The sequence below is a fragment of the Streptopelia decaocto genome (genome assembly GCF_964273445.1).
Source record: "Streptopelia decaocto genome assembly, chromosome: 5".
In the NCBI taxonomy this organism is placed as follows: domain Eukaryota; kingdom Metazoa; phylum Chordata; class Aves; order Columbiformes; family Columbidae; genus Streptopelia; species Streptopelia decaocto.
Window position 1 is genome coordinate 29,199,534 of NC_138659.1, and position 144,179 is coordinate 29,343,712.

General features: G+C 38.7%; 2 protein-coding genes across 5 annotated transcripts in view; one reads left to right on the forward strand and one right to left on the reverse strand.

Annotated features, from left to right (window-relative positions):
• Positions 1-20,824: 20,824 nt before the first annotated feature.
• LOC309440226 (vitellogenin-1-like) lies at positions 20,825-62,532 on the forward strand (the record flags this gene model as incomplete). The annotated part of the gene is made up of 35 exons (XM_082053659.1): positions 20,825-20,864; positions 21,181-21,201; positions 21,427-21,578; positions 24,193-24,444; positions 26,590-26,751; positions 27,438-27,589; positions 30,275-30,425; positions 30,526-30,683; positions 30,797-30,962; positions 32,008-32,130; positions 33,790-34,008; positions 36,125-36,342; positions 36,429-36,526; positions 39,502-39,626; positions 39,713-39,814; positions 39,900-40,019; positions 40,266-40,455; positions 40,545-40,638; positions 40,751-40,936; positions 46,014-46,158; positions 47,734-47,953; positions 48,832-49,001; positions 49,637-50,440; positions 50,524-50,580; positions 51,411-51,593; positions 52,538-52,744; positions 53,546-53,688; positions 54,194-54,332; positions 55,385-55,520; positions 56,218-56,404; positions 56,848-56,945; positions 57,564-57,658; positions 57,762-57,921; positions 59,118-59,279; positions 62,274-62,532. The coding sequence occupies 35 exons, from the start codon at positions 20,825-20,827 to the stop codon at positions 62,390-62,392; spliced, it is 5,754 nt and encodes a 1,917-aa protein (XP_081909785.1). The 3' UTR covers positions 62,393-62,532.
• Positions 62,533-128,339: 65,807 nt separating this feature from the next.
• Positions 128,340-144,179, reverse strand: part of PTGFR (prostaglandin F receptor) — a 22,846-nt gene continuing 7,006 nt past the window's right edge. For all 4 annotated transcript variants that reach the window (XM_082052663.1, XM_082052664.1, XM_082052661.1 and 1 more), the window contains one exon: positions 128,340-130,538. In XM_082052663.1, the coding sequence (XP_081908789.1) occupies positions 130,233-130,538 (306 nt within the window). In that variant the 3' untranslated portion in view covers positions 128,340-130,232. The remainder of the gene's footprint in view (positions 130,539-144,179) is intronic.

Below are 144,179 nucleotides of genomic sequence, written 5' to 3' on the forward strand. Positions count from 1 at the left end.
CTCGCTGATCCGGACAGCCGCATGTTTTGCCTAAAGCTGAGATGCTGACATAGCCCCTGTATTTCTCTGGTTGCTGAAGTAGTCTTAACTACAATTATTCCACAAATTCAGAACTGTGATTCTGGTGTATGTATGACTTACTAATAGGAATTTGCCATCATGCTGTATGTACAAGGCAGGACGCACATTTATCTAACAGAATGTCGAATGCCCAAATCACCTATTTAATAGCTGTATTTTAGCCTATACTGGACTATAAAGCCACAACTGTTTTGTCAGTTTTTTCCAGCTCCTTCACAGATCTATCCTCATAGAACTACCAAGTGGTACACGTAAATAATGTATCTCCAGTGCACACACATGCACACCACAGTTTCATCCCTTCTCCATACATTAAGCTTCAGTGCCTTATGCAAGCTAAGAATTTAGCCTTCTGTGAGTTTCCGTATCTGCAAACAGAAAAATCTTTGTTAATAAATCTCTTCTATATGCTGTGAAATGCTGGAGGATCTCCCAGCTCATTGCAATTATGTGTATTTTAGATCAGAGAGGTGATGGCTCATGCTTGGAGGCTCTGCAGAGAGTGTTGCATGTTATGCTAGCGACACAGCTTTGGCTACGGGCCCTGATCCGGAGCCAGTTGCAATCAAATAGTCAAAGGTCATGTCTACACAGCATAAAGAAATTGTAATTGTAGCTTGTCCTAGAATTACCCTTGGTAGTTTAAGCCAGCTAGCATGAGAAATAATAGCACACGCAAATGTATAGTTGAGAGCTACCAAAATACAGAAGTCTCTAATGTGTGTTGTTGGTGCCTCCTGGAACCCATCTCCATACACAGGCAGGAACACACCAAGTCTGTGTCATGTTTGTGCCCGGCACCAGGCCTTCAGTGCGCCCTGACACCTCCGTTCCCCACGTGGCAGCCCTGGGCTGAGGGTGACAGGACCTCCAGCCACCACCCTGCTCCCAGGACGCTGTGGCCAGGAACTGCCTCTTCCCTGCCCCGGCTCCTTCTGCAATCCCCCATGGAACACACCAGGCTATGTGTGCCAGGACAAGTGTCCCAGCTGCCCCTTGTCCCCAGATCTGGATAAGGTTATCCACATATCAGCTAAAAAAGGCCAGCTGCTGGAAAGCAAGGATTTCAGCATGGTGCCAGCTGCCATTAGAACGGAGAAAACTCTAAGATTCATAACCTGGAGAAGGGCAAAAACTTAGGAATGTGAATGAATTTTCAGAACAAGCAATGAGAGGTACTTTAGAAGAATAAAACTTATATTATTTGTATATATCTATATTTCTGTGTATAAATATACATACATATATACTTGTTTTATAAAAATTAGTGTGTATAGGTATCTGCATACACATGAGCTTAAAAACACAGATATAAATTAATATTTATACATATAGCCACATACAGGTATACATGTAACAAATTTAGATGTCTCTATAAATACTTTGCAGTATTTGCATGATTTTTTTAAGCTACCCTCCGTATTTTAGGATTTTTAGCATGTACCTTCTGTTAACAATATGGGAGCTCTTCTTGCAGTAGTGAGAAGCAGAAAGAAAAAGTTGGTGAACTGGAGTTCTCTCATTCCAGTGTCTAAACTTTTCATCTTAGAGGAAAGTTACTTACTACTATCTCTCCAAGTTACTGTTCAGAGTGTATTTTATTGTAATTTTTTAATACAATGGCAACAGCTTTTTATACCATTATGCAAAATTAAGGGTATCTCGTACTACTATTTAAAAAAATTAAGATCATATATTTTTGCTACACCTGCCTTAGAACTGAAGTGGTTTTCTATGAACAAAGTCACTGATGATTTTAGCTCAATATCTGTGAAAGCTGTTGGGTCACTCTGAAATTTAGGGGAGGAAGAGAAAGCAAGGAAAACAAAGAGGTAGAAGAAAACAAAGGAGGAAGAAGCTTTACATTGCTGACCTTTCTTAAAGGCGGACTTTCAGCAGATCACTTTGACCTGTCTCCTGTCTACCTGTCAAAATGATTATTTGTTCTTTCACAGTGCCTAGAACAATTGCAGGGTAAGGGTTTGTTTACTCTTTTGCGTCATATTGAAATCATTTACTTTTATAATTGTGGACAGCTGGAAAAGAGGAGTTAGGGAAGAAGATAGGCTCAAAAATTAAGAGAACTGGAGAGAAGATGAAGGGTTTTAAGACAGGGCACCAACCAGTTTTAATGCTTGAGCTCACATAACAATCTCTTACTGAACACTGAAGACTACCATATAAATTCTGTAGCTGGAAAGTAAATTTCTGGTTTAATCTAATGTCTGTTTCTCACTACAACAGTAATAAGCATGAGCAGATATGGTTATATTTTACTCACACTTTTATCAGAATAAAAAAACTTGCAGAAGGGGAAGGGTTACTATCTTTAGTCCCTGATGTAGGACATGTATCTATTTAGTAAGCATGGGAATAGCTCATTTAAATTATCTGTTCTCTGCTCTTAGCCATTTTGTCTGTTGAGTCCTATGTAAAACCTTGTGAAGCGAAACATAATACCTTTCCTGATTTTTAAAATGAACAAGAGGTTTTTGGCAAAATCTTCTTTCCATTTCCCAGAGGTTTGTGGGGCTTTTTTTTAAAGCCACTGGGTTTTTTTTTATTCTGAGTGTGCTACTATTGTTTTTATCTTGTTGTATTGTTTTTTAGCAGAAACATGTTTTAAGAACAATAACACAACATTTAGGAGTAATAACCCTACAGCCTCACGTAGGCACTGCTGTTCTCACTCACAAAGCCACACGTCCTGTCTGTGAGAGTAACTAAAAGACAATACCTAAGAATGAGCTGCAGAAAATAACAAGCATATACGATATTTTCTCAGTATTACCACCGGGAGCATTGGGTCTGTTGTGATCCCGGTGTGATAGCTCTGTATTAGCTTTAATGGCTATTTGTTTCAGAAACTTTCCAATTAGTCATGTAAATTTTTCAATAGCCGGGACGCTTAATGACACATTCAGTAAAGAGGAATCTCCTTTTGTTTTGAAACTCTTACTTGCACTTTAATTTGATTTGCCCCAGTTTTCTTATTATAATATGAAATGAGCAATCGTTTCCACTTGCTACCTAATCTTTCCATAATTAAAAAGTAATTGGGCTGGTTTATGGCTTTAATTTATAGGAAAAACAAAATTCCCCCATAATATACTTACAAGCATTTTACCCAGAGAACTTTTTTCACAAATTCCTATGCAAATACAGGTATAGCCGTGACATATATTTGAACACCTTTCTACGATGCTCCTTTAATTTAACCAGAATTACATGCTCAGCAGGGTCCAGCATCAATACTAAATTATGTCAAATTAATCTTTCAAGATATTTTCTAAGTGTTCTTTCATATTTGGGTTGATTTTCCTTTTGCCCGACTCAGAAAGGAGGACTTCATAGCTCATGTGCATGCAATGCTGCCTGTCAGTATCCCCCTCCTTCTAGCTCCTGACACGTTCCAATTTCTGGTCAGACCCTTCAAAAAGAATCACAAAAGTCTGTGTAAATACTTCATTTACTTTATTCACAGAACAAGTATTGAGAAAACTAAAGCTATGTGCCCTTATTGACTGGGCTTCAGTGAAATCAGAGTAAAAATTCATGTACCAGATGATTTTCAGACAGCCGCTACCGCAGAACATTTCACTGATGGATGTCACCAAACAGGAGGTCACACCACAGCATATGCACTCGATTGTGCTGTGGAGTGACTTCATTTGTATGCAGCAAGGGCGGTGAAGCATGGGGCAGCCTCTGGAGGGAACAGTCAATCCTGCAAACATTTATGGCACCGCAGACTAGTCCGGGGAAGTTTACCTTGCCCTTGTGCATGTAAGATGTTTCGTCAATCAAGGTTATCTGGTCAGAGCTTTCCTGGAGTCTCAGCACTAGCAGTTCATGGAGCAAAGGGGTGGAGGGACATCAGAGAGAGTCTTTATAGCGTGTATTGTGGAATATTTTTCAGAAAAGCCACTGAACCAAGACTTGGGATTTCTGACCTCAGTTTCCAGGGCTTGCTTTGGATAAACAAAAAAGCTTAAGACTTTCTGTGCATTGTCACTGCTTAAGAACAGGATGCAGAACTTCACTTTCCATTATGTGGAGTAAGGTTATCTCTTTAATGCTGTCTGGTGTACACGGGACCCTGATCTCAGCTGGGGTCTATAGACATTATTTTGTAACATGTTCAATAATTAACATGTAATCAAAATCTTATTGAATGTCTGTCTGAATAAATTACTTGAGGATAAGAAAGCAGAGCTAGATTAATGTCTGTACTGCAGCTTTGGTAGAGGTGAAATCTGAGCCTGGGATTTCCACAACCCAGAGCTTGTTCCTGTTCCATTTTGTGTAAGGCCCCATCAATACTTGTTCTTCTGTCTTCAGTTTTAGCAGTGCTGCTTAAGTCCCTGTGAATCAAAACCTGGTTTTGCAAGTTCTTCTTATTCTATTTTTTTAAAGTCTCAGAAAATACCTGGAATCGCACTTTTAAAAATGACAAAAAATTGAACACTTTTATTTAATCCTAAGCAATTTTTGTTTCATTTGTGGATAACTGGGGGGTGTTGGGTGGGGAAGGTTCAGGTAGACATCAAATTACTTGGAGATTTTTAAGAAATGTCAGTGGTGAATCAGAAAAATCAATTATTTCCACAGATCTTTTCTTAGCTCTTTATTCATAGAACCTGCATATCTGTCATTCCTTTCCCTGCTTCTTTCATTTTTTACTTATACCCCAAGATCATTTGTAAGAAGAGGAATTTTAGCATTGTATTTTCAGATGTACTGCTTTTTATCTTAAAATCTGCAAACAAATAGAAGCATTTGGTATCTCCTGTATCCCAATGAGGTCAAATGCTTCAGAACTGAAGCCACAGCACCTTCTCTTACAAACAGTTTTAATGACAAGGGTGGGCTACTCAGTTGCATCTTTCTTTGTTATTTTCCTGAGAAAGAGTTCATTAACGTTTATTGGGTTTTAACAACAAAAATATGGGTTTTTTCTAATGAAAGACATTCTGATTTTTATCTTTATTTTTTTTGTAATGAGCAGTATTTTGTTTTTCCTGTATGGAGTGATATAACCAGTCATACCAAGTGCCATGAAACTGAGCAAGAAATTAGTTTCTAATGAAAAGAGTTAGCAGCATACACAGGGAAATACAGAAAAAGAGTGAAAACAGTTTTGAAAAATCATAAGGAGACAACTTGTGCGTGTGTATATATATATATATGTCTCTTTTTTAATATGCCCTACCCCACAGGCTTAAAATAGTACATATCCAGTAGAAATGAGCTGAAAATCAGCCCCTCATTTTAAAATTGACCTCTTCTGTGATGACACTAGTGATGTTTTGCTGAGTACATGAATGCACTCAGGTGTTCACAAAGTCACAGGTTACTCCTGCGTGAAGCCTGATCCAGCACAGCCCGGGGTGTGCAGAGCAGCAACATCCCAGTGCAGGAGCATTTTGTGCGTATGTGGGTACAGGTCACAGCATCCAGAGACAGCAAATTTGGCTGGAGAGGAGCCACAACAGCAAAAGGCTCATGCGTACGTGTGCTTATGTGGAGACTCTGAACCAAAAAAGAAGCTGGTAAAGGCAGCAACTGTGCTTAAGGACAGGTGGCTTTCAAGAGAGTCAGCAGCAGCTAGAAGGGCAAGGCAAAGATAAGTTCCACCAGTGACTCAAAGCTAGGCAGTACACCACGCTTTGATTAGTTTACCTCCACAACATCTCTGGCTTCACTAGTTAGACTGAAGCCCACATTCACAGCTTCCATTTTCTGTGTATGAGTTTTGTAGGCACACAGTTACACTAAGTCTGGGTATTTGGATGTCTGCCTGCCCAACGTGGTGTGTTTATTTCTCATTTGGGAATAGAAGCACTGGGTTTGCTCATGGAAAAAAGTGAATGAACTCATTTGCAGGTGCAATCTTAATGTATTCTTAAACTGCTGGCTTCTTTGCCTTTCCCAGTTCAGTTTTATAGTGCTGTTTCAGAGTTGTTTTTTCTGTGCGGTTTTTGTTTTTCCTTTAAAATAAGTAGTCCAAAATGTCTCTTAACCGAAAACTCTTTGATCTCCCAGAATCTTTTTAACTGGACTTGCCCGACGCTTAACCATGTCAGGGAGAGGGAAAGAGCAGAGAAGAACGATGCACAGGGATCATTTGACCATAGGCATTTGGTTCTGAACCTCAGAGTAAATGTCTATATTCTTTGTTCTTTCTAGTAATGTAGCTTTCCAATCATGTAAAGTACAGCATGCCAGGAAACTTTGTAACAGTTAATTCATTTTTGTGCAGTTCTCAACTGCCAGAAGTCGAGGGAGCAAACGAGAACATAGTGTAAGCCACAGTTCACATGGCTGTGCTGCCGACCACGAAGACTGTTGATTGATGCAGTGTGAGTTTACCCTCCAGGACACAGCTGAGGTTATTGGTGGGACAAGGAGCTGAAGATTGTGTTGCAGCTATTGGCTTCATTCATGAATTGTTAATGTAGAAGAATAAAAGAATTCACTCAAGGCAATCAATTTCCCTTTAAAAATACAACAATTCACCCCAAAAGAGTGAGAGAAGGCTTAAATGATAAATTGCAGGAATATTACTTTCACATTTGACACCCATTAGCCCTGTTTTATATTGGGAAAATAGTATCATTAAGCAAAGTAGACAGTGCTTTACAACTATTAGCTTATGAAAAGATTCAGCTACTACATAAAGATAACTGTTATTAAATAGGAACATTTTGCAAAGCCTTTAAAGGATAAGAAGAAAAGTTGTCTTTGGTAGTATAGGTCTTTTTCTACATGCTTTCACAAAAAAAAAAAAAAAAAAAAAAAAAAACAAAACACGTCTCACATCTTTAAAACAGAACAATCGGAGCCATTTGAGTTGAGAGGCACTTAATAGGAAGCTAGATTCCCTTAGTAATAAATGCACATGCCTATATAAACTGAAGGAAGTTGCTGTCCTACTCATAAAGAACTGGAGTGAAGTAATTAGTGTGTGCTGAATTCCAGTGAAATGGTGCTAACTATTGTTCTGTCCCAGGGGGAACCACAGAACAGATGTGGGGTGGTCAGTGCCCAGTCATCCAGGGTTAAGGATCAAGCTAAAGAGTTCCTCCTTCATCCTTGCCAGCTGTTTCACACACAAGCTGAAACCACTTTCACCAGCAACTTTCATCCCATAGTCCTTTTCCAACACAGATCATAAACACTCACTCAATCTTATAATACACTATCTCATAAGCTGTTAAACAAAAAATATGTGAACAAGTTTCAAAAGCCCTGCCAAACAAACCTTCCTCTTAATGTCCAGAAACTGCTGTCCTTTCTATCTCCATGTCTAATTTGAGGCAGATAAAACCAACTTCTCACCATGCTTTATCCATCTGTAACATGTCTTCCCACCACATTATAACCCAAATGTCCTTTAGAGAAGGAAGACCATAAGGCTGATAGAGAGGGGGCAGTTTATTTTCTAACTGATGCCCTATCCATCCCATGTGCCAAGTTATGTCCTAAAGCAAGGCGCAGTAGTATCGCAGATGCAGGAATTTGTGAAAGAATGGGAGAAGTAGGATGTTGAGGACTGCATGGAACATCAGACACAGGAACAAGCAGAAGACAGTTCAGAGGAAGGGTTAGTTTTTGCACTGAGTACTGCCTGGGGAAAAAAAAAGAAGGCATAGAGCTCTCATCCTTGCTGTTTCTTATGCTTTGTACCTGCGTTCTGAACTGTGGATACTTGACTATATAATCAAGTTTTTTTCCCCTTTATCATTACAACTATATTTGGGTTCTTTTTGAGGTGAAAAAGAAAAAAACCTTTTTCTAATTCCCTGAGAACTTTCTGTTTGAGCTAATGCCAGACTACAAAGTGGAAATGGCTTCGCATAAGCACTGATCCCTACTGACACTAAGCAAAAAAAACAACCTGGAAAACTCTTGTCACTGTCTTGTAAACGTGGACAAGGAAATGCCTTTCATACAGCATGTGTGATTCACATGAGCTTTTGCCTCTATTTTACCAGCACCCTGACTTGTCTTTCAGTAGCATTAGATCAACCATCACTCGCAACTGCTCTTTACCATCTGCCCACCAGAATATCTTCACCAGCTCATTTTCTTCCATCGGTTCTTCCTTCTTTCTGTTTTCCCTCCTCTCTCTGGTTCTTTTTCTTCTTTGCCAGCCTTTCTGATCTTCAGCAAGCAAGAGCTGTCTGCCCCAAGCATCACAACAAAGCTAAGTGTAGAAGAAAATCTGTGGACCCAATCTCACATCTGAGGTAAGCTCCAGCAACCAGGAGAGGCTGGGAAGAGACAGCGATATTTGTTTTTGTTATTGATCAGTATTTCTAATATAGGGATACCTCAGTCTCTCAGTCAAGATAGATATTTCTTTGAGGTAGATGCAGAGTCTTTACCTAGTGAAAGATTTTCCCTGCCTCAAAACTTTTATAGTCCAATAGGCATGACATACTATCCACATCTTGTATTAAGAGTGATTTGCTCCAAGACCAACATGGAACCATAAATTGAAACCAGTTCTTCTTAGGCTATATCCACTGCTTCAACCACAAAACTGAGTTTTCTGACCCCTGCAGGCTATTTAGCAGTTGGAACTCAGAAATATTTCACAGTGTCTTTTTCTTAGTACCTGTAAATCGGGTCTTACTGAAGCCAAAAGGGTTGTTTCATTCTAGTGATGTTTGTAACTTTGCTGTGTTTTGTCATGTTTGAATTTAAGCTTATATACCACTACAGTTTTCTGTGCTAGATAAGAATGCCCTTTTTCCTCAGTACCAAGCTATTCAAAATGTTCAAAAAATCATGTCCAGAAGTGCACTCCTTTTTAAACTGTACTGCACCAAGTAACTCCAACATACTTTCCTTACCTCCTTTTCGTGCCTGCATTACAAGAATTAGTGCATCACATGTTACAATTGCTGACAGGTATTTTCAAGCATGTCACTGTTTTCTATGGAGCTTTGTACTAGAGCTTCTTGGTAATCAGGAAAGGTGCTACTTGGACTTTCAGATGCTTGTCATACGCATACCTAAGTGATCCAATTTGTATCTCTGTATATTACAGTTATGCTTAATGTCACCATTCTACCCCATGTATCTCATTCTGGCCACTTATCAAGTGAATGAGCAGCACTTTTTCTCTCAGCCTCTCATTCATACAGCTGTGCTGTAAATTCAAACTCTTACCCACATCATTTTCTCCTACATCTTGCCCAAGTTTTATTCAAGTTATCCGTAGATCCTTCTATTCTTCCCAGATCAAGGGCATATATTATATTTGCAGTTGCTGTTTGATTGGCAGCAAGGATACTATTAGGTGCTAAACAATCTGAAAAAGTAGGTCACATAAATTTACAGAGTGTAGTTTGCTGAATACCTGTGGAGATTTACATATCATATGGGTTTCTTCTGAGCATCCTTTGCCCACGTTCTGCTTTAGAATGATGTTGCAGATGCAAATGTTCTTCTAGCAAAACACCCTTCATACTTTCTACAGGACTGTCCTGATGCTGGAGCTAGTGCTGCTTGAAATTTGAGCACGAAATTGAGCACTTGAGGGCCAAGAATATAATAAAGATCATGGAAACAGATGCCAAAAAAAGTACAGAAAAATATGTGATTTCAGACTTAATTTATGCATCTCTTTGACAAATATACTTAAATGGAAGTCAGGTCTAACTCTGTCATGTCATTTTCTGAATACTTCTATAGTCCTAACAGGGCATTGATATGAGCAATATACAGGACCAAACTAAGCCCCAGCCTGACACCACTGATGTAACTGCACATTATCAGGTTAGGCAGAGGTAACATTGTGCAAAAATCTATAGCCTGTGTTACAGAGGCCCCCAGTTTAGGTACCATAATGGTCTCTTTTGGCCTGTGAATCTTTGAAAAGACCATTCCACTTTTTAAAGAAGACTCTTAAGCATCTTAAGGTCATTGCACTGGGTTACAATTGCAGCTATAAAATGACCAGTAAAAAAACCAAAAACATTCCTTTTCTCTTTTCTGAAGCATGCTTCTTATGTTGCAGACACTGCTTCTCTCACTCATTATAGTGACATCCCTTATTGCCCAGTATTGTACTAACTCTGTCTGGTCTATTGTATTGTGATAACATTCCTTTGCCCATTGTATTAGGTTAGCACCTCCTTGGCTATAATAAGTATGAAAAAAAATTCAAGGTTTAACTTGCCAAATGGAACTTTTCAGTGACTTATTAAAAGAACCCCTGCAGTATTACAAAATGCAGGTTTTCTGTCATCTAACTAAAAGATCCCTTTAGAAACCTTCATTTTTTATGTGTGTAAAGACAATTTCTTCTAGTGAAACTCTTTGATTCTTCCCTGAATGAAATCAAGTGTTCTGAAACTTTCTGAGGTACCCCAAAGGCTCACTTCTATACTGCGGAATGTGAAAGACTGTGAACCTCTCACATCATCGTCACAGAGGCACTTTGCAGTGTGCTCCTGGCAGCAATCATTCATTACATATTGCAGGCCTTCATAAAAAAAAAAAAAAAAAAAAAAAAAAAGAGAGAGAGAGAGAAAGTCAGGGAAGAGAAAAATGTGAACTGTGTCTTTCTTGATCATGAGAATTTGGGGGAAGCAAAACTGGAGAGAAAGCAGTTGTCAGAGATCATTAATGAGGTTAAGATAAACTGTTGCTGCAGAGTTCTTACCTAATGAAATAGAGTAAGAAGCAGAAATGTGGAGAGAAATGGCTTCCATGTTAACCTTCTTCAAGCAGATAGACCCTAAGTGTTGTTGTCTCTTGTACTTCACAAGCAAACAATCACATTTATTTGTACGAGTGGAGCTCATGAATCAGCATTATTTTCTCTCCTCTTACCTTTCTGCTTCAAGCACCATCGTCCCACCACAGCAAAGTAGTTGCTGGAAGTGAATCGGGTCCTTGGACTGTCTTCTTACATGTTTGCTCTTCCTCTCTTTCTCTTTATCACTTGTGTTATAATGCTGAGGTGAAGCCGGGCTTCTATTTCCCTTTTAGTATCTCTATGGTAGCTATTAACACACATGGCAATTAGCACAGCATGCACACAAGGAAGACAGAGAACATTTTATACAAATAACTCTGCTTTGGTTTTGGGGGGTTGTTCAGTTGTTTACTGTGGGGGTCTTTTTGCTCATCTGTTTATTAGCAATGTGTATGGTAAACACATGACCAGTTTCGTGAGCAGTTTGGGAAGACGGAGCCTCCCACACCTTTGTGTGAGTGTATAAAGGCAGGAAGTGAAGGGCCAAGGTCAATGTCAAACTTGGTGTCGCAGTGGCGTAGTCAGGGCACCAGAGGAGGAGGCAGTAGCACCTAAAGGATGGCTTAAATGGAGCTCCCCTTCCACTCTCTGGACAGATAAGAGGAGTACTTATCTCTCTCCAGTTTTATTCAATCTTCTTCATAGTTAGTACAGTTTAAGTCCCTGTGGAGCCATGTAAATTAGTGAGAGGTTTAGAGAACTGCAGCATGGGCTGTTCAAGAGATCAAGGAACCATCTGAGGGGTATTGTTGTACTATGCTTCTCATTCAGCTTTGAGTTTGGGACAGAGTCACCACATCTATAGTCCCACAAAGCAAGAGACAGCCTGAAAATGGTGAGAGATGTTAGAATAACTTTTCTAGATAAGAAAGAAATGCCAACTGGGAAAAACAGAATATATTAAAGTCAGGGGTCTTCCAGAAGTGCAAGACTAAGAAAAAGAAAATACCTGAAGCTCTCTTATACTGTTCTGAAGGATCAGGGAGGGATCAAAGAGAAAAAAAGTTTATTTTTGGTTCCTTTTTTCCTGCATTGTACACTTGCTCCTGGCTTCAGATAAGAGACTGAAGTAGACACCTTTTTCCAGCCTTCTCATCTGAAGAATTTTAAATGGGCTTCAAAATGGAAAATTATAATTTTATATCTATCTGTCTGTATGTCTATCTATCTATCTATCTATCTATCTATCTATCTTTTTTTATGTGTAACCTCAGATTATTCTCGTTTGTTTCCAGACTAGTTTTTGCTCTGTATTTATTGAAATTGCTTAAAACCTCTCTCTTGTTTACAAGGGCAAATCCAAATATTTTTTCCCCAATGCAGAGAGCCAAAAATAAACTACTTAATGCTGAGGTAATGAAATGGACAAAACATCACCCATGTGATTCAGTTGAAATTCCTTTTTTGCTCGTGTTATTTCAATCTGCCTATTGAGAATACCTAAGAGTCTCTCTGTAAAAACAATAGGTTTCCAATTAAGTATCATTAGTGGGACACAAACACCTATTTTGGGTCGAAGATCTTACAGGGGTCCAGAGGAAAATGAGTGACAGTGAGGGCAAAGCGCTATGATGAGAAATCGAACGTCTCCCTCCCTGGGAAGTCTGGTGTCTCTTCCCTCACTCCAGATCAATCTGAAGCTGTTGTCAGCTACTTGTGAGCCTCATGCTCTCTAGCACAGTACCAACCCCTTGTCTCTCAGGGTCGGGGAGTACCATCCTAAAAACCTGGCTGCTTCCATGAACCTGCCCTTTCCAGTTCCTGAAAGTCTTTTCCTCACCCCTTGTACCACATTGCACTGCAGGCAGCTCAGGTCAGCTGCTGTGCCTGTTCTTCCCCTGTTTCTGAAGAAGCACGATGCCTCCTTTTGCCTCTGGTTGTGGTCCTTGGCACCTTATTTCTCAAAACCAAATGTCCGTGAGCTCAGTCCAGGTCCATTTTGAGGGTGTGCCCACAGAACTCACCCTTCCTGCGGGGAAGAGGCAATTTGCCCATTAAATGGCAAGAAAATCCCGAGTGCTGCAACTTCAGGATGAAAAGACAGACTGCTTCAAGCCCATCACTAGACTGCTCCTTGGAGTCAATGTCTGTAGAAATATTTTTAATGGTCTTAATTTCAATAACCTTTGACCTGCTCCTTCAGTAGTTATCTGCTCCTTCAGTGCTAAGGCTGACTCACATATGTGTGGTTCCATGTGTACTGTAGACAGTTCTATAACTTTAGAGCCTATTAACCACTCACTAACTTAAAGCCTATGGTAGTTTTATTTTGTGAAAGCTTTGTGAGGCGTGAGCTGGTAGCCTGTTTGCTTGTTCTTTCTTTTTTCTTGTTTCCCAGGTGACTGGCCTGGATTTTCAAACTGTATTGTGCAACTGGTTTCTTTTCCATGCTTCATTAAGACAGAGCATTTGTTACCCTCTCTTCAGACATTGCCTAGGTCTTGGTACATGTGCTGATGTCACTCCCTTTTATCTTTTTCTATACATTTCCCAGCATGTTGGGTGATTGGAAATTTATGGATGGAGCTGCTGATGTGCTTTCATGTAGAGCATATTTTCTTTTACAGCAGTATGTCTCATATTTTAATTTCCCTTTGTTGTTACCAGCAGTTACTTTTATGCCTGGAAGATGAGCTGTTCCCATACTCCTCCATAGCTTCTCCTAGCAACATTTCTTTGTAGATGGGTTGGTGAGGAGAACTGAAAGGTTATAGGGCTGCTACCTTCCAGAAAGGTACTGAATTATTTAGTATCAACACTTCTACCTAAAAAGATAGCATCTTTTGACTCCAACTGTGGCAATGCCATCACGTGTTAGAACAATGGCTCGAGCACACTGCTGCTATGGAAAGCCCAGGAGCTGTTTGGAGAGCCTAAACATGGGCAGTTTTAAAAAAGATCCTTAATGCTTATGAGTAATAGTTACATTGAGAAAAAGATTTGAGCTTTATAAACAAACAAATCTTGTGTTAAGAGTCTTGGCTGTGCTAATAGGCAGTTCTACTTTAACTCTGTGTGAGATGGCAGCCACAGGCACCTGTGCTGAAGAGTAGATGCCTGTGGTGGTGAGACCAAGAATGCAGGTGGTATAGGATGTTTTTATAACTAGTTGGGAATTAAAATAAAACAAATATATATATGTTATATGCAGATTTGGCATCAACAACCCTTTTGCAGGAGGCACTGCGTGCACATCATAAAAAAATTGCCATTTCAGTAAAAGACCCATGATTGTCTGTAATCCTGCACAAAGATATTTATCTATTCTCAGAGGAACAAGAACTTTTAAAAATGTTCCGAGAGGTATCCAGGATAGAGCAGATTTTCAAGCCCTATTCATATTTAGAACTACTTTATTTCTTGAGTGTTTGCACTGAAGTTACAGTGGTTACTCAAAGAGCAAATTAATGTCAGTATATACTAGATATAGCTCCAGTTAAACTCCATGAATAGATACCATTAACTTCAGTGCAGGGCAGTGAGTGCAGTGAGCCAGAGTCTGCCTTTGACTTTTGCCTATATTCATGCTAAAAAGCCTTCAAAATAGAATTTGAGCAGTCAAACATTAAGACTGCACATACCACACTGGAGAATGGCATTTGTAGTGTTCTGGCCATATTAAATTCTTCCTACAGCAAATGGCAATCTTTCTCATAAGACTGTTAGAATTGTTCTCAGTTAAATGGGTAAGACATTTTCTGCAAGATGGGAGAAAATGCAGCTGTGTAAGAGTGTAAGACACAAGTCAGCTGAAAATTGCAGGCCTGGATCTTCATCCAGATCCTGCATCTCCTGGATAGAGGGTTTTGATCAACATTCATTCTTTATATTAGGGGGAATAAATTAATTCTTCATAGTCTTAACCAAAGGTGTGTTCAAGAGTTAGTTTGTCCTCCGATGTCTATGGGAAAATGTCAAATCATAACACTGTAGTGGGTCTGCACTTCCTTGATAAGCAGATATGAACTTCAGTGGTCCATTTAGTATTATAAAATGTAATTCTCTTATAAAGAAAATGGGATTATGATTAATACATGCTGTAGTGGGAATAATCATGTAGCAACTTTCTTTCACAGTGATGAAACATACGGTGCTCAATTTATTACTGAACTAACTTTCGCAGTAACTTGAAAAACAGTATTAAAACGAAAAACATGTTATTTTTATATTATTAGATCTTTTAATCTTTGGAAGTCACAGTCATTGATTAAATACTGATAGGTGATTTTGTGGGGCTTTTTTTTTTTATTTTCTTTTTTTATTTTTTTTGAGTAAAGTCAATGTCTTTTGTTTGAACTGGCAGACTGGCAGAGTATTATCTATTCCTTCCTTGGGAATAATACACTGCTTATCTTATCTGACCCATGACCTAATGTCACAGTGACCCAGTGCTGTGAAACTAAGGTATCACACAGCTCGTATATTCTGTACCGAGAGAAAGTTCATGCTGAGCTTCCTCCTTATTCAATACCATAAACTTATCTGATACTCTGACACTAGAAAGTGATGATCTGGATCCATCATGTACTTGCAGTGGTTCTGTACTATAAGTGAATAAGTCACTAACATGAAGGTCTATGGTGTAGTAAAATAATCATTGTTGTGACTGATAATATTGGCTTCTGAGGAAAAAAGTCAGTGCTTCCCCGTCATTCATAAAGAATCTTGCACATTTTGGGTGGAACCACAAAATAAGTAACAATTTTGAGAATTTGTTATATATTTGTACGAGTCCACACTTAAAAATATATATAATAAGTCCAATTCTTTTATTTGGAGTGTCTGAAGTTTTGCAGCCCTAATACACTTGGTCTGATGTAAAGAAAACAAACAAACAAACAAACCCACACACCAAAAAAAACAAAACAAACATCTTGATAATTTTCTTATTGATAATGCTCCTCCAAGAATAGATAAGTATCTTTGTGCAGGATTACAGATGATCATGGGTCTTTTTCTGAAATGGAAACTTTTTAGTGTGCTCACAGTGGCTCCTGCAAAAGGACTGTTGATGCCAAGTCTGCTAAATCAGGTGTGCTCCTTCTTCCTACAGTCTATCCTAATGCACATGGGATGGCCTGGAATCATCTTCCCTTCCTGCAGCACTACCCACATTTCATGCAGTCAGCCTACATCGGAATAAACATTATAAATACATGGAATCAGAGAATAATTTTGCTTGGAAAAGACTCTTAAGATCACTGAGTCCAAGCATAACCTAACTCTGGCATTAAACCATGCCCTTAAGAACCTCATCTATAGGTCTTTAAACACTTCCAGGGATGGTGACTCCACCACTTCCCTGAGCCGCCTGTTCCAGTGCTTCACAACTCTTTCCCTGAATAATTTTTTCCTAATATCCAGTTTGAACCTTCCCTGGGGCAACTCGAGGCCATTTCTTCTTGTCTTAAAAGTACACAAGTACTTTTTCCCTCTGGATAAGTTACTAGCCGTGATAGTTGTAACCAAGCATGCAATTAGAAGGAGTAGCTCAGACTGTAGGAGAACAACATTTAATGCAGCACACAGAGCTCTCAGGTGTCCTATATGTGCAGTCACCATTTCATCCCTGAAGTGACTGAGGTGGAGACATGACCAGGCTAAATTTCAGGGCTACCTGATTTCCCGTTCGTACCAATGCCACAGCAGCTAATCACTCTGTGACCATGAAGTCTAAGTTAGGGTTATGATGAACTTGGAGAAATTATCTTCTAGTGCAATAGAATTACACAGCAAACACCAGTCCTCAAATATGACGTGACTCAAATCTCAGATGGCAAGCTGTCTAACATTTAACCCTGCTAAATGACTTGGGAAATAATATATACTGAAAGGGGGTTAAAATCCTGAAGCTACTTAATCAGTATGCTGGCTATTGAGCCAATGATGATAGTCATGACGGTGGACTGTTCAGAATATGTATTCTGTATTTGAATGAAAATAAAACCCTTTGAACATCTTAGTAAAGCTAAGATGTATCAGAACAATCTACTTTCAGATTGAGAATGTCAGAGATGGATTACACACACTTCCTCTCTTTTTCTTAAATTCATTCTTTTCTCTGGAAGTAACGGGCAAATCCATACCAGGCATTAGGAACAGTCCAACTGACCACCAAAATACACAAAGATGACTTTGGCTTAACAGCATACATTAATGAAAAACAAATTTATTGAAACAAAACTCTACAGCCATACCATAAGTCTAGACCAACAGCATCTTTCAAAACTTGCATACTCCAAAAGCTAGACAAAATATAAATAGCATTTCTACATATTCCATTTTGCAAACCTGGAATTCAATTCCCACGGTTATCACTACATTGGTGGTGTGCCAGCATCAAACTGGAATAACAGCAGGGAATTGGGCCTGTTATTTTCTTTCTAGTAAACGGAATGGAAGTCCAAAAAACAAAAAACACCTTTTAAAGCAAACTAATGTAACAAAATCCCTTTGTGAATGTACAAGAATGAGCATATGGCAATTTAGCCCAACCCAGAACACATTCTTATTCATTAGACAATGTCCAGAGTCTCTGGAGAGAATATCAAACATTATCTTGGAGGCTATGCTACAATAGCAAATGCTGAGTATTTTGAGGAAAAAAAAAAAAAATCAAGGAGCGAATGTTAAATATGAAATAGGTGTGATTTTTTTTCATATATATATATATATATAATTAAGTAAGATTTCTTCATCTTTATAAATGAGGAAAACTGAAGGCTAAAAATCACTTAGCTTAACCAACTGATCATATCTATTTTAACCTGCTATGGTTGCTTGGGAGCTGTTTTGCTAATCCCTTCTTTGTCGTTAGGCTATATATTAGCAGGATGGAAATGGCATCACTGCACCATAATTCAACAATATGAATATAGAACAAGGAGAGTGCAGAGCTATCGGCAGCAGTACAACAGCAGATAATAAGACTCTGTTACTCAAGCAGAATGTGTTATGTAAAGACAATTGCAGTGTAGAAGCAATAGCTCTAATCAGGTTAATTAGGCTGTATTCATGTTTCATTTATGGTGCAAGTGCCCTGTAAATTCAAAGCAGTCTATCTCATCTTACTGCACTCCTTGTACAGACGTCATGCTCTCTGTAACACTCAACATCATATATTTTCTCCCTTAAAATAAAAAAATCCCAAGGTATTTCTCATCTCTTTTTAAGAATTCCTTTTCTTCATTGTCTATGGCTTAAAAAAAAAGAAAAAAAAAAAAAAAAAGAAAGAAAAAAGAAAGAAAGAATATACTGGTGGTGTATAAAGCCCAAGCAAAGCACATATTAAAGTTCCTTCCTCTGCAAACAAATGAGGCACTTTTGTTGCTTGTGGAGGGCCTGTTTGATTGCACTTTATTTATTTTTCATGTATTTTCTTGCTCACTAACACAACATGTTGAATGTTTAAGAAAAATCATATTGGCTTTCAAAAGTGTGGCTCTCAACTTTCCTCCTTTTAATGGTTTCTTTAAAGTGATAGATTGCCTGTTTGTTCCCTCAGAGGTAGCTGGAAGGACGTCTGCTTTGGAGAAAGGATTAGAGCTCAGGGCTGTGACCCTCAAACTCTAGCCGTGTCTTCTCTCCACTTACTGAATTTATTAGGTTGTCCCTTCAAAGTAATAATGGGCACAACAATTCTGAGATCACTTTCTCCTCACTCCCCAGAAAATAAGCCTGGGTAGAGAGGAGTTATTAAAAAAAGAGAGAACATGCTACAGATGAAGAGAACATGGCAGCCTGCGCAATTTATTGTGTGGGTATTTTAGCTGGCTATCTAGAAATCACCCATCTACATGCTGATTGTGAGCTTAGAATCAGTGTTCCCCTTTAAAAAAAGAAATTCAGTATTTTCACTACCAAGCTAGCACAAATCTATTCATGTTACACTTTAATTATAAAGCCTTTTATGAAACTTGAAAAATGTTACAGCTCCAATTTCATATGTAGGTGTCCCTTGGACATTATTTTAGCATACGCTTAATAACAATGCTTAAATTCATAGTCTAGCTTATGTAGTTCTGTAAATTAGATATAAACATTCTTGTATGTTCTGTCCTGTGGAAATGTGGCTGGTTGAGCATGACAGCACAATATTGCTGCAGAGGTCAAACTACAGCACTGATGAGTGACGCTATAACAGCTGCGTGACCCAAGTAGGAAAGTTTGGCACGGTATTGCTTACAGTACTACACTGCTGCTGTGCGTTTACTTCCATTCTGGCTGCAAAAAATGTGACTGTTGGTAAAGCATTTCTAACTACATTTGACAGTGCTTATATACCAGACAAGGGATGGCATTGAATTTCACAGGGCCCTCAAGCATGGTGCGTCTCGTCATATCTCACACCAATTAATACCCTAGAAAAAAACAGCACTTAATTTTTCACCATCTGAACACACAGTGAACCAACACCCCAGTTATGAATCTCTTGTAATGGTTCACCTGTCTATCAATATTTTAAAATATTTTACTAGACACACACTTCATTTCAAGGAAGATCTGACTGCTCAGCCAATTGTGGATTTTTCCCTTTATGAAAGAAAGCTGCAACATTAAAATTGTCAAGATTTCTGGAGGAATTGGTAGTGAAGGTGCCCAAACATCCCTCATTTGACTTTTGCTTCTCCCCTGCTTGTCCATCCAGCACAGCTGCAAGGAACTGGGTCAGAGCAGAGGGACCACTCAGCTGCATCCCCGCCTCCAGCTCAGGTGTACTGGCACCACAATAATAAACTTCACTATTCCTCAGTCAGGTGGCATCACTCCAAATAAATGAAGTAATGGTGTAAAGGGACCTTCAGTAAATATATTCTCAGGCCCAATGGCAGAAGCTTCAGGACCTGAACTTAGGTTTCACCTTTCTTCTCCCTGATGAATAGCAACAGTCAAGAAAACCTTGTTCTCCTGAAGGACAAAGTCTAGCTGCCTGCCTGTGTGCATTATTCGCAAGTATGTTGTACCTTTTGTAGCCCTAAGGAAATACTAGATATACATTCCTGAGCTTTCCTTCCTGCCCCTTCAGTAATCCTTGTACCCAGGTGTTTTTTTCATGATATTTAATTTACCATTTGACCGAAAGACAAGCTTAAATTCAAAGTAAATGTTAAATGCTTGCAAACAAAGTATACATAACTGAGGTTATGGAGTGAACTCACTCTTGCCTTAGTTTTGCTGAGGATTGTTCTAAATGTTATTACTACAAGTGGGAATCTCTGAATCTATTTTCCCAAGAGTAGCAGCAGCCAAAGCTCCATGAGAACCCACGGTGAAGGACTCGATGCTCCCAGCTCACATATTAATTTCCCTCCTGTTTTCATAGTAGAAACATTGACCGTTAGTCCAAAGCTAATGTGAAGGTCAGACTGCCAAACTTTGTCTTTGCAGATGCAAGTAACAAGACATGCTTGGAAAAACAACCATGGTAGATACCATGGAAAGACAGTTTATCATGGTGTGTCTATGAACTCTAAGGTATCTCAGTCCTAATTGTGTGAAATTAGTCACAAATTCTTCTCTAAAAGTAGAGTTTCAACGTGACAGAGCAAGGTATGTCTCCAAAGCTGTGACCGTTAGCAAGAGCAAATTATCAGGAGACTGAATACATGATTGGAGAAAAGATTAATTATTTCAGTTATGATTGAGGAACTATTTTAATTTCATTTTAAATTTTAATTATTCTTTTAATATATAACTACAATGTAAAAAAAAAAAAAAATAAACAGCAGACCACCAGCAAACAAGATATTTTGAAAATGAAATCTCTATTTCACATAGGAAGTCAGTTGAAATCATGAGGTGATTTGAAGTTGTCAACATTCATGACCTCAGAAATGTTTATTTTTCGATTGATCAATACGCATTCTAAAATATGTCCATTTGTCAAACTGACATTCCAAAAGAAACATGTGATAGCACAGTCCTTTATAAAAGAGAACCTGGCATGTTCACCTTTACTTTATCCCCATCATGAGGGGCTTGATATTAGCCCTGGTTTTAAGCTTGGTGGGTAAGTAACTTACCTGCTTTGAAGAATTTAAAATAACAGAATCAGGAAAAGGTTTCAGAATCTAAATATAGTTCACTTACAAACATGAGCTTCAATATTTTATAGAAAAAATTATTTAATGACAAATTTTTTGTTGTTTAGGGGAAAAGGGCTTTTGGCTATGTACTGAACTAGAAGTAAAGTTAATTAGAAAGAGTTATGCCATATGTACAAGATGAGATATAGCTTTTCATACTAAAATACATTAACATTTGGTTGCTTTTTTTTTTTTTTTTGCTTTGTCATTTCATTACTCTTTTTTTTCCTTCTCTTTCAGGGAGCCAGCATCTTAATTACCGTAAGTAATTTTCCTATCAGCTAATATAATTATAATGAGTGAAATTCAAAATAGAATCTGAAAAGTATATCAATGTTTAATATAATTTTACAACAGCTAATTTTGTTCAGGTGCAATACAAAAATTAACAAATTCATCTTTTTTTGTTCCACACATTCTAATACAGGTACTTTAATATGTTCTGTACAGTCTGTACAATGTTTTATGGGAATCATTTCTTTGCAGAACCTGATTTCAGTGAAAACAAGGTTTATACATTTAATTATGAAAGCACGCTTCTCAGTGGACTTCCAGAAAAAGGACTTGGAAGAGCTGGAATAAGAATAAAATGTAAAGTGGAAATTAGTGGTATTGGGCCAAAACTTTGTCTTATTAGGGTAAGAAAATGTATTCAGTTTGAAAGGTAAAATTCTCTTCATACTTAACTTCTTTTTTAAGCTTTTGGGAATAATTAAGTTTCATCATGTGTTGTGCTTACTCAGGGAGAATGTAACTAACGCTATTATTTTTTATGCAGCACCCTAAATTCTATTTGCACTTTGCCAGGTAATTCTCAGCTCAAGCCAGCCTTGGGCTTGAAGGATTTCTTCTGCTTTGTGGTCAGGGAGACAATGGAATGTAATTTGAAATGCACAATAATTTATTACTGGATCAATCCAATTGTTCCAAACTGTACAACCTAGGATTATTTAATCAACTGATTTCGTAACCAGCAAATGAAATGCAATAAAACATGCAACAGTAGCTGGCTGTGATTCAATATTTAGCATAATTAATGTCATCTGGTGGCTTCTTTTTCTGCAGAGTCCCAAATGACATTCTTTGTCATCCTCAATTGTATATTTTTACTGCATGCTGAGTAATTACTAAGAGTTCTGATTATGTGGAAAACACTTTCAGCTTTAACAGAAGCTTATACATGCTTCTAATGAATGTGTTGAAACGCACCCCTCAATTGCTTTACACAAACTCCACTTAGTCTTCTGTATATATGGAAGAAAAATGATCTTTTTAAAAGCTTTTATTTCACAAATTGAAAACTGCAGATTAAAAAGACTGGTGACTGTCTGATAAATGCTTGTAAATGCTGTAGCCTCCCAGCCCGAATGAGCCTTCTGTTACTAGGTGTTTTTCTAAGTTCAAATTATAATAGATCCAGACAGGAAATACTGCTTTTCCATGACCTTTGCAAATGGCTGGACTTTTTTTTTGCAAAAAACAAGGAAATAAGACCCACACGTCTGCACTGGTGAGTAGAAGGCTTCCCTAGCAGAGAGGAGGCAGAAACAGTCTTGTCTTCGCCCCACAACCTACCCCATTCCTGCTCAAACAGCTCTCGGTGTGCCAGGGTGAGTCTTCATCTAAAATTGACTACTGTTCCCTAAAACCTTCCAACACCATTTCACCTGCTCTCGTGCACTTGAGGAAAAGTTTCATTTTCAAAATTAAGTACAGAAAGAATTTCAGGCAAGAAAAATGAGAGAAAATAATCATAAAAAATCATAATATTTGGGGGCAAGTTCTAAGCAAAAGGTAACGATACATTTATTCCCTTCTGCTCTGGGTAAAGTTTATTTTGCTGCTGTTATATTTAAATTAGGCAGTTCGGAGGGATTGTTCAGGGAATTAATCTTTCATCTGTAGCCTACTAGTTCGCATTCAGCCCAGGCAAATAGCTGTGCTCCCTGGGTGGTTTCCAGCTGACAATTTTTTCATCGCAAACCCACAAGTAAGAATTGCCAGCTGTGTTCAAAACCCAGCACACAGCCAAAGTCCTGCCTGGGCCCTGAGGGCTGGGGAAAACTACCTCATCCTGACCCTGCAGAGCAGTCCCAAACCTGCCCATATGTGATATGCCAGAAGCATGTCCAAGAGGCAGCATGAGGGATTTGCTCTCTTAACAGCCTCCTCTGTAAGCTTCAGTTACTGGGGTTGGCAGTGATCTCCATCAACACAAATAAATATGAAAGTGCAGTCTCCAGCGATTTGCTGTATGAGGTTTTAGTTTGTGTGGCTTTCTGAGACATTAATCCGCATCTTGCATCACATCGCCAGCCTGAGGTGTCAGAGAAAAGTCTCTTTAAATTGTCAAAACATATAGAAGGGAAGGGTCCTCTGAGAAACTAAGCTAAACATGCCCCGTTCCCATGGGGTAGAAACCATTCGAGTTACGCAGAGTTTAGCACAACTTTCTACTTGCTTGGATGTGGCCCAGGTTGAGGCTGGAGTACGAAGTGCAGAGTGGGGCTGGGGGCAGTGCCCAAGCCTTCAGCTCCGCAGCAAAACGTGGCGGGAAGGACAATATTTCTAATACGCTCTCCACTGCTCAAACTAATTATGACTCTCTGGCTGGCCCAGCAGCCACGTTGTTATTAGTTTCTGACTGCTGTCTGTGCTCTGCGGCCCCAGCGAGGGAGACAACAGAGTTCACAACAGGAGTTAATGATGCTTTATGCAACATTAACTTTCTCTTGCAATTTCCTGCAGATCTTCCATACTACGTTTGTGTAGCAACCTGCTTCATGCGGCTCTTCTCTGGCTCATTTCTCCATACAAGTCAACCTTTGGCAATATGGATTATTTACAAAACAGAACGAAGGGCAGTGACTGTGGAAATATCAGCATCATTTGCATTAGTCTTTTTCCTTTTCTATATGGAAATATGTTTATCAATACGAGCTATGTTAAATGACAACTTCAACGTTTTCCCTTTGTAAAGGCTTTTCGTTATTTAAACATGTATTTTTGATGTGAGTAAAGCTCTAGATCAAACTCATTTTCAGCTTCACGGTAGTCTTCAAAGGGCTTAATGGAATTTTAGGATGGTATAAATGCAGGGGTAGTTACATTTGGCCTTTTGAAAGCAACTATGAGGCTGATGTGGCCTGTGGTGAAAATGAGTTTGACACCCCTGCTCTAGATGCTTGGGTGCATTGAAAAAAAGTTACCTGAAAAAAATAAAAGAGGAATTATAACCCTTCTTTGTTCTAGATTCACTCCATTGAAGCAGCGGAATATAATGGTGTCTGGCCTACAAGCTCATTCTCTCGATCACTCAAACTGGCTCAGGTACTAACTGGGCAACTGAGTAATCCCATCAAGTTTGAGTACAGCAATGGCCATGTTGGAAACCTTATGGCTCCTGACTCTGTCTCGGATGACAGTCTGAACATCTACAGAGGGATTCTGAATGTGCTGGAGCTAAGTATAAAGAAGATGCAGCATTCATACAGCTTACAGGAGGTGAGCTTTTTGTTTTGGCCATCGTGGTCACTTTGTAAATAAATAAGCCTTCTCTTCAGATTCTTCTACTGCATTTTCTGAATTCGTTCTTGACATAGACTTCATTAAAAAGGAACACTTAAGCTTGGGAAATCATGAGTAAGTTGTTCTCATGGGACAACATTTGATGGAGCTGTAGCTAAACAGGACAATAGAACAGCAGGTTTTTAATCTGGCTGATCAAAATATTTCAGAAAATGCATTTGCAGGGTTAGACCGTTAGAAAATCTGGCTTGTGATTCTAGAGAAAGTAAACTCCTGTGAAAGCTGGAGCCTACATAAAATTTGAATACTCTATTAAAAAAGCAAAACATACAGCACAAGATTAAAGGTAAAATAACAGTAATTTGACTTTTTTTTACCAACCATTTATACTTTAATCTCTTTTAACTCCTCTTCTAGGAGAAAAGCCATATATATGCCATGACATTACTGTAATAGCTTTGACAGTTGCAGTTGATGCTCTATTGGAATTTCCACTGTTTTTCAGGTTTTAATATCTTAGTCAAGGTAAATCATCTCATATTACTATTCACCACAGAAATTGCAGTGTGTTTAGTTTTTGCAAAACCATATTTACATTGATTAGACTGCATTTGATTCAGAGACCAGCAAAAACTTTGAAATTATTATACTTTCATATTATTTTATTGAAAATGCAGACCAGAGTAACTTTAATTATAAAAATATACATATTTTTTTGTGTAAGTAGAGCTGTTTCTGGGAAAGGAATTACAGGATTTAATACTTTCACACTGTTTGTTGCACATAAAAACCTGGGTGGTGGTGTCGCATATTCTGCAGCTCTATTTTCTCATATCTTGTTTTACATCTTCTTTCTAATTCAGTTAGCAATATGTCCTACTCTCGCTGCTGAGCAATATAAGTGACTTCACCTCCTAGAATAATTTCCTAGATTTCTTTGCTTTTCTCAGACAACAGCCGATTAATGACAATCTCAAGTCACTCTGTAAAGGAATATAAACATAACTAGTCCCCAAATCTGAGCTGCAGGGAGGTTTAAAGGACTAACCTGGGAAAGTCTACATCGTATGATGCAGGGTGTCGGGTAAGGGTGTCTGACCCGGCCATGGGCTGCACACAGCTGGGAAGTCCAGCTAGGCAGGAGGCTACTTCATCCCACTGAGCCCAGTGGGCTGGACATTCCCATCGAAAGTCTAGATGTGTCCACCACACCCTGCAGTCTGCGGAGGAGCCCCACACCTGTATTTGCAGAGTATGAGGCTTTCAGAAAGCTTGAGCAATTCCTTTTTCTAGCCATTACCACAGTGTCTTCAGGAACACTGTTAAGCTAAAGATGAAGTGGGTATGTCTTGCCTCCCAACCACCACATGACCATTTTGCTGTTCTGACATAGCCCAGAGCTGCTCTCTGGAGTGGCTATGCTATCAATAACAATAATAAAATCATGAAAATAACCCTTCCTCCTAAAATGCAATCAAATATTTTCCTCTCAAAAAATCTCCTCACTGACTGAGGAGATTTAAGAGCTCTTATAAATATATATGCTTGAAATATTATTGAAGATCTGAGCTAAAACTGCAAACTCAAGAAAACCCACAATCAAAACTCTGCTATCCTGATATTCTTTTTAATTATTGCTATTCACATTGTGACAGATCATCTGATACTGCAAGGCCTGTTCTGTAGGCATTTATAAGCTGTCTATAAAAGCAAATTTTAAGGGCAGAATGTCACCTCCTACCTTAAAATACTTCACCTGATCAAATTATTTTGGCACTTTTTGTTACTATTCCTCAAATCATATTTCATAATCGACAGCTCTAACTGGGAATTGTTACTCACCTTTTCTGAGGCTCCAAATATTATCTCAGTGAAACTCTTGAGAATTTCAGTTCTCTCAGTGAAACACTGATTTGCCTTACTGAAAACCTCTACATTTTAAAAATGATGAAAGTAACAGTCATCACATTTATTTATTTTTTTTCTGGAGATTACCATAAATTAAAAATAATTTCTATCAGGAATTTTGAAAATACAGAAAAAAGAGGAAAGCTTATGTGGGGAACTGGTGAAACTTTGTGTAAGGGTGAACTTCTCTGATCACATTCTCATTTTTGACAGGCTGGGATCGGAGGTATTTGCAACACAACATATGCAATCCAGGAAAACAAGAGAGCAAACTTAGTCTATGTGACCAAATCCAAGGACCTGAACAGTTGTGAAGAGAAAGTTCAAATGGTAACAGGTTCAGCATACACTCAACCATGCCAGACCTGCCAGCAGGTAAGTTGGAGTGATATTATGTATACATATTTTATATTCATATACAAGGAGTCATTTGGCATCCACGTTACCTATTGCTTTGTTACATTTTAAATGAGAGAAAAGTTGGATCTTCTGTAACTAGTTATCAGCATTCTCCTTCTGTATGAAAATCAGATCCACAGAGCCACAGAGGTCTGTGCTACAGACTGTCATTTGCTGCAGACACACTCCAACTAGCTTAAACTAGCTGGCTTGGAAACTATTAATTATCAACGTGACTTAATTTACCTACTCTGTTGAGGAAAAAGATAGTCACAATGTCCAGTTACTGCAATTTGAGGTAGGTACTGCTGCATCTTATTATAATCCTGTCTTTGAAATAAGAAATCGTGTGGCTTATACTGCTGCTCTCCTCAGAAAAGTATATCTCCTTCTCGAGGGAATAACCAATTACTTATATTTGGGAAAGGGAAAAACCAACTAACACTTCTTAGCAGCAAAAATAGCGGAGCCAGGCAGCATGCATGACCTCTCCTGTGGAAGTGTGTACGCAGAATTCACATAAAGTGCTCATATGGACAATGAACAAAACAGCATTGGAAAATAAGTGGGTTGAAGTCGGTGATGTAATAGTTTCTAGTCACAAAATTTAGAAGTTCAAACTTTCTGTTTCCTTTCTTGCTTTGCTTTTCTGTATCATACAGAGAAACAAGAACTCCCAGGCAACTGCTACTTACAATTACAAAATTAAATATGCACGTGATGAAGCTGTAATTACACAAGCTGATGTTGAGGAAATCCACCAGTTTGCACCCTTCCATGAGATAACAGGAGGAAATGCAATCGTAGAAGCAAGGTAGTGTACATATGCCTTTAATTCAGCAACTAACTCAGCATCTCAGTAATCTGGTCAAACTTCATAACTGAAAGAAATCCTTTACTTCCACAGCCTATTGTTTGCCAGTATTTAATTACACAAAATCCCAAACAGTTCACAAAAACAACCTTCGCTGTTAGTTGTAAATCTGAAACACGCACATCACTATCCAAATTTTGTTAGCTCGACTTGGCAGGGTTTGACTATTATATTTCTCAGGGATATTTGATTTATGTTATAAAAGCCAAAACAAATGTAATTCCATCTGAAAAAATGTAAACTAATATATCTGCAGTACAATACTTTGAAAGACAGTTACTCACTGAGAAAGAGTTCCCTGGAAAATAATAATGCAGTAAGAAACCCGGGAGACTAGTTCACAAGAAACCTAGATAGGACTTTGGATTCTGATACACTTCCTAAGTACAGTGGGTTGCTTGCACATCTCTCATCCAAACAGTTTCTTGGTAGGAAATTGGGTTTTATTGCAAAAAGATTGGGCTCAAAGCATATAAAATGTATTTGTTTTTCCCCAGAAAATTTTGCATATTTCTTAAACAAGTTTGGGGCAAAATGAGAATATGGTTGTGTAAGAAATGAAATCCCTGCTTATTTTTAGCTCAAGCCCCCAAACCTTCAGTGACTGAAATTTTTTTTATATGCTTCAGAATCACCTATTGAAAAATTTTCAGTTACCTGCTTTAGTGACAGACTCTATAGAGAGGGGTGCCCTACTGAAGAGAGAGGCTTTCTGCATAAATGCCATTGTACAGAAGATATACCTGAGACCCACTCCAGCTGCTGTAATCTCGCATTGCTCCATTACCTTCTGCAAGAATCTATTGGTATAATACACAGTTTTGGAAACTGCAACATCAGAAAGTTCATGTCAATAAATCACTGATTAACTTCATTAATATGATGAACATGTTCAGTCTGGATTAAAAACAAAAAATAGTAAAGGTGAAAGTGGCTTTACTATCTCATGCAACCAAGGTGGTGTGAGTGACCATTAGTCTGAAGCCAATGGAATTTTCTGATTTAATCTCTCTTCTTGCAAGCATGAGTAAGCTGACATCCTTACTGTTCTTCCTCAGGTATTGTGCTCCCAGTACCTTTACTTTTCCCCATTTTCTCTTGCATTGCTCAGCAGATGGGGTCAAATGTAAGACAGCTGATAAGATCTCAATATGTCACCCAAGTCTTCAGAAGTTATTTCTACAATGCACTTTCTGTGAGAAAAGAGAGGAAAAAAAATTAACATCAAGGATTTAAAATATTTGGAGCTGTGTTTTCAGACCTGTTCAGCATAAGCCTCTTGCAGCACCTTTCAAATCCAAGAGAGGTTTTACTATTGTTTCACCATTTTAATCCTATCTTTAGTATTCATTTGCTCTTCTCTTCAGAGTATAACATTTTCCCATCTATTCTAGGCAGATATATCTCTTCCCAGAATGATGGAGATGAAGACATAATAGATTCATCATGTTCTGGAAGGGGGAGTTAAATCTGTCCACGTGTACCTGATGTTACAATTTCTGACCCAAATGCCCTTTCAATAATATTGTATAAAATTTCAAAAGCCAAAAAAAATCTCTGCTGATTCTGTAGCGATTTCTATTCAGCTTCCAGTGACATGTCTGCAAAGCAGTTACATGCTGTTTTCCGCAGCAGTTCTCTGCAATCCATATGGAAGGAGTGGATAGAAATTATACAGAAGATCATCATAGAGATTCCAGAATAAACACATCAATTTTCTACAGGGATTTTGAGATACTGTGCAGTACAACAAGATTGCTTTTGTAATGTTTTTAGTTGTTCAGTACAAATGCCTAACTTTATTATAGTGTCCTAAACAGACCTATTTTAAACATAATTGATGGAACAGGATGCATCGCCATAGCTGAAAATGTAACAAAGATAGAAAATATTTACAAAGAGAGTCTCTCTTTGGAATTATTCTTAATAACAAGGACGAAGTTTTGGTACTCCTTGAAAAGTTTCAAAAAACCTGAGTATTTTTCCAAAGACTAATCCTGAATTTATCTGGCCCTTTTTGTTTGGGAAATACAATTTGAAACTTCATGAGGATCTTTTATATCTGCACTACCCAGGACATTCATCTTGCCGGGCAAAATGGGGAGGGCATTGTAATAGAGCAAGTAAAAAGATTGTAGCATTTCCTATTGTATCTAACAATTTTCAATTCCTTTTGAAGCTTCCAGGAGGCACAGACATGTAAGAGCTTTTATGAACTTCTTAAAAGTTTTAAATTAAGTGATGAATTCTAAAAAAAAGTTTCCCATTGGTTATTTTTCTCTAATCCTTAAATTACTCCCTAAGACACAACACACAGTTCCTGTGATCTTTGGGCCACAGCCTCTCACCTCCCACTTCTTCCCTCAATTCTCAAGCCATACTATTCCCAAAGGAAAGCAAAGGCTGGCTCTGATCTGAGCCTTGCTGTGTAAGCACACATCTTCTCACAGTACAGTTCTGAGCATCATGTCCAAATGTATCTCTTTGCAAACACCTTTGCCCCTCAATAACAAAACCCTTTGGAAACAATTGAAGTCAGTGATGGAGGGAGGCAGAAACGCTGCTCTCTGTTCGGTTTGTACCCTGCATCTTGTGATGTTATCTTCCTGGATTCCTCCATTCCAGGCAGAAACTTGCTTTGACTGACGTGCAAAAGGACATGGCAGAGGTCCCACCAAAAGAATTCCAGAATCGTGGGTCACTTCAGTACCAGTTTGGCAGTGAATTGCTTCAGCTTCCTGTCCACTTATTCAGAATAAAAAATGTGGAAAGCCAGGTAAACGTCAGCCACTGGACAGACTCTTTGTTGGAGGCTGGAATTCATTGCGTGTGGAAAACAATGTGTGTGAGCTTTGTACATTTTAATCTTCCTGTAGATAGAGGAAAGCCTGCAAGACCTAGTAGAGACCTCAACTGAACAGCTCCCCAGTGATGCACCAGCAAAAGTCCTCAAGCTTTTACACCTCTTCCGTGCAGCAAATGAGGAGAATTATGAGTCAGTGTGGAAGCAGTTCTCCAGTCGGCCAGTGTACAGGTACAAGCAATACAAGTGGTGATTCTTCTGCTGATAAACTCTGTTGGAGACCGTCTGGAATGACTATGTTCAAATGCGTATCTGGAAAATGGTCTTTGCCTTTCCCATTACAGGCGCTACATTTTGGACATAATTCCTGCAGTTGCCAGTCACCGTGCACTCAGGTTCTTGAGACACAAAATGGAAAGACAAGAAATCACCAACTGGGAAGCGGCTCAGACGGTGCTGGTGGCTCTGCACTCAAGCACACCAACTCGGGACGTGATGGAGCAAGCAACGGTAGGATTCTGTAAACACTCTAAAATTGCTCTTTACTAATTTTAACATCTGTCATATTTATTCCTTTGACAAGATTGCAAAGGCTTTGAAAATGTAAAGGTTTTATATCCCCTAGTGAAGCTGAAAAGAGTTTATTTCCTGACTGTCTTAAGGAGGGGAGAATGCAAATCAAAAGGGCAAAAATGAATCCAGAATGAAACAGGAAAGACTAAACTACCTCTCAGTGACAGAGGTTATTGCTGCAAACAGTGGTTTCTAGTCTCCCTTTGTCTAAATGTACTTTACAGTTACATCAGATTAGATCTCCGAGTGTCTACAAAGACTAGGCAGTAAGAAATACATATTTGTTATATCCTGTGTTCGTGACCTAGCAGGATGGATATAAATCAGAGCAAATCTATCAAAATCAAGGGAATTATGTCAGTGTGGAGCCCACGTAGGAGAAGGTCTGCTGGTTTTTCAGTTTTTTTCCTCTTCTGCAGGGTCTAATTCAAGCCTCAGATGCAGGAACTGCCTACCCTAGGTAGAGACCACAAATGTCAGACTAGAGTTTTGCCCTTTCTAAAAGCCGTGACAGTCCAGCTGTTACTGTTCAGCAATGCTCTGCTTCCCACTCAAGGAAGCAGTGGGCTGGTGCCTCCTCTCAGTTCCTACATTTATACAAAATATTCCTCTCTGCCCAAAGTACTAAGGTCTTTTCATAATGTACCTCGAGTTTTTTGTACCTATAGGTGAGGGAATTATAAAACAATGACGAATGTTTCTTGACTAAAGTGTGTTTTTCCATTCCATAACTGGGTGATTTCCTCCCTTTGGATTACAGACGATCTGAAACACTATAAAAGCAACAGATCTGCCTTCCAGATGTTACCTGGAATTACTTTAAGGTTGCATGGTCAAATACAGTCATATCCACTGATTAACTATAGATCTATCAATACGAAAATATCAAAAGCCTGTTTTTGCCTTGAATTTGGCAGAAACCTATTTTTTAATGTTGTTGCTCTTCATTAATGGTGGTAATGAATAACTGCTTTCTTCCCAGCTCATCGTGAAAAAACATTGTCCACGTTCAAGTTCCGTGCTTGGGAAGGTTTGCCACCTCAGCTACGCGTCACTGTGCCACAAACAGTGCTCTTCATCAGACTCCTGCTCTGAATGTCTCCAGGTAACCACATTGTTATTTATTGTTTAAAAGAAAAATTAAGCCTTGAGTTCTTTCCTCATTATTCAGAAACCTGTATTTCACTTCACTGCAGTGTTTCCTTTGGGGAAAGGAACCCCAGTTGGTTAAATACAGCGTTTTTCTCTTTAGATTAATGCACAAAAGAGAATGAGAGGAAGAAGAATATAATTCATAGCACTTTCTATCTGAGTATCTCTGAGTGTTTTATTGCCAATTATTAATGAAGCCGCATGGCACTACTCTGAAACACTTTAAATATAGATACTTATATACAGTTATAAATAAACTAAGTGACACAAAAGCCCAGGTTTTTGCCCAAAGTCATGTAGTCCAACCATTTCTCAGCTAGAAGCAGAGCCCAGTCATCCACATAGACTATTAGCTCTTAATAATGGTAATACCCTTCCTGTTTTGCACTGCTTTTAATCAGAAGGCCTGAAAACTAAATAGGCAGTGAATAACATTTCCCCATTCTACAGGTGCATGTCATGATTTATAGAGGTTGACCACTCAGCCAGTAATAGAGAGGGAAAGAGAAATAGATGTTTTCAGTCTTTGACACTGGTCAGTCCACCATCCCCAGTAAAAGCAGAATGTTCCCAACACATTGTGTACCTGCTGTAGTTGTTTTCCTGTAGTACATGGGCACGGCCAACATTCCTACATTGTGTCTCCTGTATTATAATCACCACCAATGTGCTTAAGCTCATTAAATCTGAGAAGCCCAGTGCCAGGGAATGGGAATTCTTTCCCAAAGCAAATGATTGTATTGGCTTATTCAATACATTTCAAATATCCATTCATTCAATTAGCAATATCAAATGGACTGTTTTTACAACATCAATGGATCTCAAATGTGGTATTTTAAAGCATGGGAACTTTATTGAAAGTATTCTATAACATCTCAGGGTTTCTTTTTCAGAACCATTATGTAGCATTGAAAGCATTTTTCCGTCAGGATTTAGTTCCCATAGTCAGGCTTCAGACCACTATTTCTAATCTTGCTACGTAAATCTAAGTGTGATCCAGTTGCTTATGATGAAGGCTGTAAAATGACCTGATGATTGCATTGCCAGCTGTTAATCCACACTGAAAGGAGGCTCACACAGCTGAAGTTAAGGGCACCCCCACTAGTCATAGAACTGTAGAATCACAGAATAGTTTGGGTTGGAAGGGACCTTCAAAGGTCATCTAGTCCAACTCCCCTGCAATGCGCAGGGACATTACAGTCATATCTTAAGGAATCTTATTTAAGGGTTTGAAGAATTTAGCAGTATCTGCATTTTCACCCCGTCTTCAAATATTAGACAGAGATACTCAGATAGCATTATTGCAGGGTTCCCAGCTCACCCTGAAAGGCAATGGAAACTAGCTCCTAGCCATTACCTTTTCCTTTAGAAATCTTACTTGATAACTTTAAGGCATAGCGCTGAGGAAGCTGTTCATTGCAGCTTTCTTGGCTATGCTTGTTCTATGAATAAAATGTCCTATTCATGAGGTCAAAAATAATTTGAAAATATTTAAAATAAGTGATTTGAACAAACTGAAATTATCAAAGTCAAGCCTCAGAATAGGCTGGGGGATGGCATAGAGATAAGAGCTGGAATTGAACTCAACAGAAGATTTGTTTTCTATTTTCAGCTACTTCATGGCTTTGCAGGAGAGGCATTGAGCAAGTCTAACACAGAAGAAATTTGCCTGGCTTTGAAAGCCCTTGGGAATGTAGGACATCCAGCCAGCATCAAGCACATCAAGAAATGTTTGCCAGGATATGCAGCCAGTGCCTCAGATCTGCCACTCAATGTCCAAGCAACTGCTGTAATGGCCCTGAAAAACATAGGCATGAAAGACCCCAAAATGGTAAGGAAACAAAGCTGCCTCCTTTGCACTGATGATAACCCAACACAAGGCTGCTAATCGATGATGCGTGATGAGGGGGAAGCATACCTTTATTTTTTTTTTTTTTTCAAATATAGCTGTAATATGGTTTGGTTTGGTTTTTAAATACTTAACCGTTCCTTAGTTGGCATGTCTTATTCCTTTTGACGTTAACCTCTAGTATTTCCAACTGCAACAAAAATCCCATTAAAAGGATGCAGTCATTACCCTGTTGTTGTAAACAAATCAGTATTTCCTTTGCAAACATTTATTTTCCAAGGACATTAGACAGAAAGCTAAATTATTGACCAAAATGTGTTTAGTGCTACTTCAGCTTTGGTATGTGAGAGAATCAGAAAACAAGGTTTTTAGAGAATTGACATTTAATACTGAGTGTCACATCTAATCGTAATTCAGGACCAGATCTTATTGTAGAAAGATACTAGAGGTTTGCATCCTAATTACAAATTTACAGACATTGTGTGGGTTTAAGTCATAAACAGAACATTTACTAAATGTGACTTTTGTCCCTGAACAAGATAATTATTAAATGTCACACACAATGGTTACACAGGCATACTCTCATCCACCACAGACATCACTTTACAATCATTTTCACCTTAAAGAAATCTGCTTCTAAAAGGAAACCTTGCATTTTCAAGATTTTTTTCCTGATGTGGATTTTTTTTGTTTTACATAAGACTTAATATAAAAAGTAAAATAAAAGCTTTCATTAACTGTTTTTCTACTAATCTGTATCAGTTTTTCCATTACACTCATTTTTTGCATGAGTCCCAGTTAGAGTGCACATATTCACCCACAGACAACAGTGTGCCAGGGTAGGCAAAAGAATAGAGCCTTAGCACTATGTAATGCCTGAGGTATGGAAAATATCTCTGCTCTCTTCAAGTAGCAAAAGAATAAAGAAACAATTTACTAGAGTGCAGGAGCTAGATGGGGAAAAGCAGAGCGGGAGGAGAGAATGGCAAGGAGTCAGGGTATTTTCCATGGAAGAAAAAAGCCAATTTGGTATTTGACAACAATGCTGTGTCTCTGATTGCCCTTTGGCCTGGCTTTCCATATGTGACCCAAGACCATCCATTTTGTACGCATTTCTTTTGGAGAAAATCTGGACCAAGTTAATTATTTTGGCCGGATTTTTCTTTGTTCAAAATCCAGTTTCATGCCTGGTTTGCAGCTAGCTACAAACCCATATTTGCATTAAACAGACTTAATACATGGTCTGTCTTTTTTATTGTTTAATTTGAAAAGGTAGTTACATTTAGAAAGTGGCTACTGCATCCTTGTCACCACTTTTACCTTGGTATTTGATAACCAACATATGCAAAACCAATATACAAAAAGCGTATAAACATATAAAACCAATCTGCATATTTCCAAAGTTTGTTGAAGTTTTCTGGATGAGACTTTTACTTAGCAAGTGAGGACACATCCTGTCCCAGGCAGGACAGGGTTGTGCGGGTGGGGGGCTGCCAGAACAGTGTTCTACCATCCACTTCCATTTTTAAGTTTGAAACAAAGGCTTTGGTGCAGCTCACGGAAACTGGAAAGGTTCCAGTATAAAATTCGTCTGGATACTGAATATTACCAGGGTCAAACACATTGGTCACAAGAAGTACCATGGAGATTACATTTATTGCATAAACGTTCAGTTTTAAACTGCCTACATGACATAGAGATTTTTGGGAGAAAACTAGTTTTTATTCTAACAGAAAGAGCTCCAGGAGATCAAGTGATTAGAAATAAGGCATGCCTTTATGGGCAGGGATAAGTGATCACTGGAACCACTTCTCAGGTATGTGATGGATCCATGAAATCTCTTTTACCTGGAGTGGTTATGCTACAGATATATTTTTTGCTATAGCTCAAAAAGAGATAATATATTTGATGTAGAAGTTATTGAACAAAGTTCCTTGGCTTTGATTGTGTGGGAAGCCAGACTACATTGTTGCCATAATAAATAAATAATACCATTTTTTTACTGCATTAGTGGTGAAGAGATCATTCACCAGTGATGAATGGTCATGACCAAAATGTTCAAACATACTATAAATTTGAATGTATCAATTATTTCCAGGTCCAGGCTATCACCCTTGAGATTTTCTTGAATCACAAAATCCATCCTCGAGTCCGGATGTTAGCTGCCATGGTTTTGCTTGAAACCAAGCCAGGTCTTCCAATACTGATGGCATTAGTTGATGCTGTGCTGAAGGAACCTAGCATGCAAGTGGCAAGTTTCACCTACTCTCACCTGAGGGCCCTGGGTAGGAGTATGGCTCCAGATCTTCAAGTGACGTAAGGAAAATCCAGATGCCTTCCTTGGATTAAAAATTTTTTGCAAACTAATTGAGGTGTTAATGTGCCCATTGAACTTTTTTCAGGGCTTCTGCCTGCAGAATGGCTGTCAGAGCATTAAGTCCCAAGTTTGACAGATCTGGATATCAGTTCAGCAAGGTTTTCCGCTTCAGTATGTTTAAAGGTAAGATTTGGAAGATTTTGTAAATAAATATATACAGGTCAATGTCTGAAAAAAAAAAGTGCAGTGTAAAAGCCCAATTCTCCTAGCCAGCTGGTTAGCTGTATGTTGTTCCTCCATATTCTCGTATGTTCGGTGAAAAAAATAATCTCAGGCTCACCATTTGGAGAGTGTGTAGATCCCTGTGTGTTTTGCATTGTACATTGCCAGCATGAAATTACCAGAGGGCTTGTGGGGCTCTAACCCTCCATTTTCATTATCCGGTGAGGCACATGCTCCTGTATCAAATGCTGTAGTCTCAGCGGTGCTTAACAATTTCATACCATTGTTCAACACCAAACAAACAGAAGGGTCCTAAATTACTGCTGAAGTGGATTAATTTCTGGTGGTGCTGAACACCTGCAACTCTTTCTGAATTGCAATGTGATGCTAAATACTCTTCACCCCAACAGTAGTGCCTAATGAGACAGTAAACCCTGAAAACTTTCAAATCGTTGCACCCATGAACAGCTAACTCTAAAGACTTTTCTCGTACCTTCCTATCAGGATCCATTACTGCTGGAGGCTGACCAGTTACTTCAGTGGTTGCTGCACATAAAAATGTAGTCAGAGTGGGGAGGACCAGATTAGAGGACAGCTCTTGCTGGGCCAAATTCTATCTATTTCCATTTTCCATGTATGTATTTTTCTCAGTAGAGACTTTTTTAAGCAGCTCCCCTATGTAAATAACCATGACAGCCTCAGTGATTTGGCATATGTAGCTGGCAGACTATGAGATTATATCCACAAACACAGTCTCCTCACACATGTTGTTTATCTAGAAGGACTTGGATGTTTTTAGCACTTCTGGTACATGCAGAAATTACTTTCAAAGTAATCAATAGAAAAAGAGACTCTCAAACATCTGAAATCCACAGTGCTAAGTGTACTATACTTTTGCCTTGATTTTGGATGAAGGGAGTGGTTTGAAAGACTTTTGTAGATCTTATTGTTGCCTTGCCCATTCAATGATTTTTACATGACTATATAATCTGTTCTATAATAAAAGTAAATATAACACATACCACAACAAACACAGCAATATATGATACACATGCTTGCTGCCTCGGAGATGGAGAGTGCCCAAAAAAATACAGTCACTAATATGCACTGTGTGAACTTTTGTTCCATTCAAAATGCATTCAAGAAGAGATACATTTTCCAGTAATACATAGATATGTGTTTTGAGTTTTAGGTACTCATTTTCTCTTCTTATTTTTTGTTTCAAAATGAAGCTATCTGAATTTTCACACAGTGAGAACACAGGGTTCAGTATGTATGAGGGTTGCTGGCAGAGAGTTATGTGAAATGAGTTACTTTGTTCTGGCTGTAGCCTGGAGATGCAGTACATGAGTGAGTCACTGTTACTTCTTGGTGAAGACCAGTGTCAGAAATTTGGTTGCCATGCATATGTAATATTTAAACCTCTCATCCTGAAGAATAAGGAACAAGATCCTTTCTTACACATGCTAATCTTAGACTTGAATAACTTGGCTAGCTAAATGAAGTCAATCCCCTATTACACTGGTGTGGGAGAAGGTTCCATCTCCCAGCTTTCTGAGCTGATTTGTCACCACTAGCCACAGGTGAACTGTTTCAGCGAGCCCATTCGGGAAGAGTTACCATAGTGACGGCTATAATGCAGTACCTATTTCCTTCCTAAAAACAAAAATGTGCCCTCAGCATTACAGATCCTTGTGGTGCTAGATGCTGAATTTTTAATGACAAGCAATAATGTCAGCTGAATCTGCCTCTAATCTGGAATCTGTCACACATGGCCACCACAAATAGTGCTTCATGCTCTACACACTGCTACTGAAATCAGAAGGGTGACCTCAGCTCTGCTCAATGCAAAGACTGAGAGAATCTGATTTTCAATATGCACAGATTCTTATAATTATTTGTACTAACGTTCATAGGTACCAAAGATTACTTTCTTTGACCGCTAATTTTTCTTTCCCTCTTCCTTGGGGCAAGACATTTAGTTAGATACATGCAGGTGCCCTCACACTCTCACAATGAAGTGGCTACTGTGCCTCATCTGACCGTCAGCAGGATTCTTCATTGGTAAATATTTTTGTAGAGCCTTAGCACTATGTAATGCCTGAGGTATGGAAAATATCTCTGCTCTCTTCAAGTCAGCGCATTCTGTATAATGATTTAATCATTTATGAGCAACATTTCTTATTAAGTACCAGTAAGTACCATGATGTCTACATATCATGTCAGCCTTGTTTCTCTTGAAACCTGAGGAAACTTAGAAAAGCTGTGGAATTACTTTAACTCAGAAAACAGGACTGTATAGACCTGTGCCAGGATCGGGAGGAACACATAATTGTGATCTGCACTGATTATCTGTATCTAAGAACATTACAGGTGATACATCTAAAGCAGAGAAAATAGACTCAAATTGTGTTTGCTCAAAGTTCACTCAGTAGTTAACAAGTACTTAACAATTAGTGCATTTCACGTTAGGAGTTACATCATTTGGAACCAAATGTACTAAATTGCATCTGAGTCATTTGAGGCAAATCTACACCTCACCATCTGTCCTTATAGGACATCTATATAACTTCCCCTAAACAATTAGTAAAGAATGGCAGATCTGTTTTCAAGTTGCCCTCAATGATGCCTCACAAAAGCATTTGATAAGATGATGTTACAGTATGTGACTAGATGTAAATGATACAGCATAAGCAATTGGAAAAATAGCATAACCACCATGCAACGAGCAGGGGCTTGTAATTTTACCCATTAATAGTTCAAAAATGCAGAATATTCTTTTTACTACTGGTTTATAACATCAGTTTTATAGCTGAATTTTCTGGCCTTTCTCATATCATGCTGTATCAGTTGAATTATGCAATTAGTAAATTGATACAATCTGCACACTGTGGCTTTAAAAAACTACCTGTGTTTTACTGCCTATTTCTCTCCAGAGTTCCTTATGAGCGGACTGGCAGCTAAATATTTGGTATTGAATAATGCAGGCAGCTTAATTCCAGCAATGGCAATGTCCCAGCTGCAGACACGTTTCCTTGGAAGAGTGGCTGATCCCTTGGAGGTAATTGGGTCTACCTGCAGTTTGCCCTCTCGTCCCTTCTTACAACCATCATCCAACTGGCATTTACACTTTACTGCTTCCCATAGGTGGGAATAACTGTTGAAGGACTGCAGGAGATGTTTGCTAAAGGTTACTCTCCTGATGAGGACTGGGAGGCTGGCTACAACTTCAAGGAAATCCTGAAAACGGTAAATTCTCGGGGAAAGAAAATCTCTGAAGTACTGCTTCCCTAAATGTTATGGAGAATCAGGCTTTCTTCATCTTCTCATGCAGCTCTCTGACTGGAAGTCATTCTCCAGTGACAAACCTTTTGCATCGGCTTACTTGAAGATGTTTGGCCAAGAGGTGTTCTTTGGTGGACTGGACAAAACTGCCATCCAAAATGCATTGCAGGTATCATTTCAAAACACAACCCCCCAAGCTTCAAAAGCTTTATAGTACTGGTTTTTTTCACACATTCTCTCCCCTTTTTTAATTCATTAATTCAAGAGAGTTTTTGTCCTTAGTATTAATCAAGGCAAATAAAGTCAAGCTTTGATCAGGATTAGCTATAATAATTGCTGGCAAACTTTCCCCTGAGGCACAGAACATGATATTCAAGTTCTGCTTATTTAGACAAGTTGAACTCTGTATTTGCAGGCATGGTATGGACCTGATGAAAAAAGCCCTTCGATAAGGAGAATAATCAGTAACCTTCAAAGTGGTGTAGGGAGGCAATGGACCAAGGCTTTACTGTCCTCTGAGATCCGTCGTATCGTGCCCACCTGCACCGGGTTCCCAACAGAGACCAGCTTCTATTATTCTTCTGTCACAAAAGTGGCAGGAAACGGTAATGTATTTCAAGACTTGAGCAATACAAGCATGCTTGTCAGGATTGGGAGGGATTTTTAATACTTTTTTTTGCTTTCTTTGTAATAGTTCAAGCACAGATTACACCTTCTCCAAAGTCTGATTTCAAATTGACTGAGTTGCTAAATGCCAACATTAGGTTGCGATCCAAAATGAGTCTAAGGTAAATATTTAGTATAAAATAAAATAATTATATTTCCAAGTGATAGAGGCCATCAAAATTAAACAGCTCTTTGCTGTCTGATTGTATTTTTACCCTCCTTCTATGTTTTCAGCATGGCTAAGGAAATGACCTTTGTAATGGGGATCAACACACAGATGGTCCAGGCAGGACTGGAAGCACACACCAAAATGAATGCTCATGTACCTGTGAATGTTGTTGCCACTATCCATATGAAGGAAAAAAATATCAAAATTGAAATTCCACCATGTAAAGATGAGACTAACATATTTAGTGTAAGGTAAGACATGGCACTTATCATCTTCCTATGTAGCAATGCAGAGTCTTCCCACATAAAATAGAGTGTTTGCTTAGGGATCTTGTCTTTCACTGACAGCTTGGGTAACTGGCAATGATTGATGCAGTTTATTTATTTGAAACTAAGTGACATGTACCAAAGGCTTGCTTGAAAATATGTGTTACTTTCTGTGGTCTTCACCTGAAAATCCTCTTTAGGACCACTTCTCACTTCTTGAGATCCATAAGCTATCTAAAACACACATGGCATAAAATTTCAATCCCAATGCATATATTTCGACTGGAGACACTAGGTAAGATATAAGCCCCTGAATTCTATCACTTATAACAGATAACGCACATATATTTGCATTTGATGCCTTGAAGCATAGAGGATTTGGTGTTTCTTGTATTTTTACCTTGTTTCCCTGTGGCTGCCATTTGGTTTTCTTGCCTCTTAGATCTACTTGATTTATTATCAATGCATTCAATTACAATATACCGTGGAAAACTGTTGTAGCCAGATGCCAAACAAAAGAAAACAGATGGAAATACAAGTACAAAAAGAGGGAAGAAATAGAAAGAGTATGTCCGAGGAATCAAAGCAGTAGACCAAAGCTTAGAAAACATTCATACACACACACATGAAAAAATACTGAGAAAGACAAGCTGAAAACTCGTCACAAAGGAAAAAGCGTCACTGACAACAGAAATCAGCTATCATACAATGCACAGGAATGTTAACAAGTTTCTGGTCTAGGAATAGAGCCGTAACAAAAGAGCTCAGTTGCTTGATCCAGCTGCAATTAGCATTCATGGCTGCAGGCCCAGAGAAGCTCTGCAGGTCTCCTCAGTTTAGCCACCAGTTAGGCTAATCATTATTCTACTTTGCCCTTCAACCGTCACAGGCCATCCTAGTAGGCATTTGACATCACAACCTCCTCCTTAAGACAATTCCTCCACTCCATCAAATGTTACTGTAATCAGGTTCTCCATGCAGAAGGAGGGTTTTGGCAGTTCATAGAGCATCGGTGAGCTGTATGTGAGCTGCTGGGGCACCACAACCCAAAGGTTTTATTCAGTTTCTTGTGAAGAGCAGGGCAATCTGCTACCAAGGTCATCAGGGACAGGAGGCACCTGCTCTCACGAGCTCTCACAGTCGAAGAGGGTGAGGCAGGTGTTAATGAATACAATAAGGATGATGAAGTGAAATGAAAATATGGGACACTGATATGGAGTTCAGAGCCCCAGGCAGAGCTGGAAATGTTAGCAGAAGGGTCCTCCCTGCAAAGCAAAACAAAAAATATTTTCCTCCTTTGACTTAGAGGGAAATAAAATCAAACACGAAAAGGGTTAAATGCATTGCCAGAAAGCATAAAGCAAGTCGGTATCAGAGGCAGGGGATTATAGTAGAAGAGTCCATGAGTTTCAGTCCAAACCCTGCTCTACACCCTGCAGCATTATCATTTATAAAGTGAAGTAGTCCGTTGGAAATAGCTCTATAATGCCAAGTGTATGAGAAAGCTAATACTCACTAGCTAACTTTTAGCACCATCAATTTTTCTCCAAAAAGCATTCCCATTCACTGTTACAAAACAAATGGTTAGTGGAAACCACACAGAGCAATGAAATAGCAATGAGTGCAAGTGAAGGCAAAGCAATAACTAGAGAATGTAACATTGAACCACATCACTGAGGAGGTCAAAGACCAAGCAAAGTACAAAGAGAAACAAGCAGGCATGATAGAGAAAGAATACATATATTCTATATAGAATGAGTCAAAAATTTTAGTTTAAAATAGATTATCCCTTACTTTTGCATAGATCCACCAAAGAATAAAGAACCAATTGAATTCAGTATTTTAGAGAAATTCTGAGTCCTTTCCTTGTTAGCTTTAAATTGCCCATTTAAAGAAATGGTTCTAGAAAGCTTTGCTCTTTCACTTGTTTGTGAGCTCTGTTCAAAACATTTTAGTATTAGGTAGTTTGTTGTGATGGTCAGTGGGTTACTTTCTATAGTACCTGTCATTAAAGCTAGTCAGGATGTGATATTATTTTCCCCTTCATATTTCACACACAGACTCAAGAAGCAAACAGTTTTCAATAGCATTAAGTTCAGTTATATCCTACACACTACACAGGTTATAACCTGTCACAGCTGTGGGATTTATATAAATTTTCAGGAGCCAAAAAGAAACTCAGGTGAGCAATTGCAGACTCTAAAGAAAAAAATAATGAAATCTTTCTTGATAGAAAGAATGCATTCCCAAGACAAATCAGCACAATGCACACTTGACTTTCTTTATAGCAAAAATCAGAGCAAAATAATTAACCATACCACGGAGAGAATATATAGCATGTGTCTCAATTCAATCCTATCAAAGTTTAATTTAATTAAAAATAATAGTTATTTTTAAAGCTCTTTTAACATAATTATTTGCTATACTACAGATGGCTATTAAACATACTTTTAAACAAAATTTAAAGGAAGAAGTAAAAATCAAATAAATTTCAGAGAAAAATTAGAGCCCTGTGATTAAAGTATAAACATGGAGAGCTGCCAGAGAATGCACTTTGCAAATATATATCACATATTCATAATGACAGCCTACTGAAGTATATGCATAATCTTGAATAGAGCTTCTGTCATAGGGCTTTTTTGCTTGTTTTAACTGTAGGATAAGCAGAAATTGCTTGACATGGGCATCTTATTTATAAGATGAATTACAAAATTACGACACTGTATACAACATGTATACAGCAAGTGTAGCAGAAAATGCAGAAGAGCCAGTGTATACTGTCAGCTCGCAAGGCAGCGCGGGGTGTTTGGGAACAGAGAAGGGACATGACTGGCACTCCAAGTCTGTTTTTATAACACCTTTGCACCAAGGTCAGAAGGATGATACATAAGAAAGGCAAAATTTTTCATTTCACCACAGTGGAAAGAGAGGTAAGATCTGGTTTGAGGATTGTCTCTGGCTTCTCATTTATTTAGATACAATGTCATGCTGTGCTTTGAAACCTGGGAAAATAGTTTTTCGTTGATTTTCTTTGTTTTAAACAGACATTGAGCTCTTCTGTCCCCATGTTAGGGATGTATGTAAGGCCACACTCACTGAAATATCAGTGGACCCAACACAGCTGAATTGCTTGTCCCTTACCCCTGCAGAGAATTTGGCTTACTTTATAGCACAGCTTCTTCTCTCATCCAAAAAATACACTAATACATATTGGAAAATCTCCCTTTTATTTTTGCTCCCTTGTGTGGGATCAGAGAGAACAGATTCTTTCATACCATAGCTTTAGGCCTTCTTTGTGACTGTTTTTCTTGTTAAAGCACCAGAGCTGGCTCTTGTAGCCTATTTTTACTGTGTCGTGTGATTCTGCAGACATTGACATGTGTCACCTGTGATGCAGCTACATTTGTCGGCTCTCTGTGCTCAACAGGAAGAAATCGATCCTCCGCTTTCATTAGGTGGCAGGAGTAGACTATTGGCATAAAAAATACTAAAAAATATGGAAAAGAAACCCTAGGGCTTTCTGTTTGGAGACCCAGCCTGCAGTTCAGTGGTCATTTGAATTATTGAATAGGATTAAAATAAAAACTATTTCCCTTTTTTCCCTTTACCCAGATGAGCCATCTGAAATGCAAGTTGATTTGTATTTTCTTTTATCTCTTCAGCTTGTTAGGGAGAATATTTTATTTCAGATTTCATTCTTCGAGGTTCTCCTATCACCCAGCATGGAGCGTTGCTGTCATGTCCTTATCTGAAAAAAAAAAAAAAAAAAAAAAAAAAAGAAAGAAAAAGAGAGAGATGGAAAAGAAAACAAAGCCCACAGGTGACACACGTTTTATTGAGGTGTTCCACATGAAGTGCAATTGTGTGCTTTACAGTTCACACAGCGCAGTAGGAGCCTTCAAGAGGAAGAGAGGACTATCAAATGAATACAAATTCATCTTTCAAATAGATTGGAATTGCTCAGGCTAGTACAGTGTGGACCATATTAGAACAGAGACCATTTTTCAGATGATCTTTCCATTCACTGTCACAAAGGCCACCTCCATTGGCAGACCACAAAAGCCCCAGGGCAAGCAGATCAGCTTCATACTTGAGAAACAGCACATGGGGAATTTTGAGCTGGATGTTAGCACTGATAAATGGCTAATAAGGTAGAGATAGCACAATGCTAATAGCTGTTCAACTCTCAAAAGTATTCAGTATTCAAGATGTTTCTCTGACGCAAGACAAACTCAAAGTTATCACAGCCCTGTAACAACTTCTATGAAGAAGGTGGGGTGCAGAGCCAGGGGATCAGGACGTTTAGCTGTGAGAATTTCCATTGTGTGCTGCACCTTATAGCCCTCATCCTGGATCCTAACTAATACGCTTAGAGTCCACGATGCTGGAAACAATTTACTGAACACATTTATGCAAATAGGCTCTTAAGCTTCCTACACATCTCTCTGTGATGTCTTGCCAAGCCATGAGTACCAGTCAATTTAGATCAAGCTGGACACACTTCCTTTGGTGATTTCAGGCTCCATTCTTTAATTCTACTTTAACAAACATTGCACAAAAAACAGCATTCCATAGCCACCAGTGCCCAGGTTAGTTTTTTGAAGTTATGACGGTATTTTCCCAAATATAATGTCAAAGGAAATGATAATTAAGTTTAGTTGTAAAGACACAGAAGATGAGTTTAAAAATTTAAAAGTCAATTTAAAAATCAAAATAGGAGACTCACAAAATTAATAATATAATCCACAATGAGTTTTCTAAGTAAGCGGGCTCTTCTTCAAGGTATTAGGCATACAGAGACACCATCAACTGCAATGCTTTTAACCTTTATGCATGATTCTAAATGCCCAGCTGAGCTATCTGCCCCTGATATTAGTCCATGTCTTTATTCGCTCTTAGCAATCCTTGAAAATACAACTAAGAGGAAAGATGCTGTAAATATCTATAAAGCAATTTGCAAGGTATGATACTTGTTGCTGGGTACGTGCTACAAGGCATTATTCAGGTATTTTCTTCAACAGTGCTTTATTGATACAGATTTACTCTAATGTTTATTCTGCAGGTCTAAGACATTTGCTGCTACACGAAATATTGGAGATTTGGCTTCTAGTAAGATGACTCCAGTTCTTCTACCTGAAGCAGTTCCTGACATAATGAAGATGTCCTTCGATTCAGATTCTGCATCAGGGGAGACTGATAATATCAGGGTAAATGATGTAGTGTCTGACTATTCTTTTTTGGGCTTTTAGTCAGTGGGAGACCATTTATTTTCTCCTTAGAAAAATGAACAATACATCTCTGACCAATGCTGCTTCACTCAAAATAAGTCAGGTTCAATCTAATAACACAAATAGCCCTATAGTAACATTATTTTAAAATCTGGAGTGTAATTCATCAGACTTGCAACACTTTCAAAAGCAAAAGCATTTTCTTTAGTAATTAATTTTACAGTGCCATCTACAGGATAGCCCCCTGATCTTTAAAATACTTTACAACCATTATGCAAGCATCACATTCCTGGGGCAGCCACAAGTGTTCCATGAGACACTCCATTGCTCAACTTGTAGAGCCAAATTTAATGCCTATAAGCATCCCAATTCAAAGTTGGATGGCAGTTTGTGTGTCAAGTCAAATGACTTCCTGAGCTACAGTTTTCCGTAAAGACCAGTAGGGACTTTCTGTGATGGGCAGAGTTGTGAACGCATCACTGTGACAATTCGTTCAGTGAACAACTGACAGAGGTGAGGAATACACTATTCTGTTCTGGTTTCATTGTTGTCCTGTGACTCCGACAGGTTTTCAGATAAGAGGCAAACAGAGGGTGAGTACTGTACTTCGCTGTGGAGAAGTCAATAGGCAAATGTACTGTCGGCGAGAACAGTTTTTAATATCCTGGAACAAGCAAAGTTCTTCTGCTTCTGCCTCTGCACTTCCCTTCCTAAAAACTTGGTACCCTTTAGTTAGTCTTAAATAAGCAGCAACTGAAAAATGTCACTGACTGGAGAATTTCCCAGTGTCATTAGAATTTCCTTTGGAAATAAAATAATAGCACTAAAATTCCAGTTTTCCAGTGGGGTTCATACAAGTCTGTAATCTTGTGAAACATGATAAACTGAGTAAAAAATTAATTTCAAACCTGTATTACAGGTGAAATGAAAGCCTATGATTATGTGTCTTTAGCTATTTGCTTCATTGCTCCAGGAAATCATAGTTTTCATTTCATGGATTTTATTCTAATTTTAATTAATTTTAATTTGTTCTTCTGCAAGCATTGCTTAGCACATGTAAATTACATAGTTTTGAGTGGAAATTTCTAACATCTGATATGCTTTGAGCACCTAGTTGATGAAGTCTCTCATTCATGTCAGACCTCAACTGAGACAGAATTTTCATGGATGTAGATAGGGTTCTTTGACCCAATAGTAAACCAAAGAAAAGGATTCCAGTCAGTCTAGAGCACACTCAGATTTATCAAGAACCTGATAACATTGTCTAATACCCCAGGAAAACAAAATTAAATATTTATAATTAATTTGTGATATAATTTTCCATGCTTATAGCCTGAAGCTCTTTTTATACTAGATAGTCAGATCAAGCCATTCAGTTGTTAATTTTGTCCAACTGAAAACCAAGTTGTCCTATGTCAGGGCCTTGCTATCTCAAATAAATGGGTTAATTCCTCCTGCAGAACACATGTAACTATTACCGAAACAGGACTCATAACATACAATTATTCCTCTTACTGTTGTCTAGTTTAACTTTGCATTTGTATTATCTAATAGGACAGACAGCCTGCAGAAGATGTTTCCTCAGGAAATTCCTTCCCCTTTGGACACTCTCCTTCCCAGAAAGTGCCATTTGTTCAGTCCATGTGCTTCAATGCAAGCACATTTGGCATTCAAGTGTGCATTGAGAGGAAAAGCGTACATGCAGCATTTATCAAAAATGTGCCTTTATATTACCTAGTTGGAGAGCATGCCCTCAGAATGAGTTTCAAGCCAGGTAAATACAACTGTGCACAAAAAAGAAAATAACGGGTGGATAGGGGTGTGCATATATATACCTACATATTTGTATATGTGCATATAGGTCTTTTGTATCTTAACTACTACTAAAACTACCATTAGACCTCCCAGCCCTGCCAGTATTGTCAACAGACTACATCTGCGGCAGGAATCCATTTCTCCCCCACTCATCTGAGCAGGGTTTCCTAGCTCTCCCAGCAATGCCACTCAGCATGGCCAGCGTCAAGCAGAGCTGATCTGTGCCTGCAGAGCGTGTCTGATGCATCCTGAATCATTGGATTTGGGATGCAAGCACAGAGCAATTGGACATGGGCAACAGATCTGATGCAGTGTCCTGTAGCTACACTCTAAAAACCCGGACTCTTAAAGGGAATTATGGATTAACCCTGCCAGGATCTGGTCCTTAATGTCTTAATCCATGATCATAAGGAGTAAAAGCACAGCAGGCTATTGAATCTAGGTCTCCTAAGTATCAAACTAATGGCCTAACCATTGGACCATTCTTTACAATTCAAACATTGAGCCTCAATTATTCTCTGATGTCTAATTCTCTAATTCCCATTGAGTTATCTAGTTAAGCAATCACATTCACTTGACTTAAACCTGCTGATCAGTCTGCTTATTACTTGAAAATAATCAAGTATGATGCTAATATTTTAATATTTCATTATTGTTAGTGTGTGCTTTAGTTATTAGAGAATTTTTTTACAAAGTTGCTCAATGCCAAAAATGATCAATGAACATTTAGACTTTCATTTGGAGAAGAATGGATAAATAAATTGTAGCAAAAAAATGGCTTATTCTATTATGCAGTTGCTAATACTAACATTCATACTACTTGTCATGCAATTTCAGTAGACACAGAGGCACCAATTGAAAAAATACAAATCACAATTCAAGCAGGAGACCAAGCTCCTACTAAAATGGTACGTTTAGTAACATTTGAAGATCCAGCAGCACAAGTGTCTTCCACAAAAGAAATGATTAAAAGAGTGAAGAAAATCCTTGATGATACTGATAATCAGGTACTTCTGTAAAAATCTGCTTCTAGATTTGCAGGAGATATTACATTAAACTTAGTTATATTTCTTTTACTAAGTAACCTATTTTGATTAGATAGTATGTAAAAATTGGAAAATAAGGACAGGCTTTTGGGTACATAGGTTCTTCTGCAGGTCTTCTATTTGCATTTGTCTCTTTTGCAAGTGAAGGATGTTAGAAAAAGTGGGCTGGTTTTGTAAGTTTTTCTGTAAATTTCTTTAAGACATAAAATCAGTTTTGTGTGCCCGAAATGTAATCTGTTCTTTCCAGCTGCTGCAACTGTAGCAAAAAGATCCGACACCTCCCTACACAACTTGCTCTGAGTCACAGCTGCAGCACTGTCATTACCAACATTAGTTATGTGTAATTGTATGATCAACAATTTCTATACATGTTCATTATGACAAAAAGATTTAGGGTATTGTTCTGCTTATGTGTGCTTTTAAGACGTTATTATGAATTTGCCTTATTGTAATGTATTGCAAGAGTGCTATCAAGCATACATTTTGTCTTCTAAGGCAGCAGAGAGATTCACAGCTCTCTCTATCTGATTTTATTTAAAGCCATCTGCAGGAATACAGAAAAATAATTTTGTTTTTCCAATGACACCATTGACTAGGGGACAAGGAAACCCAGAAGCTCATCGTCCAGTGCCAGCAGCGCCAGTAGAAGTGCCGAGAGTGCAACGAGCAGCCCCTCCAGCAGCAACTCTGACAACGGGGCATCCCAGGGAAGAAGTCAGATAAATCTGAAAACAAGACAGTCCAAAGCCAAAGAAAAGAAATTCTACCCCTTTGGGGACAGCAGTAGTAGTAGCAGCAGTAGCAGTAGTAGTAGCAGCAGTAGCAGTGAGAGTAGCAGCAGCAAAAGCAGTAGCAGCAGCAGCCAAAGCAGTAGTAGTAGCAGTAGCAGCCAAAGCAGTAGTAGCAGTAGCAAAAGCAGTAGTAGCAATAGCAAAAGCAGTAGTAGCAGTAGCAAAAGCAGTAGCAGTAGTAGCAAAAGCAGTAGTAGTAGCAGTAGCAGCAGAAGCAGTAGCAGCAAAAGCAGTAGTAGTAGCAGTAGCAGCAGAAGCAGTAGCAGCAAAAGCAGTAGCAGCAGCAGCAAGGGCAGCAGCAGTAGTAGCAGCAAAAGCAAGAGTAGCAGCAGCAGTAGCAAAGCATCTGGTCTAAAGCATAAGGCTAAGAAGCAGTCCAAGACCACATCATTGCCACATGCCAGAGCTGCTGAAGGAGAGAGAAGCGTCCGTGAGCAGAAGCATAAAACACAGAGTAGCAGCAGCAGAATTACCAGCAGTGGCACCAGCAGCAGCAGCGGAAGCGTTAGTGTTTTGCTTCGCCAGAGCAAATATGAGAGAAAAGCTGAGCAGAAATATGTCAAGTCCCAGTTTAACAGTCGAAGTAGTAATGACGTTTCTACAGAATGGGTAAATTTTTCTAATGCTTTGACTTCTGCTAGGAGGTGATCCTTACTGAGCTATATGTAATAACTTCTTTTGGAATTTTGTAGGAACATCAGCTTCCAAAAGTATATCAGCTCCGTTTCAGGTCTGCTCACGTCCATTGGGTAGGTCATCAATTCATTGCACATTCCTGTGGTGGCTACAGTTGATATAATCAAACATATTACTGAAGGGCTTGGTTTGGTTTATTTCACTTGAGCATTCCATAATGTCCAATATCAGCATTGATGATGGCCAAAATAAGCATATTTGTTACTAAAATACCAACTATTGTGCTACAGCCTTCTGTTGCAGCACTTGCAATCCTCAAATTTTAGTCAGGACACCTTTGGGCTAGAGGCTGTACAATGCAGCCAAAGCTAAGATAACAAAGACCATGGGGGAATTATAAATAAATAAACAGGAATAGCTGTGTCCACAGTTTCTGGGCAATCATGGTAAAATCATCATGTATGTGGACTGTATCAGAAACCAATTCAGTATGCTTTATGGCACAGAGGTATTTTAAGTGAATGTTAGAAGGATGATAATGTGGTGGCTTTTGTAGGCATTACCTGTGAAGTGATTATGTATCCTGCTTATGAAAGAGTAAGATGATTTACAGTGTTTTAAGTTGTAATCTCTTTTTTTATTTCTAAACAATATGGATGTGTTTGACCATTTATTGTCAGTTTTTATTTTCTGTAACATTAGAGGTGGACAATGTGATGTTGCCATTTACAATCACTGTCTACACAGCTTTTCTATCAGTGGAGAAGTCCAGCTGCATCTAAGGCACAACATATTTAATGCTTGCATTATGATAATAAAAATAACACCCCAGATACCTCTAAACCTGTTACCTCTAGAGGGAGGCTGACAGCTCTGATTTTGCTGTCCACACTGTAAAACTAGAGACCATGCCATAGCTTTGTAAACTGTTGATGTTTCACAGCATCCAGATCGGAAGATATCAAGCAGTTCATCGTCATCTTCCTCAGAGTCGCAAAGCAGCCACAGCAACAGCAGCAGCAGCAGCAGGAGCAGCAGCCACCACCACAGAGAAAACGCTGGTCACAACTCAAGGAAAAGCCACGTCAGCGTCCACCACAGCCATGGCTCCAGCCTGGCCCGCGAGGTACCGGCGGTGTGGGACACACGAGCCACGTTCTGCTGGCTGCAGAGTAGGGACTGTAGCTCTGGGGGCATCTCACCAGCTGAGGGGTGGGATTACGCTCAGGAAGGACCCTGCAAGTCAAGTTTGTAAATGGAAAGTCAAAAATCCGTTGAGATATTTTTGCCCCATGAAAAGATCTTTTTCCAAATTCCCTTGGCTTCAGGGTTTTGTTTGCTGGTCTTGGGTATAGTTTCATCATTTCTAAAGGTGTTTGCAGTTTATGAAAGCCTGGATTTGGAAATTATAAAAACTGAAGGAATTTTTTTTTAAACTTAAGTCCGCCTAATTATTTTTAGGTGTGGACAGAGGTCATGAGTGCATGCAGAGTATAACTAAAATCAGAGTCTCCATGGTCATTACTGATTGATAAATGTAGAGTCCCATTAGCACAGATCATTTTTATCTTTATTACACACTTAGTATTCTGTAATTGTACTAAGGTATCTACATAATAATAGAACAAAGAGCTCTGCAAATGCACACAATGTCTATGGGAACTCTGCTACTGAGAAGGATTTCAAAATAATCAATTGGATTGAAAGAGCTGCAGTATACTAAAATATATTGTCAATGTGTACACTGCTGTGAAGATATCTAGTACATATTGTAGGTGGCTATTTGAAATATTAAAATAACGCACAAAATCTTACCAAGTGTGTAAAGATAGTTTGGAAGAATCTTCATTAAAACAATCACATCTTGGAAAATTCCTGGTGGTAATGAAATAACCAAGATTCCAACCAAACTTATTCTCAGATATTTGGTTTATAGAAATAGGTATCACAAACTAAACTGATGAAGGATGAGGGCTGCTTCCTGCTATCAGCGCATATAAACTGGACTGTAGGGTCTCCAGTGAATACACAGAAATACTTAAGCACAGATGGTTGGGGGTTGTTTTTCAGCACAACTTCCTGGGAGACATAATTCCACCTGGCATTACGATTGTGGCGCAGGCAGTAAGAAGTGACAACAGAAATCAAGGTTATCAAGCTACAGCATATGTTCGTTCTAATGCTGCCAAAGTTGATGTGCAACTAGTTGTGGTTCAGCTGGCTGAAACCAATTGGAAAGCGTGTGCTGATGCTGTAATACTGCCTCTGAAAGCACAGGTAAGCACACAGGCAGCATTGCCAAGAGAGACAGCTAAAAAGCCCAGTTTTTAAAATAAGCACAGAGCACCTGCTTATTAGGAGAACCAAAGAGGAAAAGCATACATATTTTGACACGTTTCAGAAAGTTTGAGAAATTTCTGTAAGTGCTTGCATCTTTCACCATTCTTTTGAATTAAAAAAGAAAAAAAAAAAAATCAGCCACGTCAAAATCTGGCAAAAGGAGATATTGACTTTCAAGATGCATCAAAATATGACCAGTAGAAGTAGCATAAATATTTGAAAAATTGACTGCTTCATTACTAGCTATTTATTATTTGTTCCACTATGAGTTTGCTTGCCTGGGAATCTAGCTGTTTTTCTCTGTATAATTCATTTCAGAAGACTTATAACTCAAATGCATTTGAAATGTTGTATTTCTTAGGATTTATACGAAAAGCTGCAAAAAAGTAAAGTTGGGTAATGGGTTGATGCCTGACAGAGCATCATAAACAAAGGAGCAGGTCTTTACTTATCTTTTTTTGTGTCTCCTGCTGCTGCGCTTCCTATGTGCCTTTTAATGCAAGAGGTCTTTGCGTAACAATTTATAGACCTCTGCTTTTTGCTGCTGCAATTAACAAATTCAGCCTGGTATTTCACTATTCTTTATAGAAAATGAATTCATTATGAATCCCAAGGTGTACGAACATAAAAAAAATCAACATGAAGTTGCAGAAAAGAAGAAAAACTCGCATTTTGGAGTGGTTAAGTGGGTTCTGTGGTTCTTTTCTGTTACTGGGGTGACCGTTTCTGTTTTTAAAGGCCAGACTGAGATGGGGCAAGGAGTGCCAGGACTACAGGATAGCAGCCATGGCTACCACAGGCCAACTGGCAAAGAAGCCAGCCGTGCAGCTGAAGGTCCAGTGGGGAAAACTTCCATCCTGGATAAAAAAGACAAGCACAAAGTATGTAACTTGCTCTTTCCTAAGTTGTTATGTTGCATTGCTTACACTAGTTTGATTCAGTTCCTTCAGTGTTTTTATAAAGCAAAGTTTTCAGCCCAAGTTAAATAGAAAACACAAGTTAAATGGCACAAAAGTATTTAGCAAATGTGTTCCACTTCCTTTACATGTTGCTTGGTAAAAGATATCACCCAAATGTTTAAAAACTTGACAAGTTTAATTTTATTTTCCATATTAAATGATTTGATATTTCAGTTCAAAATGCTTTTTAATTTTTTAAATGCTCTTCGATTCAGTCTTAAAAAACACCCAGGTAAAATGAGCAAAATAAAACCAATGCTTTTCCTCTGGATAAAATCAACCATTTAATTCAACACAAAGTATTATTTCCTTGACTTTTCAGTTTTTCCGTTGTCACCCTGATTTTTCACAACTTCCGGTCGTCCTCCTCCTCCTATATCTGCTTTTGCTTATGTACTTGATTTTGTCACATCTTGTTTATCTCTAGATTCATGCAATACGTTCCTGGTGCAGCACTTGTGTTGGGCTTCTCAGAAGCACATCAGAGAAATCCATCTCATGAATTTATAGTAAGGGCAGTTGCAACATCTCCACGAACAATTGATACAGTAATTAAAGCTCCTGGGGTACGTGTCAATTTTTATTTTCCTTACCTCGAATGGATTTTCAACTAATAACATTTTGATACTTAAAAAAAAAAAACACACAACAAAAACATTCCCTTTTAGAGAAGCTGCTATATACATGAGTACATTACATGGGTCTTGAAATACATACAAGAGTGTTCTTGATTTTGTGCTGCTTTGGTGCAATGTAACAATAAGCTGAAAATCAGACTCTCTAGTCAAATACCTTATTTCCGTTCTGAGGACAGCTGTTAGGCCAAAATTGCCTCAAGTATGACTGGTCTGCACTCACACCTTTATTCATTTTACCTAGTGTGACTAGTTCTGTGGGATGTATAGAGGTCTCAGAGCAGATGATGGAGGCCCTGAGAAGACTTTGCAGTCCATTGCAAGCACATACAGCATCTGTCTGTGTTGCCACTCAAATGCCACATGTGCAGCAACCACACTTGACGAGACAGGTCCGAGAAAGTTATGACAGCCACAAAGACAACTGGGCCTTAACCAAACCAGGACGGATAGTTACATTCTCAGAGTAGCTCACACAGGCTGGATCCCACTGCAGAATCCCACTGATTAATTGGTCCTTGTACACCAAACTCCTATGCACGGCTTTGAAAAATTTTCCCTATAGATCTCTGGCAAATTAATAACAGCTAGCTATTCACACACAGTTACACTAGTGTGTCTTTAACCTTCCATAGTGCTTCAGTATTGCAGTATCTTTAATACATCTGAAAAACTCAGTTACTTAACTTGTTGCCTTATTTTTTTAAGAAGTTGTTACTTAATTACCACTTCATCTATATCAGTTACTTTCCAATGTCCTCAACAATTTCTCAAGAAGTCAAGAAATGTGACTATAAAACAGTGATTCCTCAAAAAAGCTTAAGGTTTGAGTGCATCCTGGGGTGACTAACACAACAACTGCAGTAGTATAAATATATCTTCAAGGTTTCTTTTCACTAGAGTCTTTTTTTTGTTGTTTGCAGTCATGTATTGAGCAATATTGTTTAATTTATCTTAACGTATCTTAATTTTTGCTTTTTCAGGTAACACTTTACTGTCAGGCACTCCGAATGCCTTTCACTCTGCCTTTAGGCCCATCTCCACCTTATGAGATTCAAGATATCACTGCCTGGAATTTATTTCCTCAAATAGCTTCACAAATAGCACAAGAAGATCAATGTAAATATTACTTTTATATGCCTGATTCATGAATAAGCAATGTTTGGAGATCCATCCACTGCCATGACTGGGCCTCTTCTTTCCTTGGAATTGTCTTCTAGGGAAGCAGAGTGTCTCTAACCCTGCCTTCTCAGCAGCTTGTTCTTTCACTTAAAAGACTGTTTGTTGGCAGGTGAATGAAGATATTCAAACTGCTGTAAATATTCAGAATTCAGGAACCACTCTTGACTGCAAAGAGTAGAGGTTGTCTTTTGCTTTGTCTAAGAATGTGCCTTCTCTGCATTGAGAGGCATCAGGTGATGGGTACAAGACAGATAATGTATTTTCTGCCCTGTTTATTTCCTTCAAAAAGGAGTTGTGAGTTTTAGCTGGTTGGTGCATAGCACTTCTGTGGGATATGTGAACTAATTTTTATAATGTTCTCGAGAACTTGGTACATTTTAGTCCTTGTTAGCTTGAGTTTTGTGTTTAGCATGTGATCAAAATCAATATCAGTGTAGTCTATAAGTGGTAGGTGTTCTGTGGTGCCATCCTGTCCTTACAGACTGACAGCATTGAAAGCATCTGCCAAGGAAATGTTGAAGTTTCTTTCCTGTTTGCTGGGTAGTTCAATCTTACAGAGGTGGCCTTCTATACTTTGCAGGAGCTTGCATGCCATTGTCACATCTGCCATTTCCTTTCTGGTTTTGTTTTGCAGCCACATGTGAAGTCAGTGAGGGAGATTTCAAAACATTCGATCATGTGAGCCGTACATATTTTTTCAATAAAAGCTGCAACCTGATAGTGGCCCAAGACTGTACTGAACACCCAAAATTCATCATTACTACAAGAAAGGTTGATCCTCAGTCTTTCTCAAGAGAGGTTCACATAAGCACAACCTCAGCGTAAGTGTGGTTTATCCTGAGGGCTCAGGAGTTACGTATAAAATTTCAGGGAGTTAGTCTAGGGAGGGCAGATGTCTAGCTCCTAGGTGAAACTAGTTTGCAATCAGATATTTGGGGAAATACAGGGTTTCAGATGGAATCCTCATCCGAGACTCATTGGTTTAGCTGCTCTTGTCTTCCATTTCACAGCCACCATTATCTGATAACCTCAGTAAGTCCCCACCCTGTTTTTTCTTTAAAGATTTAATCTCCAAGACCGAAGTCCAAATTAATTTTGCATTTTGGAAAGAAAACAGCTCATTCATTCATTCAAAATCCAGATGTTCAAATTGGCTCTCTGCTAGCTTTGATCACAATATCTCCGCTTTTCATATTTTTAATTAACCACTAGATTGTTCTTTCTTTTTTTTTTTTTTTGTTTATTTCTTTTTTTTTCCCCGAAGGAACATCAAAATTCGTCCTGTGGCAAATTCATCTCTCCTTGTAGCATGCAATGAAGAACCAGTATTATCAGACAGTGGAGTTTCTGAGTATGAGAAAGGTAAGCTGTGACACCCACTTTTCCAGGACTGACCTGAAAATTAAATAAATTCAAGACTCTCTTTTTATAAATTTCTCGGAGGCATTTCAGTGTAAAGAAAACACAAGCAAGATTAATTCATAGAAAAAATAGAGACTTTATTTTCTTAATGTTTGGATTGACTTACGTTCTTGTGTTTTCTATAGTATTTACACTTATACTTTCCCTCAGCATAACTGACAAGTAGATAGAGCCCTTGCATATATGTGTGTATATATATGTATATGTTATGTCCAAGTTGGTGATTGTTCAGGAACAAAGTGCTTCTTGCAGTCACAATTACATGCTTTGGGTCCAGTATTTAACTGAAGCACCATCGATGACATTTTTATTTCAAGATTTAGAAGACTGGATACAAAAGTCAATTCCAACTATATGGAACAGCAGTAGAATATTTTTATAAATAGATAATTTATTCTGGTTTTGCTTTCTCTCTCCACAAAACAAAACAAATCCAATTGTAATAGCGAAGTGTTCCTTCCAAAGAAAAAAATGCATTATGGTTTATTTTGTGCTACTTAATTTCTCCACTAATTTGAAATTAAGCAGATCACCTTATGATTCACTGTCTTTTTACAGACAATGTTAGAATTTATAAAAATGCAACAACAGTTATCGTGGAAGCTCCAACTCATGGGCTGAAGAATGTGACTTTTGATGGTGTGATCCTTAAGGTATTGGGCTTACTTTCAAGGTTACTCCTTTTTCTGTTTAGTGCCTTTGCAATGTAACAGACCAACACTTGAGCATTCACTACAAAGGTGTGCTATTTTACAGGTTACCGTGGCTTCATGGATGAGAGGAAAGACCTGTGGAGTTTGTGGAAATAATGACAGAGAAACACACAATGAACTCCTAATGCCAAATCAGAAACTGGCACACAGCTGTTCTGCTTTTGTTCATTCATGGGTATTGCTAGAAGAAACCTGTTCTGGTGGTGAGTAGATCTGAAAACAATTTATGCTTGGGGAGAATACAACTTCACTTTTCCTCTGCCCGTAGCTAGAAAATATTTTTCTTAAAAGCAGCAGAAATCTTTTACTTAGAAAAGACAATAGCAATATAGATCCATTTCAATTTCATTAACCGCTGTTTAAAACATTGCCTGTGAACACAGAGAATATATGCTAGAGCAAAGTCTTTATCTCATGTATAGCTCAGTGCTAAATAGTTGATTCTACTGTAATTTCTTACACTGAGTAGCTTTTTTCTTGGAGAGGGAAATCAGGCCTAATCTTCCTCCCACCAAAGTAAGTGTGATTTTTACTACTGAATCAAAGCATTTTCAGTTGTTATCTGCAGACTTATTTTAATTAAACAAGTTGCAGGCTATAAATTCTGTGTCAGATCTTAAGTTTATGTAAATTTTCAGAGTGCACAAAATTTCGTTTTTGTTCTGCACCATCTGAGGTTTCAATCTCAGGGAAATATTTACAAATATTCCTAAAGTAAAAGAGCTTCCTCTCTCATGTAGCTGGAAAAATAATTAATGATGGTTTCCCATCAGTACAGTTTTGTTCTGTAGGTCTCCATTTACCTTAGACCTGAGATAACTTTATTGAAGTTAATGGTTGTTTTCTCCTTGACTTCAGTGGCAGTAGAATTGTACTTATCTGCGTGTCAGGAAACAGAGTCATAGCTGAGATCCTGTTAAGTTACATTATACCTTTCTAGTGAGATAATTGGAGCATTATAAAAATCATCCAATACAAAAATTATCCTTGATGTTATTCTATAAATGCTGCTTTTTTTTTTTTTAATTCATTCACTACAGTTGACATTTTTCCTAATGCAATGAAGTAGCCATTGTGCTTGTAGTATCTAATCTTAATAGCTTTCAGACATGAGAGGTTATTTTCTGTGTATTATGTAGTTCAAAAAAAAACTGGGTATACATGATTCCATTTGGGTTATATTGTGCAATTAGATTTTAAAAATAGGTCCCTTTTCAGCCTCTTTCCTCTATCACCCAACTTATTATCATTCTATCTTGATAACCTTGCTACTGTGAAAATGGTTTGTCAGGCACCTGTGTTTTAATAAAAGCTGTAGATGAAATATGGACCTTTATTATTGCAGGGATCGATTGGGATTTATTTCTACAATTTTAACTACCTTTCCTTTTCCTCTTAGGGTGCAAGTTGCAGCGCAGTTATGTGAAGCTGAATCGAAATCCTACTGTTGATGGAGAGGAATCTACATGCTACTCTGTTGACCCAGTACTGAAATGTATGAAAGACTGTACTCCAACAGAAAAAACTTCAGTTAAGGTTGGCTTCCACTGTTTCCCAAAAGGTACGATATTTTTCTCTCCCCGTGTCACCGTACCGCAGGAGCTCTGTCAGAGCACTCAAAAGAACAAAACACAACACAGCCACGCACAGACCTGTATTGCTCTGGCTTTTAATCCCAGTAGTATTTGCTATAACCACTGACAGTACTGGCCAGCTAAAAGCTAGTTTGGATGATGGCAGGTAGCATCATCTGAGAAAAACATTTGAGGTGGTAAAAGGGGCAGCACCGATCGATAAAATGTTTTTCACATTTTCAGGATCTCCATGAAGTTGAGATAAGCAACAATGAGTCCTTTTATGCACATTACAGCCTGCAATTTTGTGTAGACCAGGGTAAGCAAGGCAATTGAAAGTCAGTCAAGTAGTGTGACATGACTGCTGTGATTAGGCTGCCATGCTATGCCACTGTGCAATACATCAGCAAAAAACACGCTGCTGAAATGTTCTCTAGATTGTTCCAAAAAATAGTTTGTATTTGAAGGTATTTTGTACACATACCCTTGTGTCCCAAATTTTTAAAAATACAGGGCCTTTTTCTCCTTTCACTTATACCAATTTGCCACAGACACAATGCATTGTCTAACACAGGTTCACACTAAGGTTATATAAGCATGAGAGGAGAATCTATCCTGGAGCCTACAGATATTTCTGGTGCAGTCTTTCCTAAATCTTCTAGTGAATTATACAGTACATATATACGTTAGAAGGAAATCTACCATTAGGGAGTATCTACTGAAGTGGCCTGTTCTCTGTGTTAAGCATTGTTGGCCAAATCCATTGTAAACTGGGATAATCCAGTGTAGTTTCACTGAAGCAAATGGATCCCTGGGTTGAGTAATACTGGAGAGAAACAAGAGTACTTTATGGCTGATTTTAAACAACATCTATGTAGAACTTTGTACTGTGCTCATGTTATTAATGTGCTGAATCAGCCCATAAAAGCAATGGGCATCTTTCTATAATAGTCAACCATCTACAACAGCCTATTCAACAAGCAGCACAGTGAGAGTGCTAATAGTTTTCTGATGGCTCCCTGAGATGTGCTATTCACATGCATCCTTTTATGAAAAGAAAAACCCACCCTCAACAAAAAAAGCCTTCCAAAATCTTGTCATATCCATGTTTCACAGATTTCTTTTGTGTGTCCAAGTCTGTATCTCTGAAATGTCATCACCTCGGGCCACTCACTGCCTCAGAATATTAGGCTATAACAAAGCTGTCTCATTCTCTCACAAAAATGTGTGAGAAAAGAGGAAAATCAGAAAAAAAAAAAAGATATGTTAGTTGTCGCAGGCAGTGATGCTTTTACAGCAACTGCAGGCTTCTCTGGTTCATTTACTGAACCAGAGACTGGGAAGTCTGATGGCAGTACTCCTAATCAAGGGGTTTTTTATTTCTTTATCCTGAGGAGGGAAGGGGTGGGGGATGAGGGGGGAAGAGAGAGAGGAGGAGAAGGATGAAGGGAAAAGATGCCATTTGTGGTTTTTTTAGCAAGATGATTCGTTTTCTCAGGCTAAGGATTAATAGAAATACAAGTCCAGCCCTTAAAAATAGTTCTTGTTCTTCTTTTTTCTTTGTTTGATGGCTTGGAGAAGCAAAATAAACAAAAGCCACATCTTTCTCAAGCTGAGAACATTTATTTGCATACACTGGACAAAGTACCTTTTCTCAGCTCTTTATTCGAGAGCTTAAATATAATAGTCGGCCGTTTCAAAAGAGAGGGACTCCATCACTGTCACCAGTGGTGCAAAGATAAATGAAGTACAAGGATGCAGAATTTCCCCTGTTATCCTCAAATCGGTGAGCCTGTAGTCTTAGGATCTTGACTGAGGCAGACATCACTCCAAGTCTAAGTCCACATATCAGTTTACATCTCAAACATGCCACAAACCCTACCTATGGGGATCATAGTTACTCAGCCATGATCCAGTTTGCCAAGGCAACTGCTTCTTATATGGATACGGATGTGATCAGACCCACAGCATGCCCAAGAGCAAGAGATATAACAAGAATTAATATATATTTAAAAAACAGAAACCAGACATTTTATAACATCTCTCATTTCATAGCTTGAAAATATTACATATTTTTAAAAAGCATCTCCAGCACCTTTCTGGGAAATATTTATTACCCAGTTTACTATGCAAAATCTGTGCTTTAAATTGGACAGTAATTTAGCCAAGGAAAGTGTTACCATTTCAGGAGATAAGTGACTGATGCAACCTGAACCCACACAGCAGTCTCCAGATTTCCCTGTGATGAGAGATGGCGTGTTATAAATATATTGTCCAACTGAGGGATAAAACAAATGGAAGTAAAATTATGAAATCTTTACCCATTCTCATTATACAAACTTAATCTAAATGGATGTCCTAATATTCTTCCTGATGCAATGATAAACCTCCAACTAGCTAAGAATATTTATTGGGAGGATGAATATCATTATTCCATTTAGATTATTTCAGCATTAAGGGATACGGCTTATTCAAGCTGCTGTTGATAAAGCAGTGTGGTAAGGTTAATACTGCAACTGACAATGCTCTGCCAGATTTCACAATATATGGGAAACTTTAATTAGAAGTTTATGAACCTCTGAAAATTCTCCAAAGGGCTTATCCTTCAGAATGAACTTCGACAAATAGTCTGCTGAAATACACACTGATAGGCAGCACTAACATAAAAAGAGATTGCTGATGTGTACTGGTATGCGGTGGACTTACTTTGAAAGTGGCCACCTCCAGCACTTTTACAGGCTCCTGCTTGTTGTCTTTGTGCTTCATGAAATGTTATTCATTTTGTTTTTAGGGAAGTATTATAGTAATTATATCATGGATGAAAATCCTGCTCCAAGTCAATGAGCCAGTTAGATGTCAGTTGTGGGGGCAGGATTTCGTTCTTTACGTGATGAGGGAGTTGGCAGCCATCAAAACAGTATTTCCTTGAAATGTGTTAATTTGCTTGATGTTAGTTAACAATGGCTTTGCCTTTCTGACAGATACTGCTGTAAGCCTGCTGGAATGGCAGAGAAGCAGCGATAAGAAATCTGCATCTGAGGATGTTGTTCAGAGTGTGGATGCTGACATTGATTGTACCTGCACTGGTGACTGTAGTTAAGCTAAACACTTTAGTGTTGTGCTATAGACATACTATATAAATAATTGAATAGCTGGACAGATAAGAAAGGAAGGTAATAGCTGTAGTAAAATATTAAGAAACGTGCTTGAAGAAAATAAGTCTACTGCATTGTACCTGAAGTCAAATGCATTATGTACAGTCTGCACTGCTTAATAAATAAGTTGTTCATTAAATAAGTATTCATGTGGTCTGTCTCTTTATTTTGCCCTATCAACAAAACAATCAGACCAACTATCATATTATCCAGAAATTCTGCTTCCTTTTATCTGAAATATAATTACAGCAGTCCTCTCTGAAAATTACGTTCACTAGGTGATGAAAGGAAAACATTATTATGGCTACTGCTAACATTCCATTGTGCAAAGAATTTCATATTTAGCATACTAAAGACACAGTAAGCATTTGTTTTCTTTTATGTTTTCCGGTAAAGAGAAAAGTCTGTTCTTGGAACCGTTCTGCAAAAAAATACATTTTACTCCCAGCAAGACCATTAGCCTTAGTACATTCTACAAAGGAATGAATTGGGCTGCTAGACTCCCACTGTAGCTTTCCAGAGAGCTATAGTGTGTGACACAGTCCCCATTTTCATTTAAATTTCAATGGATGTGCTGTTACTTCATGAGCTAAAAGTATGAACGGGAACTCTTTTTTTGTTACCCTCTCCTATTGTATATCTATGAAAATGATGCCTTCAAAAACTTGAGGGAACAATAATACATTAGGTAGCATTCCAAATACTCCCAAAAAAGTAATATATAGAAAAATATCTAAGATCAATAGCATCATAAAGCTAAAACAAAGTACAAGCAGGACAGATTATATTTAACCAGTGAGGTGTCAATCTGCTAGCTTGCACCTAGGCCTATGCAGAAAGTCAATTCCCTCCCACTCCAGGGGACCGGGAATAGGTGGCACCTTCAAACCCTGAGCAACAGCACAATATCTCTTCACCTTGTACACGAATCAGCTGTGCAGTGAGCTGTGATACATGTTCTTCCAAGAGAAGCCTTAGCATGGGCAAGGTACTTCTGAACCCAAATGCTGCCAGGAAACTGTCATTAAGGAAAATACTTTTCATTCTAACTAAAAACAGAGCTGTCAGAAAGACTATGGAAGACTAAATAGCTGAATGATTACAGAATAACATTTCTCAGTGCTTTTCTTTCAAGAGCAGAAACATGAGCGATGCATAGTACTCTTCTCACTCTCCTCCAAGTTGAAAAGACTTGAAAAGACTCAGTTTTGTCTTGGTGTACTGCAATTACTTCATTACCTCCAAAAGAATGTAAGCCTTTATGACTTTGTTCAAATCAGCCCACTGAGCCCTGATGCCTCGTGCATAACCTGTGGTAAGTATGTTTGCCTCTGCCCCCAAGCCCCTCTCCTGAGGACAACATACAGAGGGTAAAAAGGGGTTTTTTAGGGATTGAAATGTCAGCCTTCAGGATTTAAATGTTAGCCTTTAGGTTACCTGCCTCTTTCCCTTCCCCCAGCTTGAACTTAGTCTGTGTGTTGTATTTGAGAACCTTCTCCAGTGCTCCCTTTAATAGCTTTTTTTCATGCGTGTTCAAACTAACACCTGTACAAAAGCCGCATTTTGCTAACCCATCAGAAGTGCTGCACTGCAAAAAAGGGCAGCCTCAAACAAGAGGGGAAATGAAGAATATTGCATTCCTCTTTGCCTTAAAATCACACTAATATTACACCTGGAGAGCCCTTTTTTTCACGGTATTGTTTTCACTGTGGCTTATGAGAGATCTGCCATTGATTTTCATAGGATCAGACTGTCATCTTTAATCCAACACCTTTCTTTTTAATCTGCTTGTTTACAAAAGAGAAACTTTTGCCAGTCAACCACTTCAGATAAGACAAAGGTAGTGAGGAGATGTAGTGACAAAAGAAAAATGAACTTTCATGCTCAACTACTGGAACAGGAATTTAGCAACAGCAAAGAGCCATTAGGAAGTGCAGTAATTCTGCTCGCAGTAAAACAGAGTCATCTACACAGATGCAAGACACTAATTAACAATGATCAAGCTGGGTTGTACAGTACAAAAAATACAAGCAGCTCATAAGGGCAAATGCCTTCTCCCAGAAACAATTTACAGATCGTTGAAGTCATTGGAAAAAACTTCAAGGGAAAGACTGATCAGCAATCCTAAAATAATTTATTCTACAATGACAATATATAAAAATAATATGTACTGTGCAGCATCAAAAAACCAATAAATGTGCCAGGTCAGGCCTATCCCTGCTGAAGCCCCACTTTGGATCCTGCACCAACAAGAAGACATCTGCAGTGCCCCAGTTAAAGGGAGCCACCACAACAGCTACACGTCTCTTTCTGATAAATTGTCATGCCTGGAAGAAGGTGTCCTGCCCATGCTAAAACCACATACATGTGCCTTTCCTCCCACAGAAGCTTCCTTGTCAGCACTTTCCACTGGCTGTGGTGTTCATGGGCAATAAATCTCCCAACAGCAAGATGCTGCATGCAACAGCTTGAACCCAAATGTCCCAAGGAAATTCCCAACTCATACACTGTCCTGGACCCAAGGAAAGAAAAGCAAAAATACCCCATGGCCGGGGAATCCACTCACCATCACCTGACCAAGAGCGCAGCCCAGACTCAGGTGCAGGCTCAGCCAGAGGGGACAGCAGAACCCAGGCATGGTCCTTTCACTGGTCCGTGCAGGGCACGGCTGAGACACAGCTCTTGTTATTGCCCTTTTGAAGAGGCAGCTTTCATTTCTGTCCAGTTCCTGGTCATCGGTGCCCTCTTGCTGAGACAGCTCAATGCCTTCGACTGCCTGAAAGGCTCCATTGATGTTGCAGCTGTAAAATCCAAATATAATGAAAGTTAGTAAAGCCTGAGGTTGGCAGTGGGCATGGCAAAACAAAACACTTAGAACCAGCTCATTTTGCCAAAGGAATTAAGAGCATTAGCAGTACAAGTGTGAAAAAGCCCTTCTGGAGTTTCTAATGTACAACATAGACATTTCCAACCCATGTGGGAGGATATCTGCAGTCCAGATTTAAACCTCATTTAGAAATCATGCCTGTCCTATCTTATAAAGCAAACCAAAGTTATATAGCCTACCGAGTATTAAAATGTGTACTTCACAGTCGGAGCTTTTATGCACTCTACTTTTCATTCCTAGCGCTTCTCAATGATATGAATTAATGAACTCTGGACTTCACTGAAGTAATCAAGGAATATGACCTTGCAATTATAGCACTCCAGTATTGTTTAAAAAAAAAATGACTGTCAGAAAAAAAGATGCAGGTCTAAACATATGCCAGGCTTGAGTCCTAATCCTGCATTTGCAGCTTCATAACATGGTTTTGCATGAGGCTGGGGATTTTTGTGTCTCATTTTCTGCATCAGAAGGATATGACTACTTACCTACTTGATGGAGTCAGAAATGCTTATGAATTTATAGTCCCATATGTCTTTTGCAAGTTCTTCAGTGATTCTAGAGATGAAAAGTAAATTTTTCCACTAGATCTCCTAACCACATGAGTATATTTTATTGCTAAGTTGAAGGTTTTCATTTTCAGATTCATCCAACTGTAAAATAACTACACATTTGGAAAAAATCAAAACAATGTACTTAATTTGTTCACGGTCAGCTCTGGTTAAACCTTAGTGGATTATTCATAAAAACCTAGAATTGGATCCTGCTATTATAGGGGGATAGGCAAAAGGCCTTTGGAGGCACAGTCTTTTGTATCCCAGACAAAGACAACAAACCTTTTGTCCACCAGACCTGGCTCTTTTGATTCACTAATTTTAAATGACACAGTGACTTTCTGGAAAGCGTGGTCATTCTGCTCCAGAGAAAGGATCTGCAATGTGATAGGAAAGGACAAAACCGTTAATATCGGACCCCTCCTGGAAATGAAATGCCTGCTCCGCAGCATGAACATTAAAAAAAAAATGTGTTCAATTCTAACCCCACTGAAGTCAATGGTTAAACTCAACAGAGCTAGGCTTTTACTCAGCATGTTTGAATGAGTTATTAAACGAACTTTAGTTGTCCCTAAAAATAAATGTACTGTGTGGATCTAAGTGCAGCTGATGAATAAGAAACCTTGGGAATCTATCAAATACAGTAGTTAGGGCTAAAACCAGAGATAGCACAGAAGGTTGCAAAACAGAATAGCTATTAGCGGCCATATGAGCTTTACATTGAATCTCAAGGTCTCTCGTGCCATCTACTGGCTTTTTGTTTATTAACAATAGTCAAAATCTTTTTCCTCCAGGTTTATTTATAGGTCTGAAAAATTCCAGGCAGTTTCCTAAAAATTCTAATCAGTGTTTGGGGTGGTTTTTTTTCCCCTTTAACCTCCACACTTGATTACTATGTGGGGGTTTTTTCCTGTAAGTACATTACAATTCTGTAGCTTTCTGAACACCATTTCACATTGTCTCCAGAGGAAACAGACATTGCCTAAGACATTCTCATTTCTGTTACTGCTGGATAGGCAGTAATTACATCGCAAGCAGGGCTGAGAGAACAGTTTACTAAGAAAATCCAAAGCCGTTTGAAAATAGTACTTACAGTTCTTCCCCAACTGACGTGACAAGGTTGTTATTTTGGTATCTGAAAATGCTTTAATGTACAAAAAAATATCTATTTTTCCTCCACTTTTCCCTTGCAGTTCACTTAACTGTAATGCACAGTGAACCCTTATATAACCCTTATAGCCTAATATTATTAAGTTTACTTTCAGACAGGTTTTTGTGGGCAAGAATTATATACATGCAGAAGAAGGTCCCAACTTCCCAACTTCCTCACCCCTCTTCCCTATTTATGTGTCCACTGGCCTGTTCAGCAACTCCCAGCAGGACAAACATGGGCACCTCAACACACCTTCACCCACCTCCTGGGGGAGCAGGCTACCCTACAGCTGGCCACTATGCCCCATCTAGAAGCTATTCAGGCAGCTTCAAAATTTACATTGCACCCTATGTTAAACCATCAGCCTGCTGAAGCTTTTGGAGCTTTATGAACTTGTGTTCTGCTTTCCTTCTGCAGTATCTTTCACTCATCTATGATTACAAACATTATAGTAGGCAAGGTTGGAGTTCAGGGCCCAGAAGGAGCCTGAACATCCAAGACCAGTACAGATTATTCTGAAGTATTCCAATTGTCATCTCCATAATAGAGGCAAAAATCAAATCAAAATCTTTACAGGAGCAGCTAACTGCGTACTGTTAGTAAAAGTAAACTTGGGTCTTGTTATTAGATACCCACTTTCTCCATCATCTTCTATGCATTTTGCTTTCATGTAAAAAGTGAATGCTTTGCAGAAAGAATACTAGTTGGAGACTTGCACCATCAAACCCCACAAACCCTTGCACAAATTCTGCAAGGGTCACTGTAACAAATATGGTGCTAAACTAGGGTGCTGAAATTACAGTCCTCAGGCTTTTGCTGCATCTCTGTTTTGTCTCACTGGGGAAATCAGTCATAGTCTCTTTTTGTTCTGAGGCTCAGGGCACTTTCATGATTCTTAAAATCTTCTTGGTAATTATTAATTTCAAAACATACTAAGTAGTGACAAATGCGTGAAATGTTGTGACTAGGTTGCCTTAAACCTATCTCCATTTTTTTTTACATTATTTCCTCCATGTAACATCTTAACCTTTGCAAGTAGAAGTAACTCAACATTCATTATAAACATTATATGAAAAAATATTTAAGTGCCTTATTAAATAATGGTCATATCTGTGTCTCATGCGGTTGAGAATTTACTCTTGCTAGAGCTGCTTTGATGCTGTTTCCTTGCCAGCTGATAAAAAGATAATTATATCCAAAGAAATAGAGCCAAGAATTTGTGCTGAATAAGCTAACTTACAAGAATTCTACTTCTGTTCCTGCTTATGTGGTCAAAACAAAACTACTAATATTCAAGATCCATTCACAAGCACCAGACTTGGCAAATGATGTACAGATTAGATTCACTATGGGCATAAGAGACTGATGCAGTTTTAGGCTGGGGTTAGAACTGACAGTCAAATGTTTATCTCACTGTGACACTAACCTGTCTACATTTCTTCAGACTCAATGCAGATATGCTGCTATTTGAATGGTGTTTCACCCTTGTGAAATGCGGTTCTATCACTTCCATTTGATACTAACTTGGACATCTCCACGCCATGAGTCACCCAATTGATATTATGATTGCATGACAAGACTTGACTTCCATGTGTCTGAAGCCAGAGTGCAATCTTCTCCCTGGAATGTTGGACTAATTTCCATATATTAAGGAAAGTTATGTACCTTAGGTGGGATCTGAAGTATTTTCCCTTCTCCATCCTAATAGTTCCCTAGACTAGTCAACAGAAAATGCGGAAAAGGTCATCATACACGTTCCATTTCCCAGGGCCCCAGGCTCCCTGGGTATGAATTTCCATACTTGAAATCATCTTCCATATTCTGGTAGCTACCTTGCTCCTTCTGAAACACAATGGGGTGGGGGGGCCAGGAAATTTTCATATCTCAGGTGATTGTTCAACACATCAAATCATTGCATGAAACTAAGTGGGAATCACAGTTGTATCATTGAATGAGCATAACCATAGACACTGTGCTTTTGTGGGGCTCACTGATATAAATTAAGGGGTGCAAAGGGAAAAACATCTTTTTTGAGGTTTTTCATCTGTCTGAGGTGGGAAAAGGGGCTGAGCTCCGGGGCTTTTCCAGCAATTCTGAGTAGAGGCAAGGGTGCTCTTCAGGATGCTGAAGAGCTGCACAGAGTGTAAAACTTAGACACCTATAGAATTTGCTATTTACATTTATAGAAGGGGGCATTTAGGATTTCAATCTTGAGTATAAGCACCTACACTGCATCTGTCTCTTACTTTCCTTTGTGAAGCTGGGCATCAGCCTCTACAATTCTAGAGCTTCACTTTGGAAAAATCCTGATGCAACCAAACTGAAATACTCTGGAAGAATTAATTGGTGACCTTGTCTGACAGACCAAAATAAATCTGGCAGGCAGTTTGCCCCATTTGCCAAGTCCTCAGCTCCCCAGCTGCAGCCCTATGGATTACACAGCTCCCTGGGCTGAGTAAGGTTGCCAGCTCCGCATCCAGCATCCAGCCAGCTCCCCTGCGCTGCCTCTTGCCTTCAGCTTGGCTCGGCAGGCCCCTGAGCATGCCCAGGGCCAGCTGGTTAGCACCAGGCAGACAGGGAACCTGGCATTCCCCCCACCTTTTGGCCAGCTGGTGGATCAACAAAATGGATTGCTCCACTCATGAGAAATGCTGGGATGCCGGCACCTCCCTCCTGTGCAGAGTGAGACACAACGTGACAGCCCGAAACTCCCCTGGGACACAGTTTCCTTTTGCAGTGAGTACGAGCTGCTCTCTGCCTCACTTTTTTTATTCACACGGTGGATGGATGAGCCTTTCAGGTGTGGTGTGATGGGGATAGTTCATTTGTATTTTTCAAACAATCTGAAGACCAAAGCACTAAATTTCTGTACATCATTCAGAATCACATTCCAGCTTTCTCTTGGTGGGTAGGCACAGACTAGCTGAATTAAAGGTCAGGGGTCAGGTTACTGGCACAGGAAAATTCCTGCGCTGTATGTGCTACTCAGTCCTACCAAATCTGCAGCCTTACATGAGCACACACCTACAGAGAATATCCTGACCTGTCCAAAGCAGAGTCCTAGCTCAGACTACAATATTGATTTATATCATGTTAATAAAAATATAAATATTATTAAGAAGGATTTACCATTTCTTTCAAAGCTTCTATCATTTGAATGTCACCTTCACTTACCTCCTGTACATTTTTGGCATGGCATTGAAAAGTGGTTGAAATTTCTAAGGTCTTGCTCCTCTTGAACTCTTGCCCTACCACTAATATCCTTTTGAACAGAATCACAGATTCACAGAATCACAGAATTGACTGGGTTGGAAAAGACCTCAGAGATCATCCAGTCCAACCCTTGGTCCAACTCTAGTCCGTTTACTAGATCATGGCACTAAGCACCATGTCCAATCTCAGTTTAAAAACCTCCAGGGATGGTGAGTCCAGCACCTCCCTGGGCAGCCATTCCAATGCCTGACCACTCTCTCTGTAAAGAATTTCTTTCTAATATCCAGCCTAAATTTCCCCTGGCAGAGTTTAAGCTCATGCCCCCTTGTCCTATTGCTGACTGCCTGGGAGAAGAGCCCAATCCCCACCTGGCTAGAACTTCCCTTCAGGTAGTTATAGGGAGTGATGAGGTCACCTCACTTCTTTCTTAAAAATGTCAATTTAAAGTTGTTTGGTGGGGGTTTTTTTTCAACAATTTATATATACAACTAATCTGTTTTGAGATTAGGTGATCAGGACTGTATGCCTGAACTGCCCTATTTAAAATGGCAATATAAATCTTTTCCGGAATTGTGTCCACCCATTCACCATTGTTCCAGTCATCAAGTCCCCTTTTAACTGCAACTCCATATTGAGCACAAGAGATAAGCATTGCACTGCCACGACAGCTTACATTTGCATAATCTCCGATAACCTCTATGCTGCAGACAATGTGAGATTTTTACCACTGCTAGCTGTAACGTATTTGTTTGGCCAAGCTGCCAAAACTCATATTTTAGCTTGGGAAGTCCTTCATCCAATAAGGCTCTCATTACACTTCCACTGTTTTACAAGCACTCCATCCTAAGGCAATCAATATGGTAAAAAATAGTACTTTTCTAAAACCAGCAAGCTTGAGTTAGTGGGTGTTAGGAATACAGATGAAGTGGGATCACCCAGGGTCAGCCCTCTCAGGAAGATACCTGATAATTTCCACATTACATCATCCTTGAATTTCAATCATTTCCTCAATAGTTGTGCTAACAGCACTGAAATAATTGAACCTCACCATTTTCCTCCACATCAACATGAACTGCTACAGAAATGTTGGTACATCTTTTAAAACAGTGTATGAGAAATAAAATATGTGGTATAGTCTGCCATACTATTCCAATGACTCAAGCCTGAAAACTGCAATAATTTTTCTGAATGAGAGACTGAGAGGTTGTTTACTTGGTTACCACACAGCAATTTCACAGCTACTGGATTTCATTACCCACTTCCCCCCCCAAAAAAGATTTCCTACATATGAAAAGAGCTTTCCTACTTCAGGTTCTTCTCTTTGCCTGAATTCTTCATTACTATCTGTAGAGCTTATTTTTCCCTAGTTAGGCAGAAAGCAGGGTTGTAATGAAAGCACTACGTAATCAAGTGTGTCTCAACAACGGTTGAGACAGTTTCCTACAGAAAAAACCCAGGAAACCCAACCGCAGTCTCCTCAGCTCCTTCTGGGTAAGAGACCTGGTAGTGTCCTCTGTGGCCATGCTGGTGAGGGAATGGAGCAGTGGGAAAGCAGGTTTACTGACTCTCCACCCTGACCTCCAGGTGAGAAGCTGCCTTCCCTATATCAGTAGAGGCTGATAAATAGATGGAACCATAAATGAAAAAACAAGGGTTAAGTAAAATCCATTAGGAGCTACGTTTGCTGTAGATGGCCCTTCTTGCCAGGCTCCTTGGGATCCCTTGCTTGCAAAGTCGCTGCCACCAGAGGGCAAACGCGAGCAAGTCATGTAACAAAAGAAATCTCTCTCCGTTAATATCTAATCAATTTAAATTATGGCTTATTGTATGAGAAGAAGCCTCTTTTTCTAACTGTACCTTCAGAAAATATACCATAATGGTATATTTTACCACACACCCTAAAGTATTCACAGTTGCAACTGTGCCAAAACACATTGCCACTTCGTTGCACATGGCCTTAGATTTATGTAAAGGCGTAGAGTCAAACACTCTTCTCAAATAATCAAGTAAAAATCTGGTATGCATTCCAATACGATTCAAACTAATACAAGTGCAAACAAAGATACATTACACCTTGTGGAAAATAATTATTTTGAAAAAAATAGATTCACAGTAACCACTTGGAAAGTTTCCTGAAAACTGTTGCGAAGCTGCTCTGGGAACCTCCTATTGCAGGAGTGGGTGATACAATGAAACACCTAGAATGACTCCCTCCCACTTGCCTGGCTTTCATCTCATTCTGAAGGAGCACCTTGGCAGTTCAAGTCTCTTTCAACAGCTCTTTATAATGGCTTCACGGTCTGTTTCTGGAGTTAGTCATTATCACATAATACGGGCATTTAGCTATTCAACATTAGGATATAGAAGGTAGTTTCTAGTGTAACATGGTGAAAGGAAGAAAGCAAAGAACACACAATGAGTAGAGAATAACTCAAGATGTAATTTAAACTACGAGGAGGAAGGGTTTTTTTAATATAATTTTGTAAAACGTTTGTGCAGGTGATTTTCCTAATGGAAAGAAATTATATGTTTGGAAAGATCCTGCAGTTGTACAAGCCTGCAGAATTGGTATCAAAGCTCAGAAGCTGGCGAGTATCTGTATCTGCCTCTGGCAGCAGCAAGTGTGACCCCCCCATCCACCCACCCTCCCACATCAGGATTTTAGAAAGATTAGCCCAGCAAGCACACAAAATATCGAAAGCTACAGGAAATTTTCAGCATTTTCCTTCAGTTCTTCAGAAGGGAAGTTGTCAAAGTAGCTGTCTGCTAAACATATCATCTGCCTTACCATAGAAAGAAGGATGTCAACACTGCATGTCAAATCCAACCCTGAGATATATATTTTTAATGGGCAGGATCTGACTTAGACAGATCCCAAATCTCTCTGCAATTACCTGCATCTGTAGGAAAGCACAAAAGGATTTATCTTAAAAAGCTCTCAAACTATTTTCTAGCCTTGCTTTTTGTCACAGAAGAAAAGTAAAAATCTCAGGAAAATATTTTCAAAGGCATTGTTTGAGAGATGGTAAGTTTTAGTTGTTCCCATGCCTTCACACCAGCAATAGGACCACTGGGATGCAGTTTGGCCAGTGACAGTTTGCTCTCAGTCACCACCTCTCCTGGGGATCTGGTGACACTTCCTCATGAGCTCCAGCCCTCTGTCAGCACCCAGACACCATGACACACAACAGCTTTCAGGAAAGAGACTACTCAGAAGCAGGCCAACACCACCAGAATTATTGGTCTTCTACTGCAGCCTACTACCTTCAGAAAGAGTGTTTGGGATGATGCAAAGTCAGTTGAAATGTCTGCCTATTGAAATAGACTGTGTCTATCTCCACATGGTTCCTTAGCCAGGCACCCTTCAGACTTAGGCAGGGAGGGCACAGAAATACAAGCACATTAAGAGAAAGCTGGACACTTTCAAGATGTTTCAGCTTAACCAGTGCGATGTATCAAGTATGCTGGCGGTCCCCTGGCATAGCCACCAAGGGACATGCCATGGTGGGAATGGACACTGCTTCCTGAAGCCAATGTTCACACAGGTGCAAGGAGCAAATTAATTCATTCCTGCCAATGAGGACTGTGATCTTTTCCCTGCTAGTCTTTATTAGTGCTCAAAGCATGCTTCAAACACAAGCAGTGATGTGACCTAGAGCCTAAACTCTGCCACAAGAGTTCAAGCTTCCAGCATCCCCTCCCACAGGCAAAGGGAAGCCATGTCATCCAGATGTGGGAGTCACCTCATTTCATAACTGGTTTCTCAGTTTCATTTTTCACATCACACTGCAGACTATCACTTCAGAGATGTATCCAGCCAATATAACCAAATAATTATTATGTATTAGAGGTCTGCAGATGCAAATCACTAATGATGGCACTTTAGGATTATGACAGCTGATCCTTCACATCTTTCTTTTTTGTGCCATTTTTATACCTACACAAGGTATGTACGGAGCCCTAAAGTGTCTTTTTACAAAAACTTTGTATGTTCATAGATGGGAAAAAAAGGAGAACCAAGTCTTTATGGTTAAAGGAATTTTTTTTGCCTTTGTAACTAACCTTTATTCTCTCCTGAGCTGGATTCACCAACCATATAAAAATGTGCTTTCGCAGGCCAGGGAAGCAAATCTCTGGACAGGTTTTGTAAGTGCCCCTATGGATTCTTAAGTGAAGCACTGAGGAACTGTTCACAGTTAGGCCAGAAAAGTGCAGGCATTAGGGGATGAGACAGCACATTGGCTGCTTAGCCAGCACACCTCATTTCCTTCCTTTCTCTACTTAGACGTGAGAATAAAAATAATAAATAAATAAATAAATAAATAAATAAATAAATAAATAAATAAACAAACAAACAGACAAACAAATATTTTAAAAAGAGTGACTGCTATGGAAGGTGATTGTCTGAAAGACAACACCCCTCCAGGGTATTCTAAGCTGGGTGGGTGAACTGTTGCCACTCTGGATTGAGCTGGAAGCAACAAGTCATCTTAGTCCTTCCTTTCCCTAAGTTTCTTGTATCTTCCTCCACTATCATCCTCCAATTTATTCTTTAAGGGATATGTATAATTTCAGCATATTTTAAATTTTTAGAAGGGGAAAAAAAGACTTTGAAGTGTCACATGAGTTATGTTTTCAGAATATGGTCATCTCTAATGGGACAACAGCATGGCAGAAATGGAGTATCACCACATTCCGCTTTTCAGCTGATGTGCCTGTGTACATGGGATGAGCACCTTCCTCAAAAGAAGGAAATGTTTTCCTCATTCTAGAGGAAAGGATGCTCCAGTGCCAAACAAATGGCAGCCTTCTAGGAACTACTCCCCAAACAGCATCTCTGCAATTGCTTCTGGTTGAAGACAGCACAAGAATGCAGTTTTTCACAGAGGCATTAGGTAGAAAAGCTTTAATTATTAAAAGAGTGTGAATTAAGTGGATACTGTGCTGCACCTACAGTGACTTGGTGAGAAGGCACTCTGTAAACAGAATTATTATTTCATCAACACAGTAGACTCCTCACTTAATGGCTCACTAACTGGGCCAGAGATGAGATTCGATGTGAAGAAATCAATGACTCAAAGCAAGAGATGCAGCAAATATGAAACACCTAGTGCTTAGCTCTTAGGATTGCATATTGTCTCCTGTGGAAGTGACTCGTATCATGCAGGGAGAAAATAACACTCCTGCTGCTGTGTCCAACTGTATCCATAGGAGATAAGACTGAACTGGGGCTTGCTAACACTAGACTCCCATACATTAAGGGCTTTTTATTTGCTTTTTGGTGTTCTCCTTCTGTGCTATAGCTGCTAAATAAATAGGCATTGCTACTTCATATTTCCAAAATGGTCTTAGTACCTTTTTTTAATTCATGACATAAAAGTCAGTATTTCTTAGTAGCAGTAGCCTTATTTTGGTGTAAACCAGATGTAAACATCAATCAGGATAACTCTCCTGTATCACAGAGCAGAAGCACCAAAGGGCATCCTGCAAAATTAAATGGTGAGAATAATGAAGTCCTTCACAATTCCTCTCTGTTCTAACCATTATAACAACTCAAGAGAGCAGAGAAGATATTTTCAACATGTGGCTATAGGTGCATGACTCTTCTTCAGACAGCTGGCTAGAGGGTAAATGGCAAGAGCAATAAGTATCCATCTCTCCTCCCCAGGAGCGAGCATGATTCATGGATGAAGAATACTTTACTTTCCTACTCACCAGCATACTGAGGCTTTACTGTGAAATTGCTTCTCAAGTTTTCCCCTTCTTTTCAGTGCTAATTTAGGGATATAAAACTCACCACACTGGCTCACTTTTCACTGAAGCGATTTCAGCTTCTCTTCCAGATTCTTGGGGAAAATCTCGGCTTTACATTCATCAGCTTCTAATGCAAAACAGCAAATCTGACTCTGCAGAGAAAGGTTCCTGGTGTAGTCGGGATTATCTGTGCAAAGGGGGAGAGGCGAGTTAAATTGCAGAAGAAATCCTTCATTAATAGTGCCAAAGGACTGTACAAAATCTAACTAATTCTCTGAAAGAAGGAAGGATTAATATCCCAATTTGCAGGGAGGAAAGTGAGATAACAGAGCAAACACCCAGGAAAATTAACAGCCAGGATCACCGTGGCTTCAGTTCTACATCTCTTCCCATGGGTGGAGAGCCAAATTTGGGCAGAATCTCTTCTGTTTGTGTGGTAGGTTGTTTATTCGTTGCTATAGATGGAACAGCCCAGCAAAATTTTTCTCTAGTGATTTTTTTCAGAATATCTTGTCACTTCGTATTTGGATTTTTTCCTATCAACATGTATCTTTACCAAATAGGACAGTTAATAGTTAACATGACAGAAAACAATTACAAATTACACAGAACGGTGTTGAAAACAGGCTGCCACCTTTCATGTTTTTTTGCAGATAATCTGTCTTTCTGATATACCTTTCTGTCTGCTTTTTGTCGGGGGGAATAACACAGCACAGAAATACATTGTTGAAAAATGGCAGCTTCCAATGCCTTCCTCAAAAAAGCAATAACCTTTTTCTACATGTAATTGCACTAAATTCACCAAGAGCACACAATGGACAGGAATACAAAATGAATCACAGCATTTCTATACAAAACAGCTGTTCCATGAACTGTCCATGATGATTTTTGACTCTATGACTGCATCTGTAGTTTGGAAACAATTAGCCAGAAGCCATTATTTATCTTGAGTTGTCACACTTGTTTTATCGGCTCTTTAGGGGGTTCTCATGTAATCATAGAACTTGCAGAGCTGAAAAAGCAGGATTTTCCTGTTCCAGTTGGACCAAGAAATAAAATGCAAATCAACAACAGGGTGTTTAAATAAAATTTGTATGATCCGATTTCATCTATCATTTTCTTCATTTCCTTGTTAAGACAAAAATATTACATGCTCTCAAAGACTCAGGAGAACTCAAAATATATTTAGTAGTCACACCAGCATACTGGAATCAGGAGAACGCAAAGAAATCCCATCCTTCATTGCCTCATACTTTCCACTCTTCTAATTTGCAGTGGTAAATTTGAAATCTGAATAGTCTCACTTTTCAGAAAGCACTGAGCACTCCCCAGTGCTTTTTGCAGCCACTGGGACGTGCAGCTGTGACATTCAACACCTATGCAAATCTGGGCTGAGTTATCTGCTGCGAGACAACTAATGCAGCTGAGGTAAAGAGTTGCTTTGCCATCTCACAAGGGAATAAAATCTCCAAAGTGAGCTGCGGGCCCTGTTAGAGGTAACTCAACAACATTACAATAATGTAAGCCACCTTAGGAATAAGCTAAAAGTCATTGGGAGGTTGGTTTTCGGAGTATATCAGGAGATGATATATGGCACCATCATGCATTCAGGAAATCATATTCAGGTTTTACAAACCACAAATGCAAATAAGGCCTGGCAAGCTTTATACTGTGAATACACAGACTTAGCATACATAAGCCATTTTGTAGCACAACTGGAGAATTAATACTCTCCAGGAAAAGATACGCCAGTGTAGTAAGAAGTTTCTGAGTAGTATGAGGTGACCCAAGACAGTAATGTCAAGCTTTCTAATTTCACATTTCTGAAACAAGAACCAAGACACAAATGTCTCACTTGTGTTGTTGACACTAGACATCATTTTCCAGGACAACTTGAGTGGTTACCCAAGAGCAACATAGCTGCACAAAAGAAATTGCTGTTGCTTGTTATTAAGTTATCTGACTGCTTAGGCATGAGTCAAAGCCTCTGGACAGTCACTCTGAGCACTCAGTTTGCAAGCAATAAGCATCACTTTTCAAGAAACCAGTAAGGTTCAGACATTAACTACTCAAGTGTGTATTAAAAGGCTGTTTCCTTTCAGGGCTGCATTCAAACCACCCATTTGTGCTCATATGATTATCTGAAAATTAACTTCTTTATTTTATCTACAACGTTTTTTTCTGCTTCTATTTCAGAAGCAGCTTTTGAACATGCAGGCAGATGAGGGATCTCTGTGCTTTCCCTCTTGAAACATTCACCAGACTCCTGTGCTGAATCCCAATTCACTGGGTCCTGCACGCTGCCGGGCTTTTGTCCTCAAACAGCCCTTGCACGGCTCCTGCTCTCACTCTGCTCCTGCTTTCTGGGCACAAAACCTCTTACAGACAAGGTGTTCTGGGTGCACAGGTGCTGCAGGTGCACAGGACTCGCAAAGAGCTGAAACACACCTCATCCTGAATGCCAAACACAAATACTCTGCCTTATAGCTCAGGGCGTAATGAAAACCGAAGACACAAAGGGATTTTGCACTAGATTTCTGAAAAATCCAAGCTGAGCTGACAATATAAACACTTCTCTGTCAACAAAGGCTGTTTGGGATTTACAAACTAGCTGTCCCTCCTGAAGAGTCTGATTTATTCGGTATGCTTTGAGCAGTCTTAATGCATGCCAAGTTTTTATTCACAGCCATGGCATTTTGCATAATACCCCAGTAGAGTATTTGCTTAGAAAAGGGTAGGCCTGGATTCCAGGCTTTTCCCTGCTGAGGAGGGCTGAAACTATGGCTTCCACCTCCTGCGGGAAAATGCAAAGCCAGGCAGAGCCTACAAAGCACAAACATGGGTCCGAGTGGAAGAGAGGTGGGACGCAGCTTCTGCTCCCTGGGATGTTCAAACATTCAAACGTTAGATGGCATCTGGACTGAAAAACAAATACAAGCCAGAAATAATCAAGGACATAGAGACTGGGACCAAGAATACATCACTCTTGGCCAAGCTCCATAATCACTAGGTTAGATAATGATGCCAGTTCTCTTGGCAGACCTTATTTGCAACGTGCTGATGCAACTATATTATTTCAGCTCTGCAGGAGCTTGAATGCCCCGAGGTATGTGTCTCTGTGCTGCCCCTCCATGGCACAGCGCAAACATACTGTCGTCTCTTTTATTGAAGCAGTTTGGTACAAACTACCTTACCATTCCCTGAGTCAGAGAGACGCTATACACAGTAGCCAGTAACATTAATATAACTACAACTGCTTCACTATTATTATGCTTTTCTAAATTGAGACTGTATGTATCCTTGGTATCCATGATACTGCCTGCACCTGGAGCAAGAATCCTTCCCGTTTAATTTCAAATACATTCCATAATTACAGCAGTCATCCATTTACTTGGGACATCATCACCCTTTTTCAAGTAATGTTTAATCAGATTGAAGAAAAAGGAAAGTAAAATTGGGAATCGCCTGCCCAGAAATCAATACCCCAAAAGATTTTAGAATAAATATCCTCGAGAATTTCAGAGTAAAGATTATTTGACACAGCATAGTAAGATATTATAATTCATCTGTCCTTGTCTTTATTAACACATCTCACCCTCGCTACAATGGGGATGAGATTTGCTGGACATCTGCATTTCCAGGTCAGCACCCTAAGACCAGGGAGCATGTGAAAGGCACTGCCTCATTCCTCCTCCCTGGATGGAGCCTTTGGTGTACAAAGCCTTCTGCCTACAGCCAGAGTCAAGCGTCTATCAACAGAAAGGACATTTCCCCCGGTCTCTTGAAATGACTCTGAGCATAGAAGCTTTAATGAATCCCACTCCTGAGCCCTACTTGATCTTATGGGCTATCAGAGCACCAAAGAGTTAGATACCTCGACTCCAAGCACAAAATATCTTGTATCTCCTTAGAGAATTAACCCTCAGTTTTACTCTATGAAATTTCCTATCTAACTGAAGCAGTTTGAGCATAGGTGCATTCAAACCTGTAAGGCACTTGGATTACATGGGGATGGAGAAGTACCTAAGATTCAAGTATCAAAGACAATTAGGTGACCTCCTAGGAGAACATGAGTCTAGCTTAGCTACCTCTCAAGATAAGCACATTGCCCAACAATGAGTAGTTGTCGCAAGGGTTAACAATCTGTTGCAATTTGTTTCAGTAGAAATGTCAGACACTTGCAAATAACCAGGAGATATAGTGGTGCAACATTAAAAGTAGGTCACCACGGTTTCCACAATAAACACATCTCTTTTTGACATTAACCTGCCTTTGACTCACAGTCCACAAAAGTTAGATCATTTCCAAGGAAGTCTGCCACATTGAATGTGCAGTTTTTACAATTTGATGTTATGGCTGTGCTATTATTGTGCAGCATGTGTTGCTTGCACAGCAAGATTAGAGATCCATTTCCAAAATTAGGGTCAAATTTATAAACCTGCACACAGTGCATTGTGTCTTATTGCAATAGGATTTTTTTCTCCGTGCTCTTTCCTGTTTAATGCAAAGTGAAATTCCATTTCATCTTTAGTAAACCTTTCAGCTGAAATATAATTTTGACTAATAAAACCTCAATAAACACAATCAATTCTATTATGTATGACTGCAACAGTCAGACCTTGATAATAACACTTGGTATGACTGGCAGCAGCAAGGTAACCATGGACACTGCTCTTATGAAGAACAGTGAAGAACAGATAAAAAATTACATTCCAGTAATTTGGAGAGATTTATTTTCTCTTGAAAGGGAAGGTGAAAAAAAATATTTAGAGATATATCCCCTTGTCAGATGCCATGCCTATTACTGGTAACATTAATATTGTTACAGTTTTAACTGTGGTGCTTGGAACCACCAGCCTGAGGTCAGGGCTACTGAGGTAACAGAACTACCCAAACAGAAATGTGGGTCCTTGTCTTCAAGGCCCATAAGGGGAACAGACAAGACAAACAAGCGCAGAAGAAAATGGTTTTTATCTGCATTTTTCAGATAAAGGGAAAGAAGCACAGGAAGACAAATCTTTAACTGCTATAAATCAGTACAGACTCATGGACTTTGCCATGTTTGGAGTGACTGTTTATCTATATAAAGGATAGTAAAGGCCATTAAAAAACATTGGACTAGTTGGTCCTGCATAAGCAAAACTATATCCATGTCCTCTCTTATCTTTTGCATTACCTATAAAATTTTTATTGACATATTTTAAATAACACTTCGCATAAAGACTGATCATAGAGCAGACAATTTTTGTGACATTTTTATGGTCTACAAAAACCTCTCAAGTTCTGGAATTCCAGCAAATTGCAACCCTTAAAGAGCACAGCAATTTTATCTATGTCTTTTCCTAGCCATTTTGCCTTCTCCTCTTTTTGCATGGGTGTCATAAACTGGTATTTGGATTGACCCAACTCAAACCAGCTGTTGGTTTTCTTGTTCAAATTATTTTTCTGTTGCACCCTGACTATGCCCTTTGCCTTTCTCCATACTGACAGCTTTGCCAGAATAAATCTTTGCTGTTCAGCCAGATGTGAAAACAGCGTGCAAACAAGGTTACTGTCCTTTTTTGGTTAGGTATGCCTAGCTCAGACTGCAAAGTCCTGACTAGTGTCTCAGACTGTTTTCACACTTCTTAATCTTATTCCCAAAAGGTATCTTTGAATCATTAGGTCATCTACCTGTGGATAAGCCAAAATTTTGATAATGATTCTAAAAAATGAATATTCATCTGGCACCATGCATCTACTTTACATCAAATATGTACAATATTATCACTTCTCAGTCCCAGATGATTTAAAATAATCTTTCCAAGATTTCCTGGGTAATCTGGATCCAGGCACATTAAAAATGATACAAAACATATAAAAGCCAATAAACCTGTAGTTCACCATAGCCCACGGAGTGCTCCCTAACACTTGTTTTGAAATCACTTCTGTTGCAGTGGTGAGTGAATGTGCACTTTCACCTGCAAAAAAAGACTGAATTATTGTATTTCTCTGTAGTTGAGGGCATGTTTTAATTTCTTGCACTACCGCCACTTGAAAGTTCGGCACCCAGCCTGCAGATGGAGAAAGAGGGCTGTGGTTAACATCTCACTGGAGTTCCCCACAGAGTTATGTGCATGAACTTTATCTGAAGCTCAGCACCGAGTTCTCACAGACAAAGCAGGATGGTGGCTCCTAGCGTGGCATGTGCAGAACCGAACAAGCATTTCCAAAGGCACGTTCTAGTCTCAGCCATATAGTTGTAACTTGGGAAAACGTTCTTGAATTTCTGTATATACAGACTAGACGAGCGTCAGACCAGGAATTTCTTACCTGATAGGAAACTCTGAGTATTGCTGCCATGGAATGAAGAAATTCAGAAAAGTTATTTTCTGCTCGTTAGTGGCTGATTTCACCTCACTGTTTTTACAGCACTGAAAGTCTGCTCAGTATCTCTGACACTTCTGTCATTTCTAAAGCCTGAGGCAGGTGGCTGAGACATGCATGTTAAAAAGAGTACCTAATTTTACTTTCCATTTTCTGATCGCTTAGAATTTTGAACACAAATATTGACCCAACAAAGCTATCATCAGAAGAAAGAAAAGAGATTTGGGGCACAGAATTAGAAAGGATTTATACAGTAAACCTTCAAATGATTTTTTTCCAAACAATTAAGTGAAAAAATGTAGGAAGAGAGATGGTAAGCTATAAGTATCGGCATATGTATTCTTATCTCAAAAGCACTTTTATACAGAATGATTGTTCTGTGAGAAAGAAAGAGAAAAAAATGAACTCAATGCATTTGCAGGGAAATCCAATAGATAAATAACATGCCCTGCTTGTTGAAGTTTCCTTTAAGTTAGACTCAAAAAAAAAAAAAAAAATGGAAAGCATTGCTATGAACTGAGGACATAGGCTCCCACTGAAGTTAACACAAGTTCCTCTGGGAGCAGAAATTAATCCTGCAAACAGCAAGGTGACTGCATCTTCACTCAGCCCCTTAGTCTTGTTGCCACTAACCACTCCTCAGTGCCTTTGACATGACACTAAAATGCTCAATTAGTGATGTATTCCGAGTCTGACTGCCTTAGCTTGAGTAACTTCCTGAGCAATTTTATAACATTTTCCCATCTTGCTGAGATTTTAATGAAAAAAATGAAAATATTAACATCGTAGGGATGCTTTGACACAGCCACCAAACCACGATCACTGGTACAGTCCCACCCTGTGCTTAACAAGAGGGACCCACAAGTTTCTTTGGACACGGCACTGGCTGAAATTGGGACATTATAAACCATTCCCTAAAAAGCCAAATAAATTATTTTCAAAGTTCTTTAGGCATGTCTGTCATTCAGTCCTTCTCGCTAAACTGATTTATACAAAGTTTTAGTTACCTCACTGTAAAGGATCAACTGATCAGTAAAACCAAAAAACACTAGGAAAACAAAATCACAGAAAACAAAATAATAGTTTCTCATAACCAGCTGCAGTGGAGAATGAGCAGCTTTCTGTATACTTATGCATTTGGTAGTACTACTATAGAAACAGAAATACTTTGAATTAAGAAAAGGGCAGTAACTCTGCTCAGAATAAAATATATCAGGTTCATCATAGGTGCTGTAAATACCTCTACAAACATGATTTCATAAATACAAACATTGGATTCAACTGTATGATGACAGACCTCACTGTGTGTTTCTTGAAAAATATTCCTTTTAAGGGGTATTTATTTGGAAAATTATGTCTCTTCATGCAAATTTGCATTTAGAGAAGTGTATTTTTCCTCTCTGAGCAAATGGGAGATTAAAAAAATCAGCTTCATTATGTCCCATCCTTTCTTAAAATTATCACTGGAGAAATGACAGGATTTCAGTAAGACTTTAACTGATCAGAGAATGGGATGTAGAAAAACTCTCCTTGAGATGGCTGAAAGGGTCGAGCAGTAATGTTAAAGATCCAATCACCAATTCTATGCATATATACACAATGAAACATCTAAGTAGATTTTGAACCAACGGACTCTAGGGTTCAGAGCCCATTCTTATGCATTTATAACAGGATTTAACCAGTATGAAATTCAAACTCAAACCTTTGCATATCTACATAGCATCTATACAGCTATGGCTCATCCTTTTTGGTTTTAGGCACATCAGGTTTGCTGGCATGCTCTTTAGCTTTCCTCTGACACATAACTTACAGTCCATATTTCATTTAGTGTACCCTCTTCAGAAAGACTTTGGTGTTTATCCAACACCACTTGATTTCTTCCACCTCTTTGTCAAGAAAAGGTACATCTCTAAGGATGTTTCCTTCAGTGTGTTATATCCCAGACGGGTTTGCAACTTTGGACTGTGAAGGAATCAGGGGTTTATATTTGTGCTACAGGGTAGTTTTTCCACTGTGGGGCTTAGATTTCTTTAAACTCCAAATCCACAGCTTTATAGCACTTACCTGTACCTTTGAATGAGCAGAAGCCAGTTTGTGAGTGCTGGGGTCTGGCATGGACTTCTTGATGGTCTGTAAGTTTCCTTTTAATAGAGAAACAAAACCACCAGCAGCTAGAAGGGGTAGAAAATAAGAATATTAATAACAGATTCCCAAAATGAGATGGCTTTCCCTACTGCCAGTTGCGAAGAAAGAACCCACATGCATTAAACTGGTTCGGCAGCCTGGTAGTAATAATGTGTTTGTTTACATACAGCCCAGTCCAGATGGGTAACATGATAAATGTTACAGAGGGCAACATCATCTTTGAGTAGCTCAAACTTAATGAGAGAGTGACTGAATGGCTGTACCAATTCTTTTACTGGCACAGTGCTATGACATAGCTTAGGTCCTTTAAATAGAGATGAATGTTATTGGTCCACTCTTTTTATAATAAAACATGTTCCATAGCAATTCTTCTGAGGTTGGATAAGAAAACATTAAATTACATCACTAAGAACACCTGTTATTAAGAAACATCTGGTTTCTTCTTAGCAATACTATTCAACACATATACAATGCATATATTTCCTTTACTTGTAAGGTGCTAATTACCACCTAAGCACCTCTGTAAGCATAGGTTGCAAAGTACTAACACCTTACAAGTCAAGAGGCCCTAAGGAGGAGGGAGAGAGAAGCCCCATCCATTCAGGTCCCATCACTCCCAGACAAGGGGACAGAACCTGGACAACAGCAAATCAGCAAACTTAATATTGATATGACATTCAAACTATTCACAGCTCTTGACATTTTGCTACAGTTGTGTGCTCACCAACAAATACATCCTTGTCCTTGTCCACTTCCTGTGCTTTGTTCCCGTAAAACTTCCCTTGTGCAATGGAGCTCAGGGAGCAGAGATCACACGCTTTTGTCTTCCCAAATTAATGTTCAAAGTGAGAAATAAGAGGAGAGTCAGAAATAAGAAAAAAAAAAAATCAAATAAATGAGAAAAACCCCACTTTATGCAAATGCAGGCTAGAATTTAATGCCACAGTACATCAACCACTGAAATACTGCAGATAGTTTCACTGCTTGCACAGTGCACACGCAAAAGCTAATCAGAATTCGTGCCATGCAAAGTAAAACCTCAAGGATGAGAAAATAACCTTATTTTATTTTCTGTACTGCGGTGATAGGTGCAGGACTTGGCCCAAGAAAGCTGCTTACCCAAAGGGCACTGCAGTGGTTGCCTTCCAAAGGTGCTACCAGGTTAGTACTTTGAAGAGGCACATTAGTTCCTGCTGCTGTGATACAATGCTCTCCAAAGACACAGAATTTACATAAATTGTAAATTACAACTATCTGTTCCTAAAAATTTAGTTTCATTTTCACTGTGTCCCATTCAAGTATTTTCCCAGCACATTGAGGATTACACTGCACATCTCTCATGCTTTATTTTTTTCGGAGCGTGCCTTTTACCCAAAATACATGAAAGTAACATTGCCATTAATAGATTATAAGTCAGTAATGCAACTATCAGTTTAAGCAGCAGCAAAAAAGAGAATCAATGTCTTTTTAAAGTTACACTAATCCACTCACACATACCTTTATAAATAATAACGTTGCTTCCTTCATCTTTCAATAAAATTACTTAGAACTCCACTTTTCTGAGCACTCCTCATTTAAAGAAAAAAAAAAAAACACAACAGATTCATTACTGGAAAACTTATGATTTAAAGTTTCTTTATTATCTTCAATGCACTATAATTTTAATTTAGATAATGCTATTCTCATAAACTTTAGATTGTGCTAATATTTTTCTCTCTACTCCCATATCTTTTTTTCTCAGGTATGGACCATTCATTTCCTCCATTTCCCCTTTTCCTTCTACCTCAAGTTTGATTTTTCCTAGGGACAGCTTTGTTCAGCAGCAAACAGGCAGTCATTTTAGCTTCTTTATTCCCCTTACTCCCCATTCTTGGTTATATTCAGTATTTTGTGGAAATAAAGGATACACCTAAGGTGAGTCGGGATACTATTCATAAGATCTTTCCGCCCACCCCAATAACAATAATCAGAGACAAGGTGTCCTTGTTCTTTCCTTGCTGCCAGAACATTCAGGATTGACAACTCTATACCGAGTTGCTCAGTTAATCATACATGTTCTGGTGGAAATTATTACCTTTATTACAAAGCTGTGTATGGATGGAACTAAATGCTCATCTTTGCAATAAAGAATGTGCTCTTGTGTAAAATAATTACTCCATTATCAGGTGTGCTTTAAGTATTGTGAAGTTGCTAGTCATTTTCCTTATTCTGTGAAGATTATAAAAAAGAACTTGAATTTCCAAAGTGCAGGATTTAAGACTATCAATTATTTCCTTCATGGGTCCCTCCCTTTCCAAAAGAAAATAATCTCCTCTGAAGAAGGTGTCATTCTTATGACAACAGAGGGAGTGCAATATCACACATTCAGTGAGAACGTTAGAACTGATTCAAAGTCCAAAAATCCGAAGTACATGGAAAATATCCAATTAACTTCAGCGAGCTGTTCATCAGCTCCACGGAACAAAAGCCTCCGCTCACTTAAGGTCCTGCCGATAGCTGTCAGGGCCTTGAAAGTTTTGACATCCTGTTTCCAGGTACATCAGCTCCCAGAATAAGATTCATACAGCTTTTCTGCTCACCTTTACTGGTTAACTATATTCAAGTGTTCCTTTCTTGCTTCAGAAGCACATTTTATATAGCTTAACTTTTAGATATATACTTCAGCTTGTTAAAATGACAAGCACTATAGGGACCATGCCAGCATTAACACCCAAACAAAGTCATCTACCTTTTAAGATACATAGATTTTTGAAACCGAAGAGTTTCCCCAATGCCTTGTAATCCATGTGATACTAAAATTTTAAAAAAATGGCTGTTGTGTAATTATCATTTCCTGCAAAAGAAGACAACTAAACAACTTACAACTCCAAATGTTAGATGTAGCCAAACTCATTTACACCTTCAGAAACACCAGAAAGTTCTTTGACTTGATAAACACTCCTGAGAACCGATGGGCTAAACAAGGATTCCCTACCAGGTGTCCTCTTTTATAAAATAAAGCATCACAGAAGCATAACAAGAAAAAAAATTAAGACACTTATAAGCACCAGGTGTAGACAGAAGAGAGAGAAAGAAATAACCTGGGACAAGAGCAAAAAAACAGGAAATCCAGCTAGGAAAATGACAGTTAAGTAACAGACCTTACAAGTACAGCAGATAAAGAAAATAACATATGTATGCTGTCAGGGAAGGCACTTTACATCCAGCCCCCACAATCCAACCAAACTACTTCCATTTTTTTGCATCCAGAATCATCATTGTGAAGGTTTTTGATTTAGAAATGGAAGCTAAACAGAAATTACAGCTGAAAACAGAACTGCACTGGAAAACATCCCAGTCCAACTGAGTACTGAATATTAATCCCCTAGAGGAGAAAAAAGGCCTTAATCAAGACTAGTCCCAGAACCATAAACTTTCAATCCACTCTGCTCAAAGGCATCAAGCAGCAAGAATTCAATCCACATGAACCAAAGATGAAATATTTTCTCTGCCTGTACCCAAAAAGAAGAATCACAGTGAGAGATATCCAGCACTATTCACTAGGGACTGACTTTTAGGTTACTATTATCTGTAAGCAAGACTACTGCAAATTTCCCCCACAACCCCGACACCACAGCAGCACCATGGAGATGCAGCCAGAGTCAGGATAACACAGATAATGTCAGCTGAGCCCAGGAAAGCCAAGCTGTAAAAGCAGCAACAGCCAGAGCATTCATGCCCCCCAACCAGGCCTGTTGACCATGGATTAGCCCGCGTTGTCACAGTGGGACCACATCCAGCTCTCACCTTTCCTGGGGCTGCATAGAGGGACAATATCATATGTTGGTGTGACATTGCAGTCAGCAGGAAGCACTGCTGGGTTTTGGAACAAGAGATCTTCCTAAACACATTGGCTATAGCATTTTCTGGAGAGTCACTCTTACTTTGAAAGGCACAATATTTTGATCCCAGAAGAATGCATTCTGCTCCTCTAGCTCATTAATGCCAGTCTCTTCTGCAATAAATAAGCTCAGTAGCTGGTCTTCACTGGCCTCTCCTGGATGATTTATGTCATCAGCTTGCAATAAGTCATGCTGAAGTTTCGCTGCCCTAGATTCCCACCAACATTGTAACTAGTTTGGTGACTTCTTTCCAGCCTTTCAAATCCATTATTCAGCAAGCCAGTGCTGATGATGCACTTTCAGCCAGGTTGCTTTCATCTTTCATTTTAATAAATGCAAATTGGATTTGAAAATGAAGGGGGACAGTGCTGTAATCATACTGGCAGGTAACAGTGTTATTCAGCTGTCAACGGAATTCAGACTAAATAGATCATGGCATAAGAAAGAAATTGTATCAATGACTTTGTTTTGCTTGTATTTAAATATTACATCAAATCTATACTGTCACAGGGGACAAAAAGTGAGCGCAAGTTGCAGACATAGCATTCTTATTCTACAGCCTTTCTCCATTCCCTTTCTCTTTCTCCTTATTAAGTCCAAGGGGAGTTCTTACGGAGCAAAATTTGTGCATTGTTTGCCAAAAAGATTATAATAAACCAGACGGCACCGGTGCCACAGGGTCCCATTTTATATTACTGCTTTAGATAAACTAATTAATTAAAATGTTAAGAGCATGCTTTACACATGAATAATCTTAAGTTCCAGAGAGTTAAATATATAGAAAACGCTTTATACGAATGTATCTCATTGATACCAATTTGCTGGTCTGTGAGTTATTTCTAATAAATAACACGATGTTCTGCTTTTATCAAAACAACTATTAATAATTAATCAATTGTATTAACCATTTCTGAACTGTATGTGATCACGTGCTTATATAGAATATGAGCCAGCCGTAACACAGTCAAAAACATGAATTAATATTAACCAAATTTTAACAATTACTTTGATGAGGCCTCGTACATGAATTAGAAAGTGTTCATTTTTCCTAACTTGGCTAACATTTTAGTACTAAGGAACACATCAATACTCAATGTTCTTTGTTATTAATATGAAAATATGCTGATGCTTTAGTTAGAGAGGGTAGTAGATGGATGGTTAACTGTATTTTTTTTGCAAAGGGGAAATTATTTCCCACAAGGAGGAAGGCAACTCAGCTATGATCCCTCTGAAGAACAGACTAAACCCTCTGAAGTGTCTTGGAACAGGACACAGCATTTAGCACAGTCATAGATGCAATAGTCTTGTTTTTTCTTTAAGTGGTGGCATTTTATTAACAAGTGGCAATGTGATAAGAAGGCAGAAAGGTTAAACATCTGGCCTAAAAACCTCTTAAATACAGTTTAATGCCATAACCCACTCAGCTCACAACCCCTTTACTGCATTAAGGATTTCTTTGCCCACAGTCATACTTTAGCGTTGAAGACTGACCTAAGGAGAAATAGCTACTTTCCCAACTGACGTACAGCAGACAGAGCTCTGCTCTGATTTAAATAATGAACCCGCAGCAGAGGGCACTATCAAAGCACTATTTGCTACAGTCCTGCACAAAAACAGCTGGAAAGGGAGAAGTGGCAAGGTGACAGCGGTTCCCCTCTGAGCAGGCAAACAGGAGGCAGCCTGGTTTATCACACTGTCCTCCTAACAACAAGGCTAACCAAGTCTTTAATGAATAGCTGCTGTTGATAAGACCTCCTTCTAAGGGAAATCTCGTGGGCTGGTTTATAACTAGCATAGGCAGCCCATCTCTCCAGACCCTGCAGCTGGTAACACTGCTGAGAAGGTGGATGAAGAGCTGCAAAACTGGGAGTTTGGGAATCAGTACACAAATGATGTATGCCTGGACTACAGGCGACTGATGGATGTGCCTTGTCCATAAAGTCTGCTTGGAACTTTGATGGCTTAACTTTCAAAAGGCCCCTAGGAGAGACAATGCCATTAAAATATGGGGTTTATAATCAGTCATTTTCATTTACTCTGCTTTTATATTCTGCACTATCAGATATTCCCAAACACCCTACAAAGCCTGCAGAGCTAAGATGGTGAATATTTACAGCAGTGCTCAGCAGCCAACATCTCTGAATCTATCAACAGCCCCTTGCAGAAGGAATCAGCCCTGTCTTTCTCTCTCTGCACAAGTGCTTTAAAGAATAATTTAAGAAAGCAAATGAACCATTGCAGAGCCATTAAAAGAATTAAATAATCCATAAGTAGCAGTGGAATGGCACAATAAGGAACACTTAGTGTTATTAGAAAAGTCAGTTGTGTGTGGACTAAGGCTGGCTGACAAATGAGAGAAACATTTGTTCACTGTGACTGATCTACAGCAGACCTACAGCCAATGGTACCAGATGGTGGGGTTGTTTTTTCTGTAAACACACCTCTTCTAAAACCAAAAAAGCCTGGTTAATTGACCATGGATCATGGTCCTATAAACTAAGCAAAGCTGTGCCTGCCCAGGACTGTTGGCTGACAGTCCTAATTAGGGAAGCATTAAAGTTCTCGGATTCATCAGGAGGCATCTGGATTCACTGGGAAGAACACAAAAAAAAGGGGGGAAATGGAGTCATTCTGATGGTGGATCAGATGATAGGGAAAAGATCATATTCAACTTTCCACATCTGTGATGGAGAATACATTTCATTTAAACAAGCAGACTTCACTTTTAATTCAGTATTTTTTTGTCTTTCACCCAGAACACAGGCATATAGAGCTAAAGAGCTGTGCAGCTGAGGAAACTATCTCAGTGGGTTTGTTAGATGATAACCATGAAAAGGATGTTGATTCTTGTTCTGAATCATTATTTGACATTAGCTAATAGTGTTCTTAACTCTATCACTGTGATGGTATTTAATCTATGGATTTCAAAGAGCTTTTTTACAATATAGAGGATAAAAGAAATTTCCAAAGCAAATAGCACAGCATCACAGCTAAACTTGCTGTCGATAACATGAGGATTAATGACCTAATTAATGACCAGCAGCGGAGCATCTCCATTCTGCACAATAGATCAGAGCCAATTTCTAACAATTACAATTGAGCTGACAGTGTCTTCGGGTACAGAATAAATTTCTAGGAATATTTTTTTTCCTACGCTCACAGAGAACAAACTTTGTCTGACCACAAGATGGCCCCCATAGTATATTGTCTGTGCTATGGTATGCAACATCCTTGCTGGTTTATGATGCATAGGTTGTGAAATTCTGGCTCCACTTTATTTTTTTTTTTTAATATAAATATAAAGCCTATGTCTTCCCTGTTACCTTTTGTTAGCAGAAGGCAAAGCAAAAATCCTGAATCTATCAGATTAATTCACGGGCCCTGGGGGAGTCATGTTGCCCCAGTTTAAGTTTGTGGCTGTGTTGTCCCGGGACACAGGACCTCTCGCACTGGTCCCAGCACAGCCACAGTGCACATGTTTTGCATCTCCTGCTTGTCATTGTTTTCTCAAGGATTCTTGATATTCCTTCTGCTGGCATGTTCGACCTGGCTTTGTTTCATTTCCTGTGTTTTCTCCCCAGCAGCCATCCAATTAGGCACAGTGACATCAAGCAAGGAAACTAAATTGTTTCTTTCAGTCTCTGGCTTATACCGGACCCTCTGCAGCCTTTAGCTGCCACGACAGGGCCTGCATGCCTCTGTTTTAAGGCTGATGCCAGGCTAGAATTGGGGAAATTTGTAAGAGAAGTTTCTTAAAGCCTAGCCAAGGTGATTCAAAGCAGACCAAGGAATTAAAGACCTATATAGTCTCCTGCCTGGAAATCCTTGAGTTTCCTGCCCGAACGTGTTCAGAATTTTAAAGTGGAAATGCTACAACAAGGAGTGCCAGTAGGAGGAAGGACAATCCCACCTCAGCACAGCTGAGGGACTTTCTAAAATCATGAAAACGTGGGATTGTTTCATGATGATATGATGCTAATTTGGTAAAGCATGGGGCTATCCCAGAACAGGGTGGTGTACTTGCACACTTCAAATGTGTCTGCTGAATAAAAGAGCAGCAATAATTTACGCTCCAAATATTAGTCATATGTGGCTGTTTCCCACTGACTTCCAGCGCTCCAAAATGGTGACAATGAGCACAATTAAAAACCAACCAAACAAACAAACAAAAAAACCCCACAAAATGAAACAAACAAAACAAACACTACCACATTACAAATTTATGTTGAGAATGTTGTGTTGTTTCTAATTCCACACTATGGGGGCAAAATTTGAGACTTCTCTGTTTCTCATGGCAAGAAAAGAAGCCAAAGGTCTTTCGACCCTTTCTAGATGTGCAGGGCTTAACAGGGAAAATGAACTTGAGCACTGAGATTTTGGGGATGCCAAACTTGCCAGCTTCACCCTCTCCAGCTTTGCTCTGTCATGCACCTCTGATCTGTGCTCACAAGTTCAAATGCAGATAATTCAGCCAGCAATGCTAATCTTAAGCAATGTATTTGTTACCAACATCTATGTAGCTGAATACTGATCATATACAATGAAAAGCTTATGTGAAGTATTAGAAAAGGCCAAATAATAAGGCTGTTCTTTAAAGGATGAAAGACGCACCCTTGAGCAGTTCCAGAGAAGTTAACAAAAGCATTGAAGACACACTGAAATAATTATTTCTTGATTATCACCCCAACACATAGTTTGAATATAAAAGGAAAGCACTGTATTCCATTAAAGAGCAATAAAATTTTGGTTCTGTAAAAACAGAAATAATTCTTTGTAGCTAGATAACCTCCCAAAACCAGTTATAGCTAAATAACATAGTCATCATTGAATGCAATCAGTGTACTTTTATACCCCCTTTAAACTGCTGAAGTTGTTGACTGATGCCAGTAATGCAAAATAAGAGTTGTCCATAAAGAATGAAATCTAATTCCCTGCTTCCCTAATAAAAAAAAAAAAAAAATTAGATAGATAGATAGATAGATAGATAGATAGATAGATAGATAGATAGATAGATTTGTAGGACTTTGAGGAACCAATCCATGATATTTTCATGGCATCTCGGCTCTTAAATTTCTGACCTATAAGAAGAGTTTGGAATACCAAAAGGAGGACAAGAATGAAACAACATCCACATATATCAGACCAAGTCAGTTTAGCTTCATGTTCTCCCCTGAGCTAGTGAGTAGACAGCGAAGGGTAGAAGAAGGGTAGAAGCCTCCTCTCCTGCAGTTCTCTCCCAGAACTATTTACTGCTGCTACTGGAACTACTGAAGTCTTTCAGTATTTAATTCAAAAGCAAAGGCTGTGTATTTAGCAGAGTTAATTAACACACACACACCAGTAGCAGGCTTCCACAGACCCAAGCAGAGGATGCCCATTGATTGATAAAGTGCAAAAACTCCCAGAAAATCTGCATCTAGAAGAAATTTTCCTTGATTTCATGACAAATGTGAAAATCAGCTTCATTTTTTTTCACTTTTTTGTCGTTTTGTTTTGGTTTGTTGTATTTTGGGGGTCAGGGTGGGGCTCTTTGTATGTTTCTAAAGTTCCTGAAGCTCTTGCATGGATTTGTAAGTCACACTGAGTCAAGCTGTGTGAGTGTTCACATGAACTCAGAGTACACTGAACTGCAGCACCCTCATGTGCTTACAATCAGTAATCTGGCTTCATGTCTGCAGTCTGAGGCTGAGCTTTTCATCCATCTGAATTCAATCCACAAAGAGGGCAAAATTCAAAGGAAAAAAACAAATCAGCAACTCCCTACAGAAGCTGTGCTTCAATGGTTCATTTCAGGGTCAGCAGAATATGTCTGGATCTAGATCTGAACTGGGATTATTCACTATTGCAAAGAACATTTACTGATGACACTTTCTCACTGCTCACTGCAATCCTTTATTTTCTATATCAGACACACCATTCTGTTCCTCCTCTTTAAATAAACGTTTCTCTAAAATTGGCTCCTCCCTTACTCTTCCTCCACCCTCTTGAGGGTGGAATCTCTTAAGCAAAATGAAATATTCTTTACTATGAAGCTCTATGGTCTTTAATGTAACTTGCAGTTATGGATACATAAAATAACATTTTTATCATTGCTGTCTATGTGATTTCTCTAGACCTAACTGCTAAGCAAACGTTTTGGTGTTAGACTTCATGTAAGCTTGAAAATAGGTATCACAGGAGTAAAAGCTTTAGGTATGAACAGCTAGAAGAGCCCTTGCACAGTAATGTATAGAGGAGCCAACAGCCTGTGAAGCAGCTGCTCAGGAGTGGCCCTACTGCTTCTGGCAGCCCAGGTGGGACAGGAGGAGAAAGGGGGGATCTTTTGATGTCAATAGAGCAACACTGCAGCCTCCATAATGCAGAAGAGGAGCCTGGGTGTCACTGAAAAATACTTCTGCCTGCTGCACACTTCCCTGCTGCTCTTATGTACGATACATCACTGTGAAATATATCCAGACCAATCTATGTCACTATGCTCTTTGCTGCCTGGCCGCAGAGGCAGGTGCATTAATGACAGAACTGTGGCTTTATCCGTTCTTCATTATTTCCCAGCCATCTGCTAAGAGGCAAAATAAATGGGCTCAGACTCTGCATGTAAAATTAAGCAATTAAGGGTGGGATGATAATTTTACAGAAAAGTACTTAACCAAAATTAACATAAGCATGAGTCTGTCTGATTATCTCTGTGAACTATAGTCCTCAAACTGGCCAATAAACCAAAGAAGGTGTAACATTGGGTAAAAAAAAAAGTGTCAAATAATTCTTACATTGTGTTAGAAAGAAAGATGGCATTAAATCACTTTGGGATTTTTGGAGACTAGTATCCATAAAGGTACCAGTAAGAGGAAATAAACACCTGTTCTTTAAAATCTATTATTTTTTTCTTAAAAAGAAAAAGATACTTTCAAACTTTAGTGTAAGGTGACATTCAGTTTTCAAAGCTAAAGTGAGATAACCTTAAAGAACAACTTGTTTAGGGAACCTATTAAGTTATTTTAGACCTGTTTAAGACATGACTTTCAACCATAAATTAAATTCCATTCCCAACAACAACAACAACCAGAAATCTTTAGTACAGCCTTTGTCATTGCTAGCAGCTTTCAGCACCTTCGGCAGATTGTTTCTCTTAATGCTGATGTTTTTATCACAGGTCTTTTATTGACAGAAGAACATATATCAACACAGAATCTCTTTATAACAACAGAGGATCACAATACAAGGGGAAGTCAGCGAGGAAAGAGACCGGAAAATGGCCTGAATGTATGGCCTGCAGGGAGAAAACGGGGCATAGCATAATACTCTCTCATCCTTGATAAATGTTAAATGAAAACACTTTTTGACTAATCCATTATTCTTAACACACTGTCTCTCCTTACTCTTATCACAGCATAAATTGAGAGTAATGTCACTGAATTAATAAAAGTGCATAAACAAAAGCTAGTAAAGTTGGTGAAAATCAGAGTGAAAACAGAGTAATTTAACTAAATGTTCACTGAAGTTGAGCCCAAAAAATATCATATAACATCAATTACTATTACCATGTTCTGCTATGATCATTGTGTTTTCCTGAGAAAAGTATCACCAGTTTTCATAAACACTGATTTGTGTTAAAATCTGTCTGCCTTTTAAAAATCCCCATCTTCATAATTTTACTTGTCTAATTGGCCAGTTTGAAATTGGTTTGAAACATGTCTAAGGTCAGGTCTTGTAAGACGGCTAATTATCCAGGGGATTCTCCTTGAAAATTATTTGCACTGTTTTTCCCACATTCACTTCTCTGGGGAAAGGTTATAAATATATATAAAATACATACTTGCATGTGTGTATATATTTATATACACATCCTCATACTGTGGCTTTCTATCATGGTCCTTTGCGGCTTGTGTCCATGAAAATGAGCAGTTGCATCCATTCCTGCAGCATCTATCTTGATGCTACAAACAAATAAAGCAGCAGCAGCTCTCGGTTAGTCTGCCCTTGCACTTGACACAGGTGTGGGCAGCAGCTGACAGCAGCGGTTACACGATATACACTCTGCCTGTACAGGGGCCATAAGAGCCTCCTTAGCACCTGTAGGGCAAGCAAGGAAAGCTTAGGCACTGCTGGGATACCTTAGACCCAGATGTGAGGGCTGTGAACAAAATCAAGGGTGGATTTTGGTGCTTATTGAAACATTTTGCTCCACTAAGCCCCAGAAAGGTGGTGTTCAGGGAAGGCCGGGGGGAACCATGCCATGGTGGAAAGGGATGGGTCCAGACCCTTCTGCAGCAGAAAGGTCCTTTGAGACAGCCATCCCTCAGAGCTGCCCATCAGGAGCCCTTGACTATTGCATATTAACAATGACAGTGTGAAAAAGTGTGAACTTATGGCATGTTGAGATTCAAAATTAAAACCTTGGCAATATTGGCATCTCTCCACGAGAAACAGCTTCTTTTTCAATATTCCTGCAGCGTGTATACTTATCAGTTTTTTGCCTAATCTGTGCCTTACAAACCTATCGATACAACTTCACTCTAGCCCTATTTCTCACCATTTTCTCCTTGACTGAGCATCAGCCATTTGCTGCTCCAGTGCTATCAGAGATGCTGTCTGGTGTCAGAGCCATTCTGCTCCTGCTTTGGTGTTACCAGGCCACCAAAACAGATCATGCACTTTTCTAGGAGCAGAATTTGACTGCCTGACCACTTATTACTGGTAATGAAATAGAAGTAAAGAACATGATTTGACTTCCAAGGCCAAAAAATGAATTTGCTAGGCTGGTAGTTACAGGAAAAGAAAAAATAAATCAATCATTTTTATACTGAAGATGTTTGCCCTTAGTTTCTGGCACACATTTTGAATAGACACCCAAAATGTATTTGAGATTGAAATTAGTCTTTAATGCAGATCAAATATGGGAGGCAGGGAACACTCTGGTTTCAATATTTCCAAGATGTCCTTCTTAAATTGCAATAAGTGTCCTTACTCTCCAGACTAACCCTCAGGGTTCTTGCATTAACGTATTTAGCCTCCCCTCAGACAGTGATCAGACAAAAAGCACCTTTGTTTTTTTTTGTGAATATTTGATTCAACAAATTTCTTGAGCAAACTCATTTGTCAAGCACTTTGGGAAAGGTGAGAGTAAAGCCCTGTAGAGCTCAGAGTCCAAGGAGAAGACATTCTACTCCATCACAGCAGATCTTCCTAGGGCATGCTAAGCATTGATACCCTCAACTGCAATGAAGAAAAGTACCCCTGCGTATCACCATGAAATTTGATTATCAGTATTGAGAAGTGAGAAGATGAACCAGACCAATTTCTGCAGTGAAGTAAACATGTCAAAAGTGTGCTCAGGGTGAATTCTTGGATACTCCGAATTGATGCGGCTGAAAGAGTGAGGCTGCTGCCGTGAAACTCATTTATTTACATCTGTTTGATGTGGTTGTGTGAGATCCCTGAGACCTACCCATACAAAAGAGCACTATTTGCTCTGAAGAGTGAAGGCAGAGAATAATTGACATGAATCAGGGAAAGACTGACAGAAAAATTATTCCCTGTACCAAATAAAATGTTCAGTTTCAGACTGAGTTTTACTCTGTCCAATAACTCCATAGTCAAGAAACACAAACAAAACTGAACTTGAAGAAGATATCAGAGTCTCAGCATACTGAAAATCAAGAAAAGGGATATAATATCATTAATTTTATTAGGAAAGATTAGTGGAAAACCCAGCACTGCTGTATTTTACTCTGCTGGGATCCAATATTCATAGCAAAATGCATGGCACTTTCCTGTACGATTCCTCTTTAGAAAGGAAGTTTCTTGCTTGTTCAGAGATATGGCTTAAATACACCAGAAAAACAAAAAGCACTTTGAAGATCCAATATCTTGAAACATGCAGCTGCTATTTCCAGTTCTGACTTCTTTCTAGTTAGATACCAGGGTTTTAAAGAGAAATGTTTTGGAGTAGCTCACGTCTCTGGTCCCAGTTCACTTTTCAAGTATACACTGTACCGTTCCTCACGGCTCAACAGCTGCCCAAGAAGGATGATCATTACATCTATTTAATCACTGCTTTCAAAAACACATGCTTGTCAGGTACCTTCTGGAATGAAGAATTTCAGAACCTTATAAGTTCTCAAGATCTCTTCTCAGTACTTGTTTTCGTATCGCTATATGGTAATTCCATAGATTCCTTTCTGAACTTCCCAAACTACCTAGTAGCAAACCTTTTTATAAAGGGTAGTCTAGCTAGACTGCAGCCTCGGACCCAGTTTCCCCTTAGGTCCTCAAGGATTTGTGGATTTTCTAGTGACAGCAAATAGATGCCTTCAGAACAGAAGCAGAGTTTTTAAGGTGTTTCCCTACTGAAAACTCACAGGAACTTTGGACAAGAGACTCATTCAACCATCTGTTATCTAGAACAAGAGACAATTGTACAGACCTATCTAAATGCAGAAGTCTTAAGCCTTAAACTAAACTCTCATTTACGCAGATCAATGGTGGATACCAGAGCAATCTAGCTGGCATCTTGCTTCCAGTGCCAATGTTGCTTTTACCACCTGGCACTGAAATTGTGTAAGACGTAGCAACCTCTTTTGCAGTAGCTGTTTTCTGGCCATGTGGGCAATTCTACAGTTTAATTTATAGCATAAAATCTCAGGGTTTAAAATTAAACTTTGTCTAATTCTGGGTGGACAGTTTTAATTTTATTCCCTTTTGGAATGATTTCTACATAAAACAGTAAGCTGAAATTTTGATGAAGCCACTTGCCTTTGTCCTAAGGCCTCATGTAAGCTCTCTTTTGGAAGACTATTCAAGTAGAGCAGCAATTCTTCACTTGCATGAGGTGTTGTAGTCACTACTTTTCCTTTGTGCACTGAGCAGCAAGTGTTCCAACATCAGTCCCAGGAAGCTGGTTTTCCTCTTTACCTTCATTTTCCTAGTTGTACTTTTTTGTGGTGAGTTCCCTGATGTCAAGCAACGTGTCTCTCATGACACGTGGGAGGAAGTCATCCCTCCTCCCTGCTCAGTATACATTTTAGCACCATATTAACTTCTATTAGTTTCTCACTCAGAGATACTACAAAGAGCCCATTCACGCTTTCTCCTCAAGGTGCAGCGAGGAAGTGCACATCTCAGTCCTAAACAGTTTCAAGATGACAGGGGAGTGTATGGTTTCTTTTTTCTTTTTTCTCACTTAAACATTTTAAGAAGGGCCATAGGTCACATTCACATTAAGGTCTTCTTCTTTGGAAACATTTTGGTTCCTACAGGAAGCACAATGCCTCATAGGACTTAATTCTACCTCAAAAACTAACAAGTAAATGATCACAGAATAGTGAATAGCTTTTCAGTGATCAAACTGAGTCTTTCACCAGACAGGGTCTAACTTATGCAGCTTTCTTTTGTGTGTGAAAAATCCAATTTTTCTTTGTTCATTTAACAGGGAAAGTCACCAGTCCCAGGCTGTTACTGAGGCTGTTATTATATGCTCTATGTTGAAAGCAGTGTGCTCTTAATACTTTGAGACTGAACTAACTCAAAAAGCTTTCCTACTTTCCTAGGAAGGGTCAAAGTATGAGGGGAAAGGAGGAAAGGAAAAAAAGGTACAGCTGGCCAGTGATGAGACTGCCATTCACTATGGGGTTTAGGTCTGTGACATTTCTTGATGTCAAATCCCTTCTCCTAAAAGAGAGCTATTCCTTATAAAATAGAGTTATATAATCCACGTGGTAATTTGTTCATACCGAGTGGAAGAGATCCACATTGAAGGGCCTGCTCTGCTCTTTAGGACAGGAATCTCATTCTTTCATAAACTACATAGCTGTCCCCATTAGAAGAACTTTGAAACCTCTCTCTGCTTTATAAAAATTATGGATTATTCCTATTAAGCCTTTCCATGGAAAATATTCTCAAATATTTATACGTGTACACACAAACTAAGTCTATATAAGTACAAAAATATTCCAAAGAGCAATAACTTCATAAAAAAATGATGGGGGGGGAGAGGGAATGAAGAGGAGAGGCAGGTTTCTTGGCTTGCTGAACACTTTTAATTGAAAATTTGGCAAAAACAAGAACAACAAGAAAAAGTACATTTCCGGATGAATCTGCTTTTCCTAAATCTTGTTTGGGAGTGAGCCAGCATGAAAGAGAAATTAGGAAAGCAAAAAGACTACACATTTCCCACAACACAGGTCACAATAAAATGGATTGTGTTTCCTGATATAAGATGCTTAGTCCCATTCCTCAGTGCACCCTGATGATGTAAAACCCTCCCAGGAGGAAAAATATGGAGAAGTAAGCTTGTTTCCACAGAACCCTGCTCACTGCCAAAAAGAGCATTTAAAAACAACAAACTCCAAAACAGACATGAGAAAACAGAACTTATGTGTTTTACCTTTGAAATTCACTTTTTTTTTTTTCTCAGATAAATCCTGTGATTTTGGAAGAATATTTTTCTTGTGCAATTAAGTCCTCTTTCTGAAGTTGTTCTGCCATCTTTTCCTTTATGGCAACACAGATACACTGAGTCAACTTTTCTAAGGTGTAATCCTTTACCTTACTTGTATAAGAGAAATAAGCTCTGAATACACTATTCAGCTGAGCTGAAAACTTTTTTGCAGCAAGTAAAATAACTGCACTGAAATCTTTATAGATGTGCACTACCAGTGTACATTATACAGGGAAGGGGAAAAAATGAACAAACAAGGACAGAAAAGGAGACATCCTAATGAGTTTTGTTCTTCAGGTATAATATGGCAGTGTCCTACTATTCATTCCATTTAACCTTATTTATGAAGTTAATTTCTGTCAGTGAAAAAGACAGAGATATTAGGATGCTCTTCAATGAATCAAAGTTAAAACAAGATGCCATTGAAACTGAAAACACCAAAGTTCAAACATATAATAGAATGTATGGTTGTACTGATAATTACTTGAAAACTGGTTTGACACACTAATCTGGTAGTAGTGGACTACACAGCAGCAGTACTGGTGAATCATTTATTAGTGATGAACTGATTCAATAATGATTGTTCCTTTACAGGAAAATATCCCTTCTTTGAGTCCCAAAAACTACTTCCTCATAACGTCATTTGAGGCTACACAGCTATGAAAATCCAACTCATTCCTGAAGGCTGTCCCAAGCCACAGATTCATCACAAAAATCTCAACTTTGGTGATCACCTCTATGTTGAGTACTAAGTGTCTAGGCCTAAATGCATTAGGCTCAAGTCCTGCACCACAGAAATTTTACAAGTGACATTAAAATTTCCATCCTTGAGGCTAATCAGAATTTGTGCAAGGCCCTGAGCAATCTGATCTGAAGTTTGACCTACATAGACTGGTGGTTTGGATCAAATGACTTCCTGAGGTCTCTTCCTACCTCAATTACTCTGTGATTTCCTAGAAAAAAAAAAAATCAGTAGGTAAATGAAAAACTGAAGAAGCAGAACATGAGAGGTTTTCACAGTGACTGCAACAGAACTGCTAAATAATATTGCTAGAAACAAGATTTTGAAGTGAAGAGACAGAAATAACAGCTGAAAAATACTTTGTTGAAGAGCTACTTAAAATGATCAAGTCAGCGCTTCAAGGCACAGGATAGTACAGACTTTATAGACATAAATCCCCCCCTTCTCCAGCATTTTAAAACAGCTGTTTGAATGTTCTACCTTTTCCCTTTCCACTGATATAAGGGAAGGACTGCACAGATTACCCGAGTTAATTTATTTTGCACTTTTTTTGTCTTAATCAAACAACAAAATATTTAAAGGACTCTTTCACTGGCAAGTACAACAAACTGAAGCAACATAAAATGTACTGCACAGGGCAACACATGCAAGCCTCAAAGCACAAAATATTGAAATGATTACCAGCATAAAATATTGAGCTCTAAAGCACATAGTTAAGGATAAATTTACCTAGCAATGTAAGACTAACATTTTTTTCAGGAATTGTCAGTGAGATTTTTTGCTTATAAAAAAAAAATTACCTGTTGAAGACTTAGATGTGAACTGAAAGAAAACAATTAGTAGTAATTGGGAAATTAAATTGTATCATGGCAGTTCTGATTACAGACACAGGCTGAAAATTGGATTTTTCTACAGAAATCCCAGCTCTTCTGGAACAAAAAAGCTTGAACTGAGAATATAAGATGAAAGAGAGGAGAACTTTCATTTTTCTTTTAGGCAAGCTACTTTTGCTCTTTTTCTACAAAGTAATTTCCTGGCTGATGAGAAGGTTTAAACTGGTTGATTTGTCCGTGCTCTGTTCTGTGCCACTCAGATTTGATGTTCAGACACTGATCCTGGTGCAGAATCCAATTACCAAGGCAAGGGAAGCAAAGGCTAAAACGCTTGAGATGTATGAAAATTTTATGTCATTTGCAGCTCTATGCAGTTTCCTGAACACTGGGATATAAGTTTACTCTTGAGAAATATTTTCAAATGTCAGTCAAGGTCTGTCCCATCTATGCCCCCCTTCCTGGCCACCTTGGACCTGCAGATAGAAAGACCAGAAATTATATCCCAGGGTGCTATCTTCTTACCCTCAAATTAAATCCAAACAACAACGATGCTAGCTACAAAAAAAGAAGAGTTTCTAACTTCATTAAGAAAATTAACTTTATTTCAGTCGAATCAGCACACACTCAACACCAAACCTTGCCATCCATTAGACATACACCATCAATGTTTGAGAAGGATGGAAAAGAGAATACATTAAGAACTCACATTGAAGGACAGGCCGAAGAAAAAGAGTCCATGTGGAGGAGGATGAACACCAAAACAAAATAAACCATTAAATAAGGAACTAGGAAGTTGGAAAAATATAACAGATGACCCCCCCTTGAAATGTTCTTTGAGAAAGATTAATATTCTGGAACAATCCCTTCTTAATAGTGTGATTCCAAAGTAGTACAACCAAATAACACTGTTCATCAAGAAAAGAAAAAAAAAAAAGTAAATATTAGTTATAACTCATTGTAAATAAGAGATAGATGGTCTTTGGCCTTACCTATAGCTGAATCTATATGTATAGACTGCTGCTCCATGTAAAGTGCAGAGAAGAGTCACCTCACTGAAAAGTATTCAGTCAGCCACTGGGCCCAGTTACTGAGCAGAGGATGTAAAGAAGTCACCAAGAGAGCAGGAGAGAAGTGATCTGTGTCTGCCCATATTTTTAGGTTATTTTAACAGTCTTTCCTTAAAAATTTCACATGCATTCAACCATATTGATAAGCAGCAGAAATTATTTTGTAAACAGGTGTTTTCTTGGAGGGGCAGTCACATCAGATGAGGGGAGAGCTCTGCCTGTGTCCCACGGTCCACAGTGGCTTGTGCTGACTTCAGCAGAACTGACATGCAAACCACAGCCCGTGCTCCAAGGAGCTTTTCTACTTGAGTTCCTGTATGGACCATTACACCAACCAACACCAAACATGAAGGTTTAGCGCTCTCCCCCACAATTGTGTGGAAATCCTACTTTGTTCCTTGCTGAGCATGACATGCAAGCACGTCACAGCACGCATAGTTGGGTAAAACTAAATAAATGAATTTTTAAAAATACATCTTTGCAGAAATTAAAGTTGGCATTTCCTGACTCTATTGTGTTAATATTTGAGATCACATTTTGATCAGCTGTGTTTGCAGTTCCCCTCATGTGCATTTAAGAAAGGATAAGAAAAATACAAATGATCAGATTCACTCTGAGATGTTTGACAGAGGATTTAATAGCTGGTGAGGATGAAGGGGTTGTGGGGTGTATTGGTTTTCTTTTGATGCCTTCAAGATCTTACTAAGGCTCTGCACAGATGCCCAGAAACTGCTTCCACTCCATCTTTTTATATAAATGACAGCACAGCAGAGAACTGGGGAATATTCTGTTATCCTCCTTCCTGAGGATGCACATCAAACAAGATAGCTTTCCTGTTCAAAATCTGTTTCTCAGTTGTCAGAATTAAAAACATCTGGGTTTCCCATGTCAACCCATGACATCTTGAAACTATTCTGAAATCATTTTTCCAAGATCATTTTTCCACTGCTGAATATTCTTACCAAGGCCGAAGAGTAATTTTACAGTAATAGGAAACAAAATATTATTGATTGTAAAAAAATAATTCAAAATGGATTTTTTTATTGATTCAAAATGTTTTTCAGCAGCAATACATGACATTAGTTTCAATAATGTTTCTAGAAAAGGTCAGCCATCTCGGTGTGATAGGGCTATTTCCGCCCAGGGCACAGGACTGGGCCCCAGCAGAACCGTGTCCAATTTCCCATTTACTGCTGCTGACCAGCACATCAGGCTCTCTCTCTGTGGACCAGGGATGCCCACTTGCAAAAGGCTGTGTGATAAGCAAATGAAAAGGACTTTATCACCTTCTAGTCTAATCCTTACTAATGAATGACAGAATAATTAGTTTGTTCTTATTGCTCATTAGGTTTTGATGTGTTACATTGGTTTATCCTAATAGCTTTATCGAACAGACCACTTCCACAAGATGAATGTCCAGTCAATGAATAATACAAATAAATGTTTTCTTACAGCCATTTAAAGCACTTGTGTAAGGCTGTATAACACAGGCTTAATGAATATAGTCTATAGTAATGAATAAGTACCATAAAGCCTAATTTAATCTGCATCCAGTTAGTTCTTTCCAAGATGAGATGTGTGAACCTCATTATCTCAATTCTTTGACAGAGTGCAGGTGTCTTCAGCCATAATAAATCCTATCTTCCATTTCTCAAGCCAGTAATAAAGCATAGAATTCAGTAAATGAGACAAGTTCCTTTACTTTGAAGTCTTTGAATCTTTCCTGAAACTCTGTTTTAAAATTTTCCTTCTGCATAAATGATCTTAAATCAATGATAAGAATTTACCTCCCAACATATAAAAGAAAAAACCTGTCAGCTACAGAAATTACTAATAAAATAACAGCACTGTTTTTTTCCAAAATTATTTAAAACTACTAATTTTTACTCCTGCTCTGATCCTGAGGAAGAGAATACAAAAAGTGTAAGATGGTATCCTCCAGCTGAATGTCCTTTCTGAAAGGATTCACTATTCACTGTTTTTAAGTGGGCATCATATATGATTCATGATGTTAAGACTGTTTCGGAGAGACTTGAAGCAAGACAAGAGACAATTTAATGTCTCTCTTGAGATTATATGTACAGGGATTTCTGTAGGAGAAATAGGGTGCTCCTTGAGTTCTAAGTAAGCAAAAGAGATTCAAATGATGGTCCAGTAGCCAGGGCCAAGAAGAGTCATTTTTCAACTCCAAATAAATGCTATGTTTTCTTCTAACACTTTTGTTTTGTCCAGCCCATATCAGCCAGCACACTGTCAATGCAGAAGCCAGAGCACCAGAGCTCTCTCCATCCTTGCCCTCCCACTGCAGACTTGACATGGACTTCTCTCGCCTAGTCCTTCACCCTGCCTCAACTCATCATTGTTAAGGACAGAACTAGCTGGCAAGGCGAAAGCACACAATTATATTTATCCTGGGTCCTTTGGTGCCCTCCAATTCTCATCAATTAATAGGTTTCTCCTCTTCTCCTATTTTATTCTATTTTTCATTACTACAACAGAGACACCAGAATACCATAGGCTGTTTTTTGTTTGCTCCCTACTTACCTTGCTGGCAGTTGAAGTAAACTGCTAGCAGTCCTAGAAAAAATATAAAATAACTCATGCTTTATTCATAATTAGAAGAAAGCAGGTGTTTGCATTGTTTTATGACACTATTTCACTAGAGCATCATATTGCCCCATATTATCTATTACAGCATTACCATTAGCATTCTAACTCTCCATCATGTGGATTAGAAATAATGAATACATTAGCAATTAACTGTAGTCAATATGCTATTAATCATAAGACATAACACATAGGAATTATGCCCAAATATCATGAAGAAATGAAAGCCACATGCCACTAAAGAAAAATCATCTGTTATCAAACTGCTGAAACTCTACCCTATGTTCTGTATCTATGTATTATATAGTACTTTTTTCCTCTTGCTCCTGAGGAAGAGAATACAAAAAGTCAAAAACTGAATTTATATATATATAAAAAGAATTATAGTATCTTTTTCCTCCTTCTTCTGTGGCTGCCCTTTGGTCCTGAAGGACAATACCTTCTACTGTAACACCTAAGAAGAAGGTGAAATGAAAATGAGGCAGGGAAGAGGTGAGAAAGAGAACAGTATGGAAGAGGAGAAAGGACAGAGTAAGAGAAGAGAGAAAGTTAAACCAAGAGGAAAAAAATAGTTTGTCTTGATGTTTTTATCACTGCAGTTCCATTTCATTCTGATCCCTAGCATAAATGAGAGAGATACTAACCGCAAAGAGGGAGGATAGTATGTTCACAGCTGATTGGAAGATGCATTAGCCAGTTTTAGTTTACAAAGAGGAGCAAACATGTTTACTGAACCGGCCACACCAAACACATGAAATTTGCTATTGAGAAAAGGCACACAGTGGAACTACTGGCACAGAAAAGCTCTCAAGAGAGAAAGAACTAGCACAAAATATAAATCCTGTCACCATAACAAAGCAAGCAAAGTGCAGTTGTTTCAAACACGTGCACTCTGCTCATCAGTTTGCTGATCACACCCTTGTGATTCGATTTGGTTAGAAATCTGATGATCTCCGTGACAGCCTCTCACTAAGTAGTAAAACCTACACACTCAAATGTGTTAAAGTGTTATTAATATATTCATGCATTAGAAAACATGGCAAAAATTTGTAATTTGAGTTTTGTGCCTTTGCCGTCGCTGTTAGAGGCCACTTGTATCCTCTAACCTCAGGAGGAGGCAAGAAGTAAATACAGACTCTGTAATTTCCTGTTGGGCTTGCCTTGTTATGGTTTCACTAAATTATTTTGTCACGTAAACACTTTTGCAGATGCATCTGACAACCTCCTCTAGTTCCATTATATGCCTTTTCTCAACAGCAGATGACCTGTGCTGAGGATGGTTTGCTTGGAGTGAACATTTGCTCCTTTTTGCACTCACAGATGTTGAGGTTGGTATGAATTCATATCTTAAAGGTCAAATTCTCTCTGCCGTCTGTCAACTCATGACACCACATCTCCTCTGCACACTGAACAAAAACAAAATCACAGGCAAGAAAACAAAACAGAAGAAGAAAGCAACAGAAGACTGAGACAGCAATAATAAAGTGTCATCATTCGTGGAGCAGCAGAAGTTCAATGAAGCGAAACAGAAGTTGTAAAATAACTTCTTAGACGGGACAGTGATTTGGAAATAGAGATAGGACTAAACTCCATCTTCTGTCCCTGCCAGACCACCAAGCAATTGGATCTCATCTTGTCATGACCTGAGCAAACGTGGCATAAAATCATGAGCTATTTTCTTGCACTCTATTTATTCATAACAAGAAATAACAAGTTGTGATCCATCTGATCAAATTACCCTGCAGTATGCATTGGTTATCAGATTGCAACTAGAATGTAATATTTTATTTAATTATTGTACATAAAGCTTCTGTGAGGAGGGAAATTGAGAGCTAGCTCTTCCTGCAGAATGACAGTTATAATTTATTTATATAAATATTGGCCAATTAGTATAATCAGAAGACTGTCTCTGTATCAGGAATCACTCAGTAGATTTGAGAAAGGGATATGTCATCTTGCTCAAGGGATAAGACAGATGTTCAGCTTCCCAGTTCAGAGAACTTACTAAACAAAGATTGATGAGAGAGAGTGCCATGAGGCAGATGGGATCAGTTATGAAGTTATGAAGACTGTTGCTCAAGTGATACAGGAACTTAAAGACCCTTTGAAGCAAACCTGCATCAGACCTGTGTGAAAATATGGAAAAAACATATCGTAGAAGGCAAAAGGAAGCTCAAACTTTTCTTTAAAAAAAAAGTCCCAGCAGCATTAACATATTATATCAGGAAATACGGGCACAGCAAAAGCAGAGATTGTATCAGCAAGCCATGGGAGTGAGCAAGAGGAAAGACAAGCAGTAAAGCAGAAGGTAGTTTTATTTCTGTATATTGCTAGTTCTGAAAGAGTTTTCAGTATGTCTCAGTCAAGTTAGACTGACAAGTAACTACAGCACTTTATACTCACATATGACACCTTCCACATGCAAAATTACAAGAAAATTTTGGAGAAAAAGAAAAGTAGAGTCTGTGACTGTTTTAAAAGTAAAGAGTTAGTCTGTGGAGCTGAGCTCTTTCAGTTTGGGTCTACAATGGGACATTCAGAGGGACTAGAAAACTCAAGAATTACTTGTTGGCAAGCAAAAGTTAGTCAACTTTGAAGGCTGAGTGGTATCCTGACACCAAGGATGAGAAAAACCTCAAAATAATGTGGGAGATGAAGACAGAAATGCGAACTTCAAACTTCAAGACTGTAAAACAAAACAGAAGGGTAAAATATAACTAAAACAAACCCCTATGTTTGGGGTAAGATGCAAAAACTTCAAAGGATTCTATCACTTTGCAAGAATTTTGGAATATCAACAGAGTTTTCACAGCATAAACAGAAAGGATAACAAGAGTAACAGTAAGTCCAAGGAATTTTTCAGAGAACTGATGAATAATATTACAGCAGAAGATAAATGGACTACATCTGAAAGGCAGTACAACATCTAAATTTAAAGGCATACATTCTTGGCTTCACATTAAGTGGACTTAATTGCCCAAGGCAAAGGAATCTTACAAAGTGCCAAAAAGTTTCCATATCATAGCTGACCTTTGCACATTTCTACCACCTCTCCTTATCTGTAATTCATAATATTGTTCCTGCACATTAAACAGAAACAATTAAGTTCTTCACTGATTCATTCTAGCAAATTTTTTTAAAATCACTTCAAAACCTTGGTTAAAACCAGATTCAAACCTAGAAAACACTACAATGCAGTACTTGCCAGATCTGACAGCACATCATCAGGTAGTGACAAGAATTTAAGCAGTTTTCAGCAAAGTATGGCTTGAGACGTGTTAATCCATTTCTCTGACAGAATTTTTTGAACCATGTTTATTAACGTGCTAAAGTACAAACCACAAAAGCTACAAAGCTTTGTCCTAAAGCAAACAATGTCTTTGGTTAAAGTCTTACTTAACTGAAAACATAAAAAAGGAACACACTGTTTAATAAGTCTAGTCACATTGCTGAGAAAATGCAAATACAGAGGAAAAGGTATGCAAAAATAAAATCCTCATGATGGCGGTCCATACTTGAAGCTACTAACACTCTGTTGGGTATACAATAACAAACACTGTCAATGCAGATGGTAGCATAAGGTCCAGATAGACACAAGCAGCTCAAAAATAGTTTTATTCCCATAACTGAGAAAGAAGGAAGGAATGGATACTGATTTGGAGGGGTGGTGATCTCAAATGAGAACAAACATACAGCATACTTGAACAACTGAGCAGAAGAACTAGTGGATTTATCTTCTCCTGACAGCTCTGAGCCTGTTTCAGGAACATCACGGCTCCTCCCATGAGGCAAAGCATCATAGACCGTAAAAATACATTAACTAGTTATTTAGGTAATGGAACATTTGTAAGAATTTGAAATTGTGCCTTTAACTGTTGCTAGCATCATGCCTATCTAGAAAACAAAGCTGTGAGGAATCTCTCCTTTAAAGAAGGGCTGGTGGGGAGCTGTGGGGCTGGCTCTGATGGGAGAACACACACACAAGAAACAGCACTAACAAAGCACAAGTGCGTCCTGTTCCTGAGTTACTGCTGAGCACCATCCACCAGCACTGCTCATTAGAAAAAGTGCAAGAGAGGAGAATAAACTAAATTTTTAAAACACTTCTACAAAGAATTTTTACTCAAAACATCTTCAAGGAAAATAAATACCACTTGAAAAAAAGAAACAAATCTGAGAGTATTCCTTCTAATGTGATGGAGCTTCTTTAAATTCACAAGTGGTTTAGAAGGGTAAAAGTACATTTGGTGAAGTATTTTGGTATACATTTCAAATTCTTCAAACTAGAAAATTTGATGTCTTTCTTGTGGTCAACTGTTGGCTTTGCAAGCACATATCACACATCCTACCTACTTACAGACCTTATTATTTTAAAAGAGGAAAAAGTATCAGAAGCAGGTAATACTACATGCCTATTGCCAGGATGCAGAAATGTCAGACCCCATACCATATGAATTATACAGGAACTCATGGAGATCGTAATTCTTTGCTTTGTTTCATATTTACTTTTCATTCTGGTTCTTCATCATCCTCAAGTGAATTAAAGCTACTAAATGTGAAACTTGATCATTAGAAGGTATTGGGTTTAAGGTAGAAAGTAATTTTAATCACAGTTTTTGTTGTCATTTTTTTTCTGATGAAAATATTTTTTAAAAAAATGAAAATCCAAACTTATTCTCCCTCTTCTCCTCCCTTACAATCTTCTGTTAAAAATCCACGATAAAACTGTTCCTTTTAAGAACATCGGCAATTAAAGTTTCTCATTTATAGACACATAATAAGTTAGGAAATTTAAAACTATTTGTACAGCCTTATACATACACTGACATATCAACGTAATGGATATATTGGCCCATTATTTTCTAATACAGTCATTAATATATTCCTCGACCTTCAAACTCATGCTTAAAAACGTAAATTACCTAATTTGTGAACAAAATCAAGCAGGTATCTCTCAGATTATAAAACTTCCATGTACTGTTGCATGTGCAATTATGTATGTTACTATGCTCCAGAGGAGAACCTTTTATACTATATTGCACAAATTATTATAGAGATTACATGGAAATTAAGCTGCAGAGCATTTCCAAATGCCTGGCTTTTGGACCAACACACACAGAATCACAGAATGTTAGGGACTGGAAGGGACCTTGAAGGACCATCTAGTCCAGTCCCAAACTTCTCATATCACAGAGAACATGCACAGTCTAGAGGTTAGACAAAAATGAGAAAAGGCATGTGACATTTCCTAGTCAGATTCGCTCAATAATATTTGTGACTGGAATTATCCTCTAAAATGTCAAAACTGAAGAGGTACACAGTCAGCAAAGTTTTAGGTATTACATGACTACCCACATCCTACCTATTAGGTATTTGTCAGGAACATTATTATGCAGATACTAAACGAAGACAACATTATATGGGACACATAGTTTCCAAACTATGCAAAAGAATTCCAAAATAAAATTAGGTCAAAGCAATTTCACGTTGGACTTTCCTGCTCTGTTTCAAAAACGAAGAAGAAAGTATTTCCTACAGCTGCCCTAGTACAGCCCTGTTTACATATTATGTCAAGTTTCCAAACCTCCCTTCATTTGATTTGTTGACACATTGTCCAGTAAAACATTCTGGATCATTAACCAGGTCTAAATATTTTTTTCTGTTTTGTTTTACATAAACATGTGGTTGGTTGGTTTTATTTAATTCAGAACTTTTCAGTAATCCCAAGAATGATATGATGTGCCGAAGCCACACTTGAGGATAATTTCATGAAGAGGGATTTTCCTGTTTTACACATTAAATGTGTGGATCAGATGGAACATATGACCAACAGCTTATTTTCTTGTTCTGCTCTAGACCTTTTCATGACTTTTGGAAAAACAGCTGATTTTCTCTTTTTAAATATCTGAGACACAGAGCACATCTCTGGCTGTTCCTGGCATCACTCGGGCAGATTTCAGCTGCACCTCTCTGCATGAGAAATTTTTTACCACTGAAGCAAAACAAACAAGATGAACCAATGAACCCTCAAGAGCATCCATTCACAATTCCATCTTTCATCATGGGTAATAATTTTCCACCCCATCTCTACAGTTATCCATCAGGATCTGGCTTCATAAGCCCCTGTGTCTTCCTTGCACTATGCTGGGCTTTAAGTATCCTGTCATAATTTCAAAATCTAACAGATGGAGTGATTCGTTTTTACTGACTCCATCTGCTCAGCTATGAACTTCTTTCTGCTGGGCTTGTAAATGCAGATGGGGAAGAAAATTACACTTGATTGTCTTGGGTTTTGGTTTTTTGGTCGGTTGTCTTTTTGTTGTTGCTGTTGCTGGTTTCATCTGTACAATCTCCTGGAAGCTAAACTACAGAGTGGGGAAAAAAAGACAAAAACCCGAAGCAAACAGACATAGCAAAATTATTGCCATCTAGGACAAATAAATCTAAGGAGATAATCCACTTATGATAGTCTTGTGATGTTGAATTTGAAAGGGAAAATAGTGTAAGCCATCAGTAGATGAAAGCTGTAACAAATATGTAGTAAGTGAGATAGATCAAGAAAAAGATCTCTCAAACATACACAGTAATATTTTTTCTGTGCCTCCTCTCATCTTTAGACAGGATCCTTTAGATTTCATAAACAAAGTTCTGACATTGACGAAAGAAAAGTAATTATTAGTATGACAAGTCCATTACTAAAAGACAGCGCAGTTAATGTCTAGCTCACAGGAATTCCAGCACCACTTTCTCACTCAGCCAGAAGAACTTTAAAATGTGTTAATAAATCTGCCTAAATCCCTTAAATAACTGATGGAGCCTTATAATTTTAGAAACTCTAATAAAAGTGCTACTGAAAATCATCAATTATTATATACCCTTATGAGCACAAACCAATTGCAGTCACGACATGAAGTACATTTCAGGAATGTACCTTGTAATACATTTTTCCGTGTAGCACTAATAACATTTACATAGCCCATCATATAAGCAAAAGTGTCTGATGCAAAATGTCCTGTCTGGTGATCTTCACTACGCACCAAGCCCCACAAGGAAGAGGGAAAGAAGAGCAGCAGCTTCAGTTTAAAGCTCCACAGAGTAAAGAGTATGGGAGCAGGGACCATTTCACTGTGGCAGGACAGGAAGGAAACCCACCACATAGGCTCTCTGAAGAGTATTTGCATAATTTTGAGAAGCATTTTACTCTGCTCTTTGGGCAGAGACCGAATACTGGCCTGTGTAGCATCAGTATGGGCCATGAACTTAATGGTGCAGATAAGAAATAGAATGGTATTTGCCACCAGTTTTATACACCTTCGCTTTCTGTTGCTAGGCAGGGTGAAATCCTGGCCAAGAATTGCACCTGTCTGCTCTTTGAAATTGTCATATTTGCCCTTACAGATGGGCAAAGTCTTTCAGGAATCTCCTGAAAGACCACACAGAGATCCAAAAATGGATTTCAGTCATACAAACCTGGTGTCGCAACCCTGAAAAAGCCTTCACAGGCACCTCATCACTCCAAGGACACCCAGAACCATCTCAGCTTTAGCAGAAAGATCTCTTTGGCCTCCAGCTGATGGATGAAGCTGATCAAGTTTCAAAGATCAGGAGTTTTTCTACCCACGTCTATCTGATCTATGCGCTATGCTCAATACAGAGGTACACGATTAAACACTGTGCAACTATCAGTGGCTGCTTCAGTTCTCTTGATGCAACCTGAAGTAAGAGCTTCTCTTTCACTTAGCCCATATTCTATTACAGAAACACCTTCATAGTCCAGTCTCCACCTAAGGTGCGGAAAACACACCTTCATTCACTTGTCTGCCTCAGCAAACACAGGAGGGTGGAAGAATAAAGCTGGGAGCCTCTCAAACAAAACACAGAATGAATTCTAGGTCCTCCATATCTGAAATAGGTTTCTCAACAATTTAACAGTTACAGTCTAATACACTAAATACTTCCTAGATTGTAGGCATCTCCATCTTTTCTCCCACGGCATTTTAGAAGAGCAGCTCTGCTCAAAAGTCTGGATAAAGAAGGGAGAATTAATCTTCTAAAGAGTGGCTTGACAGAAGAAAAGTCCCTTTTCTCTTCTTCCTGCTGTGGAAAGCACCTGTGCTTAAAGGAGGGATAGGCTGAGTACAAGCTCTGATCTTGGCAGGTGAACTCCTTTCAAGGTCCTTCAGGATCCCGCAGCAGAGAGCTGGACACACCTCTGCCCTGCTAGTTGGTCCTATTGTCTGAAGCTGCCTCTCACAACCTTTATGGCAAACCAGTGCCATCTAACTAGAGTTAGCTAGGAATCTATCAAATTAGAAAATACTAAAATCTTCATATACCATTTCCTTCAGCAAAAGCATTAATATGTTGCAATTCCATAGAAATTCAGAATAGTTTTGTTGTTTTTTTTTTTTTTGGGGGGGGGGGTGTATCCACTTTCTGGATGGTGAACTGCTTCTCAATTTATTTCTGATGGGACTTTCTATTAATCAAGGATTTTATGAAGCCAAGTTTCTTTATCGCAAATATAACTAACAAAATCTTCACTAAAGATATGCAGGTTTCAACGTTAAGCACTCGGAAGTTAGATAATGCCTAAATTAGTGTTCCCTTTGCAGCCAAAGGTTACACTGCATGTACATATGCATCACAGAACAAACCTTAGCTATTTTTCCCACCGGCTGTGAGCCAAATAACATATCATTCCCCAGTCCCATCTCCACAGACAGCTGAATTGCTTCAGTTGAATTTTTCCCAAAAAGACTGCCTTCAGGACACCATCCAACATGACTTTTTCAAGCAAAAGGTTAATGTTCCAAACTTCAGCAAATTTAACTGGTCATAGTTTGAGTTCTCATGGAGTCTCACAGTCACATAGACTGTGGACCACAGACCACATTCTATGGTCCCATAGACAAGGCTGCCACGTTTTTACAAATGTGTATGTAGACAATGAACATGCTTCATGAGCATTCAAGGACACAGAATTCATTAGAAGACAAAAGGGTCCAGCCACTGCCGCACTCACCTACCACACAAGGAGCAGGAAAGGGACGGGGTGGGTGATTATAAACATTACACTTGGGCCACAAAGTTATTTGAGGACTGAGATGTCATTGCATGAACGTGATCCACAGAGCTGCTCATTATACCACCTGGAATGACTCTTACCCTACCTGCCCATTTTGAGATCTGCCTCAAATGCCACGGATCTCCATTCAGCTGGGCTGACCTGTCCCACTGTGTCCTCTTTCCTGACTGATGTCAAGACACAATGCAGGCATCTGCTCAGCAAGCCTGGCTGCTGCTGTTTCATAATCCGTATTTCTGATTGCTCTTTCGTTCCAGGTCAAACATGCAACATTTCACTACTGTTTCATATTCATAGCAAAGTAATAACCAAAAAGAGGCATGTTTCTTCAGCCATTTGAGCTAGGAACATTATCTAAATACCTGCCCTATGTAATACAGCTTAAGAAGAGGTCTGTATTAGATTACATAAAAAGGACTTGCAAGCAAATCTTATCTCTTTTGCAATTATTAAATCTACTACTAAGTAATATGATTGTGTATCATTTGTATGATATGACTTTGATGTGCGATTACATATAACTCTAGCATTTTAATTCCACTAGACTATAGAAGCAAATTGGCCAATTTCACCGTGTACCTATTTCTTTTATGTTCATTTGAACCATGCGCATTTACTATGAGCCAATTTCCTGAATGAATGCAAGGTGATCTCTTGAATTCCGTTACAACACACATGCCTGCCTAACAAAGCTTCCCACTGCACTGAAACGGTTTCTAATACTCCTGCTACATTATTTGAAGTTAGATAAGGTATCACTCCACTACACACTGGAGCATGAAGTGTTGGCACACCCTTAAATTATTTGAGGTGGTTTTCTTTTTCCATTAAGTGCTTTTTATTTCCATCACTGTGAGAACAGAATCAAATCCAAAACTGAATCTGAGTGTTTAATCATACTTCCTGTGTTTTAATTGCAATATAAAAGCATATTAATACCTATCTACATACCTATCTTTATTGTACCAAGTCAAATTAAGTAATTTCTTGCCTTCAACAAATTATTTCAAAGGCAATAAAAAAGTATAAGTCAATGCTTTAGAAAGCACAGCTGTGGCTCAGGTGCATGTCCGCTGCTGGCAGCAGTCAGAGAGCATTTTGCTAATAACACCCAGATAAGGGATACTCATCTTGCTCCTTATGGTTTTCACGATTTGGACTCTAAACTTTTATAAACTGCTAATACACAAACTGGTCTGTCCCTCCCATGAAACCACAACTTAAGCAACGGAGATACAGGTCTGATATATATTCAAGAGTTTAACCTTTAAGGCATGAGAAACAAATATTGCTCTATTCACCAAACATGCAATTACCACAGTGTGATGGTAACAAGGATGGCAGCTTACTTGGATGGAAGTTGGATGTCAAAGGAGTTATTCTGGCCTTCAGAGCCTTAAAAATACAGCCTTCCATTTGTCGAGGGCTTTTGCATTTCAGCCATAAAAGCTTGTAGGGGTTTTGCGGCCAAGTTTGACTCATATCTAAAATATGAAAACCATGTGTGCCTCTTTGTCTATTTTTACTGCTGTACCATCAAACATCTGTAGATTGTCATAAGTGGGTTTACTGACATATAACTGAAACAAAACACCTTTATCTTATCAACAAGAATACTGACATTAAGCTGAGGTGATCACCACTAAAAATATCTCCATGTGCCCCAATATATTCCTGAACATTCAAGAGAATCAGAAGTCCCACTTCTTTGTATATTAAATAAAGCAAAATAAATACATACATAAATTTAAAAAATAATAATAAAAAAAATAAAATAAAAGCATAACATCACCACAGACGACAGCACTTGAATTTTCAAACCAGATAAGTGGAAGAATAAAAGAAATGGTATTTCAGCTATCTTCAACTTTTGAAGTGGAACTGAAAGTTGACTTCACATAAATCTTTATCACACCTTTCAGGTTATTTCAGGAAAAATGTTTCTTATAAAATATAGTACAAATAAATGAGAACTAAGTGTTAGTAAAATAAAACAGTTCAAAGAAATTCTCACTACTGTCTTCTGAACGCTGTGTCTCATTCTACATCTACTGAGACCATGGATAGTTAAAGAACATCCTGCAATTAGCATTTTACCCTGAGAGCTACAGTGATGCAATGAACAGGTTATATAACCATTAAAAACAGTAAAAGATTAAATTTTTTTCAGCTTCTAGTGAACACAGAAATTTATTATGTACTACTCAGTTGTGACTGAATAACAATTTAAGCCCATTACTAATATTTTTTAAATAGCCAGAGTTTGTTTTTCCATAAAAATATCCATTTTAATTGTTTTTTAAATTGTCTTAAGGCTGCTTAAAAGAGAAGAAATCTCTGTTCTGTCTTGCTTGTTCTAATTACTCCACAATCCCAGCTTTTCCCTTCTGCTTGGAGTGCCATAACACTTTTAACTAGAATGATTAAAGTTAGTTACGTTTATCATGCAAAGAGCTCCAAATAAGTTGGGAAGATACGCAGTCCGGAGAAATGAAGCTGGCTAGAAGCTTCGGATGTTGGCATAACAACATCTAGTTTTGACACTGAGGAAGGCATTTATGTTTCTTTGTTGAGTGAAAGACAATAAAGGCTTCTGATGTGCTATTTTATAGCCTCGGGATATTTTTAAAGAACCACATAGCTATTTTTATGTTTTGTCATGATACCTCAAGAAGACATTTGTCAGGTTAATCTGTTAATACATCAGGGATTTTGTTTACGTATTGATAAATTTAGAGTAACTGCACAGATTTTTGTAAATATTTGTCAGGTCTTTGTGGGTACAGAGACTTTTTTAAATACAAAAATTACATTATATATAAATAAATTGAGTTCTATCCAGTCAAATAATCTGGGTAGAGTCAAACAAAGTGGCAGAGCTTCAGACTGCAAATGTACATTTTTAATTGCACACAAAGAAACAGCCAGAAAGGCACGGAGCCTGTGTAGTGTGGCAACATTTTTTCCTGCAACCCCCACACTGTTTTGGTAAATAGTTTGTTAAATAGTGGTGTGTTGCCTCACACATATTGCCCAACACATAGAGTCGTTAGCTAACAATGAACAAGTTTTGCATAATTAATATATCCGGGGCAGGGTAGAGGAGGGATCTACTTATTCATGCTACCCAGATTAGTATAAACTTTCCTTATAGCCATAGCTGGAATAGTGTCCCAGCTAGTACAGGTTAGTCCCTCTCATACAATTCGAAGAAGTCACCCAGCCCCTCCTTTCCTCTCGATGGCAGAACTTGAACATACTGTCTTCAGCACAAGTGACATTACTAAGCATCATGGTTGAACTCTACAGGCATCTATTTTTATCTCAGGAAGGCCATGTGGTGGCGGACTGTCATGTTTACTTGAGGCAGTAGAGCAGGACTAGAAGACACATTGCACTCATGAAAAAGTTCAACGTGAATCATCACTGGTTGGCAGCAGTGGAAACATTTACTGCAGCTCATAGTGAGGATAGCTCATCTCCAAATCAGAACAAGCCACTCTAAACTGGTAGCAGAGTTTATGGTAATTTAAAAAGATATCGGATAATCAACTTTTAGAGAGCGACAGCCGTAATTTCTCATTTTCTTTGCAAGCAGTAAGAAATGTTTGTTAATATGGGTGGGGGCAGGAAAAAAAAATGGCAAGCACTGCACACAAAAGTCCTGCAATCAGTAGCACTGCCCTAGGTTCCCCTCGTGTTCTCACTGTTGTTCCTTGTGGAGGAAGCAGGTAAGATGCAGCAAAGCTGATCTGATTCCCTTGGCCAAGCAGACCCTCATGGTGAGAGGATGAGGGCCGCAGGTGCTGTTCTTGTTCCCCCAGCAGAGAGTTAATCCTGTTCAGTATGTGCCCTCCAATCAGACGTTTTCTCAAAAAGGTGATGGTTACAACGCCTACCCTTATACTTGTTGATTTGCACAGCAGACAGTCTGAGAGGATGGCAACAGTGAACTTGCAGTGCTAAGAACCCAGGGTACTGCATTATATTCAGTCTCCTGCCATGTGCATTTAACTGATAGTGGTTGTCTGTTTATTCTGTTGGAACTCAGTATTTTCACATCACTTCTCATACTGAAAGGCATTATACATTGATTTTGCTGCTAATTACTTACGAACAAAACAGCATAGGAGATAAGCATTTACAGCCCCAAGATAAGCAGCAGAGACAGGCAGCTGGGGGAAGGCACTGTGCTACTAGAAATGTAACAGTGTAACATCTCGTTACTTCTACCATAAATCCCCACCAGCAACGTGGAAAATACAAAGCCATTAGAAAGGGGAAGGACGAGGCCAAAAAACTAGAGGAAAAATAAAAAATAGAAATTATGAGATAGTTTGGCAATAAGAGTACTGATTAAAGTTCAAGGGGTAGTTTTTCCTCTCCCTATTGGTTTGTTTTCCTCACAGCTTCTTCTGTAGTAGGCTAGCATTACAGATTAAGCTTTTTCTTGTGGGTAAAAGTAATTGATTCAGTCTCACATGGGCACCACTTGAATTCTGTAAATTTGAATTTGAAAGGGCACTGCTACTACATTGGGATTTATAGAAAAACTTGGGGTCTCCTCAGAAATAAATCTAGCTTTCATACCAAGTGAAGTGAAAAAAAACAAAGTTTCTCCCATATTGGATAGCAGAACATAACACCAGAAATACCAGCAAAAATCACTCAGCCCTACTTTGATTTCTCTTCCAACTCACAAGAGCAGCAATGCTGCTTTTCACAGAAAACGCTAACATCTCTTGAATATATTTATGCTTTTTACTCCTGTGTCCTCGCTTCTCTCTGAGACTACCACACACCAGGTGAATCCCTCGACATGGAATTACTGACCACATTGCAGTTTGATTTTATTAAGTCACCCAGGGCAGGAAACCCAAGTGTCCAAAGCAAATGAGAAATGCCAATTCTGCTCCTGAGAGCTGTACGTACCTTCCATGCAGGCTTGTTTGAGGATTTCCTTGCTCTAACTGCACATAGTGAGTGAGGCCTGAGGTATGTGGGAAAACTGATAATTAGTGATTGCTCTCAGGTGAGCTCAATCTCACTGACCAACAAGTGACCTGAGAAGAGTGCCTTATTGGAGTTGCCCTCTGGGTGGAATGTTATCACGTTTCAGGTGAAATATTTTATTATTTAAAAAATAATCTACTACAGGACTGGGATTTTTCTCCTTTTTCACACTGAAAAGCATCCATATTCACCTCACCATCCCAGCTTCAGTCCAGCTTTTCTTGTGCTGGCCAGGGTATATATAAGAGATTTCACCTACCTTGGAAATTGTGTGGCGGAACTTCTGACGCTGAGGCTGGCAGGATCTTCAGCAGCTCCACCCGGCACATTGCGGCAGCTGGGATCAGCAACTGGGCTCAGACACGTCCCCACCTCCAAAGGGCCTCCTTGGGCTGGTCACTGGCACTGCTGAAGCATCACATCCCGACCACAGGAGCGTCACTCGGAACAAGTGGGATTTATCCTTCTGGAGCAACCTGCAGTACAAAACAGATGGGGAAACATTGCAGCATCGTCTTGTCTCCTGGCAAGAGCACAATCGCCAAGAGTGACTCTTCTGGCTGGGATTCTGCTGGCATGTGTTTGACACTATCATTTAACCCACTTTAGACGCTTTTCTTTGTCTCCAGCCAAATTTTTTCCTTGTTTGGAGATATGGGTTAAGATATAGAGATACAGACTAAGCTCGTCCATTCGGGCCACGGCACTGGATTCTGTCAAAATCTATTGTGAAATTCAAGAAGGCTACATCTGTAACTTTCTCCATCTGTTCTTTGCATAATTTCCCCGGAAATAAATATACCAGACAACATCACACTTGAGATTTTTACCTTTTATGAAGTTATACTGGCTTGGTTCTCTCATCCAGGATTTTTCCAGATGTTTCATGATCTCACTTCTAATCAACATATCCAGGATCCAAGCCTCACACTAGCACTGAGATCAGACTCAGACACATACTTACCATACTCTCAGATCATTCTCGGTTTGATTTTGTTTTAGTTACAAATTTCACGCCTTTTCTGTGGAAGAAAATAAAATATTTATTCAAATAAACTGTGAATATCATCAGCATCTCCTAATAATCTATTTAAAATTACTGCTTTATTGTATTTCACTGCTGAACATTTACACTGCAAAATGATTGTAATCCTGTATTTCTGTGGAACATATGTGGTACACAGACACATACACCCTGGGTTGAGTCCCCTGTTATTTATTCCACAGCTCTGAAATTCAAGTGGCATTTCTTATTTTCATAGCTGAGAAGGCAAAATGAACTAAGTAAAATGTGGCAGTATGTATGACCATAAACACTAATTACTGCACTGGCAGGAGCCACCAGCACTAACATATAACCTTAACAAGGCTTTGACTCAGAATGTTATTTTTCTACAGTTCCACCCTAAACTCAATTCGTTTTCATGAACTACTGACATTTTAGCACTAACAGGACCATACACAGCACAAACAGCTGACAAAAAATGAGTGTATGGTTTATTGACGTAGTAGGTGATATTCCATTTTTAGGATATCATTCATTTGCATCTTCTTTTCCCCCTTTTTCAGAATAACATCCTCTTAAATTAGTTTCCATGAGTTGGATAATTCTTAATAAAGAAGAAGTATGCAAGTTGGTAGAATCATCCCTGCTTGATTACAGCAAAAAGCGTAAGTCCTGCTTGATGACCTGAAGTGCTTTAAAAAGGAAAGTAACTTTTTATATATGTATGATGATAACTTTCACTTGACAAATGCTTTTCCTTTGTTTGAAAAGAGAAATATTTGAAATAGTTCCCAAAAGTTCAGGGGAGAAACCTGGTTCTCATATATATATTTGCAAGTCATTTAGTGTACTCCTTTCAGATCACTGAAAGCATTTCTTTGAAAATAAACTATTTCCCAAGAACACACTCATGTGAGCAGAAATACACCAGTCAAACATGGTGAAATGTGAACATTTATTCAGCAGTGAAATCAATCATATTTTGTAGGATTAACTTGTATCAAGTTGCAAGACATTTGGTGGAAGGAAGTAATTTAAAAATATATCAGTACATCTTCAAGCACTGAACGATTTATTATATCTCTGACAAATCTTGTAGAACTGAAAAGTGTTCCATCAAAGCAATGTGAACTCTGCCATTGGATTCAAGAGGAACCGGCCTGCAGTAAGCATACCAAATAAAATGTAATATTAAACATTGCAAACATTCTAAAAATCATTTTAGTGGTTCTGTTGTGCTGAACTAATAAAACGCCATGGCAAGAATGATAGTGTCTCACTAAAGTGGATTAAGGCTCTCTTGGAAGAAAAGATTACTGAAAAGGTATATACAAAGACTGACATTTCTGTATAAAAATATAAACACTTCTCACATAAATGAGAATAATTATTCATCTTTGAAGACTAAACCATCCAAACCACTATCTTTATTTAGCTCCTACTCATGCTCAACAATGGTTCACCCAAAGAGGTGCAGAGGAGATGTTGGTACGACACACAAAGCACAGCCCTGAGCTGCAGCTAAGGAGGCTTTGATTTGTCAGTCTTCAGAAAGCAGTAGAGAATGATGAGTTGTGATTTCTCTTATGCAGTTTATTTTAGAATTTTAGAATTGAAGAAGTAAGATGCTATTTGCATCTTGTCAGATTCAGACACCTTAGACTAATTAACTAAAATGTCAGAGGAAATTTTTATGGCTATTTTCTAAAGGTCTCAGTAAGAAGAGAATGTATTTTTTCAATTCCAGCTTTTTCCAAAACAAAGCTTTTACCATTTCCCTTCCATCTGCTATTAGTCTGCAAATTTCTGATTCTATGAACTGTAGTACAGTGGTAAAAACTATTTCCCAGTTAAAAATATTTGCAGAGAATCATTACACATGTGGGTGCATTTGGAGGAGACAAACCTGAGGGAGATATTTTCTTTTACATCATATGAAATTTGATGCTGCAATCACATTCTCTTGAAAATCACCCTTTCTGGGAGATGATGTAAAACCATAAATGAGCAATTTTAATGTGCTCTGATAAATTTTAAGAGCCAGGAAGTGCAATGAAAGAGAGTATCTGGTTTGGATTGCTTAAAACTGAAATTAAAGGATCACAGCTGATCTCCCACAGTAGCATGGGAGAAGAAAGGTACAGCTTTCTTGGGCCAGAAGAAAGGTAACTACAAAGAATGTCAGATATCAGAAGTATAGAATGCATCAAGATTTTGACAGAAAACACAAATCTGTTGACAGAGTAAGCCCAGCAAATAGAAATCCTGCTTCATCACCCACAAATACAGATGAGAGAATTATCTGTGCTGATGATGAGCCTGACTTGGGACATGTGGCTGAGAATTTGTGCAAGAAACATGAAGTAATTTAGGTTGAAAGTGATCCTGGAGGTCATCATGTCCAAACCCGTGTTCAGAGCAAGGCAAGCTTTGAAGGTGGGTATCAGCTTGTGCTTTTGAAACTTAGTGGTACAGCTTCCTGGGGTTTGTCACCATGGAGAGGGAAGTCTTGCCCGCCACAAAGGGGCTGGTAACAGCCAAGGACCTCAGATATTGTCATTGCTGCAGTGGAAAAATACCAGAGAAAGAAAAGGCAAAACAACAGAGAAGGTCGCATCACCCACATACCATATGAATGCATCCAGTTCAAAGTCTCATACTCACAGAGGGACTTGGCTGTCATGGGTTAAGCAATAATTGGACCCCAGGGCTCAGCACAGTTCCCTGTTGAGGGATGAGCACTCCAAACACACACCGCAGAATCATGGTCTTTCCCCACTGCAGGGGTCAGTGACACTGGGTTTTGCAAATCAACGGTGGTGATGGATGTCAAATTACTGTTTTAGGAATTGAGGGCTGAATTGCATCAGGCAATTATGGATTAAAGTTCTGCCTTCTTCATCTTCCTCTTGTGACTGTGTTACGTAGAGCAGAAGGAGCAGCAGACAGCATGTGATGTTTCAGGCATCTGAGATGCTTAGTGGATGAAAATTAAGGCACACTAGAAATTACCAGAAGTCACTGTTTATCATGGATTATGAAAACAAAAAAATTTGAATCCCGAAATGGAATTTAGACTTTATCACTTGTTCAAGTGTCATTGCAAAAGTTTCACTCTAGGCTACCAAACTGCTTGGACAGGGACTATCGTGAGTTCTGCTGGAGCCCTCACATCCACGCAGCTCTGCCTTTGGACTGTCTGAAGCAAAAATAGGACTGAAACCTAATCCAATGAAGAAATTGTTTTAGATTACAAGTGTCTGAATTTATAACTGATAATGGAATTTAAAGTATTTTTCTTTTGCTGGCTTCAGATGAAAGTAAATACATACACACACAAACTTTTGCTGGGAATGGTGGCTACTTGGTAGTGGTGTTTTACTGATAACAACTTTTTTCCCTTGAGTATTTTAACTTGTCAACCTACTACTGGCAGTAGATTAAAAAAAACAAGGAAAAAAAAGTGAAATGGATTTATCTTTGCAAACTTCTGTAGCAAGTATTTATTTCGCAACCATGGTGCTGAAATTAAACAGCTAGATAGATACATGTTTATATTGTTGCAACCACAGGACTCTTTTTTAAAGACTCCATGAATGTGTTGCTAAGAAACAAATTCCTTAGTATATCTATGCCTGTCTTTAACTTATCCTAATTATAAACAATATTTTTTTTAAATTGCATTTGAAAATATGTATTTTTAATATTTAACCATTGACCAATCACTTCAGATGTCATCTTGTTTACATGAGGGAGTAGAAAAAAGAGACAAATGTGGTAAATAGATTTGCTCTTAAAGTATCATCATTTGGGGGTGCTGAAAGGTTCAGAGGAAGCTTTTTTCTCTGCTTGAGGAGGGTCAGATCTATTATGGCAAAGAGTTGTGATTGACAAGGCACTTGGTATTGTTGCATTATTAATACTTCCTGTAACTTGCTGCAAATATTATGGTTTTTCATCTTCTTGTTTCTTATGATTAAATTGTACTAAATAAGACCTAATGGTTTAGGCTTTGCACAATTCTCAGGCTCTTTGATCCAATCTCTAGGTTTCCAGCAATAGATATATTCCTCGATTGTACTGCCTACTCCTTCTAAATGCAAATCACCTTTTAAGAGTCACCAGACTACTACATTTCTCAAAAAAAAAAAAAAAAAAAAAAAAAAAAAGGTGGAAAAGAGAAAAATACCTTTATTTTGATACAGGAAGGAGCATGGAGAACAGAGCTGGGAATACGCACACCTATGTTCTGCTCTCCTACCAGAGCTGGATCCTTTCTCCATGCTCCCTGTCTCAGAAAGGGAAGCCTGCTAATAAAAATTTGCACTCAGTCGTAGTATTTAAGATACTTGAGCCAGAAGCTGTGGGGCACAGATGTATATTTTATCTATATGCATAAAAGCAGAGCAACAGCTTAATTAGGGTCAGACTGCAAATCTGCTTTGTTTTGCCAGACACTATTAAGGTGAAGTAGAAGCAAGAAAAAGTGTGGATTACTATTTTACTTACCAGAGAAGAACAAATAACAGATGACAGAGAAAAGCCTGCAACAAACATTGCTGTTAATTTTGACCTAATTAGTTCAAGAAACCAGGAAAGCTTGGAAAAACCTGAAGAAAGTATGAGTTAATGAATCTGTGAGTTATATTGAAGAATCCTGTAAAGATAAGCAAGTGTAGGTCCTGCTCACCAGCCGCATCTCCTCCCAACAAGGGTACAGATTCACAAGACAGCTGAGTAAAATTAACAGCTCTTCAGCAATGGAGGTCTCACTGCCCTTCCCTTTGCTGATGCATTTGCATTACGTGCTCCCTTTGCTTTGCCCTTGCAAAATTTCTGGCCCTGCAACATAGACCAACTTGACTCATTATGGCTGTAAACAGCTACTCCCCATTTTGCTGCACTCATTTATTTGTGGCATTTTTGCAAGTTCTGTCATCTCACAGTGCATTCAAATCCCAAAACTGGTGAAAAGACGGCAGTGAGAGCACATGGCCAGACACCTTGTCCTCTCAGCCATGGTTCAGCCAGCTCGCTCCAAAAGCACCCCGAGAAGCCGATGTGACAGCTGATGTTACAGCTGTTTGGTGTGGAGGAGATAGTTTAATTGACAATCTGAATTGGTATATTTACAATAGAAAAAGGTCTCCATCCAAACCATCCAACTAGATGTACTAACAGCCACAAGAAAATGAGCTGTGATAGTGTTTTTTTCCATGTAGAGAATAAAATGTGATTTTTTTTTTCCCCTTGTTTATCCTGCTTTAGTGTCTGAGATGAGAAGCTGTGAGATGCACAATACCTGTCACCACCACTCCCCACATCGCTGCACCTACTGCTAAGGAACAACCCACCTTTGAAAAGTCATTTATATGAGAATAAAAAGCATATTGTTACTGAACCAATACTAATGTGCAGTATTTTCCATCTGAGATATTCAATACTATCTGATGGCCAATCAATACTGGAACTCTCCAAGTAGTGAACTCCTCAGGGTTATCTCAAGAACATAAAATGCAACTACTCATATTAAATAGCCCCTCTTTTATCTTATCTTTGGAACAGCATTACACTGTTAATATTTAAGTTTTACTAATAAATATTACAATTAATTCACATTCAGCAGAAAAATATTGTCTGTTCAAGGAGTAAATACTTTCCTCAACATAATGCAGCAAGACCAAATTGAAAATGTTTGCTGAAATCAAAGACCAGTTTTACCATTTTTAATGGTGGCAGATCACAGAAGTTTAAATTGAAAGGTGTCTGGGGTTATTTCAGGAATCATCAAAAGTCACAATAAGTGTTGTAATTGGGATTTGAGCACTTTTCCCAGGACCCAAGTGTTGACAATTAAATCTCATGCTGATCTATGCATTTAATCAGTGATGTGCTGTGTAACCATAAACATCCTGGAGGAGTGTATCAGAAGGCAAGGTGCATCTGAAAAGTCCCGACATCTTGTCCTAAAGGATCACCATGGCTACAGAGGTGGTACATACTGCTGTTCCTGAAATAATTCCTAGCACACCAGACTAAAGTAATATATACAAATATCCAAAAATAAACATACAAGGTGAACACTTTGCCTCAAGAATCAGATCAAAAAGATCTTGATCCTTGCTCTCCATATCTTTGCATCTAGGTAACGAACTACATATATTTGCCTAATCACTGTGATGAGCAACTTACTGATGCTTCCTTTGCTTCAGCAGGGTGATTCAGCCCAGGCTAGGACCTTAGTTTAGGATAATGTGCTTCCTTATACAGCCTGCCACTGCTTAAGATCCCAATTAGATTAAAATATTCCCCCACCCTGAGGATTTCCTTGGTCATTAGTCAGAAATGAGATTCACTTTCTTCCCACCAGAACACTTACAGCCCCTGCCTGCTCTGGAGACTCTAATTACTGCCTAGCAGTGAACAGGCAGCTCGTGACCACTCACATCGTCAGCCAGCCTCTAAGGAGATCATCAGCACATTGCTAAGCAGACTGCCCTTTACCCCCTGCCCAGACAATACTCAGATCCTAGTGTGAAGCTGTCTCATTGATTTTTTTTTAATAATCTCATACTCCATAAAATATATAATTTGCTAATCATACAACAGAGCACGTTGCTGGCTCTGCTGTGAGATGAACTACAATGATAATCAAATCATTTTCAGCGGTAACAGATCCTTGGGCAACCGTATCCTGAGCTGCCTCTGCAAGCCATCACATCACTGGACAAGACAAAATTCTAACAGCAAAACTCATGGTTTTTTTTCAGGATTCATAGTGTATGTGAAACTAATCGGAGTCTGTGTAACATCTTGGCAGCTATTTGGATAAAAACACTTTCATTCCAAACACCAAACTCCCTCAGCTCCACTTTTATTTGCATTTTCTAAGCATGGATCGTCAAATTTGACTGTGTCTGCCTCAGACCACCAACCGCACTGGGCCGCTCATGTGACAACAAACCATACGAACACTGGTACCTCCTGGTCAAATTCTCACTGTCCTCCCCACCTTCACAACTGATATCACACATGTGAATGGCAGTGGATGCCTTGAATCCTGTGTAAGAGTTTTCTGTTATAAGGATTATTTTTAACAACTTCAGGTCTCTTTTTTTATGCAAAAATATCATAACTCTCGAGATACAGTTTGATAATTTTAATGAGGCTTTGCAATTTACAATCAATACATATCAGTACACAAAATATAAGAAATCACATATACATATAAACTTTCGTTTGTTTGTTTTACAGGTCAACCAGTATGAACTACACAAGCTACATTTATTCACATAACAAAATTGAACATTGATGAGCTTCATTCACCGATCAAATATCTCAACAATTTATGGACCAACATATTTTTGCAGCTGCTAAAACAACAACCTTCCGTAAAGAGCAAATAATTTATGTTAACAGATACACTGGCATCACATTCTATGAAATGAAAAAGCCAAACAGAGCACTGACAATGCTTCCAGATTTCAGCAGAACCCACATGAAGCAACAGTGCGAAGCTTATACCAGCATCAAATACGTCCACAGTTTATCAGCTCTGTGACTAAGAAAATAAATCACATACGGAAATTCTTTAGGGTAAATGAAGCCATTTCAATTCATTACAGGGTTATTTAACCCACTTATTTTTCAACCTTTTTAAAACAAAAAGGAAATAGCTTTTAAAACAAGAAATTGAAATATTTAAACCTTTTGGGTTTTTATTTTCTGACATAAACTATTCTCACATACAACATGAATTTGTAGTTCAGGAATAGTTTTGGTCCCTCAGACTGTCTTCTTGGGAATCAGTTTTTAACTACTTTGTCCAAATATACCAACAATTTACTAATGTGGTTATTTGAAGTTAAGTAGGTAAAAATAACATAGACATTTCTATCTTAAAACAATTCCTCTGCTACAAAGTCTCTGATAGTCTCACTTTTGCTTCTGAAGAGAATTCAGTCACAAAAAGACGAAAGTTTCTTTTAGCAGCATTAAAGGTGAAGGGCCTTCTGTGTCAAGTTCTAGAAACTTGCTGGTACCTTCAAATATACTGAATGCCCTCAGACACAGACTCTGCAGAAACTGAGAGTGCCATTTGCTTTCACAAACAAAACCACGCTCCCAGTGCACTTCCCTGCAGAGATGCTCATTTGATCACTCACATTTTTCATGAGACAAGTGTAAGTAATCTTTTACAAATGAAGCAGAGGTACCTCATAAGCATTTCAGTATATGCATTAGGGGAACACTTCAAGAAACTTCCTTCAGTTTGGCGGAAGAAAATCCCACACTCTTCTTTTTACAGAATAACCACAGCTTTATGCCTGTTAGTATCAACAACATTTGTTGAAAGGACTGAAAACTCACTGATAGATCTGAACATGTAACTGTAAGCGAGCTGAGCTGCTTCTGTGTTCCCACAGGGAACCTCATGTTTTGTCAGTGATTCGAAAGGATGCTTACACTGATGCAGCTCCCTCAAAAATGTATGGAACAGTAAATAATTAAGAAATCAAGTCAATGAACCAAGCAAACTGGATCATTTAATAAGCTGGGCACAACCAAAATCTCTTTCATATATCCAACTGGAAAATTCAATGCCCAATGCAAAGAATACCCTTATGGAAAGGATGGTGAACTTTACCCTGGGAAGCAGTGATTCTGCAAAGGATTTGGGGATATCACTGGTAGATAAAATCTACCCCTTTTAAAAATTATCTTGGAGTTCACTTTCACACTTGCATATGTTCCTAAGTCTGCTAAGGTAAAGGGTTTGGTGGGAAGTATTATAAGGAACCCTCTTCACTTTAGTACCTGGAAGGGAGAAATACAGGATCGTTTACCATTCTACTACCAGTTTCGGAAGGGATGTATTCTAAACGGAATTAAAACATTCAAGTGCATCTTTTGGAGTAGCAATATCAGCAAACCACTCACAATTTAAAACAAATTCCAAACCATTGAACCTTGGAATTAATTTTAAGGTATTGCCCACGTACGAGCATTGCCTCCATCAACTCTTCATACACTGTGTTTAACTTCATTGCCCCGTAGAGCTGAATGGCTGTAGGTTGATTTGTTTGGAACTTACTGGTGACTCAGATATTGCTGCAACCTTCAAAGAATTCTTGATGGAGCTGAGTTCCCACATATGTAAGTTTACGATGTGCACACCACAACATCCCCTTGTGATCTTGTACAGGTTTTTAAGTACAGCTTTCCGGAGAAGAATGTACACCCAGGGATCTAAAATCTGATTCCACGTTGCCATTCGGAGAGCAAAAAGTATTGTTTCACAGGTCTCCTTTGAATGACTGTCATTTATCCCAATTCTGGCCATTGTCACCTGAAAATGGAACATTTTAAAGTTATAGATCAAAAAAAATACACCGAGAGAGAATGTAAATAAATGAAATAATTTCAACATTATCTCTAATCCTCACACCTTCACAGCATCAATGCATTCCAATTGCAAAGGAAGTACTTTAAGGCATATAATACTTATCATCTAAGAAATCCTCTGATGTTTTAGACAGGATATACATGTGTCTCTGCTGAACATTGAGCAGAGGATAGCAACCAGCCAGAGAATACCCTCCAAAACTAGGGAATGATTTGAGCAAGGAATGAAAACTCATCCAGAGCCAATAGTTTCACATGGGTGGAGGTCTTATTCTTCTAGCATAGCCCAGCAGGACCACTTCTGGTAGAGGATACCCAAGGGCTACACCAGCCCAGTAAATTGTGGCTGGCCTCCTCGTTTTGCAGAGCTGCAGCCCAGGCTTTGAAACACCAGCCCTGGTGAAACACGCGCCGCTGGGGCTCCTGCCCTGCAGAGCCCTTCTCTGCAGGCGTTCTGCCACTGAGGTTTTGTAACCTGAGTTCCTGTGTGAAGAAAGCCTGGCTCTGCAAAGCCAGGAATCTGCCAGAGGACAGTAAATTATCTCCATTACTAATGTTAAAAGCACAAGAAGACTTTTTTGGTAGAAAGATGAAACACTGTAAATCTTTCAGTTCCAAAGCCTTTAAAGTGATACAGTTATTTAACTAAGAAATGGGATATTTTACAACTGATGCTGTGAGTACACTGATTTATTGGGAGATAAGAGGTGAGGTCAGTCTGTCCGCGTGCAGAGGGTCATATTTCCACAAAGATACATAGTAAAAAAAATGCTTAAGATTCCAGCAAATTTATTCTACTCCTTTCTAAATGCTTCTCTGTATTCCTAGGCCCTACCTATATCTTGAAGGTCACCACATCTGAGTATAAACTTGAGTGGAACAGAGTGAATGCATAAAAGAAGGCTGTACTTGCTTGATTAAGCATGTGGTCAAGTGTTTGTCTACGGACATCTATGGGAGCAGCAAAAAGAGCCCCTAGGAACATTCCTAGGGAAGCTGGTAGGACTGGCAAAAGCACAGCTGGGAACCGGTGTGAGGAGGAGGAGGAATGTCTGAGCACTGAGCCAACACAAACACTTACAAATCAGTTCCCTGAATCTCGTTTTCACCCCATAACTGTTGGGCACATTCCTCTGACATCAGCAGCCCACCCAAACTTGGACAACTCCTTTGGCTTCTGCACGAGATGTTTTCTCAGGACTGTCCTACATTTTATTTATTAGAGGTCCAATACCACAAACCAAACTCAGATGGAATAGTCCTTATTCATGCAAGTAGGATTGGGCAGCAAATGGCAGCACAATAGAGCTCATGGACCAACAAACTTATCCGATACACTGCGGGTTTGACTTGATAGAGACATACAGTTTCCTAATCTGCCTCTCGATGTGCTTCAGAAATCTGCTTGGTGCTCTTCTCTTGCACTCTGCAAAGCTAATAAATGCCAAATACAGCTCCTCCATGTCTTATGAGAAAACACGTAAGAAAACTGGCGGTAACTGAAGCCAACTGCATGCAAAGACAGGGCAAAGAGGAGACCATGTCTTGGCTACTGGAGCCTTTCTAAAGTCATCTCATGATATCTAGAAGAAGACTCCAAACTCCAGCTGAAGACATGTAGAATGGAGTGAGGCCAATATAAATTATTATTTCTATCACATTTTCATATTAATTTTTTATTTAAATTCAAATGCTTAAAATACTATGCCAAAGTCTCTTTGAAATCACTAATTATTATATTAAAAGGCCTGATACATAACTAGCTGTTTACTAAAGGATTTAATTGAAGCAAAACATGCAGACAGTCTGTATTTTCTCCCTGGGTGGAAAGATCACTTCTTTTCTTCTTATTTCACTCATACTGATCAATAATTAGTTCAAAGTCAATAAACCAATTTGAAGACTAACTTTTTCTTTCTTCCCTGTAGATTGGTATGGTAAAAGAATTCTGTTGTCTGTAGCCAGCAGTACACAAGCGGGGAAGTGGGAAGAGGCAACGCAATTGCATCATATGTAGTTGCTTTTGATCTCCACAACTCAATCAAATATTCATGCAGATTCAGCAGCATGACTCAAAAAATTAATCCCTAGCTGATAAATAATAACATAGCTCATGACATTTTCTAAGATATTTAGAAATGTAAAAGTCCAAGTAGCATTTTGCTGAGTTATATGATGTTTATATGAACACAGCTGGCTTCGTTTGAAAAAAAAAAAATGATAGCATCACATGATGTAACCAATACAATTCAAACTTTCCTTAGGAAAGCATACTGTACAAGTGGCTTTTTAAACCAAGGCTGCCTGCTTGTAAGGTATGAAGTTACTCTAACTCATATTAGTCCTTGATGGTTTAAGGAAAGACCTGAGAATTCCCTAAAAATAAATAGAGAAATCAAATTTGTGTCAAACAAGGACTTAACACAATACATTAAACATCTCCAACCTTTTTGTCCAACTTTAGGCTTCATTAAAACCAAAGCTCACTTTGCAAGATCCAGAAAGTCTGATGGAAAAGTTTAAAAACATTTTTAAATTGTTGACTTCTGCAATTTTGCATCTAGCAGATAGCATCAGAGAACTGTTGTTTCCCTCAGGGACAAAGCTCAGTGCAACAAACTAAAATAAAACGCTCCAAAGCTTCACACCACTCCCCAAATCTAAACAGCATGTCTTTAATTTCCCTTCCAATTGGATCTCAATTATATGAGAACAACTAATAAGCTAAATGGCAGTGCTGCTTAGTCACATTCCTGTTAGTACTCAAGGACAGCCAGTCAAAACAAGCAGCAGACTTTACAGCTAGTTAGGAAATAAGACAAACTGTAATGCTGCTTTAATGCAATTCAGCACATAGGCTCTAAATCCAGGTTCTATCCTTGACTTCAGGAAACTGGATAAAAACCAGTCACCGGGAGATTGCTACAGAGAGCAGAGCAGACAGGCCGGGTCTGTTACATGCAAACAAACATCAGAAATTCCCTTCCTCTGTAGCTCAGCCTTCAGGCTCCACTTCCCCGCAGGAACCTTGCAGACCCTCCCAAATCTCTTCCTCTTCCTTTGGATTTCATTATAAGCAGTTCTGAGAATTTCTATTAATGGAAGACAATCCATGGGGTTTTTTTCAGTATTTCCAGAGGACGTATATTTTGTCACTGATGCCCATGTCGAATCTGGAATTCCATATCCCCTTCTCTTTAACCACACAGAACTCAAGGCAGTGTTCTACTGACTATGTCCTACTTCACAGAAACAAAAAATACAGAATTATTTTGCATTTCCGGGTGTTTTTGGAACTTCCATTATTCATATGTGCTATAAAGAAGCTGTAGTCCGCTACAGGCAAGAGCCGATAGAAGATGGTACTTTGTTGTACTCTGTAAACACAAACTTTAAGAAAAAAAAATGCAAAAGAGGAGAGAGAAATCAAAATGTACCTATCTTCACATTTTATGTACTTTTTATACCTCATAAGAACAGCAGTTAGAAAAGAAACAGCCAGCAAATTGCTTATATTGTTGTTATATAGATGTTGCAGTTTACAAGCCAAATGTTTGTTGCAACAAAGGTGAGTATGCTTCATTTTATTTTTTATGTGTTTCTGTATAAGTCAGTTTAAAGGCAAGGGTTTCCAAGAAAAATATGTAGTGCACCACTTCTGCCATCAAAATGTTAGTACACACACTATACTACTTATGCTACATAATACTTTTTATGTTATAGATCTGCAGCATGTTTTTCCCCTAATCTTTTCCTTTCCCTTTTTAAAAGAAAAACATGAACCATACCTTCAACCAGATGATCATTTGGCCTAGCAAGGAAATTTTAACCAAGCATAGTGATTTTATTTAAAATGTGTTTTTAAAAGGGAATTGTCAAAGACAAAATGCAACAGTAAGTTTTCCTCCACCTTGAAGACCAGCAGGTACTTTTAAGGGGATACATAATACTTCCATGTGTAAAGTTTTGCAGAATCAGCTCTTGACAAGTAGCAGCAAAATAAGGGAGTCCCCTTTTCTCTCATGTATGCTTATGTGAAAAATATAATGACAGTAAAAATTAGCAATGGATCCGCTGGCTCACTGTTCAGATGGCAAAAAAGAGACTGTCTGCCTCCTGAAATCAAGTTCTAGTCCCAAACAGGTAAACCAAGGATGGTAACTACTACCTGCCATGATATGCATCTTTAAACATGCAAGTTTACTTATTATCCCGTTAAAGGCAGATAGTCTGAAAAAGATCTTGCCCCGATCAGGGTCACGGTCTCTCTTGAGAGACACAGAACCCAAATGAGAAACAGACAGAAAATTTGGATGACCAGAGGTAACTGAGCTCGCAAAAACATGTTGTAGAAGTTTATTCAGCCTCCCTGTGCTCCATATTTACCCCACTTAAAACGGAGCTGCATGAACCTTTTGGAGGTACTGTAAAGCTAAAGGCACTCAGCACTCAGAGCTGTCCCAAAGCACTAGTGCTGTGATAAAAGTCAAAAAAAAAAACTACAGAGAAAAAAGGAAAACACAACGTTTTCCATTAAGCAAATGAAAGTCATTAATAATATTCCTTTCTTGGAGACAGTTGATTCTGTGAATAGGCAATGTCTCGCTGGGTCTCCCTGGCCAACGATGCTGCTTCACAAACACGGTACCATTCAGGATACACCTGCGTTTTCTCATGTTGGCAAGATCAAAGCCTGGAAAGGGTGTGTCCAAGCACCCCTTTGAATTGGTAGGGCAGATCTCACATCAACTGAACGCCAAAGAAAGGACAGCAGTGTAGCAGCACATATATCAAACTCAGCCATAATATTAAATAAAGGCTCCGTGGGTGTTTGCTGCCCAGCAGCTCAGCTCCGTCTGACCTCACCGTGTGATGCACCTCGCCCAGTCCTGCTGAGGTTTCTGTTCTCCTCATGCAGTCTCAGGTCTGCAGAGGACTCATGGCCCATTGTAATCCATTACTGTGCCATTAGAGTCAAGTGCGACACTTTCCACCATCTGTGTTTTTACAGCTTTGTGCAAAATATTTATAGATAGCAATACGCTTTCTGAACAAACATTTGGAAATGCCTTTTGAAATGAGATTTTTGTGTATGCAAGAATTTGACAAAATTACTAGGGAAAAAAGTGAAGTGCAATAATGTTATGTTCACTATTTATAAATTATTAGCTGCCTTTGGCATTGTCATGCTTTATATGAGGCAGGAAAGCAATTATGCAGTAAGCTTCATAAACAAAAGGATTTTTTGTGTGCAAACGTTAACCGAAGTGAAGCTTTTAATTTCTGTTAACTTTTCCCTTAAACGCTACCTGTTTGCACCTGGTTTGCAGTAACATAAATTCAGGATGGGGTTGAATGAAGCATTCTAGCTCACCTCTCTTTGTTTCTCTGAAACAATCCAGATAGTTCTGTCTTGGATAGACAGTCCTTTTTCCTTTTTTCCTTCCCTCCCCTCAAAATTAGAAATGCTTTAGTTCAACTAGCTGACAACGTAACTACTCTCGCAGATTAATTGATTAACTTATTTGAAAGGAAAGTAGAATCAATATGGGCACAGAAGATTTTAGCATTGAAAACAGTAGATGACTCAGTTTGTAATGAAAAGACACAGTGTCCATAGCAGAGTCAAACAAACAACCTGTTTCCTGAGCTACATGTTTTAAAGTTACAAGGAAGCTTGCTTACACAGAGCGAGGAATGTATTCCTGCCTAACCACAAGGCCTTTAACAAAAATCTCATGTACAAAAAAATTCATTTTACAGATAAAATTAAAATATTCTTTACCCAGCAATCCTGAGAGAAATTACAGGACAACTGTTAGACCTCTTGGGACCAGAAAACAATAGCGTGTTTTGAATACTGCATAATAAGGACCATCCTGAGAAACACAAACAAAACAAATAAGTATTCAGGGATGTAAGGACTATATGTATTCAGGATGCATTTATACTTCCATTAGGGTCGGCTGGGCAAAGCTTCAAACCCTGAAAAAGTCCTACTACTTCTCTTTTATTGCTTTGCTTTTCCAGGTTTTCTCACTCATTTGGAAAACAATCACATTTTTATTTACCAACTTGGTAAATATATTGTTACTTCATTAGCCTCGATGTTTCCAATAAGAAGCTATGAATGGAAATATTGAGGCTAATGAAGTAACAATGTATTTACCAAGTTGGAATATATAATTTGCAATTTTTTTTTCTTTAATGTTGGCAAATAAATTTAAAGGGACTGCTGTGCAGCTGGACCACCTTTCAGGTGGAAGGGAAAAGAGAAAAATCAAGTCTCCATTTAAGAGTGATTGATTTCTCACTGCTTCTGCAAACACGTGGCCCTGGTAAAAAAGTGGATTAAATTCTATTTCCAACAGCCCGGGCAGCACACAGGTCTGCGACAGCAAGCAGGGGACCAGCTGGAGATCAGTCATTAACTTCCATTTCCCCAATGACAAAGTAATCTTTGGTTTCTGTGAGTTTAGTGTGGAGGCCTAATCATCTTAAAACTCTCAGTTTACGATGCTCTTTACACAAAGGCTCATTTTCAGCCTTCTTCAGAAAATCATGAGAAACACAACTCCGTTGCCATTCAAGCCCACGCTTTGGCATGTGTCTCTGAATGAGGTTTTCAGATGGCTCATTAAAAAGAGGAGCTGAGAGTGAGCTTAGGAGCTGTTCTCCTCTCCTTGCCCTGTCTGGAGCAGACAAGAGCAATTCTTCAGCAAGAGACACTCTATTACTTACACGGCAGCTCAGGTTCATTCAGCCACTCAGCTATTTGGCCTCATCCAATACAAGAATGAATAAGAAAGAATGAGTTGAAATCACTAAAACTTTACTGTAACTCCTGGTGTAAATGCTTTCTGCAATGTTCTGCCATCTAACCATTACTATTTCTAAAAGCACATACATAGAACCCACAACGGGGTTGCGCTCCTGTTCTGCCGGGCACTGTGAGCGCAAACAGGCACCTTCCTTCCTCGGGGAGCTTGTAACCCAAATCACAATGCAGCAATTTCTGAATATTTTAATGTAAAATTTAACTCTTAAAGACACTTGAAATAAGAATTATTGCTCTGTTTTAAAACTAAACAGCATATTTCCCGGAAAAGGATTCAAATAATGTGCTGTCTCAGACATGAGCTGATTCTACACTGCTATTGAGACAGATAACTTCTGCTAGAAAGCATTTGTAATCACCACGCAAAACTCAAGATCATGAATCTCACAGAATATATGAATGCATACCACACGCTGCGGTGTGTCGTGTTAAACCTGGTGAGGACGAAGGACTCTCTGGAGTTGTTCCATGCCAGTGTATTTGTCCCAGAGAGTTTTCAGCAACAAGTTTACCATTTAAAGGCTTTAGATAGTCAGGAAAGAGAGCTTTCCTAAAATAACCATCCAAAAATGGTTATGCCATGTATGACATTTTCCAAAAATGGTTATGCAGTGTATGATATTTTCAGGCAAGAAAGGCTTGAATAAGTGTAATATCTAGGAAATAGGAAGAATTCTCTTGCATCAAACAAAACTGGAAAGTACGTCAAATTGACTTACTTTTTAATATCAAGCACAGAATCCAAAAACCCTACCAACTGAATAAATTAGGAGAGGTTACAAATGACAAATTTATTTGGCTAAAGTTTTCAGAATTTGATTTTTTGAGATACCAACTTCAAAATTGAAAAAAAAAAAAAATCAAAATTTTCTGTGATCATTGACATCTATTTCAAACAAAATACTGTGTTCTGTTGATAAACCTTTGTGGTTTAATTCTTTATAGATAAGTTATATAATATAAGTTATAACTTATATATTATATGTTATATAATATAATATATAATATAAGATAAAATCAAGCGGCATGCGATTTTGAAAGAAAACCAGGACCACATTGTTTTGATAATGCAATGTTCTCACATGACTGGAAACTACCTTCCCTACTTTTTCTCTCTGAAACAAACCAACCTCACTGCATTTTGATGGCACTGCATTTTCAGAAAAAGGCTTTACGTGGGTTTTTCCAAACAGCATAAGTAAACAGATAACAAAAACTCTATTTATGCTTCCCCAAAAGCCTCTGGTAAAGGACAATCTGTCGGTCTCAGCTCTTCTTCCTTCCCTGGATCATATCGTTACTGAAGGACAACATGCTGACCACCATCCAGTTGTTCTCCAGAACGCTCCTTTTGAGAGAGCATCTCAGCTGCTCAACTCCCTGACTTCTGTGCGAGGGAGGTAAACGCTTCAATTACAAATATAGCCACAATTAATATAGAGTTTCTAAGCACTCTATGATAAACTACGCCCTGGCCCACACTTAAAACATTTTTTGTTAATGATTCATATTTCTCAGAAGGGCTAAGGCCCGTAAGATCTCTCTAAACTGCAAAAGATAAAAATAGGAACAGACCAACCCTGAACACTCAAATAGAACCTTTGAAATTCAGTATCATTGTAGGTGGGTACATTCTAAAACATGTATACCATTCCATTTCTCATCTAACTTGGTGGAAATTTTTCAGTTGTGTCTCTTAAGAATCCAAAAGAAAAGAAAGATCTCCACAACCAATACTAAAAAGAAAAAGGCATGAACATCCTATCCAAGGGTTTCTAGCATCATAGAAACACATCTGAACAGGTGGATTGAATTTTTATATGCATTGTATTAAACTTCGTTATTCTGTCTCTGGAAACACCTGCAATTTCTTTCAATGGACTGTTTTCACAGTGAGATACAGAAGCACGTTTGAATTGCCTGAGTTGCTGATTAAACCCTATTCCATAGGAAATTAAGCTAAAAAGACACTTCTGTCTTGAGACTAACAAAAACTGCAATTAAAATGAGTGTTCTCTACCCTCTTATCCCTTCAAATCAGCCATCTATTCCAAAATATCTTTTGGGCCATAACATCAGGAATGACACTAAAATTTTATCAATTTAACTTGGAGTGTCAGAAGATCATTCAAAGGAACTCAAGCAAGAATAGCGATTGAATTTGTACAGTGTTAATGGATGTACTGAGACACTCGGCAAGCAATTAAAAGGCCAAGATACAAGGTAGAGTGACAGCCCTTTTTCTAGTGTAGCTTGGAAAAAAGCAAACTGATATGAGGAACTCAGGGAGCATTTTATTCAGTCAAATAGCCGCACCTGTTCTGACCTCTTCTGATACAGTAATGCCTGGAAAAGAAATAACAACCTATAGTTAAAAGTAACTATTACTGTATTGATGCTCTGACTAGAGATAAGGAGGCGTATCCAGCAGGCTGCCTGCTAGCTAAAAGCTTTTTTTCCTTTCCCAAAGAAACTGGTTCATTTATTAAAAACACTGTGGCAGAAGTGGGCTCCTGAGATGGGCTTGCATCTGGCACAGGAGAAGCCATGACAACGTCCAAGGGGTATTCCCATGGAGGTCCTGCAGCAGGTCACCTCTCTTGTGTCCCTCAGCCTGCCGCAGGCAGGACATGAAGCGTGGCCCAGACTCAACACCAACCACCGCTTCTTGACTCCAACAACATATCCCGTCTTTGTACGCTGTCAACAGTCAACGATTCTAGTAAAACAGGACAAGAATTCAATAACAAAAGGCAACATAAGTACAGTAATTATCATTGATTATCTTCATAAAAAACTGTATCTTGAAAAATACAAACTATGTTTTTACCCCAAGAAAGTAACTTTTACAATGGCATTCAAAGCTGCAAGCTTAGCTAAACACATTTAAGAGTATCTCCTTCAGTCTTCAGAAACAGATGACTGGAAATTGAAAGCCTCATTTATTCTTTTTTTGAAAGAAATGATCCCTGTTCTTGTTGACAGTGCCTATGCAGGCAGAAATTCAAGGAGGTTGCAGTTTTGACCAAGGATGTGTTTTGCCAGTGGCTCTGTAACACACATACGCTTCTGCAGAGTGGCCACCCATGAGATCTGGGGTGCCTGTACTGTCCGTGGGGACAAAAGCTTCACTGGCGAAGCGTGGACCCACATCTTGGGACATCTAGTGAGAATCGGTAAGTTTTTAAGTAACTGTTTTGCTGTAGAAACAATACAATCAGCAATATTTGAAGACATACAAGCAGCATTCATAAAGCAATGAGCTCATATAAATTATGAGCATTGCACATGTAAGAATAAGGTACAACAAAGTCTCTTATTATGTATGCAACTACATGGGCTAGAATTTTCTTTGGGTAAAACCTGCAACTCGCTGACCTTCTTCAGCACATACCAAACAAAAGCCTGTCTCAGCACCTGAAATATCTAGTGGAGCAACCAGGGTGTGGTGGGCTGGGGTAAGGGCATTCCACCAAGAGCATCCTCATTAGGGCAGCTCTGGCAGCATCTTCACTGAAGGACCACTGAGGTGGGCTCCAGCAGCCTCAAAGCTGGAGCGGTTCAGCAAACTGTAAGCTAAATGCAGCCCTAGGTGCACAAAAAAACAAGCCTTGTGCACATGATAATCTGAGGACAAGAAGTCAGAACAAGTTCAGAGAGACAAATTAGCATAACAAATTGGAAAGGGAAGCGATGACATGAGAAGAGACTGCTAGAAATTAATCTAGGCAGTATAAAAAGCAACTGAATAACAGCTGATTCAATCATATGAAACAAATAGCTGAGATTTAAAAATAAAAGGCAGAATAAACCAGAAGGAGGGGCTATTTTCTGCGGTACAGGGGAGGCAAAACTGGCATAAAAGTAATCAGATAACTGCATGGAAAAAGATCTTAACCAGAATAATTTAAATGGAAAAGTATTTTTCTCAGGCTAAGACTGTACACATGAAAAAGATTAGACATTTCTCCATATCATAATTTGTTCCCATAGATAAATTCACTCTGAAATAAACCTCTCCTGTCCATAAGTACAGGAAGTTCACTTTGCTACTCCAAAAGCAAAATTTAAAATATGTTTATCCCTTGAGGCCCACAGCATTTGACGTATTGAAGTCAGAATTTGCTCATGCAAACAGAGCTCCAAAAACAAGCTGTTTCATGACAGGCCAGATGTCAAGTCACAGCCAAAAACCAGCTTTATATAACAATCTATTTCATCAGAGATGCTTGTTACAAAATACTTCAGCCCAGCTATTCCCCAGAATCCAATGCCCAGGGACCAAATTCACCCAGTAAAATCAATGCATCTGTAGCAAAAGGCTAAGACTCTAGAAAGAATGAAAAAGGATTACTTACTACACAGAGAAGTTGATGCTACTATCTCCAGAATGTATTTTCCTGGAATTACCCATCGCAAAGCAAAATTATTCAGACTGCCGGAACAAATGTATCTTTGAAAATCATTAACTATAGAAATTATAGGAAAACTCATTAATTTCCTTTTTTTTTTGCATTTTTGTGAGTTCCCTCCTGCTCTCAACTCCTCAAACAGAGATAAATGTCTACCCATAAGAGAAGAAGAAGGGGGTATCCCTCATTTTGGTACTCCATCAAGGAAAGATGCCCACACAGTGGTGGAAAGCTTGAAAAAGGTGTTCATTTTTGAGGAACAAGTGAGATGGAGCTTCAAGAAAGAAATCAGAAGGAAGAAAAGAAATCAGAAGGAAGTGTCTTCCCTATCCAACAGCCACAGGAAGGGCTCCACCTGAGCCGCACCATGGGCTCTGCTTCTGACAAATGCTCCAGATCTCCAGGAGATTTAAAATAGAGATGGTGATTTATCATAATATTATATATTACTATATATAAGTTAAATGTTAGTGATATACCTATATACTGATGCATAAAGGCACCAAAACAAGTTCATTATCACTGAGCAGGTGCAGAAGCACGTTCGGTTCCACACCAGACACTATAAAGCACGATCCAGGCTCTTGCACCTCTAATGTCAAGTAAAGGTGATTTTAGCACAGTACAGTGACTGAATATAGAATTCCACTTAAGAATAAAAATAATTAAAATCTAATAGTGAAGTAAATCTACAGCTGGATTACAGTATTGGATAGACTTGATTTCGGTGGCCATGCAACATACAACAATTGATGTAACACCAGACTGGAATAAAAACAGAAGAAAAAGAAACAAAGCAAATCCCCCATCAGACAGAGAATCACACTAAATAAATCCAAACTCTTGCATCTGCAAACCGCATGTGGCATAAGCTGCACCACCTTCCTCTGCTTTCTCTTCCAAAGGTTTGTTTGGATTCTAATCGCTTTGGTTTATACCGAGTCAATTCATTCTCACATAACATTTGTTCTTTATGCTCTTTGGGATCGAGAACATGGGTAAAATTCGCAGTTCAAGGACTGGCACTGATTTCTAGATTTTGCTTTGAGAGAAAATTTCAAAAGCAAATGAATGTAAACCAAGCATGTATTTAGCTACTTCACCAAATAATTTCACCTATGACCACCTGCCCATATTTATTTCAAGAAATAACTATTTTGGTATATGCCGACTATAGAATCTAAACAATTCATTTCACGAATTAAAAGCCCTGAGTGGTTTCACATAATAGGACGAGTAGCAGTATGTTCGTGGCAGAGCTTTCTTCCACCAAATCTGCATGTTCCACTGCAGTCCAATAAAGCTCGGTAAATTAACACTGCGCTTATAATTCTGTTTGTATGCAGTGAACGCAATGCCTTCAAAACAAAGAGCTGGTAATTCAGAGAATTAACTTTGATGACAACTCTACGATCCTAACAGCTAAGAGGGTAACACCTACCAAGAACCCCATCTCATTGCATTTCCCAGACTATCAAACTCTGTCTAAAACACTGTTCACTTCCTTGAAACTTTGATTCAAGAACTAACCCTACCTTACACAAACTGTTTTGTTGTTTTTTTTTTTAACTTCTCATTTCTAACATAAATTTGTCCATTATTGCAGAACTATTTTCCATACTGCCAGGCTAATTTTGGTAGACAGTTTGACTCATCTCATTTCAAAAGAGATCCAGGAGCAAAGTGCAGTGAGCACCTGTAGATTTGCCACCCGAGGAACCAGAATTCCTTGTGTATCGTGTCCCTCTGCACCACAGTCCCAGACTACCAAGTATAAAATTAGGCAAGTCATTCACTGCCCTGTATCACCCACAATGAAAATGCCAAGCTCTGAAAAGGCTCTGAAAAAAAGATTTAGCAGATGGAATATTAACTCATTGTCAACTACAACTTTGATGAAGTTCAATATTTAACAAAAGTAGTATTGCAATTTCATTTGGGGTTTTAAAAATTATGTTTTTATAGTTAACAAAAATGGAAAGTCATAACAAAATTACCAACACTGAAAAAACAATCGCAGTAGTTGCAATTTAGTGGTCCTTCATATGTTGAATAGATGAAGTATCTCTCTTGAATTAAAAGAAGTCTATAGCTTTTTTGACACCTAAGGGCTTTTTTAAAATCAAATTAATTCCAGCCTTTAAGGGCAGTTATTTTATCTGAAAATAAATGTCACCAGTGGATAATATACTACTTTCTCATGAAAAATAAAACCATTATTTGAGTTCCTTTTCTTAAAAGCCATTCTGTGGCTTGCCCCAGACAAATTTCAGGAGGTGGCTGCATTTCTGGAAGTAACTGGAAGTAAGTACACTACAAAAGCTTGCTATACTGT